Below are 124,342 nucleotides of genomic sequence, written 5' to 3' on the forward strand. Positions count from 1 at the left end.
CTGCTCATTGCTGAGGGAGCCACATGACGTAGCTCCCTGCTGTGTGGGGGGAAAGAGGGGGGGGCTGAGTGTACGGAGCCAACCTGTGTCTGCACCACACATACACATCACATACACATCACATACACATCACATACACATCACCTAGCTCCCTGCTGTGAGATAGAGGGGGGGGTGTGGAATAAGTGCTGCTTTCTTATATAAAGCAGTCTTCATGGTATTTCAGAAGAAGGGCCACAATAAAGCCTCCACCACCCCACAATTCACACTGAACGGCTCCACACTGGAGAAAACCAACAGCTACACCTACCTGGGGCTGGAGCTCAGCCAATCAGGAAGCTTCAAAGCAGCAATAGAAACCCTGAAAGCAAAAGCCTGCAGAACCTTCTACGCCATCAGAAGACAACTGTACCACCTCAAACCACTGGTGAGGGTCTGGCTGAAGATATTTGACGCAGTCATCTCCCCGATCCTTCTCTATGGCAGCGAGGTTTGGGGCCCAGCCACCTACCCAGACCAGTCAAAGTGGGATTCCAGCCCAACAGAGAACTTCCATCTGGAGTTCTGCAAATACCTGCTCCATGTCCATCGCAACACCACCAACATGGCCTGCAGGGCAGAGCTAGGCAGACTCTCCCTAAGGCTCACCATACAGAAGAGGGTGCTAGCTTTCCAGGCACACATCCAGGGGAGCAAGCCCGACTCCTATCACCACCAAGCATGGCTAAGCCACCTGAGCAAACCAGACACCCACCAACCAAACAGCAGTCAACCACCAAACCAAAAACACCAACAGATGATAACCAAGGCCGAAATAAAGGTGACCACAGAGGCAAACAGAGAGCGGTACATTGAAGAATGGAGAAACGATATAAATAACTCCAAGAAATTCACCGTGTACCAATCCCTACAATGGGACTACACCATGGCCACCTACCTGGAGAGAGTACGCCACCCCAAACACAGACAGACCCTGAGCCGGTACAGACTGAGCGCCCACAACCTAGAGATAGAGACGGGGCGATACAGGCAGACGTACAAGCCACGGGAGAACAGACTGTGCCAGCACTGTGACCAGGGGGCCCTAGAAGACGAGGCCCACTTCCTGCTACACTGCACCAAATACTCAGCTGTGAGGGCTGTCTACTACCAAAGACTCTCTGCCCACATCCCAGACTTCATATCTGCAGACGAGAAGAGGAAACTCTACACCCTACTGGGAGAAGAAGAGGCCACTGTGGAGATCGCTGCCCAATACGTGTCCAGCTGTCACCAAATAAGAGGAAGATGAGACTCCACAGACTATTATATTTATCCCAATACACCAGCCCCCCCTACCCCCTTGCACCCTGGATTGTGGTCCATCGTTCAACGATTTTTGATAGCATTCCCATCATCGTATTTGTGTGAACGTGGATTTAGTGCTGTGACAACGTTGCTAACTAAAAAGAGAAATCGGTTGCAGATTACCGAACGCGGTGACTTACGGCTGTTTTTGAGTAAATTCGAGCCTGATATTAACAAACTTGTTAGAAATCATCAAATTCATCCTTCACATTAGATTTTAGTTTTAAAATTAAAATAATAAATGTTTGTTTTAATAACATGAATAAAAGTTTTCCTAATATTACAAAATGGTGTTTTACATTACCCTCATCAGAAAGTCTTATTTTCACATGACACACATAATTTAATTATTAACATAATGACTGCGATTGTGATTCTTAAGATGTAGTAAAGTAAAAAATATTTTTTTTTTTTTTTTTTTGGGGGGGGGGCGCTAGAAAATAATTAATTCTCGAAGTGGGCGGTAGACAAAATAAGTTTGAGAACCTCTGCCCTAATAGAAAATATTGGCCTATTAATAGAAAAGGTGCCCTCAAAAGCCAAATAGTGCTCTTAATAGTCAACACAGTGCCCATTTATAGCCTGATATTACCCCCAAGTAGACAGATAGTTCCCCTAATAGCCAGATAGTGCCTCCAATAGCCAGAGTGACCTAATAATCAGATAGTGCCCTTAAGTGTCTTCAGGATCCTTATCCTTACCAGCAGACTGTGTTTTCTTCCAGTTAGTGGCTTGTTATGTTTCTAATTTTTCTCTCCTATGGAAATATCATGCCCTAGCTGCAATCCTCCCAAGATGGTCAAGAACAAAACATGGCACTACCAAGTTATTCATTACATAATCCAGGGGAGTAACTGTGAAGGTTGAGGGCATTGCCATCCAACATGGGTCCTGGAGCATGACAAGGCACAAATGGTCAGTCTGCCCTTTAAATGACATATAATAGTTACAGGGTCCTGTTAAAGACAGGTTCTGGGGGGACCAGGAGCCTGAAGTTCCACTTTTGATGTAAACCGACCAAAACAAGAATTGCAATGTATACATTTCCATCCTACAGCCTTAAAGTTTAATTTTCCAATTTCTTGTGACATCACCAATACTAGTCCAACATATTCCCCCCAACCAATCATACTTGCCTGTCTTCCTGTCCAAATCTTCGGGGCAAGGGATGTGACTTCTGGGCTACTGCGCATGCCGACACTCTGGCTCGAACAAATTAATTCACGTGTCCAGAAGGTATTGCCTAGAAGACAGGGAAGTATGATGAGGTGGAGGGTGTTAGTTAGGTCTCAGGTCTGCAGTTCTCCCTGAGAGTCTAGGTGGAGACTAACTGCTATACAATGCACCCAGTAAGGCTAGGTTCACACTAGTGTTGGATTACAAGCCTTCGTGCCCACATGGGATCTGAAAGACAGAAACCCTGTCTGTTTTATAAAGCAGTCACCCGCAGACACCCATGGACCCCATAGACTATAATGGCTTCCATCGGGTTTCTGTCTGGTTTTCAACTATTTTATACTGAAATCAGAGGAATGTAAAGTCCTGCAAGCAGCACTTTTTTCTCTGCTGATTTAAGCAGAATTCTGGACAGGGATGAGCAACAGCTTGTATGAACCTATGTTAAGTAGTAGCAACTCTCATATTCAGAACTAGTCCCAGGATGATCAATATTGTAAGCAGTGTACTGAGGGGGGTGTCAAAAGCCAGACTGATCGAGTTGCTGCACCAGTATGATAAGGATTATTTAACCAAATCCATAATGAACACTGAATTTGCATAGTCCTTCGATGGTCTTAACGATTTAGTAAAATGTTCGTCAAGGTGATCTATACAAGAAACAAGATCATCTATAGTCATAAATTCTAATAATTATTTTAATAATGTATTCAGGTATAGAAATCGTACTCTGTAATAAGGTGTTCAGATGATTTTAATGGTTTATGTGCTCCACCCTAAAACCACGCTAACATGATAAACAACCTACGGGTGAGAAGACCAGCGGCTAGAATGATGCAAATTCATTAATAATGATAATTGATAAACGCTATAAACAGTGGCAATCACTTGGCATGGAATGTTTAGAAAAAAAAAAACCATTAACATTTAGACATGACACACCCTTGGATTCTAGTATATAAAGAATAAAGGCTGTGCAGTTATTACACTTTCCATAGAAGCTGCTTTTTTTCATCTGGAAAGGGTGTCCTTTTGCTTGAACAACATGGCCTTTTCTATGAGACAGACGCAATCTCACCAAGCTTCATCCTTTTCTCAAAGTGGAGGAGGCTTTGGAGGTGGTGCCATGATGGCTGGTGGTTTTGGTGGTACTGGAGGATATGGAGGAGGCCAAAGCTTTGGTGGAGGTGCAGCTAGCTTTGGAGCAGGCCAAGGCTTTGGTGGAGGTGCAGCTAGCTATGGAGGAGGCCAAGGCTTTGGTGGAGCAGGTGGAGCAGGTGGCTTTGGAGGAGGCCATGGTGGAGCAGGTGGCTTTGGGGGAGGATTTGGTGGTGGTGCCGGAGGTGAGGGCATCTTGTCTAGAAATGAGAAAGAAACAATGCAGAATCTTAATGACCGCTTGGCAAGTTATCTGGATAAAGTCCGTGCTTTGGAAGAGGCAAATGCTGCGCTTGAAATTAAGATTAAGGAATGGTATGAGAAGCGCAGGCCTGGTGGTGCTTCAGGGGAGAAAGGACCAGACTACTCCAAGTATTATGAACAAATAGAACAACTGAAATCTCAGGTATGCTTTACAAATGGATAAAGATATATTTGTATATACACAAGTAAGAACAGTGAATGGGACATGTTAGCACATCATCTTCTGATGGTACCAACTCATTTGTAGTCGAGTGTAGTTTCAGTTGACTTAAAAGAAATTTAAGTAGGAATAGTCCAGGGTGAACATATCTTAATGCTACATTTGCTAATACAATATACTGCATGATCCTACACTGTTAAGTAACATTAGAAAAGTAATATACCAATGAATACATGTGTGTTACATGACCTAGCATCAATAATTACTTGTTCCTTGCAGATTCTTGTAGCCAGCAATGACAACTCAAACCTTGTCTTGCAAATTGACAATGCCAGGCTTGCTGCCGATGACTTCAGATTGAAGTAAGTGTTCTATTGGTGCAAATACTATTCTAATTGATAGTTTTTCAACTGCAGACTTTTGCCGTCAATGCTATGTTAACTAACCACAGTCCAACCAAATTTTGGTTTGAGTTCTTGAACCTCCAATGTATTTTCTAAATGCCTATTGGTATGTTTTTTTCAGATTTGAGGGCGAGTTGACTCTCCGCATGAGTGTTGAGGCTGATATTAATGGCCTGCGCAGAGTCCTGGATGAGCTGACCTTGTCCAAGTCTGATCTGGAAGGTCAATGTGAGAGTCTCACTGAAGAGCTTGCTTTCCTCAAGAAGAATCATGAGGATGTAAGTTGGGAAGAAATTACCTACACTTTTTAACGTAAGCAAATAACTTAATATAAAGTCTTATATTTTACATTTTATTCAAAGGAGATTAAGGGATCACAAGGAACAGCTGCGGGTCAAGTCAACGTAGAAATGAATGCTGCACCAGGTGTCGATCTTGCCAAGGCGCTGAATAATATGCGAGAACAATATGAAGCTATGGCTGAGAAGAACCGTCAGGATGCCGAGAATCAGTTCAACAAAATGGTAAGAGTTTGTTTTAGCTTCTATTCACATAAAAATATTCTAGTGATTATTTCTCCTTCCATCACCACTTAGGCACTACCATAGGTGCTGCAAAGATTAGGAAATCACACAAGCAGATATGTTTTGGGGTGTTTCACTGTAAATGACCTATTTTTTATTTTATGTCAAACCTATTTTTAAATGATTTTTGATAAATTTTTTTACATTTTCTATGTCTACATTTAGTTTTAAAAATGTACTATGTCCTGCAATTTTCATTCTGGCCAGTAAGCCTAATAATAGACTGACATTCAGCAATTCTGAAGAAGTTTTCTTTGCAGCAGTAACCTCATTTACCTGACAGACAAGACAGACATAATTACAATAGCCGTTAACACCTCTATAGATAACATCACATAAAACCTTTCATTACATCCACTACTGACAATAGATGATGACATTTAGTGTTATTCATAACTCCATTTAGAATTATAGACTAAAACTATACATTATGTCTTAAGAGTGAGGGTCTGAAGAAGGAAATATCTTCTGGAGCTGAACAAGTACAGAGCACAAAGAATGAATCATCCGAGCTGAAGAAGTCACTTCAAGCTTTGGAAATTGAGCTCCAGTCACTAATGACTATGGTAAGTGACCATATTGTGACACCGATAAAGATATAACTTGAAGCTCCTGGCCCCAATGCTAAACAAATCATGGACCCCTCTGCCATGGACCCCTCTGCCATGGACCCCTCTGCCATGGACCCCTCTGCCATGGACCCCTCTGCCATGTGCTATTTATAATATTGGGCTCCTTATAATGATTTACGGTGATGTCTTCTCATTTGCAGAAAAGTTCATTGGAACAGAACTTGGCAGAGACAGAAGGCCAATTCTGCATGAAGATCTCACAACTACAAATTCAAATCTCTGCAGTTGAAGAGCAACTGGCACAGCTTAGATCAGACAGTGAGTGCCAGGCTGCAGAATACGAAGAACTGCTGAACGCGAAGAACGTACTGCAAATGGAGATTGAGACCTACCGCAAACTTCTGGATGGAGATGCGTAAGAGTGCACATGAATAGAAAACTTGTATGATATGCTGAATTTGGTGGAACTAATACACTAATAATAATTGTCACTTCATAAACGCAGTAGCGGTAGCGGCAGCGGCAGCGGCAGTGGCAGTGGCAGCGGCAGCGGCAGTGGTTCAGGACAAAGACAGACATCTTCAAGTCGTGGAAGTGATTCAAAATCCAGTGCAGGTAATCGTTTTCCTTCATTAATAAAATATTTACTTTACTAGCTTTTACCTGCAACTTCGTCTGCGGTGATTTGAGAATTGGGCGGACACAGACGTGTGAAACTGTAAAAGTGCTTTAAAAAGTTTGGTGGGCTAGCAAATGTGATGTGATGTGTTATATTGTGTATGTAGCGATACAGACAATGTGATGTGTTATATAGTGGAAAGCTATATGTAAATGTGAGTGAGTAGAGTGAGGGCTACTCCTGAGGTGACAGTAAGGAGTGTGCAGGCAGGTTGAGGCAGGAAATGCCAGGCAGTGTGTGGGAGTCTATAGTTGGGGCTAGGAGTCCTGCTTTTGTGAGTCTCCTGCTAGGAAGCCATATTGTTTAGTGGCACGAAAAGTAGCCTGTGACTCAATCGTAAGGGAAAACTATGTTTGTGGAAAATTGCATGCAAATCCGTCCAGGCGTTTTAGCGTGATTGAGGAACAAACATCCAAACTCACAAACATCCAAACACACAAACTTTCACACTTATAATATTAGTAGGATATACTAATTGATGTGCCTAAACTGGTCACAATGGGGCCTGAGAGCTAAAAGTAATACTCAGGCCTGTTCGGTATAGTTTCTGCATTCAAAATGCCAGAACAGACAAATGTCCAAGTACTTTCCTGGCAGAGAGAGAAGCAGACACACAAATTGTATTATATTGTATTATATTCAGATTTTGGCGCACAAATTCCCCCTCTCACCCCAAAAAAATAAGTGAAAGCAGCCCAAATAATATCCTCTGTTGCAAATACTAATGTGTATATAATAGTTGCCTCAGAATAATCCATCCATACACTCACCAGATAATACAACTATATAAAGACCAAATTATACTACAAAGATCAATTAAATCTATGGGTGGATATATTATATGTGCCTCTATACAGGAGGGGGGGTATATTTACTTAAATACCACTTCCATCTCTCTATAAGATTGAATGTAAGAGACAAAGCTATTTCATAAACCACTGGACAGCATTGAGCTCATACACTGTTATCTCAGCCTTATGTTATCTGTGCCCTCCAATAATATTGCCATACACTGACCCAGAGCACCATGACAATTTCTCCCGGTCACAACTTGTCGGTGCAGATTTCACTGCTAAGATATCTTTAGCTCTTTGCCTTACTAGTGTAAGAAAATATAGTCCCGCACAAAGGGTATAACTGCCCCAACGGTAATAGTACCGCCTTTGTGCCCTGCACATTATAATACTACCCCCTACACAGTAATAGCTGTCTGCAGTAATACTGTCTACCATTGTGCAGCACATGTTAATAGTAGCCCCCTCAGGCCCTCACTATAGTAGTACCTACCTTTGGTCCCACACAATACTAGTGTCCCTTTGTAGACACTTTTATGGCACCCCTTTATATGGCACACAGTAGTAGCATCCACTCACAGTGCTTCTAATACAGTAAGGATGCCCCATTAGGGCCCCAAGCACATGGTAAAGATGTCCCATTAGTGCGCTCCAAAAAGTATTGATAAGGGCACAGGTACAGTTAATAGTCATGTTCAGGGGCACCACACAAGTCGATAGTTTGTGCCCAGCTAGCAATACTTTGTAGCTCCTGCCTTGTTATGTGGCCAAGAAACCTTTAGGTTTCCTCTGGCACCAGGGCCTAAATGCAACTGTTACCCACGCACCCCTGCAGCATAGCCTACACTGTAATGTACAAAATGTATAAGGTGGCATCAGTATACTGAAGTGGCCAGTCACTACAAAGTCGTCATTTATCCATAGTGACTATTACCACTCACAATAATATATAGCAATAATTGATAATTCATCCTCTCATTTCCTTTTAGTCAAGAAGACAAGGGTAGTAAAGACCATTATCATGGAAGGTGATAAAGTTGTGAGCGAAGAAGCTTCAGAACAAGTTATACCATAATAAAATCACCATCCACTCAAGCCAAATGGGATGATGTCTGCTCAAGCAAAATGGAAACCTGCCGGGTTCTTTTAGAATTCTTTTGTTTTTAGTATGCTTTACTTCTTCTTTTGTGGGACAATATTAGACTAAGAGGAACATAAGAGAGGTCATCAATCTATGTTATATAGTCTCACTCATTGGAAAGGAACATCATTTTACATTCTGTACTGCCTTTGAGCGGCTAAATGTGCGCTCGTGTAATCCTCTCATTCCCATAATGCTACAGAAGTCTGAATCTGCACAATTTTATCTATTTTGTTCTGTGTATTACTCTTTGCTTTGCACAATTTAGAAAGTAAACACTTTTCTGCAAGTTATACAAGATTTGTTTGTTGTTACTAATTTCCTCATCAATCTCATTACCTAAACGGGGCAAATGGTATATACTAGATTGGAACGTATACCAGGCAAATATCTGTCACCTAGTGGTGGTGGCTGGGATAGGACTAAAATACATTGCTTTTAGGTTACATTCCTATCTGTTTCAGGCTTATGATACACCCAAAGGACCCCAACATAGTCAGGATCTGTTGTTGTCCATTACTAGACAAACCATTTTCCTTTCTTCTGGTCTTACAATTGACCAGAAAAATGGTGGTTTGATGCAGATGTGAATGTAGCCTTAGACCGCCCATCTGACAGATCCTGGAAGACAGTTGGCTTACTTGTGCAGGGAAACAAGGACTGGACAAGGTAGACTTTCACCTGTCCTTTTCTGTTGTTTCATACAGAAGTATTGGCTTCAGGAGTGTCTTGCAGATTTCTACTCCCTCAGCTGTATTAGAATACCATACATGTTTGGCCAAGTCTATTATGCATGCTCAGCAAGGTTTCTTGGGGGTGAAGATGGCTTCTAGTGGACTGGCAAGTAACATATAAACACAATTGAAGTAGTTTAGTGATTTTTATTAATATTTGGACGAGGAGACCTGCTAGATTTACAGAAATGAAGCTGCAACTCTAAAACCCACATCACCTACCCTTATGATATTAAGTCTTTCATGTTTCGATCATTCTCACACACACCCACCACACATTTCTCCCCAGGGCTTCAGGAGATTTTCTGCTCTACTTATTGAAAGCTGGTAGTTCACTGCTTGCCAAGAGCTGAACTTGTGTAATATTCATCAATTATGTCATTGCAATTATTAGATTTCAACCAAACTAAATCATATTTAAGATAAGATTTATAACCTGCTACGAGCTAAGAGTCACTATGCATAATTTACAGCGTGGGAATATTAAAGAAATAGTAAGAGATAGATAGATAGATAGATAGATAGATAGATAGATAGATAATAGAACCAGTATTATACCTTATATAACCTCCAGTCACAACTTGTTAATTGAAAATATCAAACTAATGTTTCAGAACCATTACCAGCCCAGTAGAACCATCAACTTTCACTACCTTTGGGTCTTATCATCACTACATTGTAACTCACTTCAAAGACCCTAACTGAATGCCCTATAATTTGCAGCATACACTAACTCTACAGATAAGGGGTTCTCGAATCTGTAGACCTCCAGGTGCAGGGTGCCAGTGGAGACACCCACAGGTCATTCTTATCAGGGTATTCAATTGTAGGATCAGGACAACAAGCTAAGTCTACGTCCTGGGTAAAACAATGCCTAGGTATGACACTGGCTTATATAATAGGTGTTCTTACAGAGGTTCTACCCATTTCCACTATACCCTGCCTTATTCTGAGAATAATCTCCTCCCAATTCCACCGTGCTATGACTCATTCTGGGATTCTTCAGGGTTTCTTTTACCTATCTGTCGTTACATGTCCTATTTAGGAGACTTGTAGTTGTCCTAGTTGACCCGTTCCAGTTCCTACCAGCTTGATAAATTAAGATATATGGATGTCAAAGAGTTGAGCTTTCTTTCTGTCTGATGTGACCTGTGTATATATTACATTTTTTGGTTTCTTGCAATGAATGTTGAAAAAACCCCTTATAATATACTAGTAAACAAGTGCCTCAGACTGGCCCACCAGAGTCCCAGAGGATACTCTGATCAGCACAGGTTCCAACACAATAATGGTCCAGCAGATGAAACACAAATTTGAAGGGTATCATGATCTATTGTCTCTGATGGACCCAATGAACCTCAGTCTGACAGTGATTGAACTGAATGATCAGCAATCCCCTCATATGTTTCTAGTACCCATGTCTTTACAACTGGGAACAATGTGATTAATAGAAGAGGGCAGCTGCAGGGAACTCAAATTCCCAATGGCTGATCTTTCAGCAGAAAAAATCCTCATATTCTGTGATCAGAGGGGCTGTATTCTGGTAATGGTGCTATAAGACCTTCTATGGCCAAAAATCATAAAGAATTCTTGGATTTAGATAATTCTGCCCCCTAATATATCAGTTTACATTTGCGTCCTACATGACATATTAATAATAAACTTTTGTTCATTATAAATGATTGTTATGAAACTCATATGGAAATCTTGTTCTCTATAGGTGTTCTGATGCATAATTCCAGGTACTCCACCCTCAAACAATACTTGCATGACAAACAAGGGTGAGAAGACCAGCAACTAAAGTGATGCAATTGATTATTAATCATAATTGATCCAAGATATAGGCAGTGGCAATAACTTGGCAAGAAAACTCTTCTGTTTGAAAATATTAATATTCAAGTACGACACACCCTTCATATGTGATATATATATAAAGAATAGAAGCCATGCAGGTAGCACTTTCCCACAGGAGCTTCTTTTTCTCATCTGGAAAGGGTATCTTTTTGCTTGAACAACATGGCCTTTTCTGTAAAAAGTCACCAAGTTTCATCCTACAGCTCCCAAGGTTACAGTGGGGGTGCAGCTGGTTATGGTCAAAGTGGAGCTGGTGTTGGGCAAGGCTTTGGACAAGGTTATGGGTTTGGTGGTGGTGCTGGTGGTCATGGTGGTGCTGCTGGAGGATATGGTGGTGGTTTTAACAGCAGTTCTAGCTATAGCTTCAATGCAGGTGCTAGCGGTGCTGGTTTTGGAGGAGGCTATGGTGGTGCAGCAGGAGGCTTTGGAGGAGGTTATGGTGGTGGTGCCGGAGCTGGATTTGGAGCAGGTGAGGGCATTTTATCTGGAACTGAGAAACAAACAATGCAGAATCTTAATGAACGCTTGTCAAGTTATCTGGATAAAGTCCGTGCCTTGGAAGAGGCAAATGCTGAGCTTGAACGTAAGATTAAGGAATGGTATGATAAACACAGTGGTGGTAGCACTACCGGTGAAGGAGGAAAAGACTATTCCCAGTTCTATACCACAATTGAGGATTTAAAAAATCAGGTAAGTTTAATAACAAAATGTTTTGTGTACAATATATAATACAGTAATAAGACATGAAAATGACCAAATATGTAGATTTTATAACTATGCCTAAATATGCAAAAATATATCAAATATTGTCAGGGATATTTTTACCTATGTACGAGAGGTGAGGCAATTAATAGTTATATTTGAAGAAGATGGATAGAGGTGATGTACAACACAAGGACATTGCCCTCCAAAAAGTGCACCCAAAGAAAGTGAATATGTATTATTGTTTTAATGACTATTATTTTTGTTCTTGCAGATTTTAAAAGCTACCAATGAAAATGCCACCATACTCTTGCAAATTGACAATGCCAGGCTTGCTGCTGATGACTTCAGGATGAAGTGAGTTTGAGAATGAAAACCCTTCCACTATGATTTGCTGTCACACCAAAGTCAAAGCCAAATTTGTTAAAATCTACTGTATTGATTCATTAGTGTCTATAGATCCCCTCAGATGTGACACGTATATGGTCTAGGCTGCTGAGATATGAAGCCCACTAAAAATGCAACCCTTTACATTCTATATGTTTATTCTGTCAGGTACGAGAGTGAGTTGACTCTCCGTCAGAGTGTAGAGGCCGATATCAATGGACTCCGCAGAGTCCTGGATGAACTGACCATCAACAGATCTGATATGGAAACTCAGGTTGAAAGTCTCATTGAAGAGATTACTCTTCTCAAGAAGAACCATGAAGATGTAAGTAGCGAAACAAAATACCAGACATTTTATTGCATGTATGCCACTTAAAATAGCGGATTACAAGAACTAATTCTTTTTCTTCGCAGGAGACTAAGGGAACCCAATCAACAACCATGGGTCAAGTCAATGTTGAAATGAATGCTGCACCAGGTATTGATCTGACGAAGATACTGAATGATATGCGAGGACAATATGAAATTTTGGCTGAGAAGAATCGTAAGGAAGCTGAAAACCAATTCAACAAAATGGTAGGTTCCTATGCATTTAGAACTATCTATCACCGATTATAGGGTCTACCACATTGATATATTAAGTTGAATAGGATCTATGTAGGGAATGTAACATAAGCATATTTACAAAAACAGTGATATCTTGGCAATGGAGGCATCAATTCAGAAGGTGAAAACACTGATTCAGGTGACCCAAACCTATCCATCTGGGCTGGGTTGATATGTTGTATGACGGACTCCCTTTAGGATGCCTTGTCTTTATTATTGAAGCACAAGGCCTTCCTACTTTACGTAGGTATTGGTTTTATTTCATTCTTGGTCACATTTTGAATTGTTCAAACCATCTACAGTACTCAAGTACCTTATAGGTTGCCAGTCTTACAGTATGGTATTGAAAATAAAGATCTTAGAAGGGCCATGATCGATAAACAAGACAGGGGAGAGATTCTGCAGGTGATGATCTTCATGTATCAATAAAATGGCTTATTTTCTCCAAAGAGTGAAGGTTTGAAGAAAGAGATATCCACTGGAGCAGAACAAGTTAAAACCACCAAGTCTGAAGTATCTGAGCTAAGGAAGACGCTTCAAGCTCTCGAGATTGAGCTTCAATCCCAACTTGCTATGGTGAGTTTTATTAAATATACTCAGCTCATTGTAAACTTTATCTTTCCTTCTGTACTTTTGGATAATCGACTTTTATGTAACAAATGTCAGACAGGAAGAAACGCATGTTCAACTCTTGAATGGTTGAGCTTTCTCATTTACAGAAAAAATCACTGGAAGATACACTGGCAGAGACAGAAGGCCGATTCTGCATGCAGATCGCGCAAATACAGGGACAAATTTTGGCAATTGAAGAGCAACTTGCAGTGCTTAGAGCAGACATAGAGTGCCAGAGTTCAGAATACCAAGATCTGCTGGGCGTAAAGGACAAACTGGAATCAGAGATTGGGACATACCGCACACTTCTGGATGGAGAAGGGTAAGAATGACCATCAGTGGAGATCTTTTTTTTTTTTTTTTTTTGCTTGGTTCGGTATCCTAATGTACTAATACTTATTGTCTTTCAATAACTACAGTGGTACAGGATCTAGCTCATCCGCGGCCACGACAAGGACATCTAGCACGACCAGGGCCTCTGGATCTGGAAGTGGTTCCGGATCCGGAGCAGGTAATTATCGAAGGTAAACAAAAAACACATCAAACTTAAAGAACAAATACTTAAATCAAATATTTGTAATGTGACTTGCTCACAAGACCCCATAGACTTACAACACTGATACACTTTGCCTTTGTATTCTTTTAGATAATAAAAGAATGAGAAAAGTGAGGAAAATTTTTGACATCATAGAGAATGGAGAAATTATTCGAACAGAAGTGAAGGAAGAATATGAAGAAATCTAAAAACCCTGCTGAAACCAAGAGATGATGTCATGTCTGCTTAAGCAAAATAGTAAACTGCCGCTTGCACTTGCATTTTTAGTATTCTCTACTCCTTTCTTAAACTTTGTTGTTTTACTGCAGCTAAATGAGGTTTATACAAGCGTCTCAAGCTACGTTTGTTCCTCTACCGCTGCAACAGTCTCCTTGTGGTTTTTTATGGTCTTCCTTATTATATTTTGGAAAATTTTGCTTTTGCTTTGCATAACCTATAAAATAAAAACTTTCTGATGCATTTTATACGTGTGTTGCTTTCTTTGATGGTAGTTGTGTGCAACATGGTGGTCGAGGGTTGCATTCAAAAAATAAAAGAATAGAAGATTTAGAAGAAGAAGAAATAGAAGAATATTGCAGTTCACTATAGGTGGCACCATACGTCTTGTTGGCTACTATTCAGATTGGTGGCTCAGACTGCTTGACCATTCTAGAACATAATATGAACAGTCTTTAGCATATAATAACTATAACTAAATTATTGTTAGCTTCAGAGAGGCTCCAGGGTGATGTTGTCTTCACATAGATGTCTGGAACTTGCTGTAGTCAGTAAACAGAAGGAGCGTCACTACTACTTTGAGCCGTATTCCTGCCATCCCTTACTCAGCGGTCGTATTTTACCACTCCTGTGTAAATCTGAGGCCCCAGCTCGCAAAATCACACCTTTTTTTGTAGAAGATTTTGCTGCGTTTTTTTCAGCCAAAACCAAGAATGACCTTAACTGGAATGGCAAATATATAGGAAGCTCTTATACTTCTACCTTTTGCTTAATCCACTCCTGGCTTTGACCCAAAATAACGCATCAAAATCTGCAGTCTGGGGCCTGAGCTTAAGCCTAGTTGCGCATGACCGTCATCCATGTGCCGCCCGTGCACTAGCCGTGCATTCAGTACATGGGAGCCATGGAAGTATGGTTGCAAAGTCGGACAGGAATAGGACCTGATACATATTTTGCTGCCCGTACTGGCGGCCCGCACACAGGACTGTGTAATTCACAGCCCTCAGAAATTAATGCGTCAGTGTGCTATCCAAGAAATATGGATAGCACACTGACCTTTCATACGGTCGTCTGCAAGGAGCATTTCCAAGGTCCCAGGCAATGTCCATACTATTGACCTATCCTCAGTATTTGATCGGTGAGGTCAGACGCCTGGATACTAATCCGGTCAGTGAATTGAAGTGCCGACCATCATCTATTTGTTTCTACTGCCATTGCTTTTTGCCCTGCCTACCCTGTCAAAAGTTCACAACTTTTTTCATGGGAACACATCCATTTTCCCACAAATTTTTCCCATTGACTTAACAATTATTTATTTATTATGCTTACTTATATAGCACCATCATATTCTGCAGCACTTTACAGACTTTGTCAATCACTGTCCCATATAGGGCTCACAATTTACATTCCTTATCAGTATGTCTTTGAAGTGTGGGAGGAAACCCATCCAAACACAAGGAGAATGTACAAACATCTTGCAGATGTTGTTGGTCGCATTTTAACCTGAGTCACTGTGTTGCCCATGATAAAAAAAAAAATTGCAAAAACAATAAATGCTACCCACCCCACAAATCCTTACACCTGCTTTATTTATATTTGGCTGTAGATAAATAAAGAGTAGAACCGTGGACAAGATGCATCTATCCAAAAAGTTTGCCCAACATGAAATAACATCATTCCTTTACAGTATCAGTTTCTAAGAAATTTCATGTTGCATCATTGAATTTTCCTTTAAATTGTACCAACAGTTTCAAACAACTTTTCATGAATGAACAATACAGGTTAATATATGAGATTTTGTAAGATATCATGTTAAAGAAATATATGTTCTTCTATGCTTCTCAGGCAGAGTTACTTTCTACATATTAGTCTATGAAGAGTGGAGGGGCATAGAAAAGACACTCAAATAACTGCTGCTGTTACACTCTACTACTCTGTGCTCTTTTATCACTGCCCCACCAGGGCTTGTGCCTACTTTATGACAAAATACATGTCTCATCCAGTGGCATAATTAGCAATGGCGGGGTCCTGTGGTGAACTTTTAACATGGAGCCTTCCCGACCGCCGCTGAAGACCCCAACCGACCGACCCCCCTGCATTCCTGCATGCACTATTATGCACCATAGTGGCCTCTGCACACACAGTATTATCCCCCATAGTGGCCCTGTACACACAGTATAATGCCCCACAGTGGCCCCTGCACACACAGTATGATGCCCCATAGTGGCCTCTGCACACACAGTATGATGCCCCATAGTGGCCCCTGCACCCCAGAGTATAATAAACAGAGACCCAGGGGGGATACAAACATAAAAACACTATTACCTTCCTCTCCTTGGGCTCCAACGCACTCCCTGGTGATGGTGGCCATGTTCAATGACGTACAGGGTGTCATGTGACCCAGGGCCTGCGTCACGACACATAATGATGCAGGCCCCGGTCATGTGACGTCAGGGACGTCACACAAGTACGCCCAAAATCTGCCCTGAGTCAGGAGACGTAATTAAATAGGACCCGTAACTCCAGCCGGTAACGGCCTATTAAAAAAAAAAATGCAGCGGTAGCGCCGAGCCCCCTAATGTCCTGGGCCCTGCTACCCGGTAGTTACGTCCTTGGTCTCGTCATCATACATTAGGCACGTCCTCTGTAATCCATGCACCTAAGCAGAAATCTATACTTTTTTGGTATTCATTTACACCAGAAAATACTTGAGGAAAGCAGCACAGAACTTAAAAAGTTACAATTTTTGCACAAAGATTCAGACTTGCTCAAAAAATTTACACCTTTTTCTAGACTTCTATGCTAGTTTTCTGGCACACAAGCCATGATAAATTATATGATTCATCATATTCACACAACTGGTTACTTGAAAAGCTGTTTTAGGCTAATGTCCCATGGGACGTTCTGCAGCAAAAAAAGTACTACGGGAAAAAACGGTTCTTCCCGCAGCACTTTAGACAAAAAGACTTTCTGTTACAATTATACCTATGGGAAATCACCAACGTTTCCATAGGTATAATTGACATGCTGCGATTTCCAAAGCCTTGCCGATTTTGGAAATCACAGCATGTCTACACCGTGGTTTTTACCAAAAAGTGGGCATGGGATTTTCTAGAATCTCATCCACTTTGCCCTTACTGTAAAATCACAGTGTTTCCATCCCATGGGGCCCCGGCCTTAAAGGACTGTCAAAAAATAGTCCTATTATTGCCACAAAAGTCAATAGGTCAATTTTGTACTACTTAAAATCATCAGTTTTTTTAAGGGTCTGTCAAAAACAGATGACATACAGACATTAAAAACAGACAGACAGTCATGAAATAGATGCAAAATGTGTGACATGTGGATGCAATGTACAATGCTGACTTTAGACACAACTCATCCAGCTGTTACTTACAGAAGTACGCCGATGACTCTGCTATAGTAGGCTTTATCACTGATGGTGACGATAGGGAATACAGAGACTTAAACCGGGATTTTGTTGAATGTGCCAGCAGAACAAGCTCAGGATTAATGCTGGGAAGACCAAGGAGATGGTGGTGGACTTTAGTAAATGGAGAAGTGCTCCGACCCCGCTGGAGATCCAAGGAACATGTATTCAGATAGTCAGGACCTATAAGTAGCTGGGCGTGATCCTCAACAATAAACTAGACTGGGCTGATCACCTGGAGGCGCTGCACAGAAAGGGCCACAGCAGGCTCTACCTGCTCAGGAGGCTGAGGGCCTTCGGAGTCCAGGGGACACTTCTTAGGGCCTTCTTCAACTCTGTGGTTGCTTCAGCCATCTTTTTCGGTGTGGCTTGCTGGGGGAGCAGTATATCAACCAGGGACAGAAATAGACTTGACAGGCTGATCAGGAGGGCCAGCTCTGTCCTGGGGAGCCCCCTGGACCCAGTGCAGGTGGTGGGTGACAGACGGATACTGTCTGTGGTGACCTCCATGCGGGAGAACAAATCTCACCCCATGTATGAGACCCTGATGGGATTGGCAGCACTGTAAGTGACCGTCTGCTTCACCCCAAGTGTGAGAAGGAGCACTATCGCAGGTCTTTCCTTCCAACTGCGATCAGGCTGTATAATCTACATCAGACCAAGCAAAGATCACTCCGAACAGAGAACTAATGATTATGACGATGACCATGAGGTCTTCCTCTTTCTCTTCCTCTTCCGTTTTTCCTTAGCTGCTATGGACTCCTAGTATATCTTCTCTTCTCAGCATATGTGTCTACGTCTGTAATATATTACTCTGTATTATCCTGTATCTGTATTACTATGCTGCTGTAACATGCTGAAATTTCTCCAATGTGGGACTATTAAAGGATTATCTTATCTTATCTTATTGAATACAGACTTTTTATCATTTTTAACAGTCATTTTTTACCATGGCCATGTGAATATAGACTTAAGGCCACTGCACACAACCTTATTTTAGCTTCATATTGGAACAGTTTGATTCCTACGATATCCAAGGAAAGAGCCAACCTATGGCATCTATCACACCCCCTTTCCCAAAACTTCAACTGAGATGTTCACCCTACGTGTTATATGCTTCTAGCTGGTTTGGTAATAAATCTGCTGATAACATCTACTTGGAAGTAAACCAGATAAAATGGGAATAGGGGATTGAACCAATGGCTGACTATTTTGCCCTTAGACTACCATGTATGGACTCCACGTGCTCTGGATGTGGCCTAACTAGAGATGAGCGAGTACTGTTGGGATCAGCCGATCCGAACAGTACGCTCCATAGAAATGAATGGATGCACCTGGTACTTCCGCTTTGACGCCGGCCGGCTGCTTAACCCCCCGCGTGCCGGCCACGTCCATTCATTTCTATGCGAGCGTGCTGTTTGGATCGGCTGATCCCAACAGTACTCGCTCATCTCTAGGCCTAACCCCAATAAACTAGAAAAATTTCAAACACTCACAAACTCATCTTCATTGCAGTGAAGATATGAGGACACTGACCACAGTACTATTATATCATCGTATACTATTTGAAATAGCAGTTTTCTTAATATATATCATTGTATAATTCTTGGTTATAATAGAACATGTGATAATAATAGGGGCCCTGGTGCCAATTCCACTAGTGTGCAAATAACAACCTCAACAAAAATTGCTACCTATAATTTGTCATGGGATTTATGGAGAAAATTATGTTTATAGTTTGTAGTTTATTCTAGGTTGGTTGGTTTTACTCCACTACCAATAAGAAAATGGTTGTTGCTCATAGGAAGTCTGGAATTTTATTATTTACTTGAGTATAACAATTAAAATAATTGTAAAAAAAGCATGAAATTATGGAATAATTCCAGCCAATAAACTTCTTATGTAGCTCCACCTTAGCTCCAACTTTAAAACTTTACTATCCATTTTTAATGGAATGGCCTACAAGTCAGTTATTACCGAACCATGTATTACTTCTATTGTAGTGGAATGCTGCCATGTGACTCTTAGTTTACTATATAATGCGGAAATCTTTGTTCTATTTTATCCCACACATTGACAACTAGCTCTTCTCTTGGAGCACTACCATTGTCTCTTTAGAAAATGTCCTACAGAAACGCAAACGTCCAAGAAGCCTATGGAAGTGCTGCATCCAATAGGGCAGTAAGACAACCTGATAACTGTGATGAAGATTCTCAACAAATGAATTCTGCGGGATCTCATAATGAGCACAGGCCAGGAGCTAGAGTAAATTTCCAAAGAGGTGGAAGTGGAGACTATGAAGAAGATTCTGGTCCTGCTCATGGAAATTCAAACCAGAGTAATATGCAAAGAGGTTATAGAAGTTCAGACAATGGTAGTAGCTCAACTTCTAGACAGAGAGGAGGCTCTGATGGATACTCTAGTGGAAATTCCAGTGAAAACGTTGGTGGAAGATACAATGGAAGCTCTACTGGATATACTGGTGGTTCTATGGGGCATAGTGGAAGTTATGGCAGCACCTCTGGAGGGCATGTTGGTGGTTACAGAGCTAGTTCTGGTGGATATGCTAGTGGTCCTAGTGGTGGGTATGGGGGCAGTTCTAGTGGATACGGCAGTGGTTCTAGTGGTCACAGAGTAGGCTTTAGTGGTAGTTCCAGCAGTGTCTCAAGAACTGGAGGGGGAAATTTCAGTAGTAGGTCTACAGGTGGATATTCTAGCAGATGCTCAGGGAGACAAGGATTTGGCAGTGGTGTTTCTGGAAATGGAGGCATTGGTGGTTTTAATGGAGGAAGTGCAACTGGTGGGCAAAGAGGAGGTTTTAGTACAGGTTCACTAGGTGGCTTTCCAAGTGGAGGAGAAGGTCTTCTTCAGGCAGGAGAGAAGGAAACCATGCAGAATCTAAACAGCCGTTTGTCCGTATATATGGAGCAGGTGAGGGCTTTGGAAGACTCAAATTCAGAACTTGAGGATAAAATTAGATGTTGGTATGAAACAAATAAACCGAAAAAAGTTGACAACAGCAAATATTACCAGACCATCGAAGACATCAAAGATAAGGTAAGTGCTCTGCTAAACTCTATTGGATTTATTAATTATCTGGGAAAACCTAAAATACCAGATGTCAATAACAGGATACAGACAGGAATAGAGATTGTAGTTGCACTTGGGTCCTAGTGCTTGAGTCCCTTTTGACACATAAGAAGGTACCAGTGTTATAAATGGCATCAGGGGTGATATTAGGCATCATGTAATTTTGTGCAGGAGATCTCTTCACAGTGGGTGTAATGTATGGCAGATTGTGTGAAGGTGTGGTGGCCTTTTCGAAGGGCGTGGCCTTTTTGAAAGTGTACAACTAAATATTTTTGCCTTCCTCTGGATGAACACTGTGGGGGATTGTAGGGTTATAGGTTGGACTTGATGGACTGATGTCTTCATCCAACCTCATCTACTATGTAAGTATATTCCTATTGAGAACATTTGAGTCTGTGGCTCAACCGTTAGGGTGTCTGTCTCTCATTGAGAAGTTCATGGGTTGAGACTTAGGACTGACCTCATAAAAAATAAATGGAACAAAACTTGGCACTGCTGAGCATTGGTGGGCATTGGTGGGATTCCCTGTGTCCCAGCTGTCTGTTGCACTTTGAGAATAATGTCACAGTGAATAGTCCATCTTCCATGACACTGGTTGTTACTGGCTCCTGAAGGCAGTATTACTAGTACTGCCCTCATAGTGGCCATGAATGACACAGGTATGCTGAGAGTTGTAGTCATGCAACAACTGAACAGTCATAGGTTCACAGATATAGATGGCAGCATAGACACAAAACATTCTAGAAGAGTGGAAATCTGGAAAAGATATAGGTCAATGCTTCTACATACTGCATCTATGCTTCTTAACTATATGTTGATCTAATATGATTTTGTCTCTTATTATAGATTATGTCAGTTACTATGGACAATAATGAACTCACCGTAGATGTTGACAATGCCAAGCTGGCAACTGATGACTTCAGAGTCAAGTAAGTTCTATATTTTTTTATATATATATATATATATATATATATATATATATATATATATATATATATATATATATTAATAAGGTAAAGTAACTATAAGAGCGTAACATAAGTGAGCAGACCATGAGCTTTCCACAATGGGGGAGCAGGTACCATAGCAAGAACCCAACCAGATTCCTCATTTCTCCATGGTCATTTGCAATTGAAAAGCAATGCATTGATTTGCTGATATGGACGTCTAATCCATTTTTCCTTTACACTAACCTGTATATACATTTTGACAAACATAAAAGTGTTAGATTGGAGAATAAAGAAGTTGTATCGGTTTAGAAAAATATAACTGCTTTCTCTAGAAACAGCGCCATACCTGTCCACAGGTTGTGTGTGGTATTGCAGCTCAGATCTGTTAATCATGTGCACAGGTATAGTGTTGTTTCTGAGAGAATGCAGCCATTTTCTATTCTTGGATTATTCCTGTAAAAAAAAAAAAAAAGAACAAAAAGTAAGAATTCATTTGTCGTGTATTGTTCTACTCTGCATTAGACTGAGATGCCATATTCTCTGTTACGAAAGCTACGCATGCAGTCAGGTTTAAGCAACCACCCCCTCTGTCCCATACACATATATAGTCATGCAAGCTCAACTTAGCCTCAATAGGAAGAGGAAAGAAAGGCTAGATACCCACAAAAGTGGTGCAAAAAAACATCAATTGTTCATCGCCATCTGGCACCAACAGGGCACCATCTTCACAGATCCTCCCATAGATTTCAGTGTATGAAGGGATCCTTGAAAAATGGCCAAAATAGGACATGACCTTTGTATATTTTGTAGGTCATTTGAATAGCCCCCATTCACTGACAGTGAAGTTAATGCTGCCGTGTGATGGCCGTTAAAAAAACGGATGTCTTATGGCCAATTTCAATGTCATGTGAATCTAGCCTAAGCCAGGATCATCTACATTGAGGATACATGGATCAGTCATGTTAAAATCCAACATGCCCAACCATTTTTTTGGCGGGTTCAGCTGACAATCATTTAACGTACATGAAGACCTTTACATGACAGCTTGTAAAGAAATGAAATTGAGGGGCCACACGGTGGCTCAGTGGTTAGCACTGCAGCCTTGCAGCACTGGAGTCCTGGTGTTCAAATCCCACCAAGGGCAAAAAAAACAACTGCAAGGAGTTTGTATGTTCTCCCCATGTTTGCATGGATTTCCATCCCATATTCCAAAAAGACATACTGATAGGGAAAAATGTACATTGTGAGCTCTATGTGGGGCTCACAATCTACATTAATAAAAAAAAAAAAAATAAAGAAATGAAATTGGAAAAGGGATTAATATGGATACAGCAGAGCACATGAAGACTGAACATATAGAAGGAACAATGTATTACGTCCCTTTAATTATAAAATATAAGTAAAACCAGTTTTGTTTACAATCTGTTTTATCATGTACCAGAGACCTGGTTTTAACTTTTCTGGGAAAAGCCTCATCCATGTGACAATTGGCTTCAATGTATGAGCGCTATTGATGAAGAGCATTGCTGCATTGTAAAGTAACTTCTAGGTATATAGCGCCACCTGCTGGTAATTTTGCAAACATGCCGTAAAAAAACAGACTAAATAACTTTCAATGTAAACTTTGTGCATAAAGATATTATGTATTTTAAGGCTCATATTACAATTTACTAATTCCATAATATAATTCTTACTAAAATACTGGGATTTATTCTGTATTCTTTTGAGGACTGTATATAGATAGATAGATAGATAGATAGATAGATAGATAGATAGATAATGTGCATTCTCATGACCACATAAAGCCTATATGACTTACATATTCTCTAGGTACGAGAGCGAGCTTGGCATGCGCCAGAGTGTGGAATCAGACATTGAAGGATTACGTAAAGTTCTGGATAACCTGACTCTGGATAAAGCTAGTCTGGAGAGTCAAATTGAGAGTCTAAGAGAAGAGATTGCTCATAACAAGAAAAATCATGAGCAGGTAAGAAAACCAATCAAAAAATTTTTTTTTTTTCCCAGAAACTGCTGCACTTTTATACATTGGCAGAGTCTAGCTTTACATTTCATCTTCATTTAAGTGAATGGAGCCAAGGTTGCACAGCCGATGCTTTGACACCAGGGCCAACAATGAATACATTAGTTATGTATCTCTATAGTTCCTTGTTTATGGATGTATCTGCTTAAATTGTTAACCCCATATATAGGAGATGAAGGGTTTGCAAGGACATACCAGCGATGTTAATGTACAAGTGGACGCAGCTCCAGGCATCAACATTCTCAAAGCTCTTAATGAAATGAGGGCTCAATATGAAGAACTGGCAGAAGAAAATCGTTGGAAGGCAGAACAAGAATACAACCAAAAGGTGTGTTAGACATTTCCTCTAGCATTTGCAACAGAATCGTGTTGATTTATTTTGCCTTACTTTCTGTTATCTTGTTTCTATGTCTATATGTATTTTAGGTCACTGAACTGAGCAACGAGATTTGTAATAGTAGCACAGAAGTCGAGACAGGAAAGTCTGAGGTCACTGAATTGAAACGTTGCATGCAGACCATGGAAATAGATCTTCAGAGCCAACTTGCCATGGTAAAATATATATGAACATCTATGGGATCCAGATTTAAGATGCATAAATTGGTAGTTATGCCTATGGGCTAGTTTAGTATAATGTTGTATAAGTCTGGTACAGACAATATATGGTATCTAACCTACATATATAAAATTGTATCATAAGGATATTAATGGTGGGATAGAGGTCATTTTGTTTCACTAGAATATGTTATTGATATTTTCCTCAACTAGAAAAGTTCCCTGGAGAAAACCTTGGCTGAGACTCAGGGTCGCTACGCATCTCAGCTGGCTCAGATTCAAGAAAGGGTCTCTCACCTTGAGGAGCAACTAGCTCAACTGCGAAGTGATATGGAGAACCAAGCTTGTGAGCACAAATTACTTCTGGACATCAAGTGTAGGCTGGAAAATGAAATAGAAATATACCGTCGTCTGCTGGATGGAGAAGGGTAAGGAGAACCGTGTGCCCTCACTGTTCTAATAGTTTGCTTCCATTACTGAAGATTTGGCCTAGATGGTGTGGTTCAGTGCAGACTCTAAAGCAATCTAAGATATATAGTGAGAGGAAATGCCTTCATAACATGTATTTCCTTCTGAATCCTAACTAGAATTGTAGAACCCTGGGCTTTGTATTTCCAAGGTGTAGAAAATGAGACAGCAAGACCCTCAACTTTGGGCTCTGCGCCCTAGTTTATCTATTATGTGGAACAAGGGACGACTAGGACATGTTTATATCGCCCACAGGTAGAATGATGGATGCAACCTGATATAGGCTACCTCTTAACAACCGCCTCTATAGTACTAATATTCTTGGACTGTAGTCGTTTGTTGGCAAGTCTCACTATATTGAGTTTGGACAACCAAGTGCAAAACAAGGACAGTTCTTGAAATATGATTTGAGATCCTGCTGTATATTAGATATCCAGAAGCCTGTATATAGTCTTCCTTGCCAGAACTATAACCCATTAATAATGAACTCATCTAATCTCACATCATTCTCAGCAGTGGATCAAACTGTGGCTCAGGCAGTGGGTCCAACAGTGGGTCCAACAGTGGTTCAAGTGGCGCAGAATGGTCTTCAAGACAAGACGGAAGATCTGAATCATCATCAATGACAGGTTGGTTGACATTACTATGACACAGTAGGTGGAATATGGTGGTTAGGTTTTGTATGGCTGAGACTACATTGCAGATACTCCATTTGTTAGTAGGTCCAGCTTGGAGATTATTCCTCATTATTCCTCCGCTTTCCTGTCTTATATTCGAGGACTACACAGTTATTATGACAGGGCATGAGTTTGGCCATCACCTTATTGACATTGTCCTCTTTTGCAGATCCAAAAAAAAACCGACTAGTGACCACAATCACAGAGGAGAGAGTGGATGGGAGACTAGTCTCAACCAAAATCGACAAGGTCGAACAGAAGATGTAATAAAGAAAGAAACCATTGCTATCTTCCTGCTTCAAGAGAACCGTTTCAAACATCTTCAGCCTTTATTTTCTGTCCACATATAGACAATGCCTCCTTGGTATTGCTATCCTTTGGTAGCTTTAGAATGATGTTTGGTTAGGGAATAGAAAGCCACAAGATACAGCTTTGGACCCTAATATATAAATTATGTTAAAAGAAATACTGATACATTGCATTTTTCCAAACACAGAACCTAAAGGTGCAAAGCATGAAACTGTCTTTGAAGCCAGTCCTTGAGTCATGCTCTCCATCCTCAGACCTAGCACTTGGTATAACATTATATCAGTTCTACCTGGAGAATTCCTTTGAAGGGTCTTTTCACATCCCTAGGTTAGAGGCCAGTCTGCTACGCAATGTTCTAGAACTTCATGGTTTCCCTCTGTACTATTTGTTACATCTCTCGCTTCTTGAATTTTCCACTTCTTGGTCAATAAAGACTTTTCTGTGCAATTAGAATTATACTGTCTCCATCTTCTTGGTGAAATTGTCCTGTCACTCATATATAATGGAGGAATGTTAATTACCCTTTACTGCTTATGTTCTGAAATGTTTAGTAGGATTTCGAAAATTTGGCTTTCCTATCATTGTATTTGATATGGACCGAAATACAAAGGGAATTGCAATCATAAGCAAAACAAAGTATATCCTCTATGACTTCTGTAACTTTATATATCAGGATATAATAAAAGAATATCTGGTCTTTAGAAGGTCTTAAAATTAGGTAAACCCAACCTCAGATGAACAACAACACAACAGAGTTAGGAAACTAATACAGTATAGAACGGACAATTAGTCCAGGGCAACCAGACTCTCCTGCACACTGAGGCAAAACAGAACTGAGCATCCAACGCCCTCCAAACCAGAGCAGAACCAAGCCCCAAAGGTCCTTGCCAGAGCTCCTGATGTGGAGATGGACTGGTAAACTCTGGGACCCAGAACCGCAGCCGTCCAAAGGGCATCACATGCACAGCATACTCCAAGTCACAGCAGGACCCAGAAACTCAAACATCAGTCACCTAGGTGGGTATAGAAGCAGATGAAGCTAGTCAGCGGAGTAGAGTGCAGTAATAGGAGTTCAGCAGAAGATGGCGGAAGAACCGTAGAGTAGTCATACTAGCCAGGTCAGTAATCAGGAGGTCACACAGTTTCCAGGGATGAGACAAGATGTAGTCAGACTAACTGGGTCATACACAGGAGGTCACATGGTACAGAAGGATGGAGCAAACGGGTTGTCAGGCAATCTAGGTCATACACTGGTGGTCACGGGGTACAAAGTCGCAGGTCAAGGAGAGCTGCTCTAGAAAGCACGGTCATATAGAGGAGGCAATCCACAGATACAAAATAAGAGGACGGGAATCAAGGTCGGGGCAAACAGGATAGCGCAGAGGAGCTGATACCAGGGAACAGAATAACCAGCAGCGAGCCAGACTTAAACATAAATAGACTCCGGCTCACCGCCTGACCCCCTGACCCCGGAAGTCCCAGGAGGAGACCGGCAGCCCCCTCAGACTATTGCGGAGGTTCTGGTCCTCCCCCCGGAAGCAGACAGAGGTGGGCCAGCAGCTTACATGCACTGTAGTCGAGGCTCCGGTCCAACTCCTAACAAACAGATTCTGCTGTATCATAATGTATATGACAAAAAATAAGCCATAATGGAAAGGCTTTAAGTGGGTCTCTCGAATTGTAGTGGAGAATTGTTAGCTCACTCCTCTTTACAATGTTCCTTCAGTTTATTGAAATTTGTTGTCAAACGTTCATGCACAGCTCTATAAGGTCTTGCCACAGGAATTGCAGTTCTGGCATTTTTAACTATCAGTAATGGACTGTTATTGCTGAAGTACAGAGTAGGCCATCCTTAAAGAGGAGCTCTCACCAAGTAAAAAATACTAAATGACAAACATCATTGGATTCCCGCTGTACCCCTGATCAATTTGGCATTTTTATCTTTTAGCTGAAATCCATTCACCTCTTTAAAAGATATTTTCCCTGGTAGGTTATATGTGATTTAGCGCTTATGCACCAAATGGGCGAAGGGTGTGGCCTGTACATTTTACATCCACCTCACAAGGGGGTATGTTGTGCCCTGAAACGGAGTGTGGACCCCCTTACCATGCGTTCTAATGGAGATATAACTCCCCATGGAGTCCCCATGTATCAATACGCAGCAAAAAAAACCTCAGGAAACCAATTTTTTATTTTTCACAGAAAGTCTGAACAGTTTTCTGTTGCGGACTGTCTGCCCTTGTTAGCGTTTCCATAGTTATAATTGACATTCTGCGATTTTCAAAAACGCAGCTTTTCCGCTGTAGATTTTTTTTTTCAATGTGTGGATGAGATGATCCAGAATCCCATTCATTTTGCAGGTACTTTCCCCCACGGCCAAAACATTGCTTTTTCACCTTAATGTTGACAAGTATGTTACACATATTGAAAAACAATGGTGAGCAGGACGCAGAACCAACAATGGGGTGCATCTATGGTACAAGAAAGGGCTGTGTGCCGAAAATCACATTTATAAGTAGCTGCACCAGAAAACTTGCATAGATGTGTTAGTGAATCCCCCCGCTGTGTATCTGTCACCGGGGTAACCCACTACCACTCCAATAAAAGGAAAGCTTGAAGGGGTATTCCCATGTACATAGTCATCTCTATATTTGTAGATAATTAAAAGTTAAACATTTTTGCAAATATAAGTAACTAGCTGCTACCCACGACTTCATCTGCAGTGATTGTAGAAGTGTGTAAATCGAGTCGCGGGTGAAATTTTACGATCGGGTTTACACGGCATTAACGCCGCGTACACGCAACCGTAAACGCGCACCGTAAATAGCGCAGCGCAGCACTCTACGTAAAAATAAGCACCAAATGAGCGCCGCGTTACGCCGTGTGAATGGACCCTTACACGTGTATTTGTAGACGTGTATTTTCAGCAAATACATGGGCGTTTAGTGGGTGTGAAGGAGAGCAGGGGGTGTGCTGAATAATGCAATGCATGCATAGTAATGTATTGCAATGCATTGCCTAATAGTGTGAGTGTATGCAGGCGTAATATTTAGGTCAGTTAGTAGAGTGGGGGATTTCGGAGGCGGGGATAGGTAATGTGTGTGTTTCACAGTATCGTTTTTTTATTTTAATGCTAATGAGGTTTGCAGGCTGCATCCAGCAGCTTGCAAAACAATACCGTTGTACACCAGCAGGGGGTGTCCTGAACAATGCAATGCATTGCAATCGTAATGCATTGCTATGTATTGCATAATCGTGCCAGTGCTATTGCAGGCTACATAGCATAGCCTGCATCAGCCTGGACACACTGAGCTGTGTGTGAGGCGTGGGAGAGCTAGCGGCTGCTATTGGAGCCTTCGCGGAGGCAGCCTAGCCCAGTTGTAGGTGGCGGAGATGAGCAGGAGGATGCCTCCGCGCAGCGAGAGAGAGACGGGAGCTGCGGGACAGGTAAGAGAAGGCGGCGGAGGACGCAAAGTTGGCAGGAACCGAAGACATGACAGGGGTAGCGCAGTGTATGCACGATTGTGTAAGAGAAGGGCTATGGCGTACGTGAACTTACCAGTGTCGAACTGGTGGCTGGATTGTGCAGAGGAAACAGCAGGGAGGTGATAGCGGCGTCGGGTACTGTTGAAGGCTGGAAGCAGGATTTCGTGTGCTGCGGCCTAAGGTGGAGGCGCAAAAAGGTGGCGTGCTAGTAACACGTTGTTTTTGTGTGCAAAGTGCGCATGCTCCTGTGAAGCTAGTGGAGTAGTGTGGTGGGCGGTGCCGCGGATCCTCCCAGCGGTGGGGATCGGCAAACATGGCTGGTCCGGAGAGTGACAGAGGTAGCCTCCTGCAGGATGGTGAAGGTGAGGGTGAAAGTGGGAAAGTATATGTGAATGTGAGTGTGTGGGGTTAGGGGCGAGGCTGTAGGGGGTAATGTGAAGTTTAGGGGCTTGCTATGGTCCAAAGTGTGTGAGATTGCAGAGATGGTGGTGTCAGTTTGTTTTTTGTGGGGTTCGTATGGAAAACGTATGTGGGTTATTGAGTTCAAATGTAGCCTATTGCGCAATCATGTGTATTAACTATGTTTGTGGAAAATTTCAGCCAAATCGATGGAGCGGGTTTTGCGTGATTGACCGCCAAACATCCGAACATCCAAAGTCACAAACCCACAAACTCACAAACATTTCACATTTATAATATTAATAGGATTAAAAATTCTGCAGAGTTTTAAAGATTTTCTCTAACTTTCTTAGTGCTGACAGTCTGTTATCTTGATTGGTTGCCATGATTACGACCACTAATGCAGAAACTTTCTATGGTCTGGGACTTGTCAGGAACCCAGCTATGATTTTCTTATTGTATCCGGGTTATCAGGCAGGGACACTACATGTATCAGAAGATATTCTGGCCACAATAAAGAAATCATGGCTGATTTTCTGACCTTAGAAAGTTTCTGCATTGGTGGTCGTATCCATGGCAACTGATCAAAATAACAGACTGTCACCACTAAGAAAGTGAGAGAAAATCTTTGAAACTCTGCAGAATTTTTAATTACTTACATTTGCAAAAATTTTTATCTTTTACCGTATTTTTCGGACTATAAGACGCACCCAGGTTTTAGAGGAGAAAAATAGAGGAAAAAAAATTTCAGGCAAAAAATGGTAAAATATTTAATATATGGGAGTTGTAGTTTTGGAACAGCTGCAAGGCCACATTGACAGGTGACCCTGCAGCTGTACGGGGATGTATAGGGCGTTTTTTTTGTGGGGCCAGGTGTACTTTTTAGATATACCATTTTGGGAAATGTTTATTGCTTAGATCACCTTTTATTTAAATCAGAGGCAAAACAGAGAGAAAAACCCGGCAGTTTAGCACTTTTGATTTTGACGTTCACTGTACATAAAAATATTAGTAGACCGGGCATTTTCAGACACAGGGATACCTAATGTGTATGTTTCACAGTATTGTTATACTTTTATATGTATTCTAGGGAAAGGAGGTGAACTTTTATTTATTTTATTTTTTATTATATTTTTTTAAGTGTTTTTTTTTTTTTTCTACTATTTTATTTTCCCCCGCCTAGGGGGCTTGAACCTGCAATCATTTGATTGCAAGTCCTATAGACGGCAATACAAGTGTATTGCCGTCTATGGGAGATTCTATACATTACTATCGCGGAGGGTCATAGACCAGCCGCGATAGTAATATATATCTATGACAGGCCTGGGAGCCTTCATTAGGCTCCCGGCTGTCATCGGAACAGGTCGGCTCCTGCAGCCTCGCCGTGCAGGAGCCGGCCTGCATCACTAAAGGTATGGGGCCGGTGGGGACCGGCCCCGGGGCTAACTAACTGCCAGGACCTGCGGAGGAGGAGCGGATTTACAGCATGGCCGCGCTACTGCCACCGCTGGTTTTCTTCAGCGGCAGGAGCATGGCAATCTGCAGGCCCCAGCAGCTAAGACAGTCCCCGGCATCTGCTGTAATAGACCGGCGGATGCCGGGGAGTGTTTTAGCTGCCGGGGCCTGCAGTATTGTCACGCTCCTGCTGCTGCAGAAAACCAGCGGTGGCAGTAGCGCGGCCATGCGGTAAATCCGCTCCTCCCCCCACATTCAGACTATAAGACGCACCCTCATTTTCCTCCGAAATTTTTGGGGAAAAAAGTGCGTTATAGTCCGAAAAATACGGTAATCAACTACAAAATAAAAAATAATTATGTAGATGAGAATACCCCTTTAACTATTCACAAGAAAATAACAAAGAATATATGGCACAGTAGAGAATCTACAGAGGTTCAGTCCCAGATTTCTACTCACCTGTTTACACTTTTGTTGAATTTCCTTTAATAGGACTAGAATATTGATGACTTGGGATAGGACATTGATCTCAGATATTGGGGGTCTGATATCCTGCACCCCCACCAACATCTGTCTGAAGAGACTGCAGCATTTGGACGAGTGCTGAGGCCTCTTCACTACATCCCATGCGCAGCAATGTACAATGTGTCACAGCTATGCTTGGTATTGTAGATCAGCTCCATTCACCTGAATAGGACTGAGCTACAAAGTGGTCATTTGACAGATGAACAAGATGCCACACTGTCTGAGGGCCCATACACATGGATGATTTTGAGGTGGATTTCTCCTCAAAAGTAGCACGAAGATCAGCCCCAATTTTGCTTCCCATTGTTTTCAATGGGAGACAAACATCAAAGCAAGACGTTGAAAAAATGAACATCCACAGGGCGAGACACTCCGCTGTATAGGCTCATTCATCCAATTTGGCTTCGCAGTCGGAAACGGAAGAGGGAATTGAGACAGATGACACTGGAGTGTTTTCTAAGTATAAGGTGTTAAAATAAAAGCCCTGTAAGTCAGTGGCCTAACTACCGCCGTAGCAGCAGAGGCAGCTGCCACAGGGCCCAGGACAATAGGGGCCCGGTGACAGCCACTACCGCTGCTATCATTATACTCAGGGGTCTTTTCGAACCCCCAAGTATAATGATCGGCGGCCTGGGAGAGGTAAGAAACATAAAAAACACTGTTGCTTACCTCTCCACGATCCGGGCGGGCTTCGGCCTAGTCGTCTGACGTCTCATGACCCCGGCCTGCATCCCAGGTCATGTGACGTCTGACGTCATTGAAGATGGACCACTCTGGAGGCCAACAGCGTAGGAGCCGGGAGACAGGTGAGTAATAGAGTTTTTTTTAATGTTTTTCTCCCCCTGGGTCTCCGATTATTATACTCTGGAATCTGAAAAGACCCCAGAGTATAATAATTGTTTATGGGTGTCCACAGTGGGACATAATACTGTGTGCAGGAACCACTATGGGGTACAATACTGTGTGCAGGAACCACTATGGGGTACAATACTGTGTGCAGGAACCACTATGGGGTACAATACTGTGTGCAGGGGCCACTATGGGGTACAATACTGTGTGCAGGAACCACTATGGGGGATAATACTGTGTGCAGGGGCCACTAAGGGGGATAATACTGTGTGCAGGGGCCACTATGGGGTATAATACTGTGTGGAGGGGCCACTATGGGGGATAATACTGTGTGGAGGGGCCACTGAGGGATATAATACTGTGTGCAGGGGCCACCAAGGGACATAATACTGTGTGCAAGGGCCACTAAGGGACGTAATACTGTGTTCGCAGGAAGGGGTCAGTTGAGGTCTTCGGCGTCGGTGTCGGTCGGGGGGAGCGCCCATATCAAAAGTTCGCCACGGGGCCCCGCCATTCCTAGTTATGCCACTGCTGTAAGTGTACCCTATATGTTATGTTCTGCCCCATTGCCTTGCTTATTAAATGTGGCTGAGAAGTGGTCTGGTAACCTGAACCACATATATGTATAGTATAATATAATATAATATAATGTAATATAATATCGGTTGTTTTGCCGCATAGTCCCCTCTAGATTTATAACATTACACCTATGAGAAATCTTCTATGACTCATGCTAGCATGATGATAACATAGTACTCTGATGTAAGTGCAGGATACGCCCTGTCTGCAGACATCGCGGGCTGATTTTGGGTGCTCTCCATTTTCGTGTAACAACATGGCTTAATAATGTGAAAGATAAACAACGCAGCTCTACTAAAAAATAATTACGTCTAAGAGGCTCTTCATCCCGACATGCCTCCAGCTTTCTAGTTATAATAGTCAGCTAATGCCTGACATGAAAGGTGGAAAAATGGTACAGGTTTTGGGAGACGGAGGCAGATTAGCTAAGGGAGCTCTTTGAGCTTTTTTTTTTTTTTGGGGGGGGGGGAACCCAAACCAATATGAATAGTAAAAACAAGTTGGTTGGTCGGTTTTCAACACAGATGAGAATATAGGATTCCTGGTCATGTGTAAGGGGGTATCCTGTTATTTAAAGCTGAGAGTCTATTCTTACAATAGGCCATCAATATTAGTCCAACTTTCGGCATCCTTGTCAACAGCTATTTGAAGGGACTGAGACTCTTCATATCAGATATCGTAATCATTTTAATGGTCACTGTGCTTTTGGGATTGCAATAAATGCTTTTGTCAGAGCTCACGTTCTCAGACTATGTTCACATCCATTGGAAAGACATTTTTTTCTCCACCAGTTACAGTGTTATCACAATGGACACTACATTGACTCCAATATAATCAATGGGGTCCGTTGGGCTCCACGTGTTACCACTGCTTTACCGCTCCGCCTCTCAATTTAAGCTTCCCTGACGGACCCGAACAAGGGAGAGGTGATGCTATTGTAAACCTAGCGTCATGTGTATTTGTAACATTGTACGTCAAGTTCTTAAAATCAGCAATATGGTGTATGGATAATAAAACTGTGCATGTAATAACCAAAAGGAGGAGGTGAAAAATAATCATAACCATTTTAGTTTTTATTAATAATCAATTGCTGATATATGGTATTTCTTATATATTATAATATTCTAATATATTCTAATACATTATATATTGCTTAGAGCTTATATTTTATTACTGATATTTTCATTTGCGACCTTGTTACTATATTCTTTTCAAGAATGTTCATTTATGAACAAATTACTTATAAACTACTAGGTGAAGGCTGGTATTTGGAACTATTGACCAAAATATTAGACAAAATTGTCATCAGGAGAAACATGCCTGATGAAGGAGCAGCCAGATACGTGGGGAAGGAAACAAATTTCCCTAATAAGATATATTTCAATGTTTCTTCTATTCATTTATGAAAAGTTGCTTTATAATTGAAGATATGATTTAATGAGTAAGATGGAACTTTTATGTAAGCTGTAATGATGACAGACATGATTTGTTAGCAGAGGGAAGATGAAAAATAAATGCCCTGTTCTTTCTGCAGTAGATGGAAAAGAAGCAGAGAGTGGTTACAAAGCGCATATCTCACTCTGGACGTCCCCCTTCCAGCCTGCCTTAGGCCTCATGGACATGACCAAATTTGCATCTAAGGCTCTTCTGATGCTCCATTCCATCCCGATATTTTGTAGGACCTGCTCTCTAAATATTGAAGTATCGAAACTGAGCTTCGGCTGCATATGCCCTGTACTCAGCCTGCACATTCATGTGCATTAGGCCATACACAGACAGTCCATTGATTTGAATGTACACTGTAATGCTTATTTTCTCTGTTAATGGCGCTGCATGGCTACCACACAGCGTAGGTTTCCCTGCATATCAACAACTTTCTAAACACTATCCAAAACCTTGTTAAAACATTTGCAACGTATGTGATAACTTGATAAATAACAAAACAAATTTTGTAAAATTAGTTAACCTTGATAAAATGTAATCTTTGCTTCCATTGTGATTGCCCAACACATTCCTGATTAAAGCTAAGACGTTGCACACAGGCTTGTCTAAGCAAACGTTAATACAGGATTATTTAACACAAATTACTAATACATTTCTCAATCCTTCATAATATCATAGCATTCTTCCAAGGCACATCACACATGTAAATTTCAGCAATAAAACTGGAATCTGGAAGAAGGGAGGGGGAAGTAGTTTCAGAACATAAATTACCTGCCTACCTTTAACAGATTTCAAGGAAATAAAATAATACTTATCAAGGCTCCACCCTTCTAGCATTTTTTCTTAACAAGGGCCCGAAGGCGTTTTACAAATTAGGCCAAGTGGACACACTAGGTGTACATTTTAATTATCATTTCTTAAAGAAATTAAGAGCCAAAATTGGATTTGGGAGGCTGTGCCGAAAGAAAACACCCTCTTCTTAGTATATATAAAGCTTATGTTCACTTGAGAAGGAAGCTTCCTATCTTTATCGCTTAACCTAACCAGGAGGACTTACCTAGCAGCTTTAAAGAACATGTCTTCCCAAAAAGGATCAGCATCTTCTTCAAGAGTATCTGTTGGAGGTGGAGGATATGGGACAGCCGTTTGCTCATTTCTTGGAAGCTCCGGAGGCTGTGGTGCTGGAGGCTATGGTGGAAGACGAGCTGGAAGTATTTCAGCTGGATATGGTGGGGCAGGAGCTTTCGGTGGTAGCCTAAGTGGTGGTGCTGCCTTTGGTAGTGGCCTGGTTAGTGCTGGGGGCTTTGGTGGTAGCTTTGGTGGAGGATTGGCTGGTGGTTTTGGTGGAGATAACTTGCTGACTGGAGATGAAAAGGGTACTATGCAGAATCTTAATGATCGTCTTGCTAATTATCTGGGAAAAGTAAGAGATTTAGAAGAAGCCAATGCTGACCTTGAGTGCAAAATTAAGAAATGGTATGAGAAACACAAAAATGATAACAAGCTGGACCGGGACTATAGCAAATATTACCATATCATTGAGGAGCTCAAGAAGCAGGTACAGATTCTTAAGTATACTTTAAATTTCTATAATGTATCCAAATTGGCTAAGAATTATGAAAATTAGTATTTTTTGGCAATCCTGCAGATTGTTTGTTATAATTGCTCCCATAGATTCAAGCTGCAACTGTGGACAACGCAAGAATTGTTCTTCAAATTGATAATGCCCGCCTGGCAGCTGATGATTTCAAGCTCAAGTAAGGTTTTTATTCATTAACATGTAGTAAGAGAACCTAAGTTATCTTAAGCATGCTTAAGATTGATGTTCTGAATTGTCCTGTAGGTATGAGAATGAACTGTGCCTCCGTCAAAGTGTAGAGGCCGACATTAATGGTCTGCGTAGAGTGCTTGATGAACTGAACTTGGCCAAGTGTGACCTCGAGTCACAGATTGAAAGTTTGACCGAGGAACTTATCTGTCTGAAGAAGAACCATGAGGAGGTAGCCAAAACATGTTTTACCATTACATATGTCACACATTGTCCTACTGTTTTATTTTCTTGTTATATTGTGTTTCAATTGCAAATGAATAAATTGGAAATGTAATCTTAAGAAAATTGTTTCTTCATGAAGTACAAGATATCTAAAAAATTCCAATGTTTTCAGGATATGAAGGCCTTCCAAGGAGTTACAGGACAACTTACAGTGGAGATGAACGCAGCTCCAGGGATTGACCTCACTGAAACTCTAAATAATATGAGAAAGGATTACGAAGACTTGGCAGAAAAGAATCGTAGAGATGCAGAAGCTCGTTTCAATGAAGCGGTAAAATAATCTAAATTTTATTCATTCAAAATCAATTTAGAATTTAATGTAGTTGAAATCTTCTCTATGTGTTCATATGTATGCATTTATTTCAGTGCATAGCCCTCAGACAGGAGATCTCATCTGGAGCTGAGCAAATTCAGTCCAGCAAGAGTGAAATCACGGAACTGAGACGTTCAGCACAAGCCCTGGAGATTGAACTGCAAGCGGCGCTGGCAATGGTAGGAGCTATATATATGTTATCATTTAAGAATGCTGATGTTCTCAATTGATATGACTTTACTTTACATTTGCCTTATGAATGACTCTTAGTATAAGAGTAAGTAACAGTTATAAAAAATGAACCATAAACTAACACTGGACCATGTTACTTAGAAGAAGCATTGGCTTGATAGATCATTTGTTCAATTTATCCCTATAGAAAAAATCACTAGAAAATTCATTGGCTGAGACAGAGGGCAACTACTGCGTACAACTTGGCAAGATCCAAGACAAGATTAGCGCCTTGGAACAACAGTTGTGCGAGGTCAGGTCTGACATGGAAAGACAAAGCTCAGAATACAATCAACTTCTCGACGTCAAAATCAGACTGGAGAGAGAAATTGAGACCTACCGCCGATTGTTGGATGGTGAATCCAGGTAAGAGCAATTGTTTTTACCTTTGCTTTAAATGCAATAAAACTTCTTCAGTCTAAAGTGCTGCAGGAAAAACCATGATGGAAACGCATTGTGGTTTCAATGATGCCTATAGGGAAACCGCCAGCGTTTCCGTAGGTATAATTGACATGCTGCTATCCAAAACCGCTATGTTATTGGAAATCAACGCGTTTCCACTACGTGTATTTTTCTGCAATGTTTGGATGGAATTCACATGCGGCCATGTGTTACTAAACCAAATCTAGACCAGATTTTCCACTGACAGATTTGTAATCCCCTTATATACTATGAGTGTCAGGACTTACTCTAAGTGGACCACCTTTTATTTTCACCTGAATTTTCGGCAGTCATGTCAAAATGTCTTTCAATGTATTTTATTACATATAGCAATTTTTTAAACCAGTGTATTACAATATTATTTTATCTTTATTCTAGCAAAGTAATCCAGCCTTCATTCCCCCAAGTTTCAAGAGGTAAGCAAATAAAATGATAATACATGACACTATGTTGTTCAGAATAGCCTACATGAATGGTTCTGCACCAATCTTTAGTTTACAGCCAATATGGCCAGAGCTGCATTCACAATTCTGCAGGAGACATGTTTGTCATCGGACATGCCCAACAGATTAGCTGACATCCTATAATCTATTGGAACTGTGCTTTAAACTTTCTGAAGGAACATATCATATCATGTAATAAGATTTTTGCCATTTCTGTACATACTTATTATAATTTTTGGCATTTGTTTGCTAATATAAGTTTTTCATTGTATCCTTTTAGAGCCAAACAGATCTCGAGTAGTTAAAACCATTGTTGAGGAGCTCATAGATGGAAAAGTGGTGTCACAGAAAGTAAGCCAAAGCGAAGATAAAATGTGATCGCTCTCAAGGAACCTAGACATCAAAGCTGCTATCTTCTTTACGTCTTGTGATAACCCTATGAGGGCCACAGTTTAACTCTATGCTTTTTTCCTCCTCTGTCATGTATTTTATATATTACAAGGTGTATTTGTCCTATCTATTATACTGCTAAACGTCTATGCAATAAAGTTATCTTTTGATGCACATTTTGTGGAGTAGTATTTGTAGAATATATTGCATATGGTGTTAAAATAAGCTCACTAAAGCCATATGGCGACATGAGGAGCTTCTGTGCTCTGATGGACAGTATAAAGCCAAAGGGTCTGTATGAGCTGTTATATGGTGCTCAGTATGGCACTGTAATTGAGGAACATGGGCATTACATTGGGCTCAGTATGGCACTGTACTTAAGAGATATGGGCATGACAATGGGCTCAGTATGGCACTGTACTTAAGAGATATGGGCATAACAATGGGCTCAGTATGACACTGTAATTGAGAGACATGGGCATGACAATGGGCTCAGTATGGCACTGTACTTAAGAGATATGGGCATAACAATGGGCTCAGTATGGCACTGTACTTAAGAGATATGGGCATAACAATGGGCTCAGTATGACACTGTAATTGAGAGACATGGGCATGACAATGGGCTCAGTATGGCATGGTACTTAAGAGACATGGGCATTACAATGGGCTCAGTATGGCATGGTACTTAAGAGACATGGGCATTACAATTGGCTCAGTATGGCACTGTACTTAAGAGACATGGGCATTACAATGGGCTCAGTATGGCACTGTACTTAAGAGACATGGGCATTACAATGAAGTAGCAGACATGGCAGTAACTAGGAGCCGAACAGCAAAGGGGTTAAACGTCAATGTTCAATTGTAACTTTGCTATTTTATAGGGAAGAGTTCGCTGAATAGTATTGTAGTATATTTTATTAACCTATTATACTTTCTTTTATCAGTGAATAAATTCTAAAGCTCAACTGAACAATGCTAGGGAGATCTGTATTCACCCTGTATTGCCATTATATACAGATATAGCACTTGCAAAGGGGTCAGAAGTTATGAAAATTCTTCCAGTGTTGTTTGAAAGCTCAATATTATGAACGGAAGAGGGGACCCTTTTGCATTTGTTTTGGGAATGCGTTGAACTCAGGGACTTCTGGACTGGAGTCCACAGGTCCTCTGCCAGGTGTTTCACTCCTCACTGCCCTTCATCCCGGCCTTCTTCCTACTTCACATGTCGGCTCTCCCTTTACGCTCCTACCGAAAATTTTCCCTGCGCCATATGCTCAATGCGGCTAGGGCCTGTGTTCCGGCCCTCTGGAAATCTTCTAACCCCTCTCCCTCCGTCATTGGGTACATAAGGTGGAGGACATCAGGATCATGGAGGATCTCACAGCCTGCCTCCAAAACACTCACGCGGCCTACATGGACGCATGGATGCCTTGGCTTCTTTACCAGGGCACTCAATCTTACAAAACCCTGGTCGGTTGAGTTCCTATGGTGGCTAACTTGTTGTGGCCTCTGCTCCGGAGCCCTGGTTTCCCCTTTCTCCCCCCCCCCCCCAAACTAATAATTATCATAACTATGAAGTCTTCCTTCTTTCTCTTCTGTTCCTTAGCTGCTACGGGCTCCTAGTATATCTTCTCTTCTCAGCATATGTGTGTCTACTTCTGTAATATATTACTGTGTATTATCCTGTACCTGTATTACTATGCTGCTGTAACATGCTGAAATTTCCCCATTGTGGGACTATTAAAGGATTATCTTATAACCTGGGAAATATAACACTTTCATTTCTTGAACCCAATACTGATGGTGGATATGGTGCTAGTATGGAGATTCCCATAAAGGCATACAGTAGTACAGCAGGGCACAATAGTGTAACTAAATCCTTGTGATCCTTGATGCAATATTTTGTCCGGGGCCCCCAACCTCATCCCTACAGCGAATTCTTGATAGTGATGGTTACACGTGCTAAGGAGTTTAATCCACCTTAGTGTGGTTCGGGTAATCTGTGGGTCTCCTTGGTTTATGGGCCAGATGGAAGCTGCAATCTCAATACTGATGCCAGTGCTTATGGGCCCCCTAAGGGACCCGGTTAAACTGCACCTCCTCAAGTTCCACCCCTGGCAGGGCATCATTCACTTCTATCTCTGAGGGTTTATGGAATAGCCATAATATCAGATGCATAAGGGTTAAGGCATCAAACAAATGGGGCCCTTGCGCAACACAGTCCTTCAATAAAGAGATGACTACTTAACTAGCTGTAAAGATTTGACAATATTGGACACCTTTCACACCTACAATGTCCTAATCACTCACAGTCAGCTTACTAGTAAGCATCAGGTAATTACATCTGATAATGAGTCATTAATTCCGATTAGTTGCAATTTTGCATGAGAAGAAGCAATAATGAGTAAATCCTTGCCTGAGGGATTGAATGTCCTAGTCCTACTCAGAGGTGAATGGTAATATCCAGGAATCTCAACTCGTAACACAAATTGTTTTGTCTTAGGCCACTTTCATGTAATAAGATCACATTTTATCATCTGTATTACAGTTGTGACACCCCGGCTAAACTATCATCCCACCTACATGTACCTTCTAAACCAAGCTTAGACCAGTAAGGATTCTTACATTGATCAAACTTCAGTTCAAAAGAAATGTGGAAGTCATAAAACAATGTGAAAACTGTCTCAGGCTCAGGCCCCGCACAGAGAATCGCTGCAAAAAATACTGCGGAAAAAGACCATTGTGGAAATGCATCGGGTTTCACAGAAAGTCTGCAGAGTTTTCCTCTGCTGCCTTTCTGCTTCATTTATACCTATGCAGAAAACGCCAGGTATAATTCACAAGCTGCGATTTTCATAAATTCATGTGTTTTGAAATTGCAGCTTTTCTGCTGCAGATTGTTTTCTGCAATGTGTGCATGGAATTAGCCAGAATCCCATCCACCGTGCAAGTACTGTGAAATGCAGCTGCCAAAACGTGAGGGCCACTTTATAGTACATACAATTCAAAACCCCACATATAGATGGTCCTCATCTACCCTTTGTTTTGGATGGGCATGTTCAGATGCTTGTTCACATCTTAGGGCTAGTTCATACGGGGCCAAAGGGGCGGATTTTGACAGCGGATTCCACGTCATAATCCGCTCCTTTACAAAGGTGGTCTATGGAGACCAGTAGCGTTCTTTTTTCCGCTATCGGCAACTGCCGATAGAGGAAAAAAAGAAGCGAGCTGCCCTTTCTTCAGGCGGATTCCGCGACTCGCTGAGCCACGGCTTCCGCCTGGGCAGCCACAACCTCCGGCGTCGGCCCATTCATTTGAGCCGACGCCGGGGTGGGGGAAGCCGCGACTGTGACATCGTGGCAGGCGGGTTTTGACCATATCTTAACTTAGCTCCCCGAGTCAAAATATGGTCAAAATCCACCCCCCGTGTGCATGAGCCCTTAGTCTTCAAGACAAGTACTGTTTGTACTATTAGTGTATATGTATAATTACCCATTCTTTGTGTTGTGCATTGCAGCCTTTAAAGGGTTTTGCCAGCATGTCATGATATTGTATTGAAATGATTTAATGAACCATTCAAGCTAAGATAAAGGGTATGTGTTACCAGAAAATGTAATATTTCTTAGCTCTCTATTAAAATAAGTATGAAACCTGCAATTTTCACTTTGACCACTATACCAAATAATATGGTGCCAATTCTGGAGGGATTTTATTTCACTAGTCAACTCATTTACATCACAGACAGGATTAGAATAGAAGATAACACCTCTATACAGTAGATAATGCCCCTGAGCCACCATTTCAACAACTACTGACAATAGATAATACCACAACTTATCTACTCCCCTTCTCTACATCATGGCAAGCGTAGAGAGTCAGCTCCAGTCTCATGGTGCCTATGGCCTTGAGAGTGCTGTAAAGCATATCATTAAATGCTGCTGCAGAGAAGATTCAGATAAGATGGGAGGACCATAATCATGAAAATAGAGTAAAAATGTCTATATTCAAAAAAATGGCACTGTCTACCATTGAAAACAATGGGAGGCAGAATCACGTCAGAATTTAGAGCTGAATTTGAAGCAGAATCCACCATAAAATGAGCTCTGTATGAATCTACCCTAAGGCTGGCACCCCACATGGCACAAATGCAATGGTTCACCCGCAGTGGAACCGTTGTGAAAAAACGCAACGTTTTATAATCACAGCAAAGTGAATCCCTGTGATTTTTTTTTTTTTTTCTTTTGACATACCATCTATATGACCACCTTACCCCACAGCAAAGTGAATCCCATCCCCACTTGGTGTTAAAATACGCACTGCGAACACACACTGATTTCCAAAACTGTTGCGGTTTTGGAAATTGCAGTATGTCGCTATACCTACCGAAACACCGGCGGTTTCCCTATAGGTATAATGGAAGCAGAAAGACCGTAGAGGAAAACTCTTGTACAATGTGGATTTACTATTTGGATTCTATATAACAATATTATGTTTTATTTGTTACCATCTGGATGTTGTAAAATGGGATTATGTGAGCATTGTATAGAAGTGATATTTGGGTGCTTGCCGATTTTGTATCAGCAAATTACAGATATATTATTTGGGATTATATGATGGTACTTTGGTGTACATATTCTGTTAACAAATGCACATGTATGTACAGAATGCTTTACATGCAACTTTTATATTACAATGAAAGCTTTGTAAAAGTTGGGGTTGTGGGCACCATTGTACATTTTGGCCAGAGCCCCATTCTCTATAACGTGCATTATTTTTTCTCATTTGTTTAAACAAGTCCAATATGCTGAAATAAAACAGAAACAGAGCGAACATTGTCCCTCTGATGTGTAACGATTGTCTGACTTGCCTTATATCACACCAATGTCCACCTGTAATAGTAATAGTAGTAGTCAGTCTACAATTCTTTTAAGCTATAGATTACATTGTCAGCTAGCAGCAAAACAGATCCGTCTAAACTGAGTTTACAACTAGTCACACCCATAAGTCTCTCCACACAATATAATATCCTAAATGAGAGGATTTTTAAAGGATTACTCTATAAGTTGCAGCCCATTTCCCATCTCATAAGGAAAGATAAATGATGACAGCGATGAACACAATGGCAGTAATTGCTAATAATTATGCATCTGCCGTTCCCTGCTCAGAATACCGCTGGGTGGGTGGATCCTCTTTATGATTTTATCATCTTGCCATAAAAGTCTCCACAATATGAATGCCACACTAATCCGTACGATACTGACACGCTGAACAAGATATGTAATAGATAGCATATTGAATATTTGATACGTTTAATCCCTTGATGTTCGGCCGCTTACATGAATACCTATGGCGGGGAGGTATTCGATCGACTACTGCTCGCTCATCTCTACTAGAGACCACATAAGTATAGAGCGCCAAGTAGCCAATCCATACAAAGACTGTCATCACTAAGTTGGTTGGAGAAATTTTTTAAAACTTCAAAATGGTTCTTTATATTCATGGAAATGTTTAATTTTTAATTGCATACAAATCTAAATATTGTTATGTTCATTACAAAACCATTTTTCCATATCTAAAATTGTTCAGTTTCTGGCTATCTTACCCAACTTCCCTATGTACATGCATGCTTGGTTCAGCCGAGCATTGTATGTGAATTGAATTGTGAAACAGGCAGTGGCGTAACGATCTTGGTCGTAGGGAGTGTAACCGCGACTGGGCCCAGAGGGGTACAGGGCGTGCGGCCAGCTTGAAATAGCTGGGGCCCAAAGGAGGAGTCTGGCAGCGTCTTATGTCTCCTAAAACCAGGGGTGAACCTGCCCCTTTCGCCGCCCGAAGCGAACGACAGAAAGCCGCCCCCCCCCCCCGGAGGAGGGGGCGTGGTGGAAGGGGCGTGTCTTAGCGAAGGGGGCAGGGCTTAGCGCCGTTCGCAGGCACGGAGAAGACCTGCTCTCTGCCTGAGCGTGAGGGGAGGCTGCCGGAGCAGCGCTGCTCCAGTGACCTCCCCAATCCACCGCTCCGTGCTAAGCCAGTCCAGGACAGCTTGTCCTGGACTGGCTTAGGTAAGAAAAAATGCCGCCCTCCCTGGGGCCCTGTCATAGCGCCGCCTGAAGCTCTCGCTTCAGGTCGCCTCATGGGAGGTGCGGCGCTGCCGAAAACAAAAGGATCAGCAGATGAAGTCCAACTGCCCTATCCTTATCTTCCCTGACAGCTGCCATTCAATGGATGACTGAAGGTTATCGTGTATAGCCAACTACAGAGAATCTTAACCTAGGATTCCATGGTCCTAGAAACTACCTAATAGTTATATAGGCACATCTTATCCAGTTTTTCTGCTTATCTGGCTTAAGTCATACACTTATGTGAGAATATTTCTCTAGCTTCAGTTTAATGACAAGACTTAATGTATTGTCTTTTTCAACTCAATACCTGTCAACACGGATGTATTCATGCATTGAAAATCACTTCTGTAAACACAAAACCCATTACTGTCTATAATTTTCTCACTTTATCTATTATTCTCAACATTTTGCTGACACGGGGATCGTGAATAAAGCGAACAACAGGCAAGTTTTATGCCGTCAGCTGGATTGGGATAGCCAAGCCCTTGTAATAGACACCTAGATATTCCCTGGATGTAGGAACTCCCATTCCATGTGCCCAGAAAGACTACACCTATCTATCACACCATCTGCCAAACCCCAATTTCTTCTCATTAATGTTGTGTGACATTGACAAGAATGTTTGACGTCATATATTTAATTACCATGTTGTATAATGAGAACCATGCCGCAAGTGGAGTAAAAATGAGACTCTTACACCATAGGCAATGTAGATTTTATGGAATTAATTAAAAATAATTTATTGGTCTATAAAAGAATGTTAGTATACAGTACTATGACAAAAGTAAGAACATGTTGTAATATTACTTCTCTTGTGGTTACATCTATTCTTAGGGGAACTAAATAGACATATAATAGAAAACCAGGGTATTAGCAGATGGTCCTGTGCATCTAGTTTCCGACTTCGAGTCCATGAACTGGGGGGAGTAATTCCAATGATACCTTTATAAATGAAATATATCTTAGTGGTGACAAACAGAAATGTCACTAAATTCTGGATAAGTAGTCTAGGACCCAAGGAACATGCCTATCCATTCATGTTCATCCCTAAAAAAGTTAAACCAACCTGCCAGGTGCCATCATTCTGGTGAATGCTTCTTTCTGGTGTTCCTATTTTTGTTTTGATATATTGATATGTAATGTTTGAGCTGACTATTCTCTAGACTAGCACGTTGGCACACAACCAGATGATCTTTGGTAATTTTCTGACAGCAACTCAACTTGATTCCTTTTTACACTTCTGTGCTGTACATTTGGGTGACTATGATTGTGTCTCTCTAGTTCTGACTTTACCTTGACTGCCTTTCATGCCTACTAAAGTTTTCTCATTGCTATTGCCTCTACCATAAACTCCTTCCAGTTGGTGTTACTTGGGTTTTTTTTTGGTACAGATGAGTGAACCCTGGATAAACATCTTGCAGCAAAGTCCTAGGATCAGTAAAGCTAAGCCTAGGTTAACACTAGTGCTGGGCTCCCCATCGTCTGGGGGACACGAACAATAGAGAGCTCCTCGATTAAAACAGACTAACTGTGGATATGCACAGTCTCCATAGACTCTATTGGGGTCCACCAGGTGTCTGTTGGGTTTCCGCTGTTTTTAAACTGAAACCAGAGGAGACTCCAAAGCAAATGTGAACCTAGCCACCTAGCCTAAAGGGAGCCCCATAGAGGAATCCTCCTATAATTTTTTATAATCTGAGTATTTTTCGGGCTGATACCCTTGTTGTTGTCCACTGAAGCCTTTACAGCAGAGCTTTTCAATAGATAGATAGATAATCCTTTAATAGTCCATGGGGAAATTCAATGTGCTACAGCCACATAAATAATACAATACTAATACAAAATACACCTTAAGGCTGCATGCACACGAAGTTACGCCGGGCTTGTAAAAATACTCATTCACAGCCGTACAAGCGAGCGTTGCGGATGGCTCCCGAACACTTCCCATTCACTTCAATGGGAGCGCTCGTAATGCCGGCATTACGAGCGCTCCCATTGAAGTGAATGGGAAGTGTTCGGGAGCCGTCCGCAACGCTCACGTGTACGGCTGTGAATGAGTATTTTTGCAAGCCCGCCGTAACTCCGTGTGCATGCAGCCTAAGCTCTAGTTTCGAATACCTCGCTCCAATAGGAATGAAAGGGAGCAGTGAACTGCAAGGGGTGAAGCGCCGGCCGCCGGCCAGCGCGCGGACGCTCCCATTCACTCCTATGGAGCGAGGTATTCGAAACTGCAGTTTCAAATACTATTCGCTCATCTCTATTAAGGATCTTTCAGTTCCCTGTATGGAGTGATCTCCACTTAGCTCTGTGTTGGTTGTACAGTCTAACCGCCACGAGGAAGAAAGATTTCCTATAGCGCTCCTTGTCACACTTGGGGTGAAGCAGTCGGTCACTGACAGTACTGCCCAGTGCTATCACGGTCATATACAGTCCTATGAAAAAGTTTGGGCACCCCTATTAATCTTAATCATTTTTTGTTCTAAATATTTTGGTGTTTGCAACAGCCATTTCAGTTTGATATATCTAATAACTGATGGACACAGTAATATTTCAGGATTGAAATGAGGTTTATTGTACTAACAGAAAATGTGCAATATGCATTAAACCAAAATTTGACCGGTGCAAAAGTATGGGCACCCTTATCATTTTATTGATTTGAATTCCCCTAACTACTTTTTACTGACTTACTGAAGCACAAAATTGGTTTTGTAACCTCAGTGAGCTTTGAACTTCATAGCCAGATGTATCCAATCATAAGAAAAGGTATTTAAGGTGGCCAATTGCAAGTTGATCTCCTATTTGAATCTCCTCTGAAGAGTGGCATCATGGGCTACTCAAAACAACTCTCAAATGATCTGAAAACAAAGATTGTTCAACATAGTTGTTCAGGAGAAGGATACAAAAAGCTGTCTCAGAGATTTAACCTGTCAGTTTCCACTGTGAGGAACATAGTAAGGAAATGGAAGACCACAGGGACAGTTCTTGTTAAGCCCAGAAGTGGCAGGCCAAGAAAAATATCAGAAAGGCAGAGAAGAAGAATGGTGAGAACAGTCAAGGACAATCCACAGACCACCTCCAAAGAGCTGCAGCATCATCTTGCTGCAGATGGTGTCACTGTGCATCGGTCAACTATACAGCGCACTTTGCACAAATAGAAGCTGTATGGGAGAGTGATGAGAAAGAAGCCGTTTCTGCACGTACGCCACAAATAGAGTTGCCTGAGGTATGAAAAAGCACATTTGGACAAGGCAGCTTCATTTTGGAAACAAAAATTGAGTTGTTTGGTTATAAAAAAAGGCGTTATGCATGGCGTCCAAAAAGAAACAGCATTCCAAGAAAAACACATGCTACCCACTGTAAAATTTGGTGGAGGTTCCATCATGCTTTGGGGCTGTGTGGCCAATGCCGGCATCGGGAATCTTGTTAAAGTTGAGAGTCGCATGGATTCCACTCAGTATCAGCAGATTCTTGAGAATAATGTTCAAGAATCAGTGACGAAGTTGAAGTTATGCCGGGGATGGATATTTCAGCAAGACAATGATCCAAAACACCGCTCCAAATCCTCAGGCATTCATGCAGAGGAACAATTACAATGTTCTGGAATGGCCATCCCAGTCCCCAGACCTGAATATCATTGAACATCTGTGGGATGATTTGAAGCGGGCTGTCCATGCTCGGCGACCATCTAACTTAACTGAACTTGAATTGTTTGTCCAAAATACCTTTATCCAGGATCCAGGAACTGATTAAAAGCTACAGGAAGCGACTAGAGGCTGTTATCTTTGCAAAAGGAGGATCTACTAAATATTAATGTCACTTTTCTGTTGAGGTGCCCATACTTTTGCACCGGTCAAATTTTGGTTTAATGCATATTGCACATTTTCTGTTAGTACAATAAACCTCATTTCAATCCTGAAATATTACTGTGTCCATCAGTTATTAGATATATCAAACTGAAATGGCTGTTATAAACACCAAAATATTTAGAACTAAAAATGATTAAGATTAATAGGGGTGCCCAAACTTTTTCATAGGACTGTACATGAGATGGGAGTTGTTGGCATAGAGCTCACCATGGACAGTATCCTTCTGTTACCCACAACCTGCATCGGGTCCAAGGGGCTCCTCAGGACAGAGCTGGCCCTTCTAATCACCTTGTTGAGTCTATTCCTATCCCTGGTTGGTATGCTACTCACCCAGCAGGCCACTCCAAAGAGGATGGTTGATTTCACTACAGAGTTGAAAAATGCCCTAAGAATTGCCCCCTGGACTGCAAAGGCCCTCAGCCTTCTGAGCAGGTAGAGCCTGCTGTGACCTTTTCTGTGCAGCGTGCCCAGGTGATCAGCCCAGTCCAGTTTATTATTGAGGAGCACACCCAGGTACTTATAGGTGTTGACTATCTCAATGTCCGTCCCCTGGATGTCCACTGGTTTTGGAGTATATCTCCACTTGCGAAAGTTCACCATCATCTCCTTGGTCTTTGCAGCATTGCCAGGTGGACTGTGGTCCAATCTCACAGCGCAGCCGCAAGCTGTCTGGACTCCTATCTACTTGCCCTTTCATTATGACAGCAGTCAGGAGAAATATTCAGATTCCAGGCACTGTCCCCTAAACTCTTATCCTACTAATATTATAAAGAAAGTTTGTGTGTTTGGATGTTTGTGAATTTGGATGTTTGTTCCTCAATCACGCAAAAACGGCTGAACTGATTTGCATGAAATTTGCCACATACATAGATAGGAACCCCGATTAAAACATAGGCTACTTTTTATCCCGGTAAATGACGTCACTACACGACTGCAGAGAAGGAATTTAGGTTCACACAACACTAAAGGACCTGTGATGATGTCATCACAGGTCCTTGAGCCTTTCTCAGATAGGATCATGCTAGGCAGTAGGCGGAGCTACATGCTATTTTGTCGGCAGAGCTATATAGGATGAAGCTGGACAGTGTGAAAGCTGAAGAAAATGGAGTCTCATAGAAGATAAGGAGACTACAGAACATGCAGGCTGTGTGTGGGCAAGAGGACTATATCGGGTGTAGAGTTTCAGTGAGTGCTACAGGGAATGTGTTGTTCTGCCTCTGATGGGGAGGGGGGAGAACTTTGGCACATTTCAGCAACATCCGTTCAGCCCTTTGTAACACAAAAGCTGCTCAGACAGTCACATAACCAACCCCCTGTAATCACAATTGCCCGATGTAGCAGAGTTTAGGCAGCACTGTAGCACACCTCTATAGGCTCTCCTTATGCAAACATGTACATACAGCTGAATATCCTATGCATATGCAGCGATGTAGCAGAGCCGAGATGCGGGAGCAGGCTGATCGAACTGTGGCAAATTTCTGCTACATCCGTTCAGCCGTTTCTAACACAGAAGCTGCTCAGACACTGACATAAGAACACCCCTCTAATCCAAATGGGCAGATGTAGCAGAGCTTAGGCAGCGCTGTAGCACAGCTAAGTACTCTCTCCATATACAGAGATGTACATACAACTGAGTATGCTGTGCATATGCAGCGATGTAGCAGAGCCGAGACGCGGGAGCAGGTGGATCATCCACAACAGCAATTGGCTAAATATAAGCGGCTCAGCGCCAACAACAACCCGCAGACGAAGTCGCGGGCAGATGCTAGTACCATTATAATAGCAGGAGTAGGGATCAGCAGTGGTCCCTGCTGTGACAATTAACAATCCCTGCTGCTGCTATTATAATGGTATACGAGATTAGGGGACAGCAGTCAGGAGATGAGTGTATTTATGCTGTTAGTATCTATTCTTTTTGTGGGGGCACTCAAGAGTACCAATAGTTCATTATAACATGTGTAGGCCTCTAATGGTGAATTATATGGTGTGAGGGTGACTAATGTGCCATTAATACTCACCCCCATATAATATGTAATATGCTTTTCTCACACAAAGGACTCAAATCACAAACAAGTTTGGTTCCTTAGAGGTCCACCTAATTCTTATATAAAAGAACAAACAGCAAAGGCGTACAAAAAAATCCCCAGTGATATAGAAATAAGATTGATTGGATTGAAATTTCCATCTTTATAAAGGAATACGTTGTCATACAAGGAAATATATATAAAACACAGGACAAGACTAAGAATGCCAAATGCTCTAATAATAAATTCCTTAAGATAGTGTCTAGACATCTTTTTACAATCATATACACAAGATAATTATTATTTTCCCAATTTTCTATTTGTCCTCAACGTCCCTTGAAAATATGGCAAACTTCAAAGCCATAGAAAAGAGGCAGGTTTATGTCTTAGTACTAAGATACTAAGCTATAACAATGGGGAATATGCAGACAGCCTGAAGGGGTTTGAGAAAACAAAACCAGGCGAGGAAACTATTTTTACATACAACTTAAATTAATCCAACCTGGATTTATGAGTCGTTTTATGGTAAAAACATTAAGAAAAAAGCATACTACACCCACCGCCATGACAAGTATAAATACGTCCATGCTACAAGGCAGAGCTTTGCAATCTAACAGAAGATTCCTCCGGACTCAACTTCTTGGATCTCACATACTACACCATGTCTTGTCACTGGAAGAGTGGATCTGTCAGAACATCAAGTGGAGGCAGCATCAGTAGCCACAGGGTCAGCACTTTGGCTTTAGACCTGGCTAAAGGATCTGAGCACTTTGCTGTTGGAAACTTCAGTGCAAATGATGGCCTTCTGCATGGAGGAGAGAAGGTGACCATGCAAAATCTTAACGTCCGACTGGCTTCCTACCTGGACAAAGTCAAGGCCTTGGAAAATGCTAATGCTGACCTTGAAGCCAAGATCAAGGAGTGGTACATTAAGCACCAGGCGCAGTCAGTGCCAGCAGATTATAGCAAATACTTTGCCATCATTGAAGATCTCAAGCAAAGGGTAAATGAATGGACCCCAATGTCATTATTTCATATTATAAGGAGCCTTGGAACCAGAGATGACCATCTGTGGACAGATCTGCTTCAGTCAGCTGAGAGTAGGGTTTGGGTTAAAGTGACCATTATGGCATCCTCACTAAAATGCTTACACTAGGTTCACACTAGCATTCGGCAGTCCGTTCTGTGGTTTCCGTCTTCTGCATGCAGAAGACGGAAAGCTGTCAGACCGGGTCCGGCCATGAGCGGTGGTAAGCGTTTCATGCTCTCCACCGCAAAACCGTTTTTTTAATTGGACACAGAGTGCTGCATGTCCGACTCTGTGTCCGAATTTTAAAAAAAACAGTTTTGCGGTGGAGAGCATAAAACACTCACCGCCGCTCACGGCCGGACATCTTTCAAACCCATTCAAATGAATGGGTATGAGAGTCCTGCAGGTTTCCGTATCCTGCCTCTGTTTTGTGCAGAAAAGGGAAACCTGCAGAACGGAGACCGGGCGCAGATGTGAACGAGCCCTTAGTAAGGAGACAACAGGCAATGATCATTGGAGAACAAAGCTAAATAGCATTGTCAGAAAGCCTGATTATCCCAAAGAAGAATTTGTAATTCCTGATATTGGCTAAAATATACTTTTCATAGGTTTGTGTAGGGAATCTCAAATGTATAGCCCTTCAGAGGAGCATGAAGTTTTAGATGTTGTATTTTAATATAATAGAATTTTATATGCATTTATTATCTCATACAAGATTTGGGATTCACTGATTCTTTTTGTCTTCTTCAGATTTTAACAGAAAACATTGAGAATTCCAGAGTTGTTCTTCAGATTGACAATGCCAAGCTGGCAGCAGAAGACTTCAGACTGAAGTAAGTTTTAAAACAGCTCTCAGGTTTAAAACTGGATATTATTCCCATGTATAGACCTAGTTCGAACTAGTTTCAGAAATAGTGGTGTCTCTCTACATGGAGAAATGTTATCGGAATACACTAATTTTGTAGGAATCATGGGGTCTCTTGACTCACCCTTAACACCAGTTATTGGGCTAAGAAGGGTCAGGCATACTAGATTTTGGCATACAATAGCCTTTATTTGGCCAAAATTATCTTATTCATGTTTCTGGCCTGAAACAATTGTCTTTAAGGTGAGTCTATCACCTAGACCAACAATATTCATCTAGCACCATTATGTTACAGCAAGAATAGTGCTCCCAGAGCTGAAGTTCCGCCCCCAGTGCACCAATTGTTTAATTTGCATAAGACTTCAAAGTTGTTTTTCTCTAAATCTACAATAGTGACATACAAAGCTATGTTGTTGAACACTGTATTGTGCTCTGTAATACAGTGGTAGCATTGGAACATGCATGGGAGGTGGTAGACTACCTTGAATAGTATAATTCACCTTTTCTCCAGGTAATAAAGTGAAGTATATATGGTTAAGTATGAATGGGTTTCATACGTAATTCCTTTTTAGGTACGAGAATGAAGCCAGCCTTCATCACACCGTTGAATTAGATATCTGCGGTCTAAGAAAAGTACTAGATGAATTAAACTTTACTAAAGCCAACCTTGGACCTCAAATTGAAAGCCTGAATGATGAAATTGTGTGTCTGAAGAGGAATCACGAAGAGGTACCATAAATGAAATATTACACATTATATCCTTCAGAATGTCATTTTTAGAAACTTAGAAAGCACTTCTTTCATTAACTATTTAATGAATATTTATAAATATTATAATAGCTTCAAATTTTTATTTTATTTTCATTGTAATTTGTTCTGTACCGATATAATGGCCAAATCATACATTTTACAGGTCTACCTTAATTGTATTGGCTTTCATTTAACTTATCTATTACATTGGATGAGAATGGACACAAGCATTTTGGTCTGTAAGAAAAAACATACATATGTAGTGGCATAGCTAAAGGGGTCCCAGCAGTTACAGTTGCAACTGGGTTGCTAGGTCATGGGGACTCGCAGGTTCTATCACCACATTAATGTTGACCAGGCAGAGTGCTTTAGAATCACTCTGCATGGTCATGGAGAGAACTATGCAGCTGTGCAGTTATAGCTGCATTATCCTCTCTATCGTGTTCATTGCAGTCATCTCTATTAACGGTGTATGGAGAAAACAGGTGACAGACAGGACAATGCTGAGGCCTGGACAGATAAAAAAATCTGGATCTTGGGTATACAGCATTAATCCTTCAATTGCCCCACACATACACACGCACTATGAATATTAACATTGACCCCTTCACAGCCTTAGACCACCAGGGATACTGTAAGTAGCTCCCTCACTGCCCTAGACTACCAGGTATGTTGAAATTAACCAATTTACTTCTGTAGACCACAGGTATAACATTAACACTAACATTAATCCCATTATTGCCCTAGTGCACCAGGTATACTGACTTTAATCCCTTCATTGTCCTAAGCCACTAGTTATACAAATATTAACCCCTTCACATCAACCATGAAACCACCAGGGTTTATTAAATTACCCATTCTCTTTTACAATAACCTCTTCACTATAATAGTCTACTGGTTAGATTTACATTAAACCCTTTCTGTTCTAGAAATCCTTACATCAACCCCTATGAGACCAAGGATACTGGAACAAGCCCCCTTACTGGACTAGACCACTAAGGATATACAGTAGACATTAGATGCTTTACTGACCTACATGACCAGGGATGACCAGTGCCCTTTTCTGTACTAGACCTGGATATTGTTTAGTACTGTTTACCTGGATGCTGGTTAACCCTGTGTAGTATAGATAACTGCAATATGATTGCATGTACACACAAGACTTCATGACCATCATAGATCTACAGTACATTGGAAGCAATTTTGCACTGTGTTCTAGAGTGAACATGTATGTATGATTGACCACCATATTGGCTTATAATAGAAAAATGAATGACATGTGGGAGATTCCTTAGATCCTCAGTCTTCAGCGAAGAGACAAGAACGGTTTCCAGTATTCCAGTAGATTTATTCCTCTTTTCTTTTGCTGTGTTAGATTCTTGTACATGGCCGTATAAGGAGTTGCAGAGCTGCAATGCAGTAAACATAATCTTATACTGTATCATATACTAATGTACATCTGAGATCATATGGCTCTTGAAAAAGTTGGTGAATAAATTGGGGCAAAGACCAACATATGTTGTATTGGGAGCTCTTCAGCCCTATAAAAATTGCTGGGGAGAATACAGCACCCCATGATACACTTTGCTCTGTTACACCTGCATATGTTTTACGTCAATTTTCTCCTAGTATTCAGATGCGTACTATTTATGGCTTTGTATAATTGTCTATTTTCCTATTCTGTCCCAGGAAATGAAGGCTTTGAGAGGACAAAAGGGAGATATTAATGTTGAAATGGATGCGGCTCCAGGAACTGACCTTAGCAAACTCCTGAATGACATGAGATCTCAGTATGAAGAAATTGCTGAACAGAACAGAAGGAAAGCTGAACAGTGGTTCAATGAAAAGGTAGATGCTGAATGTAGAAATGTATGGTGAGATCACGTCTCAGAAGTTCCTTCCTACTACATGTTGCTTAACATTGTCCATACGCTTGTAGAGTGCTGAACTGAACAGAGAGATATCTCATACCGGTGAAATGGTTGAGTCCCACAAATCCCAACTCACAGATCTTAGACGTACAGTGCAAGAGCTGGAGATCGAGCTTCAAGCACAACTGGCCATGGTAATTCCACCAAATGTGACTTCTTCTACTGATATTAAAAATACATATAACAAAGTATATATTATATGTCTTCTTCTTGTCCTAACAGAAATCCTCCCTGGAGTGCTCGCTGGCAGAGACAGAGCGATGCTATAGTACACAGTTGGCACAACTGCAGGGTTATGTAGGTAATATTGAAGAACAGTTGAGTCAGGTTCGTGGTGACCTGGAACGTCAGAATGCAGAATATACAGTCCTTCTAGATATCAAGACCCGACTGGAAAGGGAGATTGAGACTTATCGGAGACTACTTGATGGAGAATCGTAAGTGTTCCCTATTGGTTATAAGGAATGAATGGATGAATGGAAGGACTGAATGATGTGATCGATAGATGGAGGGACCCATAAATGATGCTAAAGATATATATTTTGTGACATATGTACATGTATATCCATTGGATCCTTTGGAGACTTTCTTTAGTGAGAAATGTAGGCAAAATGATCTTCTGATTTGTCATAGATACAAGAAGATCACAATGATTTCCAGTTTGGAAATTTCTTCTTAAAATCTGCCAAAGGGTTTTGAGTTCTCTATTAGAGATGAGCGAACACTAAAATGTTCGAGGTTCGAAATTCGATTCGAACAGCCGCTCACTGTTCGAGTGTTCGAATGGGTTTCGAACCCCATTATAGTCTATGGGGAACATATACTCGTTAAGGGGGAAACCCAAATCCGTGTCTGGAGGGTCACCAAGTCCACTATGACACCCCAGGAAATGATACCAACACCCTGGAATGACACTGGGACAGCAGGGGAAGCATGTCTGGGGGCATAAAAGTCACTTTATTTCATGGAAATCCCTGTCAGTTTGCGATTTTCGCAAGCTAACTTTTCCCCATAGAAATGCATTGGCCAGCGCTGATTGGCCAGAGTACGGAATTCGACCAATCAGCGCTGGCTCTGCCGGAGGAGGCGGAGTCTAAGGTCGGACCTGAATGGAGACTGGTGTGGAGCGATCTTAGACTCCGCCTCCTCCAGCAGAGCCAGCGCTGATTGGTCGAGTTCCGTACTCTGGCCAATCAGCACTGGCCAATGCATTCCTATTGGAAAAAGTTTATGTCACAAAAATCACAATTACACACCCGATAGAGCCCCAAAAAGTTATTTTTAATAACATTCCCCCCTAAATAAAGGTTATCCCTAGCTATCCCTGCCTGTACAACTATCCCTGTCTCTTAGTCACAAAGTTCACATTCTCATATGACCCGGATTTGAAATCCACTATTCGTCTAAAATGGAGGTCACCTGATTTCGGCAGCCAATGACTTTTTCTGATTTTTTTCGATGCCTCCGGTGTCGTAGTTCCTGTCCCACCTCCCCTGCGCTGTTATTGGTGCAAAAAAAGCGCCAGGGAAGGTGGGAGGGGAATCGAATTTTTTTGGAGTTTGCCACGTGATGTTCGATTCGAATCGAACACATCGAACAGCCTGATATCCGATCGAACATGTGTTCAATAGAACACTGTTCGCTCATCTCTATTCTCTATGGAGAGTTGATATGAGATCAAAGTCTTTACCAGTATAATTGTACCACATGTATCCCTGACATACATTATCAGAAGATCACTTTTAGATAGACAGATGGTCGACTTACAGGAGTGTCGTTCAATGAGAAACCAGTTGATCAGCGCTCATCTGAATCAGGATCATTACATAGGCCTATGCAATGTGAATGGGGAGGAACCTCTGCTGATCCCACAGTATGATGTGCTACCAATAATATGCATATTTTATCTCAATGAGCTGATCGGCAGCACCATTAGACAGGGCTAGTATTGGAAACAAATCTTCCTAAGAGTGCTCATTACCGATCATAGCCCCAACTATTGACCTATTTAATAGAGACTTTCCCATTTTTCAGTAATGACAATAGCAAAAGCATTTTCTGTTTTCTAGATGGCAGTACAAAGAACCAGTCCCTGTGAAAGGTATGTACATTTTCTTGAATACAATCAAACCTCTCAATAGGGGTTATTGTGAAATGCCCCATGTTACCCCATGTTAGTGTATATGGACTTCTAAAATTGTAGACTGAACAACGCCTTTCTGTGCTATAAACAGGACACAAAGACAGCTCTATCATAAGAAACTGGGAAAATCCATGTATTACATGGTTGTTCAATCATCTGCATTGAATGGCCATCAACAACCTCAACATCAATGTCAGTTGTTTGCCACTGATTTTGGTAAAGCCACAGTAGCTTGGTGCAAGATTGTGTTCATCAGACCCCACTCCTTGCGTCAGAATGAAGAACAGCCATGTAACAGAGACGCTTGCTCTAGTAGACATAGTTTGTTCCTGTATGCCTAGATGGGACCTCCATTGGTGAGAACAGTTGATTGAACAGGGTGAAAGAAGGAGTCAACTTTATTTAGAAAATGGATGTCCTCTGAATGTTGTAGTTGACCATCAGGTGACTACATGGCGTTGTATACAGAGTATCTGTCTGTATCCAGTATACCATCTCATACACATTTCTTGGTCCACTTTACATTGGCAGCACTTACTAATTTAGATTCTGAAATCTTATTTGGTGCCACCTGATTTGGTGACCAACATAACATAACATTATATTCTTTTTCAGAACCAAACAAGACCCGGAAAGTCACAACTATAGTAGAAGAAGTAGTCAATGGCAAGATTGTGTCCCAGAAAGTGAATGCAACAGAAGAGAAGCTATAATAACCAAGTACAGAACTGCAAAGCAATACTCTGCACCAGTCCTTAATATTGGCCTGCGAATGCTTTTGTAACCCACTTAATCCATGCAACAGGGAATTGGGCGCATCTATATTCTATGAAAACTCAATAAAGTTTATCTTGCAATTTACATCTGTCAGTTCTTATAAAATATCTACACATTACATTGATGAATATTATAAGTAGTATCTAAAATCATATTTTGCTGTCTGCCCTGCGCAAGATGTTCCTGTCCACAGTATTACAGGAATAAAAGGATGGGTGCAGCACTGTCATGGAAAAAAGTACCTGGAACATTTACACTGGCTAATGCTTTTGGCTGATTTCTGCATTGCCTCTCTATTACTAAGGCTAGGGTCACACCTACGCCTGTCTTGTGTTTGAGGTTTCCGTCCCCAAACCTGCTTAAAAAATGCATAGAGAAAAGACCTACAAGCAGGACTTTTCTCTCCACATTTTTCAGGTGGAAACCCAGTGGACCCCATTATAGTCTAAGGGTCCGCGTGTAACTGCTTTTTAAGTGGGTTAGGTTTATTTTTTCGGGTCCCGAAGAACAGTAACCCAGTTGCAGGTGTGAACCTAGCATTAGATCTGCTCTGTCTAAAATGCCTGCTTGTTGTTATACAAGATCAGAGCTCGGTGGACATTCCCTGTATACTGTATGGTTTCTGCCTTTCCTTTTTCATAGCACTAGCCCATGTACCTATGCCTTAACCCCCCTCACTTGGACATGTCTGAAAGCTATTATTTCTTTGAGAAAAGTTCAGACATCTACTCATTGTGTAAATACCAATAACTTGTACTTATCACAGATGCCCCTACTGAGCAAAAAGTAATAAAGCATGGCTGCAGGATGACAATATCCAGGGATCGTTTGCATTTCAGGGTTCTGGTAAAGCTGGGTAGCATAGCAAGTGAAGCTGTGATAGGGGATACTAAATGCTACACTTATTTATTTGCAGATTGTGAGTCCCACATAGGGCTCACAACGTGCATTTTTTCCCTATCAGTATATCTTTGGAATATGGGATAGAAATCCATGCAAACACAGGGAGAACATACAAACTCCTTGCAGATGGTTTTCTGCCCTTGGCGGGAATTGAACACCAGGACTCCAGTGCTACAAGGCTGCAGTGCTAACCACTGAGCCACCGTGTGGCCCCTAAATACTACATTTATGTAAATGAATTCCATGCTTGGCACATAATTGTGAGAAAACCCTTTGAAAGCCAATATAGATTTTACAGCTATTTTAGCACAACGATAACAAGGATTTGTCACTTTCATCCCAATCTCCGAGTTAAAATAGAAGACTTTGCGGTATATATTATAGTATACAGAGTGATGAGGACTGGGATGTATAGTAATACTCCATTTTATCTCTCTGTTGAATCTGACTATAGTACTGGGAAAAACAATTCATATGACAGAATCTCTGGAGGATCTAAAGCCTATGATTTATGTTTTCGTAGTTATAATTGACATGCTGCGATTTACAAAACCAAAACGGTTTTGGAAATTACAGCATGTCCACTGCATGTATTTTTCTAAGTGTGGTTGGGATTCATTAGAATGCAGTGACTTTAAAACATTGCGTTTTTTCTGTGGTGTTTTTTTTTCTCAGCTTATATATTTGTGATCAGTGGAGTCCACACTCTGTGGCCCCTGCCAATCAGCACGGTGGAGTGGTCATGGTGTTACTGTGCGCACCACATCCCTGATCAGTCCTCGCATGAATATAGCAGACTATAAGTCCATTCTATATTTTATACCTGTGTATAGCCAAAGAGAACTATATTTTTAGTAGAGTTTACTGAGTTTAAAAGAAAAATATCATAAAACGATTAACTCCATAGACAAGTGCCCATAACATGCCTGACTAGATGAGTCTTTAAGGAGAGCCTTTTATCATATCCACCAACTCCAGCTCTTTGTTTGCTCCCGCCACGAACCGTTCACCTGACACTAGACTGCAGAATTCTGTGACAATACCAGAGAATGCTGAGGACTAGAGAAAAAATGGCATCTGCGCCAGAACAAGCAGAGGAGCATTTATTGGAGACCAATTTAAAAGTTTCACTATATGAAATTATTTCAACTATTTCATTAAATTTAGTAATGTTATAATATATTTAAACAAAGAACCAAGAAAAGGGTATTAGGTTTATAAGACCTATATGTATTATAATAACACACTTCTTCTGATACGTAGTAAAATTTTTACAGACGGCCTATAGTGATTTGGGTGGTAGATGCTCCTGGAGAATTGTCCCTTCTACACTGACTTTAATATAGCTCTGTATATAGGAAAAGACAACCAAATTCTCCAAATACAGACTTATAGATAAACAGAATTATGGCCTGTCATGAATTAAACCAAAATACACACTTCAAATAATCCAATATGTCCAGGACATGTGTTAAGATAGAGTATTAGGCCGTGTTCACACGGAGTATTCTGGCTCGTCATTTGGTACGTAGACGCCGCAGGAAGATTTGCGGGCCGTATACGCTCCCATTGTTTTCAATGGGAGCCGTACCGTACACGCGGCGCAATTTTGCGGCCGTGATTTTGCAGCGTCTACGTACCAAATGACGAGTCAGAATACTCCGTGTGAACTTACCCTTACATGGTTTTAGCAACCATTGAAAATATCGATTTGTATACAAGACTAGTCATAGGCTGGCTGGTGCCCTAGATCAGTGGTTCTGAAGGTGGGGGGTTCACACCTACAAACTACTATTATACTCTGTGGTCTCTTCAAACCCTCCAAGTATAATTAGCACAGGCCCGAGGAGGTGAATAAACATAACTAACAGTATTACTTACCTCTTCTAGGCTCCAGTGCTCTTCGGCCTCCATCAGGTGATTAGGCCTTAGCGTTTCCATGGATAATGTGATGTTCAGAGGCACAGCGTCATAGTGTCCCTGATGTCATACTCTACCAAAGTATAATAGTAGTTTGTGGATGACGAACCCCCAAACTTTCGGGTTCGGCCAAATTGTTAGAAAATCCCTATGTATGTAGGATTTTTATTTTATTAATGTAAGGGCTATTATTCTGTCACATGGATCTCTGGCATAAATAAATGGGGGGTTGCACATTTTCTTAACAGCCTGAGGTCCATGGTCCCCTTAAGCCGCCCTGGTGTTAAGTAATGAATGTCATTATATGTGGGGGCACTGTGGAGGTCAATTGTAACATCTCTGCCTGTTCGGGCCTCTGCGCCACCCTCTGCTCGCATGCTGCGGCGCCGGAGGCGTGTGCAGTTTGACAATCTGCTTAAGGTTTTTAGTTGCACTGTGTGAACACGGCTCTGTCCTTAATTGGATTTGCACCACACCCGTCTTCTGCCAAGGTTACCTCTGTTCATTAAGTGGTTAATCTGTCTTGCCTGTGATTGACAGCTTTCCTTCCTATCAGGTTCTGGGCGGGTTCTTCCTTCCCTATTTAGTCTTGGCTCACAGTCACACTGGTGCTGGTTATTGCCTCTAGCTTTCTGGTATCGCTTGCTGTTATTTACTTGTATACTGATCCTTGACCTCTGGCTTTCCTACTGACTATTCTCTTGACTCCGTTTTGGCACTGCATCGCTCTCTTGTTACCGAACCCTGGCTACCTGACCTCCCTTTGTTGTTGTGCGTCTTGTCTGCGTTTTGTGTTTCACGTATTCAGGGAGGGTTTGTCCTCGTGGTTGTCGCCTATCACCTAGGATAGGGTTTGGCAATAGGAAGGGAAAGTGGGGGGCTTCAGTTTAGGGCTCACTGTCCCTTGTGCCCCTCCCTCCAGGGTTCACCAGCAGCTTCTGGGGAATTATCATCTGCTATTCCCTAACAGAATAACCGGCCTGCAACCTACATCCATTGCTTCCCTACAGATAAGCATGGATCCTATCCAGTGCTTTGCAGCCAAGTTGGAGGGATTGACAGGCCTGGTAGCTGAACTTGCTAAACAGGTTCAGACCCTAACTGAGGCTGCTGCACCATCCCCAGCTGTTTTGGCACCTTATAAGGTCAAGATGCTACTCCCAGACCGTTTTTCAGGGGACCGTGCAAAATTTGAAACTTTCAGGGAGTCTTGTCGCCTGTACTTCCGTGTTAATCCACATGCTACTCAGGCCCAAATGGTGGGAGTGGTTATATCTCTTTTACAGGGGGACCCACAAGCTTGGGCCCTTAAACTCCCTGCTGAGGCTGAGGAGTGGGTTGATCTGGAAAAAATTTTTAAGTCCCTGGGCTCTATTTATGCTGAACCAGACCACATTGCGCTTGCGGAAACTCTACTCCTCACCATGCGGCAGGGCAAACGCTCTGCAGAGGAGTATTGCTCTGAGTTCCGTAGGTACAGTGTAACCGCAGGTTGGTGTGAGTCCGCGCTAAAGGCTCACTTTAAGCAGGGCTTGTGTGATCGTGTTAAAGAGCTCTGGGTTGGTCACCCAGATCCCCCGACTCTTGAGAAGGCCATGACTTTGGCGGTCCGTATTGACCGCAAGATCCGAGAGAATTTAAAAGAGAGAGTAGGGTCTGTTGCCTCCAAGTTTTCTGTCTCTTCCTCTCTCTCCTCTGATAAACCTACTTTTCCTCCCGTCACTTCTGGTGAGGAACCCATGCAACTGGGAGCTGTGGACGCCAGAACACGACGAGAACATCGTCTCAGGAATAACCTGTGCCTGTACTGTGGTTCCTCTGGTCATGTCATCCGAGACTGCTTGATCAGACCCTTGTCACCTGCACAAAGACTTCAGTGCCTGAGTGGTAATCGGAAGAACCACTCAGGCAACCAGGTATTTGGTGGAAATAACAATAAGATGTTGTTATCTGTGTCTTTGTCCTCTGGGGACAGATCTGTTTCTGGCAAGGCCCTAGTTGACTCTGGGTCTGCAGCAAATTTTATTAAATATTCAGTTGTGGAATCTTTGGGCATTGAGCTTTTGCCACTGGACTCGCCTATGTCTGTTGCTGGAGCAGATTCTACTCCACTGGCCAGGGGTAAAGTCAGTTTTAAAACCCCCTTGATCTCTTTGCAAGTGGGTTCTTCACATTCAGAGGTCATAAGCCTTTTTGTTATGGAGAATCTCTCTGCTGATGTTATTTTGGGGTTCCCCTGGCTGAAGCTCCATAACCCTATTTTTGATTGGGGTAAAAAGGAGTTGGTAAAGTGGGGAGATCAGTGCTCATCCCACTGTATTGCTTTACATTCTGTTGATTGTGTCAGTGAGGAGAAGGTCTCAGCTACTAAAAGTTGGGAACGCTCCTCTGGTATTAAAACCTGGTGGTATCAGAAGCGCCAGGTGAATAAAAAATGTTTGCCTGGTTCTCAAGTGTCTGTGGTTCAAGCAGAACCAAAAAACAAGGTGGGAAAACTCAGAATCCCTCTAGAACTGGTTTGTCTGGTGAGGGTCCGGTGGCCCCTCATAAAAGGGGGGGTACTGTAACATCTCTGCCTGTTTGGGCCTCTGCGCCACCCTCTGCTCGCATGCTGCGGCGCCGGAGGCGTGTGCAGTTTGACAATCTGCTTAAGGTTTTTAGTTGCACTGTGTGAACACGGCTCTGTCCTTAATTGGATTTGCACCACACCCATCTTCTGCCAAGGTTACCTCTGTTCATTAAGTGGTTAATCTGTCTTGCCTGTGATTGACAGCTTTTCTTCCTGTCAGGTTCTGGGCGGGTTCTTCCTTCCCTATTTAGTCTTGGCTCACAGTCACACTGGTGCCGGTTATTGCCTCTAGCTTTCTGGTATCTCTTGCTGTTATTTACTTGTATACTGATCCTTGACCTCTGGCTTTCCTACTGACTATTCTCTTGACTCCGTTTTGGCACTGCATCGCTCTCTTGTTACCGAACCCTGGCTACCTGACCTCCCTTTGTTGTTGTGCGTCTTGTCTGCGTTTTGTGTTTCACGTATTCAGGGAGGGTTTGTCCTCGTGGTTGTCGCCTATCACCTAGGATAGGGTCTGGCAATAGGAAGGGAAAGTGGGGGGCTTCAGTTTAGGGCTCACTGTCCCTTGTGCCCCTCCCTCCAGGGTTCACCAGCAGCTTCTGGGGAATTATCATCTGCTATTCCCTAACATCAATATTGTACATGTGGAGCACTGAAGTGTGTGAGCCATTACATAATTGTTAGCGAAGATTCCAAAGGAAGCCTAATTATATTAACATTTATAAAGTAATGGCAACTTTGGGGGAACTCGGTTGTGACTATGGGATACTTCTAGGGTTGAGCGATCGGGTTCGGAAAAGATCGGATTCCGATCGGCAATAGAGTAAATTTCACGATCGCAATCAGAATTCTGATCCCGATGTTTTCCAGCAGGATCGAGGTCAGAGGTTATCTCAAGATCAGCTCAACCCTATTCATGTATATATCATTAATAGGGTTGAGTGATCAGGAAAAATCGGATCTTGATCGGCGATCAAGCAAATTTCATGATCGGGATCAGCTGGAAAATGATTGGAAATTGGATTTGAAAATCGATCCTGAAATCTCAAGATCGGCTCAACCCTAGATACTTTACTTGAAAAGATTGAAAACTACTTCCCTAGATAATACCACTTACTAATGTCCCCTTATGTTGTACAATGCACTTTCAGGCACATGTCTAAATAATACTGTGTAAATCAATAAACTAGTGGATGTAGATGCATCCTGCACATATGACTTTTCATAGATTGAAGCATGAAGAGCGGATCAGGGTGCAAAGTCTGGGTGACCAGGCCGGCACTGCCCATATTATTCCCTTGCGTAATGAAATGCCCCAAAGTCTCTAAAACCAGCAGTGACTGTATATAATATAAAAATGGCATTTGGTGAAGTACATGAATGACTTCCAATCATAAATATGTGCTGATAAATATAATATATATATAATATATAATATATTATATTTCACAGACATAAAATTGACAGTTTTGCGACTATAATTCCGCCCTGACATTAAGTCCACTCACAATAAGTAATTCCTGTGGTATGTAGATCTCAGCCCTGGTTTAGCTGTGCATCTTACTGTCACTTACAAGTGACAAGTTTATAAGGGAGTTTATAATCATTATCCCTTAACTAATCCCACTGGGAAGGAAATGCTGAAGAGTTTATTGGATTACTAATAAGATCCAAATTACCTCTCATAATGAACCGTCTCATCTGTAATTTTAAGCCATAAACCAAAAAAAATACTGTCATCCTACCAAGTTTGCAGCTCATGCTTGCAGAGATTCTACTCATCCCTCTAAACAGTCATTCTAACCATAGGGCAAATGGTGCACTTGCACTGGGCTCTGTGGCAGCAGGGGCCCTCTAGGGTCAGCAGGACAGTCCTCCGGGAGCAGAAGAGTTGTGTACAATGCTGAAGCAGGAAGCCGTCCATATCCTGCTTCAACATTTGGCCGCTGTCTCTGCCCCTGGTGTCTTGGGAGCAATAGGTGTGATGTAGTGATATCACTTAGATTGTGCCCATTGCCCCTGAAGCCTCTGGGGGCCAAGACAGAAGACAACGGGGGAACAGGGAAAGGTGAGTATTATTTTTTTAGTTTAATATATGTTGTGACGGTAACTGAAAGGAGACATGAAACTGTAAGGACAACTAGGAAGGGGAATTGAAACAGTAGACTGGTTAATGTCTGTTAAGGAGTGATGCCCCTGCAAGGGTATTTGATTGTGTGATGGGCTACTGAGGGACAATATATTGTATGGGGCAGTGCCCAACCTTTTTCGGCCTGGGGGCCATAAAAATTTCCGACACTTCCATTTCACCAGAGCACAAATGTTGAGCCGCACAGAACCACTCACGTTACTACCAAAAGGAAATTGCCAAAAATGCAGATAAGGTGCCTTGAATGATTCATACACATCATACACTACCAAGCAGAACACCGAATGACGACATGCCTAGTCAGTCCCTCACGCTTTGTCCATCCCATCCAATTATAAGCCAGGAATCCATTTATCCCTGTGGAATGTGGCGGCCCTCATTCTCAAATACATGTTTTCTCTCAAGATGAAAATGAACATGAATATTAGAATACCACAGAATGAAATCCATCGATGAGAGATGCCCTACCGTAGCAATAGATACTTTTTCTTCCTTTTTTTTTTTTTTTTTATTAACATGCCGAATTCCTGCACTGTGGGCAGAAGTTTCGAGGGGCCGGATAGCGAGTCATGTCTGTCTAAGCGGTGGTGATGGGAGGGGGCATTTCAGAGCGCACCATCAGCGTTTCAGTGGTATTTATAAAAACCCCAATGTTAGAGGACATGAAAGTCCCTCTTTAAAGTACTCTGTTACCAGGAAAGTACATCAAACCAGTCACAGTGTATTGTAATATCGTGGGAAAACGGGGAAGGGGAAAACACAGCCCAAACGAAAACTCAAAAATCACTCCAATTCATATGAAATGTTCAATATCCAAAAGACTCACGGTTCTGCATCAGGTGCACGGACAAGTAGACCCCGTCGGGTTGGAGTATTCACATGAAAAAATAGTTGGAAGTCCAGCAGCCACATTAAAATCAAAAAATCTTTATTTCATCCCAAATAAAAAACAAATGTACTAGGCAGAAGGCAATCCCTGCACAAGATGTAGAACGGATCAGCCGACGCCAGCTGATCCATTCTACATCTTGTGACATTATGCTGACCACCCTCATACTTATAGATATTCCAACAAATGCATAATTTGCTTGACAAAAATGTTTTTAGAAATATACCAATGAGGCTCAAGATTCAGAGATTCCGAGGGCTCAGGCAGGAAAATCTCAGGAATATGTGCTCAGTGGTAAACCCATGACCACTTTAACCATAGAGCCAACAGTGCACTTGCACTGGGCCCTATGGTAGTGGGGGGACCCTTGGGACAGCGGGACAGTCCTAACATTTGCTGTCCATGGCATTGGGTCTGAGCTACCCCAACTCATTGGCACCTCTGGAAACCAATGAGTTGAAGTCAGTGATGAAGTAGAGAACCGTCTACTTCCTTCTTCATCATCCAGCCACTTTTTTTGCTCCTGGTGTTCTGGGAGCAGGAGGCACGATGTAGTGGCATCACTTAAATTGCATCTGTTGCTCCAGAGAGAAAAGTGAACGGGGAGACAGGGAAAGGTGAATATTAAGGTTTGTTTTGGGTTTTGTTTATATAAACAGTAAGGGACACAAAACTATGGAGGCAACCTCAGAGGGCAGGAGACATAGAACTGTGGCGGCAACTGGGGGGGTGGGGGTGGAACTCATGAGCATATTATTCGATCCCATGGTAGGTAGCTGGAACTTGTCGAAGACGGTTGGAAACTATGGTACCTCTATTCTCCATCTCCGTGATGTCAGTGACAGACATAACCTATCATTGGAGGCACTGACTGTGACTAGGGCTTATTTTTGGAGTTTGGCTTATAGTTCAAGCTCACTCCAAAAACCCTACAAAATCAAGCTAGGGCTTAGTTTTGGAGAAATGGGGTATAAAGTAAAAATGTAAAAAAAAGTAGAACATTAAGAATAAAGTGTTTAACTAGCTGCCTAGATTATGAGAATGAAAAAAATAATGACAATGGATTACACAAAGAGCCAGTAAAAACCATATGATCCCAGCAGCTTACTCTGCAGACGTTCTTTCAAGAATACATGAGACTGCTTCTTACATATTAGCAGGTTAAAAGCTTATCAATGAAAAAGGTTCTTTTAGGCCGGGGTCGCACTGGCCGTACACACAGTTGGCTAGTTGCTGTATACTTTCTGGCATCCAAAGATGTAACAAGAAAGTACAAAGCTTGTAGCAGGCTCTCCAACTATGTTTCTTGCTTATAGTACTGATTACCTCATATTGGGAAGAGATGCCTTATGGGCTCCATACACCCTCTGCACCTCCTCAAGTTAAGCCCCTGCTGGCGTGCAACCCACTGTATTATACAGCAAGTTAGCTCATCCACATTCTGTGAAAAAAAACAAAAGCACCCACAACATGTCAATTTTTGCTGCAGGTTTTAGTGGTGGCTTTCAACTTATGTAATACAAAGCCTGAAATCGGTGGGAAAACACAATTCCTGTTAAATTCCATTGGGGGGGGGTTGTATTAAAAGCTTTCAGGAAAAAAAAAGTGGGTCCACCATGTGTGACCACAGCCTTAAAGGGATTCTATCATTGGCTCTAGTGATTTTTAACTAAGAATATATTTGTATATTTCCATAGCCTTTAGAAAGGCTATTCCAGACATACCTTTTGTATGTTAATCCTCTCAGCTGTTTTTGAATTAGCCCGCTTTTATTGATATGCTAATTAACCAGCAACGAGCATAGGAAGTTCACTGAGCACTGTGTGTTGTCTGTAAACAGGAGGAGGTGAGAGCCATGGAAGGCTGCTGCTGCTGATGACGACTCATCAGCCTCCCTGCTCTCACCTCCCCCTGTGTGCACACATCAGACAGTGCTCAGTGAACCTTCTGTGCTGTGTTTCCATAACGTGGGGGCCTCAGCCTTATGCAGGATTTTGCCACTTGCCTCTGCCCTTGGATTTATGGCTTCTGACTTGGTCAATGGATTTGTTGTTTCTCAATGGCCTCGCGATTCTGCCCCATAGCTGCCATTTGACTAATGTACTGTGCCTTCAGCAGGTCCAAACTTCCTAGCAAAAGTCCCTGGCTATAAAATACAAGGACCAAAATATTAAGTATTCCAAAAAATATTTAAAGAATAAAAAGTAGATTGGATTGACATGGATCCCTGGCCTAACTTTTATAGACCATGACTTCCATAAGGCAAAACAGTAAACCTTCAACTCCATGACAATACCTAACAACCAAAGAGGTGAGGAGGACCACTGTAGAGATTCCAATGGACCTCCCCCCTCTGGTGCAGGTTAATAATATCATTTGATAATGAAGGACACATATTTTTTCTAAATGGTAGAACTTGCTATCAAGGTACCCACCTACAATACATGCCCATGTCTATTTATAAGCCAAATTGCATGAAAATGCAGGACTCAATATGTTATTTAATGTAGGATAAATCCAGGGTCTTCTACATGATGCTCAAAATCCATAAGATATCAGTTACAAGCATCATTCGAAAGCTGCCATATAAAACCACACGTCATAATTATTATTTGCCTTAGTAATTGTTGGCTTTTTGTCAGCACCTAAAATCTCTTCTATGACAGTAAACCTGACATTTTCTAAAAAGAGATAATGTGCATTTTATGTGTAATTTGTCATAATCCATACAGGATTTACACTATGTTTTATTGTAACACATAAAATTTAGAAGACATTACACCCATTTCTGCCATCCTGTATAAATATCTTGACATTGAGCATCATTGTATGATCCACTGATAACTTCCCACTAGAAGATCTTTGAAGATTGAAGAGCTTGCAGCTGATATTTTGCACCATGTCTTGTCACTGGAAGAGTGGATCCGTGAGATCATCAAGCAGCAGTGTCAGTAGTCACAGGGTCAGCAGCCTGGCTGGTGACTTGGCTTTTGGATCTGAGCACTTATTAGTTGGAGGTCATAGTTCAAGTGATGGTCTCTTGCATGGAGGAGAAAAGGAGACCATGCAAAACCTCAACATTCGACTGGCTTCCTACCTGGACAAAGTCAGAGCCCTGGAAGATGCCAATGCTAACCTTGAAGCAAAGATTAAGGAGTGGTACATTAAGCACCAGCCAAAAGTAGAAGACTACAGCCCTTACTTCCATATCATTGAGGAGCTCAAATGCAAGGTGGGTGACTGATGATACTTTCAGCTCAACACTATCACTATTTGACAAAACAGTGTTGGTACTGCCATATGCTCAACTGGACATAAAAGATCGTGTTTTCCAAAAATTGCATTAGGCATCTACCAATTAAATAGATTCTGGGCTTCTTTATGGAATTTTTACCAATACAGACAGGACCTCTTGTGATTTTAATATCAATTTGAGAAATAAGAATAGCATCAATGTTATGATAGAAGAAATTACATGGATTTTCTGCTACACACATTCTAGGTTTCTGAGTAGCAAATTGTCATTCATTGTATGGCCTAGCCATATATATTACACTTCAGAAGTAACCAAATGAAAGACTACCATGTTACCATGTGTACAATATATTCCCATTACACTTGACTCATCATGAGGGTGTCTCTTTAGGCATGCTATGTCTAGGCAAGTAATATGGAATTATCTTTACATTTCTAAACATATTTCTACTAAAATATGTTATGGATAAAGTGTATTACAATGACAACCCATATTTAAATGAAGCCTATTTGCCGTTCTACTTTTCCTTACAGAATCTCAAGAGGTAGACCTACTACATTGAGAACTAAGTTTGGACCCCACAAAATTTCTATTTCAAGAATCTCAAGTCAATTTGACATGTATTGGCTTAGGTTAAGATACATAGCTGGGGCCTAATAAAGTTATGGATTACTCTAGTCTTTGTGATTAATATTACCTGATTTGTCATTAACATTATATAAGTAGGCCTGCCATGTTCAAGCTTTATCTTGACATTGTTCTAGTTCTGATGCTAGATAAGACCTTTACTGTGGTCCAAGCTAAGGCTTGGTCCAAGATGTAAATGCCCTACTAAGACCCCCCCATCATGCGAGAACTTTATGCTGTATAAGGACAAAATACAATCTAAAGTCCTCTCACCTCCATATATAGTGCTGCTGCTCTCTTAAGTATCTTTGAGGAGCCATTGGCCCATCAGAAGTAGGTGCCAATTTAATACTGCCACCTCTCTAACCCTTAGAGGTATGCTACTGAGCAAAGATATTGAACATACAGTATACAGGACAGCATATCATATGTCATTATACTAAAACAGTTCTCTTTTAATTCCAGATCTTAGCTGAAAGTTCTGAGAATGCAAAGTTAATTCTGCAAGTTGACAACGCCAAGCTGGCTGCAGAGGACTTCAAAATTAAGTAAGTAATAGAAAGCTCAAAACTCACTTCATTGCATTAAGTTCAATGAATGATTCGGTCAATTACAAAGAAGGCTAAGTCTGAAGCCAACTTGTAGTTACAGCAGGCTAGTTGATAACAGATTCAAGACAGATTTTGAAACTGCCACAGGTTTAGCATGGTTATAAATCATGTAAACCAGCCCAGGCAAAGAAGGCCCTGCAGGATGTTTGCAGTTGGCAATGCAACTAATAATATTGTAGATGTTTGTAACCCTAAATTGGGGCCTTAATATATGACACTACGGTTCTACATCAAAAAATTATTAAACCATCTTACAAAGCAATAAAAACAATTTTAAGAACTTAGCCCCATAGCAAACATTAAAATGGGACCGTCCTCTATCGCTAACTGACTGCATGTGGGGATGGTGTTACCCATCAAGCAACCCAAGCAATCGTATGGGGCCCCACACTGACCACATACCTATCAGTCAGTCATATTAAGAGGGCAGTATATTTTGGAACCCCCAGACATAAGTTTGCTTGGAGCCCCAGAAGTACAGAAGAACAGCATGATACCCTTTACTCTCTGTTGTCTTCATCTATTTCTCATCAGTACGTGACCCCCCCTATTCCCTTGCTTGGTAATGTTGTAGGGCTGGTGGAAAGGGGACCCATCACCTCCATTAAAAGTCCAAATCCAATTGTAAAATCTAATGTAGACACATAAATTCAAAACTAGAGATACTCAAATGCTACATGGTACACAATTTATGAACATGTCTTATGTATTGTCTGGTTTCAGATATGAGAATGAACTCAATCTTTACCAAAGTGTTGAATCGGACATATGTGGTCTACGTAGAGTATTAGATGAGCTGAACTTTGCTAGATCAGCTCTTGAACCACAGCTTGTGAGCCTAAAGGAAGAAATTGAATGTCTGAAGAGGAACCATGAAGCGGTATGGAGATGTTGCACTTTTTTTATATTTCAAAACCTACACTGTACTGTAGTCTTAAACAGTTGCAGAGTTTTTTTTGCTTATTTTTCCCTATCAGTATGTCTTTTTGGAATATGGGATGGAAATCCATGCAAACACGGGGAGAACATACAAACTCCTTGCAGATGTTTTTTTTGCCCTTGGTGGGATTTGAACACCAGGACCCCAGCGCTGCAAGGCTGTAGTGCTAACCACTGAGCCACCGTGTGGCCCCCTTGTTTTTTGCTTTTTTATGACATAGAAAAGGTTTAATCTTCACATGTCTTCCCAATCTTTGAAGATATCTGAAGACCTAAACAGCTTTTAAATATCAATATATATAGCAGAATTTACTTTTAGTCCAATCTGACGTTGTTTAGTGAATTGATCTTACTTGTAAATTTTTGAAGGAAATGAATGCTTTGAGGAAAGAAAGAGCCGATGTTAACGTGGAGATGAATGCTGCCCCAGGAGTGGACTTAAGCAAACTTCTGAACGACATGAGGGCTAAATATGAAGAAATTGCTGAGCAGAACAGGCAGAAAGCCGCAGATTGGTTTAATGAAAAGGTGAGACTACAAATGAGCACATAGTAAAATGCTACAAGAAAACTTATAGCTAAATTCACAGGTATAGTGCTTAGTTCTGCTATATAATGTCTTTCATGCTTCTGCTCCTGCTTTTGAGTGAGCAAGAGAGATAGGGGAGCAGGATCTCCTCTTCTCTATCTGAGTTGTATATTGGAGCTGTATGTAGTCTCCACCAACTTTGAAGATGAATTAAGGAACATCTGTCAATTAGAAACAGTCTACAGATAAGGAATACTTGTAAAAAAAATTCAAGATACATATATTAAAGAAAAATGCAAGAAGTCATATTGTCAACTGTTATTTTTTATATGTTTGAAAGCTTATTCTTAAAAATCAGTCAAAGTTTTTCAATAATTTAAAAGTAATTACCCAAGACTGGAAATTGATGGCCGTTACAATCTTTAGGATAGCTCATCAATATCAGATTCATGGGGGTCCAACACCTGGCTCCCCCTTCCCATCAATCAGCTGTTACGAGTCAGGTGTCAGACCCCCACCAATCTGAAATTGATGGCCTAATCTAAAGATAGTTCATCAATATCCAGTCTTGGAGAAACCCTTTAATATTAAGATGTTTCTCCTATTTTTTTAAGAAGTGAATTATGTTGTAAGTTTGTAACGCAATTTAGAAAAATGGCAGCCAAACTCTTTTTTAGAATTAGTCAACAATCTAATATGGGAGTCTTCAAACTATCCCCCAATGGTAGGCATTGGGAAAAAGTAAGATTGGCCAAGAACATTTCTTCCTGCTGACTGAGATGTCCGGTAGCAGCTTATTCCCTTCTCTCCAATGAAATAACCAATTTTTATGGTGGAGTCAGGGGAAGTAGTCAGTGACTTTTGGGCAAACTTTATAGTTGAAGACTTGGGAATCTGTCTCAATGACTATGAGATATTTGGCAGCTTCCAAGGTCACATGATCAAAAAAATACCAAAACAATCCAACCAGAGTTTTACAAAAATATTGTGATACCATAATACTAATTCAGTTACATGTCTTTATATTTTAGAGTGCTGAACTGAACAAGGAGATTTCACACAGCAGTGAGCTGGTTGAGAGCCACAAGAGCCAACTAACCGAGCTAAGACGTACACTCCAAGAACTGGAAATTGAGCTACAGGCCCAACTTGCCATGGTAATTACTAATCTACTAACAATTACTTAGGAACCTGTCTTGAATACTTTTAAGAATATCCAGTATGTATCCCATAAAAATCCAACATTGTTCATTTACAACAGAAAAAATCTTTGGAGTGCTCACTGGCCGAGACAGAGCGTTGCTACAACACGCAGTTATCACAAGTGCAAGAATATGTAAGAAATCTTGAAGAACAGCTGAGTCAGCTTCGCGGTGATCTAGAAAGGCAAAATGCAGAATACAAACTTCTCCTAGACATCAAGACCCGTTTGGAAAAGGAAATTGAGACTTACCGCAGACTGCTAGATGGTGAATCGTAAGTATGATAAAGAATTCTTTACTTTAATGCTTCTTTTAACGTAGTGTTACAAATGTAGATTTACTTTATTGAGACATTTCTGAAACTATATGAAGATCACTCATATATTATAATAAGTTGGTATATACTCTCTGTTACAGATGGCACTGCAAAGAAGTAACAATCCCTGCCAAAGGTATGTCAGTAATCTAGATTTATTTCACAGGGCAAAATGTAATATTACTACCGAGCACCTACTAACATAGAAGGTAAATCCTTCCGATTCCTTGGAATAGTAAATTATTTTCCTGATACGACCTACACATAGGCCCTGCATACTCACTTGATACCTAGAATGTTATTGCAATCTCGTACTTACTGTATCTACATAGTAACTTAGAACTACAGTGACACTGTACCACCATACTACATACTACCTTGTTTTTACCACGGTACCTGCATACAACCTTGTACCCAGAGAGTCACAGTACCTAGATACAAACAGCTAGATTGACATAGTACATGCTTATTGCATTGTACCCACTGTAGCTCAGTACATGTATACTAGACTGTAATAGTACATAATAGTAACTAGAAATGTCCACAATTATAATTCTAGCCATATACTCGCCGTCTATGTGACCATGACTTCCTCCATAACCAGTATATTCCTTTCTTTCAAGAACCAAGTAAAACCAGGAAAGTGACAACAATTGTGGAAGAAGTGGTCAATGGCAAAATCGTGTCCCAGAAAGTGAACGCAACTGAAGAGAAGTTGAAGATTTAACCATTTTATCACCGTTGCCATATCCTTGCTGGATTATGCGCGGTCCGCTTGGGAACTGGGCCAAAAATATCTCTTTGCTTTCACTACTTAATAAATCTTACGCAATTCATTTTTGTTGTTTCATTTTTATACTTTTTATGGATGAACAAACCAGGTTACCAAATACTGGAAAACTCTAGTCACTGACTAAAGAACATGCGGTGCTGTGCACAAGTTGTAGGCAGGTGTTTAAAAAATGTTTCCAAAAATGGAAGTGGTAATGGGTTATTTTTATCGAATAACAAAATGGATGAATGAATGAATGAGCAAAACAGAAATCTAAATGAAATCCATGATAACACTTTGGAGGAGGATTTATGAACATGATGATATGGCCCTTGTTAGGGACATCAAGGGGTCTTCATAATAGAGTATGTTGTAGAGTTCCAAATCAAATAACAGGCCTGGATAGGCTACACCCATCCTTGAAGCCTGGAGAATCACAAAGACTCACACACAGCTGATAGTGTATCAAGTGAGTTCTGATTTTAATGGTGCAAAAAGGTAGTTTAAATACAATACAGACAAAAGCAGGTTGGACTATTCTAATGACATGATTGGTTGAAGAGTTATAACATAAGGTGTGGCACATGACTATTGGATAAGGCCTAATGTAATCTGCATCTCATTATTACTTTCCAAACTGGGATGACCTTTCTCATGAAATAAAGAAGAATCTAAAATATTTATGTGTAAACCAACATCTTACACTAATTCTAGATGTATATATCACAGCAAGAGAGATAATGATCACATGCTGGTCTGACCACTCCGGTCTTGGGCTAGCGATCAACAGGTTATAGAACCTGTTTCTACACCCACCCTCAAAGATGAGACCCTTACCACAAACAGATAAGGATTTATAACCCAACCATTAACATTCCATATGCCTTATCCCCTACAGGGGTCTCTTAGACTCTAAACAGACATTGCTTATAAAGTTTATATGAAAGAAAATTACAAGATGGCTGAAAAGAATACAAAGATGGAGGATGTGATCCTAACACCCTCATAGAGCCCTGATCTCAACATTATCCATTATGTCTGGGATTACATGAAGAGACAGACGGACCCCCTCAGACCTCCTACCCTACCCTTAGGATAGGCCATCAACTGTACAATTTGAATACTCTTCAATGTTGCAGGACCGGTAAAGAAGATGTCCCTCACCAACTATTACAATAAGTGATTTGGCCAACCTAGGATGTGCCCCTAGGCCCCTTCCCTTTGGGGCTTCAGAATGGTCACATAGTCTTCTTCCATATTGTGTTTTTCCTTACCATTTTAGAATACAAATAACTAATACAAACTGCAAACGTTTCCTGGGAACCAAAGCAACCATGACGGTAATGCCCTGTAACGCCTCATTTACTTCTAATTCTTCATGTAACGCTACCATGTATTATTAAAGGACACAGCTCACATTTCTATTGACCAAGAGAGTATATTAGTAGATCTTGTAATTCAAGAAGCAAATTCAGAAAAATATGTAGCTTCAAGTAAAGACATGCTTCAAAGCTTATGTTAGGAATCTGCATAATATTGTAATATACAGTATATATATGTAATATATGGCTGCTCGGCAGCTCCCGGAGTTATTGTCCTTCCAGCATTTCCACATTACGCAATGCAAAGAAAATAAGACAGAGCAGTTAATACAGAGCCAAGGAAATTTGGGTAACAACCCGTTTGACAGCTTCAATGGAGGGCTGCTCAATGGGGAAGGACTACTGTTCCCTAGTTTAGCAATGGGGCCCTATGGTAATAGATGTTATTGGCTGGAGTACCTGTATAGCCATTCCCAGGTGACAGTCTTAGGTACAGCTTTGACTAAGGCTTAGGATCTTAAAAGGAAGGTGTCACCTATGTTTTATAATTTATTAAACCCAGATAAAGAAATATATCACATTTTTCTAATCTGTTTTTATTTCCTGATTGTAGATTTTTTTCATTCTATTTTCTGATTATGGGGGCTGCCATCTTGCCTGAGCTTTTCCTCTGACTTAACAGCATTTAGTGATATGCTTTACAGCAGTCTCGTGGGCAATAGGCAGCAATAGACTGCACTGTCTCACTGAGGTCTATTGGCGAGTTTTCTAGACATGCTCTATATAGGGATTGGGAATAGATAATCCGTGACATCACCTATTCTATTATTAGTAGTGGATTCAATGATGGGTCAGTGTTATTATCTATTGGGTTATCTAGAGGCGTTATTGTTATTGTAATCCTGTCTACCAGTTATGCAAAATGAGGTGACTGCTGCAAAGAAAGCATACATTTCAGAATTTAGTACCATTTTTTGAATATAGTTTTTTAAAAAAATTTTTTATAAATCTGCTTAAATTTGGTTTCAAATAGGTTGCTTTCTGGTGAAACGTTAAAGGTACTCGGAATGAAAACATTTCCATCTGTTCCTATATATACGTCTATACTGTCGTTCTCATCTGCTAACACCTGAAAGGGGATCTAGAACTGGTTGAAAACTTGACAAACAGCATTCTCGGGGGAAAGGAACTTTTCTGACAAGCTGCAGTCTGAGGAAAGGTAAACTTTCCTTAAGGTCCAGCGTGGCAGATGTCTGAGGAATATGTTTATCTCTATAGTGATCTTATCTTCTCTGAATACACCATGATGACAGTGAGGTAGACAAGGTGACAATCTCTGGATTCTTATCACAAGATCAGTAAGTACCCTTGCTCTAGAGAGTACCTGACCTAAGGAGGACAGGAGATTAACTGGTTAAATAGACTTGTATACTGCTGGGTACACTTGCTCTAAGTACACAAGAACAGAGAACATGTCTATCCGGGCCAGTATCATGTTCATGCGGAAATGTTTTTATTATATAAGTGGCTGTGACAGTGCTAAAGGATTGAAACATAAGTAGTTGTTTTACTATTGTTATTTTAGGTATGCACATTGCTATAGGGGATCTATGATGGTATATAGAAAAATCTCCAGTCACTACGCGTTTCAGTGAACTACACTGGGATATACCATACATTGAATTCTTCTCTGTGTAAATAGTAAATAGTAATGGTAATACTATAGTTTATATTACTCAAAAATGGCAGGACCTGGGGGCAAATTTTGACAATTTCGCATGCCTCTTTATCATTTTGTGTCACTTGACATGGTAGAGAATAATGTATGTTTCTTCAACTTGTCATTTGCATATGTTATGTTTACAGTATATAGATCACACCAGGACTGGCCCTAGGGAGTGTACAATCCAAGCAGTCCCCTATATATTGTCCCTACATGAAGGGACTTTATTTTATTGGTCCTTATGACCTGGGCATTTTCAAGCTTGCACTGCTGATCCCCCATTTGGCAAGACAGTTTAATTCAATGCAGCTTCATTCTATAGTTTACCGATTTGATAATATCTATTATTTATGCAGCTATATGGTGGTGTTATTTCGCCACTGTATGAATGTATTATTTATTAGTTGGGCACTTTTATGATAGACATAAACAGTAGCTTCTGCACAGGGCACCATCCAACAAAAGGCTAGTCATGGGTGATACATATGTCATGGCGACGATAGGGAATACAGAGACTTAAACCAGGATTTTGTTGAATGGTGCCAGCGGAACCAGCTCAGGATTAATGCTGGGAAGACCAAGGAGATGGTGGTGGACTTTAGTAAACGGAGAAGTGCTCCGACCCCGGTGGAGATTCAAGGAACATGCATTGAGATAGTCAGGACCTATAAGTATCTGGGTGTGCTCCTCAATAATAAACTAGACTGGGCTGATCACCTGGAGGCGCTGCACAGAAAGGGTCACAGCAGGCTCTACCTGCTCAGGAGGCTGAGGGCCTTCAGAGTCCAGGGGCCACTTCTTAGGACTTTTTTAAACTCTGTGGTAGCACCAGCCATCTTCTCCAGCAGTGGCGTGCTGGGGGAGTAGCATATCAGCCAGGGACAGAAATAGACTTGACAGGCTGATCAGAAGGGCCAGCTCTGTCCTGGGGAGCCCCTTGGACCCAGTACAGGTGGTGGGTGACAGAAGGATACTGTCTGTGGTGACCTCGATGCGGGAGAACAAATCCCACCCCATGTATGGGACCCTGATGGGACTTGGCAGTACTGTAAGTGACTGTCTGCTTCACCCCAAGTGTGAGAAGGAGCGCTATCGCAGGTCCTTCCTTCCAACCGCGAAAAGGCTGTATAATCTACATCAGCCCAAGCGAAGATCACTCTGTACAGAGAACTAATGATTATGACTATGAAGTCTTCCTTCTTTCTCTTCCGTTCCTTAGCTGCTATGGACTCTTAGTATATCGTCTCTTCTCAGCATATGTGTGTCTACGTCTGTAATATATTACTGTGTATTATCCTGTATCTGTATTAATATGCTGCTGTAACATACTGAAATTTCTCCACTGTGGGACTATTAAAGGATTATCTTATCTTATAATACTGTGACAGTCTAGCCACTCCTTTTTTAAAGTAAGGTAAGACCTTGTTGTTTTAGGATGAAGAGGATGCTTGATAAAATCCGTATATGTTTTCAGCACCATCAGTTTTGACCCTAATTTTATATAAATTTCTATTGTACTTAGGTGGATGAGGTTGGATAATGTTGCAAGCGATCTTACTAATATGTGGTATACAAAAATTACTGGTTTTCCATAGGCTGCTTCATCATACACATGATGAAGTTATACAGTTCATTCATTCAGAGAGGTGGTTATTATGAATGACGTAAACGGGATCTGTCTCTAGGAATCTATATAGACATCCATATAGAAAAATGTTTATCCAACATTTGGCTGTCCTGTTGTGGGATTATAACTCCAAGCTCTAATATAAAACATTAGAAAAAGTGTTACATTTGCATCTCATTTATAGTCACTTGGGATTTGGGGGTAAATATTCTTTGTAGGTTGTGAGGTTGCCCAGTACATAATAACATGTAACTAAGCAGGTGTACTGTCTGGAGCTTGGCTCAGCACATAATAATATAACTGGTGTTTGGAAGATTAAAAACAGTGACTGGTTCCTCCCAAGACAAACAAACCGTCTGAAGGAATCGAAGTTCATGTTTCCTTACGTAGTAACTGTGTTTATTTTATTACAGCCAGTGTGATCAGCTCAATAAAGTAAGAACGATGCAGGATCTTATTCAGGCGGAAGCCCCGGCCCAGAAGACCCAACCAAGGTACTATGACACTTCTGTCTTTATCTGGAGATTTTACTTTACTTTATCTACCATAGGACATTTAAGGTCTCACACAGAGCTAAGGAGGAATCCTCTGATTTAAAAAGAAGGAGATAAGAATGACATGATCATACAGAGTGACAAAGGCAGATATACTATACAGCAGCATCTATGGGTGTTATCTAAAATAGGTGGGCCCAGCTAGGGTTCTAGCTATCTAGCTATAGGGGGGTACAGAGGTAGCAGTGGCATGCAGACACTGGTGTCTGAGGGTGTCCAAGGAGTCTTCAGCAAATAAGGAAGATATCAGAATTATAAACTGTACAATAAATAAATTGTATTTTGTATTGGTGCTCAGGAGTTTTAAGTAACCCCACTGGGCCTAGCTCAGATTAGGTTAATTCCCCTTTCCACTTTGATAAGTAAAAAACATTAACTATGTTGTCGATGTTGATGTCTATTCTTAACAACACCATGTCTACTATGGAGGTTCGCCTTGGAAGAAAACAGAAAGCCCTCCTTCTACCGAGCGCCAATTCCTAACCCCATAATGGGCAATTAGAGTAAACGAGTTTGGCACTGCCTTAGTAACTAAGGGTCCATTCACACGGAGTAACGTGAGGCGTTTTTTGTGCTTATTCTGTGCTTATTTTTACGGCCGTAAAAACGTTTCCATTGAGTTCTATAGTAAAATACGCCTGTATTTTTACACCCGTAATTTTACGTCCGTAAAATAACTATCGGCTTTCCCGATCTGTGCCCCGGGTAAAGCGCTATCGGTCCCGGTACCGTAGCGCTTTACAGTCAGAAGGGCGTTCCTGACACTCTGTCAGAAACGTCCTTCTGCCCAGCAGCCTATCGCGCTGTACAGTGTGAGCGGGGAGGAACGCCCCCTCCCTCTGCTCACAGTGCTCGTCCATAGACGAATATTATCAGGAGAGGGAGGGGGGAGTTCCTCCCCGCTCACAGTATACAGCGCGATAGGCGCTGCTGTGGAGAAGGGCGTCCCTGGTTAACTGTCAGAAACGCCCTTCTGACTATAAAGCGCTACAGTACCGGGACCGATAGCGCTTTACCCGGGGCACAGATCGGGAAAGCCTTTCCAGCAGTATATAGAACTGCCTGTGCCCAATCTGATGAAAGGTCCTCTTTAAAGAGGACCTTTCATGGTTTGGGGCACAGGCAGTTCTATAAACTGCTGGAAAGCCGACAGTGCGCTGAATTCAGTGCACTGTCGGCTTTCCTGATCTGTGCCCCGAGTGAAGAGCTAGCAGTCCCGGTACCGTAGCTCTTCACAGTCAGAAGGGCGTTTCTGACATTGTCAGGACTGTCCTTCTGTACAAGCAGCGCCAATAGCGCTGTGCTCTGAGACCGGGGAGGAACGCCCCCTCCCCTCCTGATAATACTCGTCTATGGATGAGCACTGTGAGCAGAGGAAGGGGGCGATCCTCCCCGTCACACAGTGCAGCGCTATTGGCGCTGCTTGTACAAAAGGACGGTCCTGACAGTGTCAGAAATGCCCTTCTGACTGTGAAAATCTACGGTACCGGCACCGCTAGCTCTTCACCCGGGGCACAGATCAGGAAAGCCGACAGTGCGCTGAATTCAGCGCACTGTTGACTTTCCAGCAGAATATAGAACTGCCTGTGCCCCAATCCATGAAAGGTCCTCTTTAAGTAGCAAGTGGCCTTACATGATTTGATAAAAATGTTTTTTTCATAGCCATCGGGGAAAATGTCTGCTTCTTGCTTCTCTTAGGAGGAGTATAGACTAGATGCCATACTTTACAGAGATCTTTTTGGAGAGGAGACAGATTCTCGAGGAGGAAGCCAGAATAAAGATGGATTAATGATTAAGTATATGTCCTAAGGGGAATTCTCGTGTCAAAATTTACATGTAAAAACAGCTTTTGATACAGCAGAACATCTTTAATATAACCTACAGAACTAATAAAGAGATCTCATTTATCTTAAATTATTGATCAACAAGGATGGTTATTCTAATGAATGGTCTATGATTGTAAAACCATTATAAACCAGTTATAGGCAGGGGCATACCTTGAGGGGGTGCAGAGGGTGCAATCATACAAGGGCCCAGGAGCCTTAGCGGGCCCATAAGCACTGGCATCAGTATTGAGCTTGCAGCTTCCGTCTGGCCCATAAACTAAGGAGACCCACAGATTACCCTAACTAACCATACTAAGGTGGATTAAACCTCTTTGGTCATGTATTGATTACCAGGGTCATAGCTATAGGGGATGCAGCAGTAGCAGCCTCTACTGGTCCTGAACCCTGGGGGGCCCCAAAGATCCCTCTGCCATATAAAATATACCACTATTCTAAATGGCACAATGTAGGAATGGGGCCCCATTACAAATTTTGCACTGGGACCTAGGAGCTTCAAGGTACACCTCTGGTACTAAAGCTTTATCCCTTTCAAGTATGTGAGATACCGCTGTAGCAGCTGTAACTATCACTATTAAAAACTCGCTATAGGGAGGGGGCCCAGGAAAAAAGATTGCACCAGGGCCCACAAGACTTTAGTTACTCTACTGGTAATAGGGCAACCCAACATCTGCTTATACATACTTTAGACAGCAGTCAGCCAACAGCTATTCCTTCCAAACCTCCCATACACATGCAAGCTTAGTGAGGCCGAGCTTGTATATGTATCCAATAGAGAAGAGGAAATAAATTGCTGCCAGACATGCAACATGCTTAATCCCTCTTTCCCAAATGGACAATGGTCTGTGAGTCCTGCCAAATTTAGAGGATCTAGCTGATGTTCATTTGAAGTGTATGTGCACCTTTAGCCAAAAGTGATGCTACTTTTAGACATAGCTAAGGTTATGTTGTCGCTGTGACAAGGCATTGCCTGTAAGTTTCAGTTAAACCATGACATTGCTGTAACAACGTTTTCTATGGAAATCATTGACATGGCTGAGTTTTTGGTGATGGAGGTAAAGTGGCTTGCAAATTTTTTCCTATACAATAAGCAGAAGGAAGGAGAACTACAAAATTTATCACATTTAAATGGAAGATCTTGAAGATTTAAAAAAAGAAAAAAACATGGTGAGCTTGCACAAATTGATGACAAATAATCGTCTGAATTCACGCCATACATGTGTAGGTTCAGCCAACAGCCAAATGTGGCATTTAACATTTTGGAATGAAGCAGTTCCACCAATGCCAATCCCAAATGAACACTGGAATATAATTTTTAAACTATGGTTGGCTGAAAATGGGAGAATTTGCAATTTTGACCAAAATTATTTTATGTGTATGGGCAGCTTTAGTGTTCATCCCAGTATTACTGTAGTTTACATTCAAGCCAATAGATTGTTTGAGTAATGCATGACAAGACAGGTCAGGTCCTCCAGATTAAGAAACAAAGACCCCCTTACCTCAGGCAATTATAAAAGGGGTATAAAAATGGGTTTCTAAACCAGAACCCCCTTTGAATACCGTATCTTCCTATCATTTATACTCTGAATAATACATATTATTTTATAATATAATTAATAACATCTGTTAATAAATATTATTAATTTCAGCTGGAAATATTTTGGCATCATGTCAACAAATGGTTTACCATCAGATGACCCAAAAGAGACAATGAGACAACTCAATGACAGACTAGCTGATTTCATGAAACATTGTCATCGCCTGGAACAATCAAATATTACCTTATATAAGAAAATTGAAGAGCAATTAAAGAAAAGTGAACCCCAATTTCCTGACTGGAGTGAAAAGGAAAAGGAAATTCAAGATCTTCTTCAATCTGTAAGTGTCACATGGTTCAGATCATATTAAAATACTGAGATCAGCTTTACAGAAAACCTCAAGCCTAGGTTAATGTCACCTTTCCATATTATGAATCTGAGTATTTGGGCATGAAGACTTTGTTGGTTTTATGGTTTGCTTGGATGTATGGATTTCCTGCAACAATCATGCCACCCATGATCTGATAGCTATGCATTTTCTATAGCAATTTGACTGCAAAATATTTGGTTCCAATACTAATCCATCTTCATATGTATATATAAGTCCTGATAGAGCATATGAACATTTTAGAACATGGTTCACCACACAAGACTACACTACACTGGGGGGAAGGAGGGTCACAAAGAATGACTTGGCCTTTCTCTAGCAATATAAGCTGGATTTTAGGAGCCTGATGAAGGTCAATCAGATGATCTCTAAGAGGGTTTAAATCTGGAAGAGGGTTGTCCAGTTGAGACAACCCAATCACACGTACATGCACCTGATTTCTATGGATAAGACATGGCAGAACAACCTTAATTTTAGCTTTGGTCACAATACAGAGGTTCTGGTGACAGGTTGCCTTTAAGGCTGGAAAACTGCCATTGATTTTCCATATGGCAGTAAAATGTCACACCTTCGAGCTCAAATCATTGCACTGGTGTCTGCCAATAGACATAATAATTAGTAAGTGATTCACTAATGATTTTCTGCTAATCATTATCTCAGGGCTTAACAAAGCATTACAAATAATAACCACCAAATCCGTTCTGAAGGAGCTCAGGACTATTGCAAAATGTTGGCATTATCTGTGCATAAATTACAATACATTCTCACTAATCGGTAATTACTACATGGAGTATCTATGACACATTTATACTGGAAGTCTGGGAAAGAGTGGCCGGAACATGAAGATATTAGGAAATATTCATTACATGTATAGTATAGATGACTATTTACTGTCAGTAGAGCTGGGGAGTGACTGCTTCTTCTCCAAAGGAGTTTCTCATTCAGGACCTATATAGGAAATTATTAGTGCTACACAAATTACTTAAAAACTAAAAATAATCTACAAATTTTCTCTGTATTACTGTCCTCATGACAGCTCTATCTGCTTTGTACCCAGTGGCGTAACTAGGAATAGCGGGGCCCCGTGGCGAACCTTTGACATGGGACACCCCCCGACACGACCCCAACCAACCCCCCCCCCTGCATTCCTGCGCACACTATTATGCTCCATAGTTGCCCCTGCACACAGCATTATACCCCAGAGTGGCCCCTTCACCCAGTATTATGCCCCATAGTTGCCCCTGCACATAGTATTATGCCCCATAGTGGCCCCTTTACTCAGTATTATGCCCCATAGTGGCCCCATCATCCATTATTATGCCCCCATAGTGGCCCCATCACCCAGTAATATGCCTCATAGTGGCCCCATCACCCAGTATTATGCTCCATGGTGGACACTCATTAACAATTATTATACTCTGTGGTCTTTTCAGACCCCAGAGTATAATAATCAGAGACCGAGAGGGGAATACAAACATAAACACTGTTACTTACCTATCCCTGCGCTCCCCGCTGTTGGCTATCTTCAATTACGTCAGGGACGTCATGTGATCGGGGGCCTGCGTCGCGACACATAAGGACGCAGGCCCCGGTCATGTGACGTCTGAGATGTCACACAAGTAGGCCCCGAAGCCTTCGCGGAGCGTGGAGAGGTAAGTAACACTGTTTGTTATGTTCGCTTACCTTTCCCGGGCCTCCGATCATTATACTTAGGGGTCTGAAAAGACTGTCACCGGGCCCCCTAATGTCCCAGGCCCTGTCTCAGCTGCCTCCGCTGCTTCCCCGGTAGTTACGCCACTGTTTGTACCCTGTTGCATAGATTTGTCATAGGGACAATTCTCAGCATTTATACGCTTATTGCTGCCATTTAAAGGGAGTCTGTTAGGCCCCAAATGCCTCCCAAACCAATAAAAGTGTCATGTAGAGGCCTTTAATAGGAGCAGAAACATATCTTTGTGGCTGCAAACCGATGAAGCAGGTAGAGGTAGAGGTAGAAAATGTCCATAATGGCTAAAGTGGACATTGCGCGCAGATTACAGGGGAGAACTGTCGCATCACGCTCTGCCCTATGTACTTTGGAATGATTCGCATATCCAGGAAGAGATGAGATTTTCTGCATTGCTTCACTATTTGACAACAAAAGTATGTTTCTGTTCCTATTAAAGGTACCTACATGGCACAATTATTGGTTTGGAGGAATTGGGAACCTGACAAACTCACTTTAAGGGAGCCACGCACCTGTTGGCCACTTTAGATAAAGTATTTCTTCAGGACACCATAAACATTCACCCTTGCCTCAACCCAGAAGTAAGCCACTCCCAGACATCTGACACGCACCTATGGCTTATCTCTCTGAAGAACAAAAGTATCAGCCTGATCCTATGTACCCACAACTTTTGCCTTTGGCAGATAGTTAGGACATCCCATATCAAATGGTTGGTCAATCCCACCAAAAAAAAAGTAATGTACTGTTGTGATGTTTCGTTTGCTGGTTGAACTGCTCACAGGGAAAGGGGGAGTAGTGCGCTTACAAATGAAACATCACAACTGTGGTTAATAACCTGAAAATAAATCAGATAAATGGGGTGTCCTCTGGACACCGATGGGTTGAAGCCAGTGATGAAGTAGGGAGCTGTCTGCTCCCTGCTTCACCACCCAACCGCTATCTTTGCTATCTTTGCACTTGAATTTGGGACATGCTGGTGATTTTGTGTAATAACCGTGTATACTATGTCACTATGGTATGTTTTATCAACAGATTCATAAACTGGTCATAGAAAATGCAGAAACATCTTTTGATATTGACAATTACAGCAAGGACCTCATCCATCTTAAAGAAAGGTATTCCATTATATTTCTTTAAAAAAAACAACACTAACAGCATCAGCATTACAATGTCCTGAGAGGGAGTGTTATGTGACCTCAAACCCCATACTGAAGAGATGCTTTTGGGGTCTGATTTTGCAAAGGATAGGATCTCTGTGAGCAGTCCATGCACAGCATTCCAGAGATTGTAGGCTGCAAAGCAGAAGGTTCAGGCTCCAGATGTTTTATGGTGGAGAGCGAGTGGCAATGCGAGTTGGGTTTCAGTAACATCTAACCTCTAGTAGCTGCGAACTAAGCTGATTATGGCTTTAAAGGTCCTCAAGTGACTGTAACTGTTTGTAAGTGACATCACCAGATCGCACCATCCACTCTCTGCTTCATCATTCTATGCAGATGAGATGAAGCCGTGACATACCCCCTGCCGTCCAGGACAGTAGGTCCTGAATTTGGGTTGGTTGGGAGATATGCTAAAAGGGTTTTACATCTTTAGATACCTCCCAAAAGCTCTATTAAGCTACTTCCAGGGTCTTTACACAAATTATTACAGGGAACGTGTCACCAGTGTAATCTGCAGGTAGCATGTTATAGAGCAGGAGAAGCTGAGCAGATTGATATATAGGTTTGTGCAGAAAGATTCAATATCATTTATATTGTATTCATTGGAAAGTCTGCTGTATTCTTGCTATAAAATCAAGGAGCGGTCAGTGATTCACTGCCACTGACGTCATGGAAAAGAGAGGGCAGATATTTCAATGGGTAAATGACAAGTTATACTTAATCTTTTCCCACAAATCTATATATCAATCTGCTCTGTTCCTTCTGCTCTAGAACATGACAACTGCAGATTGTATTGTATTGTCCTGATCGCATGTTCCCTTTAGTATAAGTTGTTGCTGAAATGTGCAAAGTGGCTGCCAAGATAATGAACTTTTATTCCTTACACAGATTAGTGTGGTACATATGAGGTATGTCCTTGCTAAGTGGAGCACCAGTTTTCATGGATGGTCCCCTCCTCTAGTGATAAAACGTCACCAACTAGTACATTATATAGGAGGCATTACAGTAGCTCAGTCATGAGGATACGGTGTGCACCAATGCTTCACCAGTTATGTTGGATTGTGGTGTTCGATACTTGATCATCCTGCAGGTAGAAATATGAAGGTTTATGAGTTGCAAATATCTGAATCCTGAAAAACATGCAAACTCTTTAATTACTCCTAAATGACATACAAGGTTACGTTTCCAAGGGATAACGGTGCTGGGTGTGCAAGTTGCTATCTTTTTAAGGGCCTGACCTCCGAACTAAAACATTTTTTTGGCTGGGTCCAGTTTTAGCCAGCTGACATTCATCCATTGTTATAGTCCAGCTAAGGGTTGGTTCACACTAGCGCTTGTATTCCGTCCGCAAGGAATCCGCATGGAGACCCCCCCCCGGACGGAATACCAACGCTAATGCAAGCGATGTGCAGTTAAGCACACGGAGCCCATAGACTATAATGGGCTCCATGTGCTTTGCAAGCACATCGCTTGCAATTGCGATTGCATTCCGTGGGGGACTCCTTGCAGACGGAATACAAGCGCTAGTGTGAACCAACCCTGAGACTAAGTTCACATCATGTTTCTATCACCTGCTTAATTAATCCATTTTTAGCATACACATTAAAAATCGATGCTAAGAGATGGAACATTACACATTGCAGTGAATATCTAGGTAGCATGGGGGACTCTGCAACCATAGTAATACAAAGCTGCTGAAATGGATACTGTCACTAATTCCTAGGCCCAACTATAGGTGAAAGTAGAGGTAAGGCCTGGTTCACATCTGCGTTCTGTAGTCCGTTCGTAATACCGTGAGCAATGAAAGCACATGGATCCCATAGACTATAACGGGGTCTGTGTGTTTTCCGTGCGGTTTCCACATGGAACATGTTGAGAGAAAAGCGCTTTATGAACTACTTTCCTCTCCACATGACTCGTGCGGACACCACGTGGAAAACACACGGACTCCATTGTAGTCTATGCTTTCACTGCACACCGCTTGTCTATGCGTTCAGTATTCCGTTCTGGGGGTTCCCAAGTGGCCTCCCCGAATGGAATACCAAATGCAGATGTAAACCAGGCCTAACTGCATTACTGCCTAATAAAGGAATACAAAATAGTATACGAGATAGAACTAACTAAAATCTAATTCAACTTATACACTAGAGATGTGGATAAAACATCTTTTTACTTGCCGCAGACACTTGCCATGTTGGTTTTACAGTATTCTCAGTAGTATCACAAGTAGAGTCCATGTAGAGTATATACACTATTGCATGAGTAATATTACTACATTACTTGTCTGAAGATATCTTATGGATACTTTTTTGTTACAGGCTTACTAGAGAGACTATAGAAAATAATCGGATTACACAGAAAAACCAAGTCCTGAGAACAATGTTAAATGAATTGACACAGGAAGACACTGATATTAAAATAATTCTAATGGATAAGGAAGAAGAAAAAAGTATTCTCATTTCAAATCATCAAGAGGTAAGAGAAGAGGCTCCCCCTAGTGTATGGGCAAAGCTACTGCAGAGCAAGTGAACTATATAGCTTTAGGCTGCCTTCACACGGAGTAACGCCGGGCTTCATTCACAGCCGTACACGCGAGAGCTGCGGAAGGCTCCCGAACACTTCCCATTCACTTCAATGGGAGCACTCGTAAAGCCGGCGTTACGAGCGCTCCCATTGAAGTGAATGGGAAGTGTTCGGGAGCCTTCCACAGCGCTCGCGTGTACTGCTGTGAATGAAGCCCGGCGTTACTCTGTGTGAACGCACCCTTAGTCTATGGACCTTTATTAGAAGCAGTGTAATGATGTGAAATTACCTGTACATGACAACAACTAATACCCAGAAGGCATTGGGGGTGGCTGGTTCCAATGGCAGACCCTCTTCTACTGTACTTATAGGAGGATCTGAGGGTGACATCTATCAAACCTGGCGTGCCCAAATGGTGGTCAAAGGTGGAAGAAAAACATTCTCTATCTCCTCCTGGTGGTGACTCAGGGGAATGCAATTTGGTAGGGCAAAGTCCAATAGACGTACAATAGTGAGTACGGCTCATGTCAGAGGTCTCCAGAATGTAAAGCTGACAAAAAATAGTGGCTCTTGCTCTGGCAAACTTGGGTATTCATATATTTCACACACACAAATACAAGTACAGTGAAACCTCTCTGAGAATCAAAAGTGGTCTTCTAGGGGGGTGAACTTCTCAAAGAAGATGGTTAATATAAAAACCTGAAAATACATCACAGACAATTTGGTCTGGTAAGGAGGGCGGTCTCTGTAAAATGATGGTCCTTTGGAGAGGTTTCACTGTATGTCAGATTACTTTTGAAGTGTCCGCTGGGCCTCTATTTCTCCTGATAAAATTAGTTGTCAGGCGACTTGCGAGTGAATCTCATATTAACCACTTCACTACTGGACCAGACACATTTTCGTTTTTTTTGTATGTGCGGTTTTGAGGGAGATAACATTTTTATCATTTGGGTTATTCATCTAATTTCTGCGTCTTTTTTCAGTGACACATAGGGCTTTGTTTTTATTTTTGCATGTTTTTAATTTTTTTTTATATCCGGGATAATATATATATATATATATTAATATATATTTACTTTATATTAATAGACCTTTGGGGACATCTGACCACCTTTCTGACTTTTTTCAGTTTAACCCTTAACATACCCCTACAGTCCTTGGCCATTTCCTTATTCATGGTCTGATAAGAACACCAAGGAGTAAATCCCTGGCTCGTGATCCACCCCACATAACGCAGTATATACCATGTGTTTGACAACAGTGTTACAATGTAATCCAACTTTTCAGATGCCTTTAATAACCTGAACCTACACCTTCCCAGTGCACCAGTTTTAATCATTCTCCCATAAACTTTTAAGCATTGTGATATCTTTGTACTGCCGGCGATAGAACATACCGTGCAACACAGAGACGGGTACATTTATGAATTACTTCCCTAGTATTTATATGCTAGTGCGGATTTACGAGGATATTTTGTTTAATCATTTTCTATGTTCCCACAGTCAAAAGGGAGATTAAGTAAAGAAAGAGTTTGCATTTATAATTATACGTTCGGAGAGTATCGAGCGGCATTTCCCTTGGGCATAGACTCGCGTATGGGCGAGTCGGAGCAAGTGTTACAAATGTGCTATCATCATTAACTGCTACAGTACATTACATGGTTGGGGATCTCACCGACAATGCAGATCAGCAATACGTTACATTAAAGAGCAATCTACTTTTAATTAGAAAGGTCCCTTATGAATAATTAATGAGTGTGTGTCCTGTAGTCGCTAATGGAGTGAAACAGAAGGGAGACAAGGTTCTATGGTCACCTATGGTTCACTTGAACTGTAGCGAAAATTTAGCTGTATTACAGCCATGTAAAACTGTACCTAGGCTGAATCTACGTATTCTATGAAAATCTGTACGTCAAGTGATATTGTGTTTGTAAGCTGCTGGGGAAAAAAAGGCTGTATACAAAAATCTTTGTTGGCAATCTAATGCTGCTGTCTCTCCAAGCGAGAATCCACAGTAGAAAATCTGCAGCAGGTCCAACCCATGGGGATGGAGCCTTAGGATGTATTCAGACAGCCAGGTTGGGTGCAGTTAAAACCACATCAAAACTGCATTGGAAAAAACGCATGCAATTATATTGCATGTATTTTTTCCAATGCAGTTTCAATATGGTTATAACTGCACCAAACTTGGCTGTCTGTATACATCGTAAGGATCCATCTGTGTTTTGGGGGTCCCAGCAAAGTTAATGAGATTTCAGGTAATACCATCTACACATTGTGGAAACTGCTGCAAAAAATGTTGCATTTTTATATAAACTCTGTGGTAGCATCAGCCATCTTCTTCGGAGTGGCCTGCTGGGGGAGTAGTTTACCAGCCAGGGACAGAAATAGACTTGAGAGACTGGTTAGAAGGGCCAGCTCTGTCCTAGGGAGCCCCCTGGACCCAGTACAGGTGGTGGGTGACAGAAGGATACTGTCCGTGGTGACCTCCATGCTGGACAACAACTCCCACCCCATGTATGAGACCGTGATAGCACTGGGCAGTACTGTCAGTGACCGACTGCTTCACCCCAAGTATGAGAAAGAGCAGTATCGGAGGTCCGTCCTCTCAACCGCGGTCAGGCTGTATAATCAACAGTGGGCTAAGCGAAGATCACTCCGCACAGAGAACTAAATAATCCTGAGTCTTTCTTTTTCTTCTTAGTTGCTATGACTCCTAGTATCTTTCTCTATCTCCTATGAGCTTGTGTGTGTTCTTTCTTGTAATATACTACTGTATTATCCGTGCTGTTGTAACTCACTGAATTTCCCCATGGTGGGACTATTTAAGGATTATCTTATTTTATCTTAATTTCACCTGCAGAAACGGCATTTTTTTTCAGCTTTTGGCTAAGACCCCATGTTGTATCTCACAGAAAAAAAAACACTGCAGAAAAAAACGCGGCGGCAACACATCGTGGTTCTTCCCTCAAAGCTTTTAACAGAAAGCTGACAGTGGTTTCCTCTGTGGACTTTCTGCTTCAATTATACCTATAGAAAAACCGCCAGCATTTGCATAGGTATAATTAACATGCTGCAAATTCATTGCATGTCCGCAATGCAGATTTTAATACAAAGTGGGGATGGGATTCGCAAGAACCCATCTGTTTTGCTGTGACTGTAAAACGCCAATTTTTTTTCTGTAAAAAAATGTGGCATTTATGCCATGTGAGGCACCAGCCTAAAACTTACAGAGGGAGAGGCAAAAAGCAGAAAAGCAGTGAAAAACGCAAGTGTTTTTGTAACATTTTGCTACCTGTGGCAGCAATGATCAGATAAATTCATACAGACATGATGTCCTGCTGAAGAAGGTCCAATTTAGGACCGAAACGTCCATTAGGACATGTCTGTCTACCACTAACCACTTGTGATGCCGCTATACTGACTGTTTTTGTGAGATGCTATTGGATATATGCTGAATAAACGTTACACTTTTTAGAATTGATTGAGAGGATGTCCAACCAGGGCTGTGGAGTCAGAGTTGTGGTGTTGGGACCAAATTTGGGTCGGAAAAAAATTACTGACCCCAACTTAACGTAAGGTATTTTGTACATTAATGTTTGGCGACTTTTTTCATACTTTCCTTCCCCCGCCTTCCAAAATTCATAACTTTTTTTATTTTCTGTCAACATAGCTATGTGAGGGCTTATTCTTTGCATGACAACTTGTATTTTCATTTGGCACCATTTGGGAATAGGGGTACAAATAAAGTATGGATTAGCTTTTAGTAACGTTTTTTGCGGGTCTATTTTATAAACCCCACAATTCTACCATCATTTTTTGCATTTTGTTTTTACGGCGTTCACTGTGTATTAAAAATAACAGGGCAGAATTGTCTGGTGGGTCATTACAATTACGGCGATACCATATTTTATATTGGTTGTATTATGGTTTACCACTTTTACAAATAAATTAACAATTTTCCTGGGGTCACCGTATTCTGACGTCTATACATTTTTTTATGTTTTGATATGATATGTCAGGGCTCTTTATTTGTGGGTCAAGCTGTACTATTTATCGGTACCAATGTTTGGTATGTTTTACTTTTTGATCACTTTTTTTTACTATTATTTTGACCAAAATACATTAATTTGTACATTGCGGTATATTATCTTTTATGCCATTCACCGTACACAATAAATAACAATATTTTTGGATAGTGGAGACTTATATGCACGTCGGTATACCTAACCTAATATGTTTGATTTAGATTTTTTACATATCCCAGAAGGGGAATAGTAATTCCCCAGTGCATAGTATTGCAGTACATCCCTAAAGGAACCGTGTATAGGCAGTCAGGAGTTCATTGCCCGGCCTCCTAGCTGCGATAGCACCCCTTGATTTTCACAATCTTATTGAAGAAGGTCCGAGGAGTGGCAGTTGGGGGGAGGGGGGCGATCTTGCCTCCAAACCACCTGGATGTCGTGATCGCTAGAGAGAAAATTCCAACTGCGCAGGAATCATTGGAACGGAGCCTATTAACAGATACTATCAACTCTAATTGGTTCTCTTTAAAAATATAATGATTAATTATTTTTAATTATAGTATATACAATTAGTAATATTGTATGCTTAATTAGATATATAGTTTGTTACATATTTACCATGATAGAAATTCAATCACTATTTATAATGAACTAGAGAATCTTTACTGCTTCAGGCGAGTTGGAGTTGATGGTTTGGCCTATTGATTTCACAGCCCTGTCTCTGACCCCTGTAGTATAAAGCTATATTCACACCACTCTGAATAATGGCCGTGCGATGTCTGTTTATGTAACAGGTGTCACACTGTAGCATTGCAATCAATTCAATTAATGGGAGCTATTCACATGTCCATTATTTTGACAGTCTGTTAAAACGGACCGTCAAAATCTAGGTCGTGTCCTAATTCTGTCTGTTTTCATGGATGCCTTCATATACTCAAACGTATAGGGGATTCATAAAAATGGGTGCCCCTTGGGTGCAAGACGGGGGCCGTTTTGCACCTGGGTTGTGTGAATATAGCCTTAGCCCCACAGCGTTCTCTCCTCTATAGCATTACATCAAAAAGACATAACCAGCTGAGAAACATTATTGCAAAATATAAACGTATCACCTAAAATCTAAAATTCCCCTATAAACGTTTGAAAACCCTGGTCAAGTTTAAAATGTTATTTCAGTTTTTTCTTATATTTGTTTCTGAAAAATCTGTGTACAAAGCAATATGGCCACCATTATACTTCACATATTGACTGTGACCCAGCTTTTCTTGTATCCTGATCGCCATATCTGCCCAGTGATGCAGCAATACTGGAGCAGAATATGTATCACTGGATAACTGTCAAGACAACTGGGTGACATCCCTGCAAAAGCAGCCATATTGCCTGTCACCCAGCTTTCCCAGAAGCAGACGATGACTGAAGGACTGATGTTTTGTGGTGATTTTTCAGTGTAACACTTCCATGTGCAGCCATTGCATCTGATTACGGTGTATCATTCATTCACGACTTTCTCCATGTCTCTTTCCCTCCCTCTCTCTCGCTCCTTCTTCCCCCTCTCCCACTGCAGAAAGTCCAGGCTGTGCAGCAGTTAAAACATCCCATCGATGATATTCAGTTTGCAACGGTGGAGGATGGGAGCAGGATGGAACTGTCCCAGCTCCTCAATGAGATCAGAACACACTATGAGGCTCTCATCAGCACAAGTCACATCGCCGCCGACCTTCCAGCCAGGAGTCAGGTAACTGCGTTACGCAGGCAGACAGGCAAGCAGGCAGGCACCTTCCAGGAAAGGGATGCAGAGTCATTGCCGGACTGACTCAGCCTCTGGTCCTGTGATTCCTTCAATGCAGGGGATGCTGGGGAGGGAGTGCCAGGAGCACTGCAGATAAATTCCAACTATTCTATATATGTGTGTGTCTATGTGCATGCAGGCATTGGCCAGCACCCATAATGCTTTGCAATATTTTATGATCAATAGAATTACCCATCATATTAATGTAAGGCCTTGATATTCAGATGCTGACGTGAGTAGGAGAGAGGCCTTTCAAGAACCTGACAGCAAACTTGTGGACTTCCCCAGCTTCATCAATAATACCGTGCCACAATGTCTATTAGATTCCATTCTATTGACCCTTTATTGTATCTGATGTATTCTAGAGTCTAAATATTGCAGCTCATGGTATCAAACCGTATTGAAGTATATTTCCTTAACCCCTTTGTGTGACTTTGGAAATTGTTTCTTAAATTGTTACTGCCAAAATTTGCAACCTGCTAAGTTATCTTGCTTGAATCTATGCTCTTAAAGGGCAAATCCTATTTACAAAAAAAAGTTTCCTATTGTAATCATTGGTGAGGGAGTCTGATAGGATGAAGTATTTTTCACCTCTGTGTTTCCTCTATATCAGCACAAGGTCAGTTCACACCAACATTGTCTGCACAACCACATTAACTATCATTAGTGGTAACACCATATTTGCAACCTTGATGTCATGCTGCAGCAAGTTGCCATATAGCTCTATCCGTAGAAATTTTACAGTATAATATAAAATTACATCACTATGCCATTTAGCGATTTCATATACTGCTATAGGACACCAATACAATGTCTTGCTATGAATTATGTGGGCTTTAAAGATTAGCAGAGGCCTACAGCGGTGGGTTGCATTATTGCACTTTTTGGCGTTCTTCAGGCAGCACAAGGATTATCAAGTGGACTGAACGCTGGTCTTTATAAATTCCACTCAATGACCAAGGTTGAATATGTTATCTCGGGGAGGCCAAGTAAAATTATGTCTGGGAGAAATAGCCAAAAAAGAGGACAATATTTTGTGTGCGGGCAAATAAAGGAGCCAATATACTGCATTGTGGCCAGTAAAGTGGACGTTATACTGTGTTAAAGCCAATAATAGGGGATATTTGTGATCTGCAAATTGGAGGCAGTGGCCCAAAAATTTTGATTGGTGGCCTTTGAAATGACAAGTCCGCCCCTGCTCATTGGGTGGAATTTCTTAAGACCAGCATTTAGTCCACGGGTCTTGATAATCCCTGTGACATTAGAATATGCAGCTCATGTACGTTCACACACATTCTCTGGCAGGGCCGCACTGAAATTTGCATCAGTTCATAGTCGCCATAGAATTCATACATCATTTCCGCTAGTAAATGCAACCTGCAGAAAAATTGTGACTTTTTCATGGCTTGTACTACAGTGAGAGACCATCTCCTGTCATCTCTCAATCATTTTCAGAGCACTTGATGACCTTTACACTTAGCCGCATGCACCGACCCAAGGGCACCCAGACTGAAATTTCAAGCTGAAATTCTCGTCTTTGCTGAACATGGGCCAGCACCATCCTGATGCTGCCCGTTCCACAAGGCACGCAGGCATGCTCCTGCACGCAGAGAATTCTCCCATCCCAAAGTCATGTCCCCCTTTGCTGATGACTCCGGGGGTGTCTTTCTTGTGAATAGAGCCTAAGGCCTCATGCACATGACCAAGTCTTCAGCCCAAGGTTCTTCGATGCCCTGTTACAATATTTATACAGCTGGTCCTATCTTGCTTTGTGAAATCGGAATGGAATGACACTCCAACCAGACCCTGGTCTTAATAAATACTATCCAATGAGCAGGGGCGGATTTGTCATTTCACAGCCTCCCCAGTCAATATTTTTAGGCCACTGCCCATTCGCAGATCAAATATATCCTCCATTATTGGCTCCAACACAGTATAACATCCCTTTTACTGGCCATTATTAATATATTGCCCCCTTCCTTGACCTGCACACTTGGTTGGGTGCACACAGGCAGATTTATAAATATATAAGCGTAAAAACCACATTTTACATTAACTGCAAACTGGATGAGATTCTAGGAAATATGCTAATATTTGAAGCCAATGCCATCCCCCCCCCTTCCCATCAGTCAGCTGATTGAAAATTCGGCCTCAATACAAGCAGGGCAAATATGGATATATAAGAGACTGCAATATGATCTAACTGGATGGGGCATGACACTTTTCTGGTTCTTGAAAAGAGACTTTATCAGGTACTGATACAAAGCTATAGTCCACAGTAACTGTCTCAGAACTAAAACCAGGAGATGTTCTGTGAATTGTCAAATCTGATATGAATTAACTGTATAGAATTTCTGTATGTGACCTTGTGTCATCAGTACTGACGGATCTGATCCCCGCAGGGAGAGATCTAATATCAGGTCATGGAACACATGAAAATGCTATTCCTCTTATTGTGGATTTTCACCTGTGTTTTATTAACATGAGGATAGTCACCTTATTCTATCCCCTTCTTCCATTTTGTGCTGTCACACATGAGACAAGGTAGGATTTCCAATAGACGCATTGAATTCAGGCCTGGCATCTTTAGCCTACTTGGAGCAAAGCCCAAGCCTCTTATAAGTCAAGAGTTACACTTAAATGGGACCTTTCATCCTCTTCACCAACTCCAATTCATTGCGTCCTCAGTAGGTCCTGCTCCACTGGTTTTAGCACAGATAGAATTTTTTCTCTAGCATCCACTGTTCACAACCAATCATTGCTGTTAGTTTCAGCACAATTGTGTTCTCTGCTGTCAAGTGGGCGGTCCTAGCCTGGAGCAGAATAACTGGGACCACCCACATGACAGTAAGGAACGTAATTATTCTGAAGCCAACAGCAGTTATTGCTTGGACATGATGGGGGCTAGAGAAAAACCTCTAACTGCACTGGATTCAGTAGAACAACGCCTACTCAAGGATGCAAAAAGTTGGAGTTGATGGAAATGGTGAAAGGCCCTCATTAAATATCCTCAATGGAAAATGTTTTTGGAATAGTAAAGCTGGTTGTTTTCCAGTTTTTCTAGAAACAGATATCACAAACCTTTTTGAGATGAGAACTCAAATTGTATTGAAACGTGTTGTGACTGATGTGAAAGAAGACTGTCGATATACATAATGTATTGTGTAACTGACAATCTGTTACAGGTCTGAATATGGGGGTGGTCTTTTGGAGAAATTTATACATAAGTTTCGGTCCATAAGCTGATCGTGCATAGGGCTACCAGTCTTTTATCATCTATAGGTTTTTCAGAGCCAGTGCATGTGTAAAAACCTTGTATTGAAGCAATGAAAAGATTAAAGAAGTCTTGTGTGCTTGGGATTCTATGTGTCATCTGTCACTGTCCAATTTTCCCTGTCAGTCTATGGTGCTTATTGTCTGACCTATTGTGCTCTCTGATCAGATACAATATGATCCTGTCACTTCATTTCCATCCAGCTGGAAGAAGAAGAAGTCCGGCAGAAGATGCAGAAGGATGAGGAGGAATTGAGGGCAGCCCGGGCCAGTCTTTATGAAGCCAGGAAGCAATGGAAAAATCTACAGATTGAAATTGAATCGCTCCAAGCAATGGTAGGTATTTTCCATCTTAGACTCATAAGGGGAGAGAGCCTAGCCTGCCAGGTATGAATATGGCGTATTGCCTCAAATCAGCCTGAATATGGGGTCTCTATCAATCATACAAAAAAATGAGTGCACTGAATATTTGGACCCTTAGATGAAGGGCTCATTCACACAGCCCAATTATGGATCAGTATTGTAAGGACCTGTAATATTGTCCCATAATCTATAAAGGGCCCATATTTCTGAGAATTTGAAAGAAAAAACTGTAGCTTACTACTTAGGATATATCATTCCTATATTGTGTGTGGGGAAGATAGCTCGGTAGAAGCAGTGGCGCAGACCCAAACAGTTAAGACAGGGACACAAAACATGCAGCAAACGGTTTATTTAGAAAAAAAACAGGAAAATAAATAAACCTTGACTACAGGCACAAAATGAGCAAAACAAAATCCAGCCTTAACTTCAGGCATAAACAAAGTAAACCCTGCTCGTCTGAGCCACTAACTAAACAGAACTGATAACCTAATTACACATGTAGCTTATTACCAGCCCCACGAACAAAGCAGGAGCAATATTGTCTCACCGGAATCAGGGTTACAGGACAGAACCATGCACCTCCTTTCACCTCATGGAACTGCCATAAACTGCAGGCTCTGCAGCCTGTTATGGGTCAGTAATGAGCCAAGGATCTACACCTGGGCTGAGGCCTACTCCAGATCTGCCCTGGACCTCAAATATATCCGAAACCTTGGGCTGATGTATCTGGACTCCAGAATTCTACACGTCACCTTCTCACATGTGATAATACAGTATACTGTGGTGACACATTGATCTACAGATCCCAAATAAGTACCTATATAGGACCACAGAATTCTATATACTGCCATGCAAGGTCTATGCACATGAAAATGCTGGGTGTGAGAGTCCACACATGGGCTACAAAAAAAAAGACAAGAGAAAGATGTTACTGTTTACCTAGCCTGAGTATACAATATATATTATGATCTCAAACCTAGTCCTAACACAGATCTCATGACCCAAACTAGAAGCCTCACACCCTTTAGGCTAGGGCTACTTAGTAACTTTGGCTGTGCAACATGTCGCCTAGTTATAGATGGCAATGTCACGCTGTCTGCATCGTAAATAATGAACCTGTAGCTAAGTTGTAGTAAAATCATACACAACCACATTGACTTGTATTAGTTACTGCAATCTTTGGCCATGCAATATGTTGTATGGCTAGAGTCACTACTTAGCACTATCAATACAAAGTATTCCTGAAGGAATACTGCACGTCTTCTACAGACCACCATGCATGAGACACAAAGCATATGACAAATATGAAAATCTGCTCCTAAGGGATATTAGTAGAATCTAATGGATAATCACAGTAGGAAATTCTGTGTCTCTAGTAAATTTCTCTTTAAATTCATTATTCACTATGTTTCAAAGGAAAGAAGTCTAAAATTTACCCTACAAGAGACGGAGCAGCAGCACCAGAAGCAGCTGGAGGCGCTGTCCGCTGTTATTGCTGATTTACAGCAAGAGCTGCAAGAGGTGAGAGAAGGAGTCCGGACACAGCTACAGAAGCACAAGATGCTCCTCAACACCAACATGAAGCTGGAAAAGGAAATCTCAGCCTATCGCAGCTTGCTGGAGAGTGAAGAGAACAGGTGCAGCATCTATCCTAAGCCATACTTACACATTCTTAATACCCAAACCCATAAAGATTAATGTAACATCTCCAAGTCCCTGCACTATTCAAGTTATAATTATAGGATTATCCATATCACATCCAAATTATTATCCACATGCCCAGATTAGAAAGCATATTCTCATATACCCTACTGGGATATTCAGAGTTCATCTGGAGGGATCCTCTGTCAATGATCTTCATCTCTTGGCCAGAGTGGACAGCTGTTGTAAAGAATCAGACGCTGGGCTCACACTAGCACTGTGTCAGGGGATCCAAACAACGGAGAGAGGACCGCTGTTTCAGCTCTTACAAACGGACACCAGTGGACCCCATTGACTATAATGGTGTACGCAGGGTGTCCGACATTTCAAAACTGAAATCGGCAGAGAGACAAGTCTTCCATGCAAGCGTCTCCAACAGTGATGTGAACCCAGCCTGACTCTGGAGGACTTGTCCTTCCTGCTTTAGGGTCTGTTCACACAGAGTTTTTTGCAGGCGGATTTTGATGCGGAATCTGCTTGAAAAAACGCCTCCCATTCATTTGAAGTCATAGGACTCACTAGCAGTTTTTTTTCCGTCTAGCGTTTTTTTTGAGCTAGCGGAAAAAAAAAGCAACATGATCTATCTTCAGGCAGATTCCCCGTGGAAAAACTCATTGAACTCAATAGAAGGTGGAAAAAAACGTGATGCTTTTTTTGCCGTGTTTTTTGACGTGGTTTATGCAAAAAACGCTTCAAAAACCACTAGCGATTTTGTAAAGAGAAGTTTCTAGATCCATACAGTGCGCTGGAGCACAAAAAACTGTGACTTGTATTCACTTGTAATACTTGTATTCACCTATGGCGACACAGATTACTGCTGATCACTAGGGATCCCAGCAGGGGTAGACTTTGTGATCAGTTAATGTCATTGATTGTCCAAACCAAGGTACCCCTTCTAAGTTCACGGCTGAAGCAACTATGGGAAGATTTACAACAGTAACTAAGATCCCATGTTGCAGAAAATTTGCTGTTTTTGTTGCAGATTTTGCTGCGTTTTGTTTTGTTCAATGTTTGTGAATGGGGGCTATTCACATGACCAATATTTTGACGTGACGTTGTCACAGACTGCCAAGATGTAGGTCATGCTCTTTTTTTTGGTAACTTTTCACAGATCTCTCTATACAGTGTAAGGAATGAGGGATCGGTGAAAATGACCGCCGTTCCGGTGCAAAACGGCCTTGGAAAATGCACGTTTTTTACATCCGTATTACATCTCATCCATAAGTAAGCTGTTAACATGTTTTTCACACTTCATGACCAATAAAAACCATTTTACATTACTTAGCTGAGGCAGAATTATTTTAAGAAGATTTGCCAGTGGTGACATATTTTATACAGGACATAATAAAAGTAATATCACAAAAAGTATCAAACTGATTTCTTTTTATTTGTAGGTTATATGGAACTAGACAACTTCAGGAACCTAAATCATCGACAAGTAAAATAGGCTTCATCCTGCCTTCACGTAAGTGTCAGTAAAACTGTGATCATTTGTCTGCTTCTCCCACAGATTTTATATATATATAATAATATAATACCATATACAGTCCTATGAAAAAGTTTGGGCACCCCTATTAATCTTAATCATTTTTAGTTCTAAAAATTTTGGTGTTTGCAGCAGCCATTTCAGTTTGATATATCTAATAACTGATGGACACAGTAATATTTCAGGATTGAAATGAGGTTTATTGTACTAACAGAAAATGTGCAATATGCATTAAACCAAAATTTGACCAGCGCAAAAGTATGGGCACCCTTATCATTTTATTGATTTGAATACTCCTAACTACTTTTTACTGACTTACTGAAGCACAAAATTGGTTTTGTAAGCTCACTGAGCTTTGAACTTCATAACCAGGTGTATCCAATCATGAGAAAAGGTATTTAAGGTGGCCAATTGAAAGTTGTTCTCCTATTTGAATCTCCTCTGAAGAGCGGCATCATGGGCTACTCAAAACAACTCTCAAATGATCTGAAAACAAAGATTGTTCAACATAGTTGTTCAGGGGAAGGATACAAAAAGTTGTCTCAGAGATTTAATCTGTCAGTTTCCACTGTGAGGAACATAGTAAGGAAATGGAAGACCACAGGGACAGTTCTTGTTAAGCCCAGAAGTGGCAGGCCAAGAAAAATATCAGAAAGGCAGAGAAGAAGAATGGTGAGAACAGTCAAGGACAATCCACAGACCACCTCCAAAGAGCTGCAGCATCATCTTCCTGCAGATGGTGTCACTGTGCATCAGTCAACAATAGAGCGCACTTTGCACAATCAGAAGCTGTATTAGAGAGTGATGAGAAAGAAGCTGTTTCTGCAAGCACGCCACAAACAGAGTCACCTGAGGTATGCAAATGCACATTTTGACAAGCCAGCTTCATTTTGGAAGAAGGTCCTGTGGACTGATGAAACAAAGATTGAGTTTTTTGGTCATACAAAAAGGCGTTATGCATGGCATCCAAAAAAAAACAGCATTACACGAAAAGCACTTGCTACCCACTGTAAAATTTGGTGGAGGTTCCATCATGCTTTGGGGCTGTGTGGCCAATGCCGGCACCAGGAATCTTGTTAAAGTTGAGGGTCGCATGGATTCCACTCAGTATCAGCAGATTCTTGAGAATAATGTTCAAGAATCAGTGACGAAGTTGAAGTTACGCCGGGGATGGATATTTTAGCAAGACCATGATCCAAAACACCGCTCCAAATCGACTCGGGCATTCATGCAGAGAAACAATTACAATGTTCTGGAATGGCCATCCCAGTCCCCAGACCTGAATATCATTGAACATCTGTGGGATGATTTGAGAGCGGGCTGTCCATGCTCGGCGAACATCGAACTTAACTGAACTTGAATTGTTTTGTAAAGAGGAATGGTCCAAAATCCCTTCATCCAGGATCCAGGAACTGATTCAGAGCTACAGGAGGCGACTAGAGGCTGTTATCTTTGCAAAAGGAGGATCTACTAAATATTAATGTCACTTTTTTGTTGAGGTGCCCATGATTTTGCACCAGTCAAATTTTGGTTTGATGCATATTGCACATTTTCTGTTAGTACAATAAACCTCATTTCAATCCTGAAATATTACTGTGTCCATCAGTTATTAGATATATCAAACTGAAATGGCTGCTGCAAACACCAAAATATTTAGAACTAAAAATGATTAAGATTAATAGGGGTGCCCAAACTTTTTACACACCTGCCCGGCTAGGCTCTAACTAAACCTAGAATAGGTTACCTCACCTAGAATGACAGAAATGAAAAGCCAGTAGAATCATTCAGGACACAGCTCCAAAAATATGACCACTCTGTTTGGCACTCCAGCCAAGCTCTGCCCACAGTCTGCTGCTGGAGCTGGCTTCTTAAGCCTCCCTTGATGAGCAGACTCTGGAAGCATTAGCACACTTTTATGGCCTATCAAAATGCATTAGGGTCCATTCATCAGTTTTTTGATGAGGATTTTGCTGAGGAAAAACTCCGCTTCTGGAATTAAGAAATGTTTTTTTCCTCAAACACAGTGTATGGACCTTGAAAAAAACACTACCTGTGTTTCCACATAGTTTTTGCCGATTCCGTGCCAAAATCCACACCCAAATCCGCCACATGGATTTTCCGCCTCCTATTGACTGCATTGATTTTTTCAGGCGGAATCCAGCTATTTTTCCACTAGCGGAAAAAAAAGCTAGCGGAACCCATGGAACTCTATGGGGAGACGTTTTATTCCACATGGATTCTGACACGGATTCGGCGCCAAAATCCTCGCCAAAAAACTCTGTGTGAATTGACCCTTACTGTTCAGAAAAATTCTTCTAAATGAATTACCAGGTGGCATACCTTGCCAGGAAAGACACTTAAGTATTCGCCTTAGACTCCCATGTAATACAATATAAGTAGCCAATGGCATAACTAAAGTCTTGTGGGCCCTGGAGCAATCTTTTGTCTGGGGCCCCGTACTCATCCCTACAGTGAATTCTTGATAGTGATGGTTACGGGTGCTAAGGAGTGTAATCCACCTTAGTGTGGTTCAGGTAATCTGTGGGTCTCCTTGGCTTATGGGCCAGATGGAAGCCACAATCTCAATACTGATACCAGTGCTTAAGGGCCCCTTAAGGCTCCTGGGCCCCGATGCGCCTCCCCAATTTACGCCCGTGTGAGTAGCACACATTCATGTTTGGTGGCACTATAGGAGGCCGCCTCAGATTCCAGTCCAATAAACGGCTACTGTATGCCGGTACAGTGTATACAGTGCATCGGCATCCAGTCGCGGCATTCCGCTCCGGAATAGGCACAAATGAATGGGCCTAGTCGGGAGAAAGGTGTCACGAGGCAGACGTCTGCAGCTGAATCAGCCGCGGAATCTGCCTGAAGAAAAGGCAGGCCACTACTTTTTTCCGCGAGTGGGAACAAACTGCTCGCAGAAAAAGGAAATGACTGGCTCCCATTGATTTCAATGGGAGGCATTTTTTTGACCGGATTCAGTGTCAAAATCTGGCCCAAAAAACTCTGTCTGAACCTGGCCTTAGAGGCGGATTCAGCATCAAAATCCTCACCAAAAAACTCTGTGTTCACTGACCTTAAAAATGACATTACTGTTGTCATGTTATCTGTTGGCTGTTATCCCTCTGATTTAGACAGGATGCATCAACACTGTTATCTTCATGGCCTCTTGAGATGGCAGGGGAAATAAGATGATTGATTTTTATTTGAACATGACTAATTCTTTGTTCTGCCAGATACTTCCCAGAGATAAACACTGTTAAATAAAGATGCACATGTATGGGAAAGCTGGGTGAGATAGTAGGCCGAATGAGAGTTCATCTGGCAACTTTTTTATGTATAAAGCCTGTAAAATCCCCACATTCATTGCTGAGTAAAGCTGAATCTACTGTCTCTGCCCAATATATATATATATATATATATATATATATATTTCCCCTAAATCATTCAGCTGCAATACCAGGCATGGCCATGTGACAGAGGGTAGTGCTGTCTTTTTTTCACAGAATTTCCTTTCCATTTCAGGTTCACTAGCAATATTCTATGTCATCAGAAACAATGTGAAAATGCAATCACCGCAGAAATACAAGCTACTAAGTCACTAAATATGTAATATTGTATTACTATAGGTCCCGTGGGAAAGAGTTCAAAGATTTGCAGGGAGTCTCCAGAACAGAAAGATGAAAAACAAGCAATATTTAATGGAAATATTGCAGAAGAGGGTGCGGAGGCCTCAGGCACAGTACAGTAAGTATTATCATCACTAATAGCAGGAAAACGGTCGTAAAAATCAATGATTAATCTCATTTATTTTTATACCCTTATTATATACAGTCCTATGAAAAAGTTTGGGCACCCCTATTAATTTTAATCATTTTTAGTTCTAAATATTTTGGTGTTTATAACAGCCATTTCAGTTTGATATATCTAATAACTGATGGACACAGTAATATTTCAGGATTGAAATGAGGTTTATTGTACTAACAGAAAATGTGCAATATGCATTAAACCAAAATTTGACCGGTGCAAAAGTATGGGCACCTCAACAGAAAAGTGACATTAATATTTAGTAGATCCTCCTTTTGCAAAGATAACAGCCTCTAGTCGCTTCCTGTAGCTTTTAATCAGTTCCTGGATCCTGGATAAAGGTATTTTGGACAAACAATTCAAGTTCAGTTAAGTTAGATGGTCGCCGAGCATGGACAGCCCGCTTCAAATCACCCCACAGATGTTCAATGATATTCAGGTCTGGGGACTGGGATGGCCATTCCAGAACATTGTAATTGTTCCTCTGCATGAATGCCTGAGGATTTGGAGCGGTGTTTTGGATCATTGTCTTGCTGAAATATCCATCCCCAGCGTAACTTCAACTTCGTCACTGATTCTTGAACATTATTCTCAAGAATCTGCTGATACTGAGTGGAATCCATGCGACTCTCAACTTTAACAAGATTCCCGATGCCGGCATTGGCCACACAGCCCCAAAGCATGATGGAACCTCCACCAAATTTTACAGTGGGTAGCAAGTGTTTTTCTTGGAATGCTGTTTCTTTTTGGACGCCATGCATAACGCCTTTTTTTTATAACCAAACAACTCAATTTTTGTTTCCAAAATGAAGCTGCCTTGTCCAAATGTGCTTTTTCATACCTCAGGCAACTCTATTTGTGGCGTACGTGCAGAAACGGCTTCTTTCTCATCACTCTCCCATACAGCTTCTATTTGTGCAAAGTGCGCTGTATAATTGACCGATGCACAGTGACACCATCTGCAGCAAGATGATGCTGCAGCTCTTTGGAGGTGGTCTGTGGATTGTCCTTGACTGTTCTCACCATTCTTCTTCTCTGCCTTTCTGATGTTTTTCTTGGCCTGCCACTTCTGGGCTTAACAAGAACTGTCCCTGTGGTCTTCCATTTCCTTACTATGTTCCTCACAGTGGAAACTGACAGATTAAATCTCTGAGACAACTTTTTGTATCCTTCCCCTGAACAACTATGTTGAACAATCTTTGTTTTCAGATCATTTGAGAGTTGTTTTGAGTAGCCCATGATGCCACTCTTCAGAGGAGATTCAAATAGGAGATCAACTTGCAATTGGCCACCTTAAATACCTTTTCTTATGATTGGATACATCTGGCTATGAAGTTCAAAGCTCACTGAGGTTACAAAACCAATTTTGTGCTTCAGTAAGTCAGTAAAAAGTAGTTAGGGGAATTCAAATCAATAAAATGATAAGGGTGCCCATACTTTTGCACCGGTCAAATTTTGGTTTAATGCATATTGCACATTTTCTGTTAGTACAATAAACCTCATTTCAATCCTGAAATATTACTGTGTCCATCAGTTATTAGATATATCAAACTGAAATGGCTGTTGCAAACACCAAAATATTTAGAACAAAAAATGATTAAGATTAATAGGGGTGCCCAAACTTTTTCATAGGACTGTATAAGGGTAGTGTGGTACTTAAAGGAGTTGTTTTTGGAGCAACCCATGGGGCAGATAGCGGAGATGTAAGGGTGCATTCACACAATGTAACGTGCAGCATGATCTGGCACGTATACAGCGTGTCAGAGTTTTCGCGCCGTAAAAGCTCCCATTGATTTCAATGGGAGTTAGGATCGTATACGCCGCGTTATTTTGCGGCCGTGATTTTGTGCCCCAAAAAACAAAACAAAAAAAAAACAACCTCATACCCACCTGTCTGTACAAAGCGCTGTGCACGGCCCATCCCAAAATTGTCGCACCCCAGACCACGTTGTGAGAAATCTTGAGTCACTGCCACCCCACAATGCAATGGAATGGGGACTGGTGGCAAACAATGAAGCACCAGAGACAAATGTGTATGCTTTTTTACTTGCTTTACATCCCCCTGGGCCAACCCATGCCGGCGGAGTGGCACAGGGTGGACTCAAAGAGCGGAAACCCGAACGCAGGTGTGAACCTAGCGTAAGTCCCTAGCCTCAGTAGCCATGTACTGTGCTTACACATGTCAGACAACTGGCTAAGCAGACAAGTGCATGACATTTTACTACACCTAGTCCACAAGCCACAAGTTTCTAAAAAAAAATCTTCATGTGGTACTGACTTCAGAGTCACAGCATGTCAGTTTATACTGCGGTTTTCTACAGTGACTCTGACCCTATTTAATGAATATGCTGAAATCCATGGCAAATCCGCAACCAGTCCACATGGAAATCAAAGTCTGACAATAAGAAGCAGTTGATGCCATTGTCATTGCTGCCATTCCTGAAGGGCATGTCAGAACGTTATGGAGTCTTTTCCGTCTGCTACTATATAACACACTTGTATTCTACTTTGCAGGACAGAGAAAGTGGACAAAATTATCAGACAGTGGGAGGGCTCCTTCTTCAAGGACAACCCTAAACTGAGAAAGAAATCTGTCTCCTTAAGATTTGACCTCCACCTGGCAGCTGCAGATGAGGCCTGTCCTCACATCAAAAAGGACAATCTACCTGACATAGAGGTTCGGTTAATCATGAGACGCTCCAGTAGTATTCCTACCATGAGCCCTTGACTTCACAATTACTAATCCAAAGATATCAGGTGGACAGCTAAGGTGATAGATAACAATGTAGTACTATTGCTAACAATATCAAGACAACGGGTCATGTCGGATCTAGGAGGAATACTGAATACACATTCTTCATGCAAGTATTGCAGTTTAGTATCATTTGTATGTATATTTATTTATTTTTGCTATCCATCTATAAGCCATCTAAATTTTCCCTGCATGTTCCAAGCCAGTTAAAGGCATAGAAGGTAGAGGTCTAAGAATATATAGAATTTATTAATTGTTACCAAAGCTACAAACCATTGCAATGCTTCATCATTTTAAAGATCTCCGCCATAGATTTATAGGCTCATGCATATTCACAAAAAAAAAATATTTCAAGGAATTGTCCACTGATAGGTAGTCTCTCCTCAATTGCCTATTGAAGACATAATAATAGCCATATATTCATATGTGAGAGGGGTCCAAGATTAAAATTAGATTGCTGACCATCTATAGTAAGGGTCTGTTCACACTGCTAATTTTGGAGCTGAATTTAAACCTCAAAATCAGCTACAAATTCCACATGAATTCTGCCTACCATTCATTTCCAGGATTTTTATCTCCACCTAATTTTCTCAGCAGAAAAAATAAGTGTCATGCATGATCTTCAGGCGAAGGCCTCAAGTAGCGGGCCATAGCAAAAAAGCGATATGGGAAACACCATCGCCGTACGCATCACAATTTTTCCCGTATTGCTTTTCACAGAAGGTCCACAGAGTTTATCTCTGTGGACTTTCTGCTTCAATTATATCTACATGAAAACCTACAGCGTCTCCATAGAAATAATTGACATGCTGAGATTTACAAAAACACAACGGTTTTGGAAAATGCAGCATTTCTGTTGTAGGTATTTTCTGCAATGTGTGGATGTGATTTGCTAGGAGCTTTAAATTGCTCACGCTCGTATTATAGTTATGAGTAAAAAAAAGCTATGTTTTAGGAGTAGAGCAGAATCTTGAATGGGGAATTGCGGGTTTTTTGTTGCCAAAAGGCAAGATGTTGTGATCAGTACTTATGTGAACCCACCATTCTTGAGGGTCAAATAGTACTTAATTCATAATATGTGTTGCAAAGGGGTAGTTTTATGAAAACAACCCTTTCTGAATAGTAGCAGGAGTGTTATTTAGCTGCTTCCCACAAGTCTGGTTTCCTTGAAGAAGTTTGAAGGTTTATATCTTGGGCATTTATGGTATATCCTGAGGATATGTCCGACAGATAGGGTTCTCACATCAGGAACATGTGCCTATTTCAAGAACATCTTGCAGTCAATGTGATGGGAGAGGTGACACACAAGCTTCATGTCACAGTGGCCATTAGTAGTGATGAGCTAATATTCGATGCGTTTAACCCCTTGGTGTTCGCCGATAACACGCATTCCTATGCCAGCAAGGTATTCGATCAAATACTACTCGCTCATCACTAGTCATTAAACCGTTATTGGTGGACCTCTATTCATAATATAGATATAGGTCCGACTTCTGTGACCAGAAATAAATTGCTACAAAAATATTTAAAAACATCCCATAATAAGTTATATGTATCTTTATCTACAAAATAACTTTGTTTCTTAGGGAACTATAGGAAAAAAAACATATTAAAAGGTTTTCTGGCCCCAAATGAAGTTGTCATACTGATAACCTATCCACAGGATCAGTATGTGATCACTAGGTATTCGACACCTTGATCCCATACAGAAGGTGGTGCAGTAAATGGAGAGCACGTGTAGCACTGCTACATAAATAATAGACCCTATGAGGGATAGGCTTCAAATGTCTTTTTCGTCTACTGGACTTCTACAATGAGTCTGGTTCCTCCAGAGGTCCTCTGGTAGGCCATTACAACCTTGTATACCACCGGCCCTGTAGTACACCACCAGTCTCGACCTGACAGATACTAGTAGTTTCCTCTTGAGCCTAAGGATTACCCTATACCAGTCAGTGGAAGCATTTTCTGTTTCTAATGCCTCATTCGCACGACAGAGACAAAACTTGAGGTGGTCTGTAGGGTTGTACCCAGTTTGCCATGGAAATGAAAAATAGACGTTGTCTCCATGCCAGATTTCCTTACATGTTCCCTGCCCTGTTTTAATAAGCACATCATATCCATATGACTCATTGTCCGGCTCTGCAATCCTCTTGTATGTCAGCACAGTTTACCTAATAAATGGTAAATGTATGCAACACATTAATGAGAGTCTGTCACCAGAACCTTTCATACCTACCCAGCCCTGCAGATAGATAGGTTATAGTCACCTGAATCAAATGGCATCGGCATCCAGTCGCGCACTCCACTCCGGATTAGGCCGAAATGAATGGGCCTAGTCGGGAGGAGGGTGTGTCTTCAGGCGGATGTCTGAAGGAATGAGCATGTCGCTTCTCTTTTCCGTTAGCCGGAAGAAATGGCTCCTGGAAAAAATAACTGACCGGCTCCCATTGATTTCAATGGGAGCTGTCTTTTTGGTCAGGATTTTGAGGCAGATACGGCCTCAAAATTCTGACCAAAATACCCAGTGTGAACTTACCCTTAGACTGTGCAGTAAAGCTGGAGTCACTGATCTAAGTTATGACACAATGGAGCAGATCTAAAATGTAGCCAAGGTAATGACTTACACATAACTTGTAGGACCACATACTCATCCCAGCCTTCATAAAACAATACAATTACGTGTATAATGAGTAATTTCTGGTAAATAGGTAATTAACCATATCATTAATGATAATTACATGTTATATTTCCATGAAATTGTGTCACCATGTAATATTGTGACACGCACATATTTTTTTTATTATTAACTGTGCTTAATTTATTTTAATATCAGTTTTATATGATCACCACCCTTAGTATTCATGAATCATTTATAGCTATATTTTATAGGATTTTCCATGTTCATTTGCAATAGAAAACCAAAGTAACATTTCCTGCTTATAGGATTTTCTTCAGGGAAGTTATATATATAATGAGGTACATATAAAATATAAACATTTAGCTTATGCATTTTTACTCATTCATGTTGCATTAAAATTACAGAACTCTAAAGTCTAGTATAAAGGTTTTCCTCAAAGGGGAAGTAGTGGGTTTACAATACAAGAAATACTGTGATATACTTAGCACACGGGCTGACGGTATGGTGCATAACAGGGATACTCTTTTGATACTTACTGCCCCATTGAGCCCTACACTCATAGGCAGACCTGGCACTTCGGGGCCCCAAGCAAAGTTATGACTGGGCACCTCCTAATGCCCCTTTATCAGCCTCTCACTAGCTGCTACACAGTATAAGGTCTCCTTTACTGGTCCCCACTCAGTATAATAACCCCTTTACTGGTCCCCACACAGTATAAGGTCTCCTTTACTGGTCCCCACACAGTATAATACCCCCTTTACTGGTCCCCACACAGTATAATACCCCCTTTACTAGCCTATAGACAGTATAATGCTCCCTTTAATAGCCCCCACACAGTAAATGGTTTGCTTACCTGGCCCCCACACACAATCGGTTGCGACATATCGAATTATTGCCCTAGAAAAAGGCCTCTACACATTGATTCCAGCTCCTGCCCGGGCCCGTTTTCTCTTCGGATCCAGGCTGTTACTGCATACTATGTCTGGACACTGAAGAATATGAGGATGTGATAACTGGACATTGTTCAGTGTCAGGACATAATATACGGCATTCCCTGAAGCTGTAGCAGAGGCGGGTCCGGGCAAGAACAGGAATCACGATTAAATATTGGTAGCTTCTTGTTGGATTAAACCAGTAGGTAATAGCCATTTTTTTTAAAAAAGAAGCCATAATGTAGCCCATGCAATCCTCCAATGGAGGGCACCACTGATCTCTGGAAAGCCATGCAATTGTGTGTGCTGCATTTTGGCCAGATCCACCTATTCGTGCACTAGCTTTGTTCCCTTAAGTCTTCATCCCCTAAAGCGAATTTCGGAACAGTAGAGCATTAGGTGGCCATTACTTTTTTGCTAGAGATCAAGGAGATGACTGACCTTATACCACTTAACGGTGCATGCAAAGTCCTTTGAGACGATTACTCCAGCTGAAAGTGAAATTTTGGCTTGAGAAGGATATTCACCAGCATAAGCACCTCAGAACCTCCATTTTCATAAACCTAAGGGACGAGAATTATCATGAGGGGAATTTTTAAATTCAGCTTCACTGGAGTCTAAATTTATTACGTAAATTTATAAAGCATTGCGCAATATTTGATAAATTTGGTGCATCTTTAAGCCAAAATTTTATGTACTGAAAACTTACTCCGTTTTCTATACCGCACTTGAGATTGCGAAAATTTTTGCAGCATTTCAATAGGCCAACTATAAAAAGTGGAGTAAGTCCAAAACTCACAAAAACCTATTGTACATCTTTTTAATCCTTTCTGTACAATTACTATTTCATTATTAATAATACTTTTTATCTTCACAAGTCCAAGAAACACTCTCGCCACCCTTTACACCGAGGGAGGTATTATTGACATGGCACCAGCATATTTGTTCCCTGCATAGAGTTTGTTGACTACTTGTGTCTACAAACTGTGCCATATAGGTATCCGCTTAATCTGCCTACTTGGTTTAACTATTTTAGCTAATATATGTTGTTTGTCTCCAAACCATTGCTGTAAAGACAAAGGCCAACGAACATCGATGTATAGTAAAACAATCTAATCATCTAATGAGTCTCTTATTACTAGAGGTCCCCGATTCCCAAACTTATTGGATGGGTACATGTAAGTAAGGCTACACTCCCATCTGTGACAAAGTCTCTATTTAGAGTCTTCATCAGATATCGTCGGATGAAAAAGTCCTGTAAGCACAACTTTTTTATCCAGTGATTTCGGTAAAAAACACCTGATGGACCTCATAGTCAATGGGGTCCCTCAGGATTTTTTTGTGTCCTTTATTTCTGGTCTTGAGATGGACCGAAAGAAGGGAAAGGACAATGAAGATGCCAATGTAAATGAACAAGAACAGTGCCTTGGGTATTATAACCACACATCTTGAGCCTGGTCTTATATATAACAAAATCCTTGATGGGTGTGCAGAGGAAATAATCTATTATACATGGATTATGGGTATAGGTACATGACTCATGTTGTACACTACTATCAATTCTGCATTAAAGATCTCAGGAAAATGGAACCTCTAATATGGAGAATACAGGGAAGGAGCTAATCTAACCTTCTAAACTAATCTACAGGAGAAGGAGCTAATCTAAACTAGTCAGGAGAATTTAGGAAGGATGGAGGAGGCCATATCTCAAACTAGCTCTGAGTTTTGCGTGGAAGGCTTAGATTGTCTTTAAATGTAGCCTACACCATGCCAAACCTGGGCTTGTTGTAGAGGCAAGCAGGCCTGAAAAAAACATAAAATTACTATCCCTGCTTGACTGAGATGTTTCTACAAGTGGTTCCATCATAGCAGAAGCCATGGAAGGCCGAGGTTAGACCTCTACTCTGCATGCAATGGATATATTACTAAGGAGATGCATTTCTGACATTGACATTGCAAATCATTATGCAATAGCTAACTGCTGACTAGTACTGTAATATAATATATGTATGCAGGCTATATAATGCACTGCTGGAGATGCTTCTCCATGTCCTCATCAAAGTAAGGGCTGCTTCATAGTTTTGCCTTATAGCAATATCCAGCTTATTGAATGTAGACGCCTTGACGATTGTGTTTATGATATTAGTGTATGGCTTTACAGCTAGTTGTAGAACCTAGTTTTATGTGTGTGTAAGTAGGTAATACATGGTTACATGTGGGGAATAATAACTGATGAATCATTGTTAAATAGAGGAGGTTTTATTACATGCATTGGTTCGGATTACTATCGATATGTGGTGATAACGTGTGGATGATAATGGGAAATTTTAAATAAACTTGCTGGTTTTTCATCAATAAGGATCTGATTTTCTGTGTTTATCCAGACATATACAGCAGGACATGTGTCATGTAGCTTTTCTTAATGAGGACCTTTCATGTCCTCATCAATGTGTGGTATTGTATACTACTAGAAAGCTGACAGTGCCCTGAATTCAGCACAATGTCAGCTCTTCTGGTATGTGCCACTTGGCTGTAGATATTGGTGCCATTAATTTTGACACTGATATCTCCCCACGGTCAGAAAGGCAGGCTTTATAACCTAGCATCATCGCTGGGCTGTGAGGAACTCCCCCCAACATTACAAGGCTATGTAAGAGTACATTTGGGGGGAGCCCTTCCTCACAGGCCAGCAATGATGCTAGGCTATAAGGCCCGCCTTTCTGACAGTGGGAAGATATCGGTGCAGAAATTAACGGCACTGACATCTCAAGCACCAGGGCACATATCGGGAAAGCGGATCGTCTTTCTAGTGGTATAGAATACCAAACATTGATGAGAACATGAAACGTTCTATTTAAAGAGAATGTTTCACCACTTCTACCAACTCTAGTTATTTACTTAATAGGTGCAGTTCCACAGATTCTGGAACAGTTGGAATTTTCCTCTCTAGATCCCACCATTGCAATAAGTGCAGTTATTTTTGGTTTTTACATTTATTATTTAGGCTCTGTACTGTAGGGTCAGTGGTCATGTGCAATGGCGGGTAAGGGGTGTGATATTCAGTGGTCTCTGGCACTGTATAATCGGAGGGGCACTGTTAGAGCTCTGCATCACTACCCATTTCCTGCTCCTGCCTGACACCATCCACTTGACAGTACACAGACTAATTAGTATATTAGTCTCCAAAACTAATTGCATGCTGAATGCTTGGGAGTGTTGAGGGCTAGAAAAAATTCTATTAAAGGATCCAAATACCTGGATTGGCTGTGCCTCACCTCTTTCATACAGGTCCCGTTCACTCTTTCCCCCACCACTATCCATAGACTTTTCTATATTTTGGTACCTCCATCCTGCGTTGCTCTAGTACTTTGGATTAATACATACTGATGGTCTATCCTTAGTTATCAACTGCAACTTTCCTGAGACCCATCTGTGTATTGGCTACTTTTCACGGCCAAACTGCAGCTTTACAAGGGTATTCTCATGAACATAATCATTTATATTTGTAGATAATTAAAAGTTAAACATTTTTGCAACTATAAGTAGTTACAAATTCTGAAGAGGTTTAGTGATTTTCTCCAACTATCTTAGCGGTGACGTCTGTTGTCTTGATCGGTTGCCAATGGATACGACCACAAATGTAAAAACTTTCTATGGTCTGGGACTTGTCAGGAACCCAGCTATGATTTTCTTATTGTAGCCGGGTTATCAGGCAGGGACACTACATGTATGAGAAGATATCCTGACCACAATAAGGAAATCATGGCTGATTCTCTGACCTTAGAAAGGTTCTGCATTCATGGTCGTATCCACTGGCTACTGAACAAGACAACAAGACTGTGACCACAAGATATTTAGAGAAAATCTTTAAAACTCTGCAAAATGTTTAATTACTTATATTTGCAAAAATGTTTAACTTTTAATTATCTACAAATATAAAAATAGTTATGTACCCCTTTAAATAGTTGGGCTGCAGAAAGTCTCAGACAAGCTGCACAAATGTTTTTTGGCTGCTCAGCTTGTCGAAGATTTACAGGTAAAATTTCAAGGGGTCATGTACCCTTTTTGAGGAAAAAAAAAAGGTTTAAACTAATAAGTCTTAGTAATACTTTGTGATGATAAATGTTATTATTAACCACCATTCTTAGCTTTTTTCAGTTTTCATCATCCAGCTAACTCCCTGAATAAAATAACACCATTTTTACATCTTAAACTACACCATTCCAGTAAACTGTACAACAGTGATGTCACAATGCACAGGTAGGTACCAAGAAGATGGAATGCTGTCCTATAAGAAAGATCCACATCATCTAACCAGTCTTCTGACCTGCCATTCAAGTCAAGGGAAAACAAAGTATCTTAGGATGTCAACTGAGCAAGACCTTAGTCAGCCTTGTAGCGAAGTCCTCATGGATGAAGAGGAGAACATCCTGAATGATGGCAATAAGTGTATGGGAATTAAGCAGTATAAGTTTATCTGACAACAGCCTGGGTGTTCAGTTATGCACTATAGCAGGGGTCCTCAAACTGCGGCCCACGGGCCACATGCGGCCCGCCAAACACTTCTGTCTGGCGCCGCCGAAAACGCCGGCAGGCGTGCATTTATAATAGCAAAAAACAATGTGTATTCAGCTCACCCCTTAATCATGAACACCTGATCCTGGGCCGCACGGATGTGGATGGACCTTGTTCCACTTGTAAAGCCAGCAAAAAGTAAAGAATATCCAGCGTCTCCAGAAGGTAAAAATTAACTTTTATTTCCGCATTAAAAAAATATAAGCATGACAGGTAAGTACACCCAACGTACAGAGATTGTTTAAGATTGTTGCTGGTTCCTTCATCATGGCCATGATGAAGGAACCAGCAAGGTTCTGAAATGCGTAGCTTAAACAATCTCTGTACGCTGGGTGTACTTACCTGTCATGCTTATATTTTTTTAATGCGGAAATAAAAGTTAATTTTTACCTTCTGGAGACGCTGGATATTCTTTACTTTTTGCGTGCATTTATAATGAAGCTCCTGGGGAGCTCGGGCCAGGCCATGGAGCGCACTTCACTTTATGTATTGGAGGGCACTGCTCCCGATGTCTGTGTGACCTGCTCTGCTTCCAGCCCACTGTTTAAAAAGTTTGAGGACCCTTGCACTATAGATACCGTACATCATGGCACTGTGGACCTCAGGATCAGGATTTTTTCTGCGTCCAGGCCTCAGAAGCTTAAGCTAAGGATCCACATTGTGGAAATGCAGTGGTTTTTGTTGCAGATTTTGCTGCGGTTTTTTGAGCCATAGTCCGCAGTGGATTAAATGGGAGGGAAATTTATTTATTTATTTATTTCCTTTATATTTTCCATTCCTTTTGAAGCCACACCTGACCTTGACTCAAAAACGCAACAAAAAAACACTGCGTTTCCGTAACATGGGGCCTTAACGCAAAGCGATCCTGCTGATTGTCCTGCTCTAAAGCATCTTATCTAATGCGTTCCTTCACAATACTTGCCTTAAAAATCACTGCCTAATAGGGCCTTACAACTAACTTGATCATGTACACCCCTCAACTTTGAGATCACAGCACCAAGAAGCACAAGTCTGCAAATGATACAAAAATGAAATCAAAATATTCATAATATCTCGATTTCTTCAGTATTGTGTAAGAATGCCACGAGTGGAAATGCTCACTCGCATGCCTTGGTATGCAGGTTATTAATTGTTGTCTGAGGAATGTTATGCCACACTAAATGCATGTGGGCACCAAATAATCAGAATCATCAAGATTGCCAACCAATGACGCCCCAGCCGAGCTCAAATGGAGACAAGTCCGAAAACACTGCAGGCCACAGTAGCACATTTAGGCCATGCAAGCTGCTCACAGTAGCACAAGTAACATGCGACCTAACGTTATCCTGTTAGGATAACGGCTCCTGGGACATTTTGGAGAGGTAGCCATACCACTGTTTTCACAACCAAAGCAATGTAATGCATGATGTTAGTGTACCTGAAGACTAGAGGGGTTCAATATGTGTACATCATGTCACCCCATACCATTCTCCAAGGAGTATGACCAGTGTGACGTTTCCTTGTGAATGCCTCTTTATGATGTTGCCCATGTGGTCTGCTGACCAATCTTTGGCCATCATTGAGTCCAAGACAAAAGCGTGACTCATAGCTGAAAAGGACAGACCTCTATTCCAGCCTCCATTACTGTCATTTCTGTGCACCATGATAGTCTTGTAACCCACTGCTGTGCAAACACCTTCTGATGGTTTGCATCACCACTGTTTGCTGCCCTAGGCTTGGGATGTGATGTCCAATTTCACTTGCTGTACAGAATGGAGCACTATATGTCATTCTTCCAATCATACAATCCATCAGAGCAGAGGTTCACCTTTGGCTATCATTCCAGTTTATTGTTCCACAACCATTGGGGAACATACCACTGAACAGTGACTACACTTCGGCCTATCTGCATAGTGATCTGCTACAGTGAGAAACAAGGGACACTTGCTACTTCCTTGATTTTAATAACCTTATGACTTTTCCTTCTTGGTGTTATGTCAGTCCAGGTAGCTGCAACGGGGCTAAGGGATAGCAGTAGGGAATCTCGCCCTGCACTACCCCCACTAGCTATCCCGGTCCCTGCCTCACGGGTGTGGGTCGGCTGTACTCAGGCTAAGCCTGACCCCGACAGCTCCTCTCTCACTGATTCCGTAGGCCTAGAGGGAAGTGGGAGAAGGAATGCCCTATAAGACCTCTAGGGACTGGAGACTAAAGGGGGTCACCCCTAACGAACAAGTGAAGCTGCTACTGACAGGGACTGACAAGGGTGTGCGCTGACTAACAACACAAGCAGCACACAGGAAAAATGTGGGAAAGGATTCCTCCAAACCAATATGGGAAGGAACCATACACTAGGAAACAAACACAGGGAAACTGAGTAGAAATCAAAGGATAAGGCAATTCACTCACACAGTCAATTATACACAGAGGGAGGATTGGTGAACACAGAAGGGAAAACACACAAACCAACTAGTTCACCCAAACCTCCCAAAAACCAACCACGGAACTTCCTCTATCCCAGAACACCACCTACTCCTCCTGCTAAGGCCTAGCTCTGTAAAAGCGACACTCAGCACAGAACCATGGGAGGCATGGGTTTAAATACAGAGTAGAGACCACTCCTCCCAGGTGCAAATGGGAGGACAGACTAATCAACCAGGAGATAAAGCTGCCTACCATCAGTGCGCGCGTGCAAGTCAGAAGGTGTGCACCAATACCCACGACAGGACAACCCTGCAGCGCCAGGATGCCACCCCAGACACTGCGCAGCCAAAAACTCCCCAGGTAAGAAAAATAGAAAGTAAAGAACCTAAATACTCCTAACACTTGGTGTTTCAATTTCAATGTTGAGGCCTGTATTGGCAAGAGTAGAAGTTTACAAAACCTTTTTAAGCCTGAAGCCCTGCAAAGTGGATGGGATCCAGACTAATCCCATCCACACATTACAGGAAAAAAAAGCTGCTGCGTTAATGCTGCGTTTTAAAAAATCACATGTCAATTATACCTGAAAACTCTGGCATTTTCCATATAGCTATAATAGAGGCAGAAAATCCTCTGAGGAAAACCCTGAGAAAATGCAATAAATAATGCTCCGGAAGAAAACGTAATGTGTTTTGCTACATAGAGCCTAAAGCGTATCTTCAGAGGACATATATGCAGGAGAGTGTCCCTCCAGATATGCAGGTGACAAAATCCACAGCATATACAGTCCCACCTGAGTGGATGAGATATGAAATAAATCTCATTCAAATGCTACAAAAAACTACAGCAGAAATTGACCACCATAAATTTGTGTCAAACACTGTGGCGGGAAATGGTATGTATGTATATTCTATGGCCTTATCCCACATTCACAGCTGTGAAACTTGGTCTGTGTGTTAACCCGATTGGCCTGAATAGTATGCCGGGAGAGGGACTCCTAGCAGTATAGTTATCTAAGCTGGTAGGAGTCCCTGCCTCCAGCGACATACTGTCCCATACCAATTATAGTATGAGACAGTATGTTGCTGCGAGGCAGGAACTCCTAGTTGCTCAGATAACTATACTACTAGGTGTATCACTCCTTGGATACTTGTCAAGCCATTAAATCCGGCCAAGACAGGGACCAGGTTTCATGGCTAAAAATCAGTCATGTGAATGTGTGGTTAGGCTATATTCACGTGACCGAGTTTCATTTGAGATACTCCGTCTATGTGTGAGCCATATTTACCAGCCTCAATACATCCCAGGAGAGGAACTCCTAGCAATATTGGTATCTATGCTGCTAGTTGTTCCTGCCTCCCCCTTCCCCAACAAAATACTGTTTTGTAATGTAATCACTACAGAACAGTATTTTATCGGCATGTTGCTGGTAAATTTGATACACACATTGACCCGTGTTTCACAGATGAAACTCAGTCATGTGAACATAGTCTTATTGTGATCTAACATGCCTTACAAAAGTTGGAGAGAAGGAATTACAACACCACCTACACTATATTCACATCTTTGCCCAGGTGTCCATTGTTCTAGACCAGGGGTCCTCAAACTTTTTAAACAGTGGGCCGGAGGCAGAGCAGGTCGCACAGACATCGGGAGCGGTGCCCTCCAATAGGTAAAGTGAAGTGCGCTCCATGGCCTGGCCCGAGCTCCGGCGTTGTTGGCGGGGCCAGACAGAAGAGTTTGGTGGGCCGCATGTGGCCTGCGGGCCGCAGTTTGAGGGCCCCTGTTCTAGACCATCATGAACCAGAACAATGAACACATGGACCTCTATAACAGCAGACTCCAACACTGATTGATAGACCCCATTGACTATAATGGGGTCCGTTGGGTATTTGTTGTTTTAAGCTGAAACCTTCAAACTTTCAGCACTTTTTCGTCCAACGATTTTTGGTGGACACCCTAACGGAGATTCTGGCACAGATGTGAACCCAGGGAGAGTTGAAGCTCTATACAAGATACTGAACATTACTAATTTTATGTTGTGGTAGACATATGAAAAATTCTAACATCAGAAAACTGTCGAAAGTTTATAAAATATGATTTTTTGAGAAGTTTCAAAAGAGATGTATAAAAGAAACTTTAGGCTAAAAATGTACATGAATTTTTTTCAACCAGTTTTGTGAGCTAAAGCCAGAAGTAGATTCAAAAGAAAGTCAAGGCATAAAGAAAAAATGTTTACATCTTTTGTGTATCCATTTCTAAACTGGGTTAAAAATAATGCACCAAAAATGGCATCAAACGTGTGTGAGTGAAACCAGACTTATAGTTTTCTCCATATCTGTCAAATATCTTTTCTTGAAGGCCTAGAATGACACCATGGTGGCTCAGAGGTTAGCACTGTTGCCTCACAGCACTGGAGTCCTGGGTGTGAACCCAACCAAGCAAAATCACGGCCGCAAAATAATGCGGCATATACGATCCTAACTCCCATTGAAATGAATGGGAGCTTTTACGGCATGCAAACTCTGACACGCCGTATACGTGCCAGATCACGCTGCACGTTACATCGTGTGAATGCCCCCTAAGGGGGCATTCACACTTGCACCTGGTGTCCGCCCTGTGCCTCTCTGCTGGATTTGTGTCCTCAGCCCCAAGAAACTGGACCGTGGATGGCTTTAAAACCCATGTACATTAATTTTACACCTCCTGCCCGGCACATGAGTTGTTCCAAATCCTGGACAACATGTTTAAAGGATTTATCCATGTTTCTAATATTGATGGCCTGTACTTAGGATAGGCCATCAATATTACATCTGTGATGATACAACAGCCAGGACCTCTACAGATCAGCTTTTCCAGGACAGAGGAGCTACAGGTAATGGTAACATTTCTAGGAGCCATGCAAGGTGTAGCAGTAGGTTTAGCTATTGCAGTGGTGCACATGGTATAGTGGGTGAGTAGCATGGGTCCCGACATGTTATTACCTTTAGCCGTCATGTCCACTGATCTGCAAGGTACTGGTAGTGGGCCCCTAGAAACAATTCCACTGGTGGGCTCTAGACTTCCCAGTTTGACCCTGCATACAACTTGGACAAATAAACCTAGACTATTTTGTAGAAATATTGCTCTTCTTAGGTCCATATTTTCATGGATACTGATGTGAATCAGAGCCGAAACTGGCTACACGGAGCAGAGACACTTTTTTGTTTTGCTTTGCATCTCGAAAAGACTCCATATGGAATCTCTCTTTCTTTACAAAGGAAGGGACAAAGGGCAAAATATTAAATTTGTTCATTTACAGGCTCTTTAATGAACAATGATAAGGTCAATAGTGATGCTTCAAAAAATCTGAACATACATTGTGGAGAAGACAACACAGAGACCATGGTCATATTGCAGTAAGTACTGAGAAACCGTAACTCACATGAACGTTCTCCTGTCATATATGTATTGCTCTATGATATTGACCACCATAATATAAAAGGATCTAGATCCTATTGAGTTAACCATCTTGTTGGATAAAAAGAATGTGTAAATACAGTGGCCCGCAAAAGTATTCCAACTCCTTGAACTTTCTAACATTTTGTCACCTTACAACTACAAACTTACTGGTAAATGCATTTTTATTGAGATTTTAAGTAACAGACCATAAAGATCATTGTGAAGTGGAAGGAAATTGATACATGGTTTTCAAAGTTCTTATCAAATAGAAATCTTAAAAGTGTGACATTCAACCCCCTGTACTCTGATACCCTTAAATAATATCCAGTGCGCACAATTGCCTTCAGAATTCTTTTCATTAGGTAATAGAGTCCAACTGTGTCTATAAATACACCTGTTCTGTGAAGGCTTCGGTGGTTTGTTAGAGAACACTAGTGAACAAACAGCATCATGAAGACCAAGGAACTCACCAGACAGGTCAGAGATAAAGTTGTGGAGAGGTTTAAAGCAGGGTTAGGTTATAAAAACATATTCCAAGCTTAAACCATGCCAAGGAGCGCTGTTCATTCCATCATCCAAAAATGGAAAAAGTATTCTACTACTACTAACCTACCAAGACGTGGCCGTCCACCTAAACTGACAGATGGAGCATGGAGAACACTGGTCAGAGAAGCAAGAGGCCCATCAGAAATCCACAGCTCAGGTGGGAGTATTTGTCTACAGGACAACTATTAAGTCCTGCATGAAGGTATTTGTGTCCGAGCAATAAAACGGTTTCCAGGTGGGGAGGCTGCATACAGACACCAGCGGTCACCTTTAAAAAGCCATTCAAATTAATAGGTACTATCTAGGTACTATCATATTGTCTATCATAATGATATGTGTATGATAGTGGTGTATGATACACACCATGATAGTACTTAAGGGTTGAAGCTGACTGCCGGCAAGCCGTCCCCTGTCCAGTTTCCCCGTGATTTGCGATGGAAAACCCAGGGCGGACAGAGGCAGTAATGGAATTCGGCCAATCAGCGCTGGCCAATGCATCCCTATGGGAAAAAGTTTATCTCACAAAAATCACAATTACACACCCGATAGAGCCCCAAAAAGTTATTTTTAATAACATTCCCCCCTAAATAAAGGTTATCCCTAGCTATCCCTGCCTGTACAGCTATCCCTGTCTCATAGTCACAAAGTTCACATTCTCATATGACCCGGATTTGAAATCCACTATTCGTCTAAAATGGAGGTCACCTGATTTCGGCAGCCAATGACTTTTTCCAATTTTTTTCAATGCCCCCAGTGTCGTAGTTCCTGTCCCACCTCCCCTGCGCTGTTATTGGTGCAAAAAAGGCGCCAGGGAAGGTGGGAGGGGAATCGAATTTTGGCGCACTTTACCACGCGGTGTTCGATTCGATTCGAACATGGCGAACACCCTGATATCCGATCGAACATGTGTTCGATAGAACACTGTTCGCTCATCTCTAATTATTTAGCTATCAGAATTGTTCCCACTGAAATGAACAGAGTGGTGTGCGTGCTGTCTGACCAACACTGCATTCAGAATGGGAAATAAAAGCCTCTTGTCTCCTGATTATTGGGGATCTGAGCAGTCAGACCCCCTCTAGTCTGCAAGTTATCCCCTATGCCATGGATAAGGAATAACTTGGTTTGTGGGAAAACCCAATTTAGCTTCCAGAAGGAATCCTCACGAACCCCCTTGGGCAGTAAGAATGTGAATTGATACATGATTGATTTAACAATTATCTTCTATTCTATCAGATAGTAGAACTATCAGGAGTAGGGGGAGGCATTCCTCACTGCTCAGCTTCACCGCTGGTTGATAAGAATGCCCCCTCTCACAGTACAGAGCAATAGATACTACTGTGAGGAGGGGCGTCCCTAACAGACTGTGAGAAACACCCTTCTGACACTGAAGAGCTATGGTAACGGCACAGAGGGCTCTTCACTGGGGCACAGAATGGGAAAGCCGATAGTGCGCTGAATTCAGCGCACTGTTGGCTTTCTAGTGGTGTATTTTATACCGCATATGCCCGAGGACGTGAAAGGTCCTCTTTAACGCAGCCAACCCTGACCACCAGTGCTTCAACAGGAAAACATTTTTTAGGGGGAACTCTAGAATAATTAATGTTACTTACCTCTCCTGGGCTCTGGCGCACTCCCGGCTGATGTCGGCCATCTTGAATGATGGAAGTGACGTCACATGAGCCGGGCTTGTGTTGCGACGCATAAGGACCTAATCCCGGCCCACATGACGTCTGTGACGTCACCAAGTAGGTCTGAAGCGTTCCAGAGCCCAGGGAAGGTAAGTAACAGTGTTTTTCATGTTCCCTCACCTCTCCCAGCCCTCTGACTATTATACTCGGGGGTCTGAAAAGACCCATTGGGTATAATGATAGCGATGTTTGTGGGGTTCGCGGGCCCGCGGCTTCACTTACCAATCCCACCTTTATACCGGCCCCATTTAAGCACTGCTGAC

The 124,342-nt window shown here is 41.5% G+C and overlaps 7 protein-coding genes across 9 annotated transcripts; all 7 read left to right on the forward strand.

Annotated features, from left to right (window-relative positions):
- The first annotated feature begins 3,535 nt into the window (after nt 1-3,535).
- On the forward strand, nt 3,536-8,563 carry LOC142209346 (keratin, type I cytoskeletal 12-like). Its single transcript, XM_075278313.1, has 8 exons — nt 3,536-4,087; nt 4,385-4,467; nt 4,631-4,787; nt 4,872-5,033; nt 5,534-5,659; nt 5,866-6,080; nt 6,171-6,280; nt 8,128-8,563. The coding sequence occupies exons 1-8, from the start codon at nt 3,569-3,571 to the stop codon at nt 8,211-8,213; spliced, it is 1,458 nt and encodes a 485-aa protein (XP_075134414.1). The 5' UTR covers nt 3,536-3,568; the 3' UTR covers nt 8,214-8,563.
- A 2,422-nt stretch (nt 8,564-10,985) lies between these two features.
- Nucleotides 10,986-14,194, forward strand: LOC142209345 (keratin, type I cytoskeletal 12-like). The gene is made up of 8 exons (XM_075278312.1): nt 10,986-11,557; nt 11,844-11,926; nt 12,125-12,281; nt 12,371-12,532; nt 13,013-13,138; nt 13,282-13,496; nt 13,594-13,685; nt 13,821-14,194. Exons 1-8 carry the CDS (start codon nt 11,030-11,032, stop codon nt 13,916-13,918), a joined length of 1,461 nt encoding a protein of 486 aa, XP_075134413.1. The 5' UTR covers nt 10,986-11,029; the 3' UTR covers nt 13,919-14,194.
- Nucleotides 14,195-19,497: 5,303 nt separating this feature from the next.
- LOC142209331 (keratin, type I cytoskeletal 12-like) lies at nt 19,498-25,424 on the forward strand. The gene is made up of 8 exons (XM_075278291.1): nt 19,498-20,433; nt 21,313-21,395; nt 23,247-23,403; nt 23,627-23,785; nt 23,884-24,009; nt 24,226-24,440; nt 24,997-25,109; nt 25,327-25,424. Exons 1-8 carry the CDS (start codon nt 19,498-19,500, stop codon nt 25,422-25,424), a joined length of 1,887 nt encoding a protein of 628 aa, XP_075134392.1.
- Nucleotides 25,425-35,235: 9,811 nt separating this feature from the next.
- Nucleotides 35,236-38,061, forward strand: LOC142209364 (keratin, type I cytoskeletal 12-like). Of its 3 annotated transcripts, none has more exons than XM_075278335.1 (8): nt 35,236-35,760; nt 35,877-35,959; nt 36,046-36,202; nt 36,368-36,526; nt 36,622-36,747; nt 36,948-37,165; nt 37,619-37,656; nt 37,964-38,061. In XM_075278335.1, exons 1-8 carry the CDS (start codon nt 35,278-35,280, stop codon nt 38,059-38,061), a joined length of 1,362 nt encoding a protein of 453 aa, XP_075134436.1. In that variant the 5' UTR covers nt 35,236-35,277. The 3 variants fall into 3 exon arrangements, with proteins under 3 accessions (XP_075134436.1, XP_075134438.1, XP_075134437.1); XM_075278337.1 differs by lacking the exon at nt 37,619-37,656 and adding an exon at nt 37,742-37,749 and having other exon boundaries at nt 37,943-38,061; XM_075278336.1 differs by lacking the exon at nt 37,619-37,656 and having other exon boundaries at nt 36,948-37,162; nt 37,944-38,061.
- A 12,642-nt stretch (nt 38,062-50,703) lies between these two features.
- On the forward strand, nt 50,704-57,611 carry LOC142209374 (keratin, type I cytoskeletal 17-like). Its single transcript, XM_075278348.1, has 8 exons — nt 50,704-51,085; nt 51,863-51,945; nt 52,550-52,706; nt 54,417-54,575; nt 54,667-54,792; nt 54,881-55,095; nt 56,728-56,759; nt 57,417-57,611. The coding sequence occupies exons 1-8, from the start codon at nt 50,744-50,746 to the stop codon at nt 57,512-57,514; spliced, it is 1,212 nt and encodes a 403-aa protein (XP_075134449.1). The 5' UTR covers nt 50,704-50,743; the 3' UTR covers nt 57,515-57,611.
- Nucleotides 57,612-68,874: 11,263 nt separating this feature from the next.
- Nucleotides 68,875-74,296, forward strand: LOC142209376 (keratin, type I cytoskeletal 17-like). Its single transcript, XM_075278349.1, has 8 exons — nt 68,875-69,243; nt 70,360-70,442; nt 71,229-71,385; nt 71,814-71,972; nt 73,004-73,129; nt 73,234-73,448; nt 73,592-73,626; nt 74,114-74,296. Exons 1-8 carry the CDS (start codon nt 68,911-68,913, stop codon nt 74,215-74,217), a joined length of 1,212 nt encoding a protein of 403 aa, XP_075134450.1. The 5' UTR covers nt 68,875-68,910; the 3' UTR covers nt 74,218-74,296.
- Nucleotides 74,297-76,871: 2,575 nt separating this feature from the next.
- On the forward strand, nt 76,872-108,385 carry KRT222 (keratin 222). The gene is made up of 11 exons (XM_075278315.1): nt 76,872-76,942; nt 79,348-79,428; nt 82,982-83,210; nt 86,017-86,099; nt 88,460-88,616; nt 94,250-94,420; nt 97,952-98,083; nt 99,527-99,747; nt 101,206-101,276; nt 104,930-105,047; nt 107,622-108,385. Exons 2-11 carry the CDS (start codon nt 79,379-79,381, stop codon nt 107,833-107,835), a joined length of 1,446 nt encoding a protein of 481 aa, XP_075134416.1. The 5' UTR covers nt 76,872-76,942; nt 79,348-79,378; the 3' UTR covers nt 107,836-108,385.
- Nucleotides 108,386-124,342: the final 15,957 nt, after the last annotated feature.

Source organism: Leptodactylus fuscus, chromosome 6 (genome assembly GCF_031893055.1).
Source record: "Leptodactylus fuscus isolate aLepFus1 chromosome 6, aLepFus1.hap2, whole genome shotgun sequence".
Classification (NCBI taxonomy): domain Eukaryota; kingdom Metazoa; phylum Chordata; class Amphibia; order Anura; family Leptodactylidae; genus Leptodactylus; species Leptodactylus fuscus.

What these genes read in the sequence shown, in the direction of transcription:
- LOC142209346 (XM_075278313.1), top strand. Translation starts at nt 3,569, where the DNA reads ATGGCCTTTTCTATGAGACAGACGCAATCTCACCAAGCTTCATCCTTT. An exon ending in TCCAGTCACTAATGACTATG is followed by an intron (nt 5,660 to 5,865) that starts GTAAGTGACCAT and finishes TCTCATTTGCAG; the next exon opens with AAAAGTTCATTGGAACAGAA. An exon ending in TGATTCAAAATCCAGTGCAG is followed by an intron (nt 6,281 to 8,127) that starts GTAATCGTTTTC and finishes ATTTCCTTTTAG; the next exon opens with TCAAGAAGACAAGGGTAGTA.
- LOC142209345 (XM_075278312.1), top strand. Translation starts at nt 11,030, where the DNA reads ATGGCCTTTTCTGTAAAAAGTCACCAAGTTTCATCCTACAGCTCCCAA. An exon ending in AAAACCAATTCAACAAAATG is followed by an intron (nt 12,533 to 13,012) that starts GTAGGTTCCTAT and finishes TTTTCTCCAAAG; the next exon opens with AGTGAAGGTTTGAAGAAAGA. An exon ending in TGGTTCCGGATCCGGAGCAG is followed by an intron (nt 13,686 to 13,820) that starts GTAATTATCGAA and finishes GTATTCTTTTAG; the next exon opens with ATAATAAAAGAATGAGAAAA.
- LOC142209331 (XM_075278291.1), top strand. Translation starts at nt 19,498, where the DNA reads ATGTCCTACAGAAACGCAAACGTCCAAGAAGCCTATGGAAGTGCTGCA. An exon ending in TCGAAGACATCAAAGATAAG is followed by an intron (nt 20,434 to 21,312) that starts GTAAGTGCTCTG and finishes CTCTTATTATAG; the next exon opens with ATTATGTCAGTTACTATGGA. An exon ending in AACAAGAATACAACCAAAAG is followed by an intron (nt 23,786 to 23,883) that starts GTGTGTTAGACA and finishes TATGTATTTTAG; the next exon opens with GTCACTGAACTGAGCAACGA.
- LOC142209364 (XM_075278335.1), top strand. Translation starts at nt 35,278, where the DNA reads ATGTCTTCCCAAAAAGGATCAGCATCTTCTTCAAGAGTATCTGTTGGA. An exon ending in TGAAGAAGAACCATGAGGAG is followed by an intron (nt 36,203 to 36,367) that starts GTAGCCAAAACA and finishes CAATGTTTTCAG; the next exon opens with GATATGAAGGCCTTCCAAGG. An exon ending in ATTCCCCCAAGTTTCAAGAG is followed by an intron (nt 37,657 to 37,963) that starts GTAAGCAAATAA and finishes GTATCCTTTTAG; the next exon opens with AGCCAAACAGATCTCGAGTA.
- LOC142209374 (XM_075278348.1), top strand. Translation starts at nt 50,744, where the DNA reads ATGTCTTGTCACTGGAAGAGTGGATCTGTCAGAACATCAAGTGGAGGC. An exon ending in TTGAAGATCTCAAGCAAAGG is followed by an intron (nt 51,086 to 51,862) that starts GTAAATGAATGG and finishes TGTCTTCTTCAG; the next exon opens with ATTTTAACAGAAAACATTGA. An exon ending in GCAGAAGACTTCAGACTGAA is followed by an intron (nt 51,946 to 52,549) that starts GTAAGTTTTAAA and finishes ATTCCTTTTTAG; the next exon opens with GTACGAGAATGAAGCCAGCC.
- LOC142209376 (XM_075278349.1), top strand. Translation starts at nt 68,911, where the DNA reads ATGTCTTGTCACTGGAAGAGTGGATCCGTGAGATCATCAAGCAGCAGT. An exon ending in TTGAGGAGCTCAAATGCAAG is followed by an intron (nt 69,244 to 70,359) that starts GTGGGTGACTGA and finishes TTTTAATTCCAG; the next exon opens with ATCTTAGCTGAAAGTTCTGA. An exon ending in TACAGGCCCAACTTGCCATG is followed by an intron (nt 73,130 to 73,233) that starts GTAATTACTAAT and finishes CATTTACAACAG; the next exon opens with AAAAAATCTTTGGAGTGCTC.
- KRT222 (XM_075278315.1), top strand. Translation starts at nt 79,379, where the DNA reads ATGCAGGATCTTATTCAGGCGGAAGCCCCGGCCCAGAAGACCCAACCA. An exon ending in GCCCAGAAGACCCAACCAAG is followed by an intron (nt 79,429 to 82,981) that starts GTACTATGACAC and finishes TATTAATTTCAG; the next exon opens with CTGGAAATATTTTGGCATCA. An exon ending in TTGAATCGCTCCAAGCAATG is followed by an intron (nt 98,084 to 99,526) that starts GTAGGTATTTTC and finishes TATGTTTCAAAG; the next exon opens with GAAAGAAGTCTAAAATTTAC.